Below are 124,131 nucleotides of genomic sequence, written 5' to 3'. Positions count from 1 at the left end.
TTAATTCCACTGTTGATCATTACGTCATATGTATACGTCTTAGATTGCGATAAATTCATGTGAAATATACAACTTTGACCTTCTATAACTTTGTTAATAATAGTTAGATTTTTTTTTTAATTTTCCAGGGTTGTATATTACATTATAGCTTATCATGGTACCAAATTTGTAAATTGTACTGTTAGAATGAACTTAATGGGGGTTTTCAAATTATTAACTTTATTTGACCAGATATCAGAATGGGATCCATTTTGAGGCCTTGATTTCATACAACTGCACCATCACGATTTTTTCCCCAGATTTTTCGGTTGGATAGGTTCTGAGAACAAGACCTGGACCACATTTTGAGCCCTCACTCCCCTATGTTCAATACAGTATTAGACTAAAGACCAGTTTCGGAAAGTATTAACTGAGCTCTTTCATTTGATACTCCACATGACCATATTCTGTGAAAAAAATGTTACACCCCTCTTTCACATATATGGGTGGCCCCCCTTAAACACAACATAAAATGGCGCCACTTCCTATATGCCAAGGAATTCACAGACCAGATGTTCTCACCAAATCTGGTGACAATAGCCTTAGCGGTTTCCGAATAAATTGGGTGTGATAAACAAACAGACAGCAGCAGCTTCAGAAATTATTAAGGAGTTGAGGATAGCTTTTAGAAGACTATTTGCAGTGATACTGGATCTGGATACGAGCAATTATCATACATGAAGAATATAAAAACGCTCGGCAGAAACTACATGTGACCATCATGAAAAGTAAAAGCGAACACTTTAAGCGACTGTGTAATGAAGCTGACACGAACCCCTGGGGTGGCGCCTATGAAACCGTAATATCAAAAGTTAAAAGCAAACCCTCCCCACCGATCTCTTCCCCTACTCAGCTTGATGAAATAGTAACCGATCTTTTCCCACAGAATGTGAGTACCGCTAACTTTCCCACTGTCGAGATACACACCGCCGATGTTCCCATGGTAAGCGAAAAGGAGGTCCTCGAAGCTGCGGATAAAATTGTTGGAAATAAAGCACCTGGCTTGGATAGCATCCCCAATAAAGCTCTCAAAGCAGCAGTCAAAACAGCTCCAAATATGTTTGCCGAGACGTTCACCACATGCCTTAAAGAAGGAGCATTTCCTACACAATGGAAGAAGAAGAAATTAATTTTAGTCCCCAAGCCAAACAAACCTTTGGGTGAAGCTACGTCCTACAAGCCGATATGCCTTCTAAATAATACTGACAAACTATTCAAACGAGTAATCTATAACAGATTAATTCGAATTGCCGAAAAGGATGGCGGTCTCTCCGAAAATCAATTCGGTTTTCGAAAGGGGAGGTCTACAACGGATGCACTTGTCTTAGTAGCTAACACAGCTAAGATCGCACTTGACGAGGGCAAATGTTGTGCAGTGATTACACTTGATGTGAAGAATGCCTTCAATTCCGCTAGATGGAGCAAGATACTTGAGTTCCTAATCAACTTAGGCGTGGCGAAGTACCTGGTCCGTATCGTTGCCGAGTTCCTGATCGATAGGATTCTGTGCTGCGAATCAGATGAAGGAATGAAATCATATCAAACGACATGTGGAGTTCCACAAGGGTCTGTCCTAGGGTCACTCTTGTGGATTATTATGTATAACATGGTACTGACCCTAGATCTTCCTGCTGGTGTAGCCTCCATTGGTTTCGCGGACGATGTTGGTGTGACGGTTGTTGCACGCCTTCCCGAAGAAGTCGAGCTCTATGCAAATGAAGCAGTCTATGAGATTAAATCCTGGTTAGAGAATGCTGGTCTACAGCATAAGACGGAAGTAGTACTTATTACCAAGCGGAGAAAGTTCACTTCCATGAAGATTAAAGTTGAAACGCAAACAATTCATTCCAAGCTTGCACTTAAGTACTTAGGTGTAATGATTGACCAGGGGTTGAATTTCAGATTGCATGTGGAGGGTGCAGCATGGCATAGGACCAAGGCATATAACATCGGAGCGCTGGTTGCGAGAATGCTACCAAATATAGGCGGCTCAAGGCCGAGCCGTCGACTCCTTATTTCGAGGGTGGTCAGTTCGATCCTACTGTATGCAGCCCCAGTATGGGCAGATGCACTGGAAAATATAGTAAATAAGAGAAAGATTAAAGCTGTGTATCGCATAAGTGTACCCCGAACATGTTGCGCTTACAGAACAATTTCCAATGAAGCAGCTTGCGTGATAGCAGGAGAATCTCCTGTCCGTCGGCGACAGTTCGCACTAGCTGAAACTGTCGAGGAATTGCAAGAGAAGTGAGACGAGTCAGAAAAAGGCCGCTGGACTCACAAAATCATATGGGATATCCGGAAATGGATCGAGCGACCTAACGGCGAAATAGGTTTCGACCTAACTCAATACTTGAGCGGACACGGAAGCTATCGAGCATATCTGTATCGATTTGGGAGTGATGATTCGCCATATTGCCCACAGTGTGCAAACATTCCAGAGGACGCAGAACACGTCTTTTTTCCCTGCCCCAGATTCGAAGCCCAAAGGGCTACATTAGAAGCTACAACCGGGGAGCACTTTACACCCGAAAATATCATGGAACTTATGGTGAAAGCCAAGAGGATATGGACCGAAGTTGAAAAAGTGATTACAGCCATCGTAAAGAAGCTTAGGCAGGAGGAAGTCATCCGAAAGAATGAATGCGAGGGGAACACGAATGTTGACATGAGCGCAGAATAAATTCTGATCCAGCCCCGCGACGTAGTACCAAATGGAAGTCCCGCGGGGAGAGTGGAAGGAGGTGGTTTTAGTGGGTGAGAGGCCCACATAAACGTGTGGTAGATGCCTGCGGTAGCTTTTGAAGCTTTCATCGGAAAAAAAGACAGACAGACAGACAGCCAGACGGACAGACAGACAGACAGACAGATGGACAGACAGACAGACATTGAACCGATTTTATTAAGGTTTTGTTTTGCAAACCTTAAAATAGCATAAAGTAAAATAAAATTTTCTAAAAATGTCTTTCACTTCTAATTTAATTCAACTTTTACAAAATTCTGTTGCTTCGGGTAAAGAGCTTTGGTTTGAGGTGATCATCAAGTCGGTTCAGGATTAAAAGAAAAAAAATCGAAATAATTTCAAAAAAGTAGCAAATTTCAAGAAATTTAATGTGACAAGGGTGGAAATGGTTTTCCGTCTGGTTGAGTTTAAAGATCCTGAGGAAAATATTTTGAAAGGCCTTAGAAATACCTTTAACCTTTCACCGTCAAACTCGATGCATGAGAAACCTATATGATCTAGTTTAAGACCTCTAAACACACACAAACACATAATATCAAGCATTGGTCAGCCGTATTCAACATTACTGTCAGACGATATTATACACATTGATGCAATTTTGAGAAGGGAAGAAGAAATCTAAAATTGCTAAGTGAAGCTGATGTCCTATTGAAGAAAACTAGCGGTGTAGATGTTGTTCCGAGAGATATTTGCAATGTTTTGAATAGTGAAATAGGAAAAAATAGTTTAAGTAAGGAAGCTAAAAAACTTTGTAAACTTGTAAATGTAGATGTAAGTGAAATCAATGGCTGTAGCTCACTAGATCTGTATGAATTTCAAAAGTATCTCAATAGTTACCAGATTGCTGTGTTCAATGATATCACTAATCCAAATATAATTTTTTTCTGACCGAAATAAAAATAATTTATTATATTATTCATCACTATAAAACCATTACTACGTTATCAAATCGCTAAGAGAGGTAAGAGATATGCCTGCAATTATTGCGGTGTCACCAATTACAGATTTCGTTAATGAAGTGAACATACTGTTATTCCTATCCTCGTTGCCAATTTACTTCTACTTAAAGGATTGCCTAAAGTGTAATCGATCGTTTAGAGGAGACCACTGTTATCTACAGCATATTTAGAATAAAATCCGAAAAGATAATGTTTGTGACTCCTTAAAAATCTGTAAAGTATGTAACAAATTCTTGAATTTTATTATTAGAAATAAATGGAATGAGTACTTTCGCCAAACATGTTATAAAGTAGTTCCATAAGAACGTCTATGCTACATTCAACCATATTGGGGGAAAGGTAATTCACGTTTTCTAATTATTTTTTTCGACTGCGAAACCACACAAGATACTATCTACGGTGCATCTCCGTATACACATTTACACATTGCAAATTTAACAACTGCCCATCAAGTATGTTTTTCATGTTACGATTACTCTGACATATCAAATGATTGTGTCAATTGTGGTAAAAGAGAGAATAGAGATGTCACTATTTTTCGTTCAGGATGCTTATCTTTTATGATGGAATTTCTGGACATAACTGCTGTTAATCCTTTCACAGAATTCTTAACGATAGCATCAGGCTGCATGCTAGTATTTCGGAAAAAAATCTTAGAAGCTTAATCCTTGGCCATCATGCCAAAAAATAAATATTTGAAAGGAAAACAGTTTTCATTTGCTTCACTCAAATAGCCACATTTCAAAAGTATGAATACTGCAGTTGAAATTTTATCCGCACTAAATAGAGGTGAAATGAAATTAGAGAAAGACGGATTCTCCGTCGATGGGTTTAACACAAAAACAAACACTGTTTATGAATTTTCTGGTTGTTTTTACGATGTTTCAAATTCAATTCGTCCGATATCATTAAGGGTAGCAAGTGCGACACGTTAAATCAGAAGTAGGAAGAAAGTACCAGTCGGTCCTAATGCATTTATTTCGGAATCTGTATCTATTGGTCCTCAAATATAGTTTTAAAGTTCAAATTTCTCATATTGTTCAACATAGAACAAAATTTAAGGGCATAACAATTAATTTTCAAACATTCAAAATTGTAAACTTTAATTATGTAAAGTTTTTGGTAATGGGAAAAGCTGAGGAAGAAAATGGGGCGATTATCAAGATTAGAAAAAACTCTGGCATTTACTTTTAATAAAAAAATTCTCGTGGATAATCATTTATCCTATCCACACGGCTTTAAGAAAATTAAATTGCAAGAATGAAAAGAGAAAGAAAAATTAAAAGAAATAATTAATATAAATAGGAATGCTTCTTTGATTTTTTAGTATTCTGATCGCAGATTCGGAAAAGATGCAGTACGTTATGGAATCTAACAAAAAGTCGGTTGTTGTTGATGTAAAGTTTATAGTTGGTAACAATAAGCAAATATTTGTAAAAGAGATAGTTACATTGAACCCAGTTTTGTATTATTTCAAGCCCCGTTCCAAAAGGAAGAAAGGATTATAATTATAAATTCATAAATGGATTAACATGGGCGGATGGCGTCATGGATTATAATGATTTACCTGAAATTTTATCAACCCTAGAAGGTTATAGCTTAAAGACGTTGAAATTATTCAGGCAAACATTCCCAAACTTCGCCTTTTTAAAAAGTATAAAACAAATTGTGTGATACATGTCGAAATGTTAGATGTGCTTTAGAAAATAATGAGAGTATATGTATATGTATCTAATAGAATAAAATGAATAAAACAGACAACATTGCCTTTTATTTAATTTGCTTCTTTATTTCTTTACAAACAAAATATCGAAATTTCATAAAAAAGTCTGGAATAATTAACATGAACGTAAGATACTCTCGATGGTATAATGAAGTCTTCGTCTGGCAGTTTGGTGGTGTTTTTCTCTCGGCACTTTGCGACGTATCCTTTATAGGATTCTTTCACGCTCTCTGATGCACTGTTGTTGTAGTACATAACAATATTATAGAACCGCTTCATCTCATATAGCTTCAAAAGTTTAAGTGTCTGTAATTGGATACTGCTCTGACCCACCGGAATTTTGTATTTTTTCAAAAGCCCAAACTGATTTTCCGGTAAAGAGTCTCAAGTTTCCTCTTTAAGCTTGAAGATTTTAATAGCTCGTGAAAATATTCCGAGCCTTGTCTATCTCGATACTGTTCTCATACTCTGCGTAAACAACGCATGTGGTGCTTTGTTTTAGAGTGTTTTTGAATCGAATCCTAATCGTGCCCTGGTTCAGTAGATTTCCACATGAATTGTTGAAATTGTCTGGAGCGAAATTAAACACCAACAAGAACGCTCCATTATCGTCCATTACCTTGGTCGGAATAATATATTCCAGTACCCTTGAACAAGCTTAGATATCCTCGCGTTCTAATGGGAGGTTCATTTGAAAAGTCAAACTCTAGAGGTTGGTTCGGTACTTGTACTCCATTGACTGATAAATTGAACCTTGTCAGATTATTGTGTTTAAAGTTGTATGAATTTTTCGACCGTTTTCCTGTATATGCCTCATTGTCTACCATACCGAACACCAGCAAGTTAGGTCCAATGGCCACATTATCGAGTGAAAGTGAAAATGTGTTTGCGGGTAGAGTACATACCTTCACTTCTACACGTTTATATAAATATATTGTATTAGATCTTTGGAGAACACTTTCATGTGCATATAAGATGTTCGGATTGACAGTTACATGGTTCATGTACATTGTCGCTTCTATAATTTTGATTAGTAATGGCTGAACGTCGTCTTTGCAATACAAGTAAAATTCGAGTTTTTCTGGCGAAAAAATGACAGGCAGATCTACCCCGTTGATTAACAATTTATCTTGATTTAAGATATCTTCATGAACTTTTCCCATAAACTCCACCACATTGCTGTGTGCAAGCAACTTGGATCTTTTACTATATCCTTGGTTTGAATCAGATGGCTTTCCACTTTCAATTATGTCCATCACATTCTATCAAGATGCCATCCGGCATACTCCAAATGGGTTTCGGTGGTATCCTTGCCATAATTTAGCAAATTTTCAATATAAGCTTTATATTGGTAATTGTAGTCAGTTTGCGCTATTGGCTTACCATTTAACTGTATTGTACATTGTCTGAACAGCAAATGTAGAACATTATTGACATCATCAATCGGTGGAGAAGCTACATTGTACAATTTCTCTTTCCTATCTTTTGCTCTAATAAGTCGTACTTTTAGTCGAAGATATATACTAGACAGATCGCGGTATGTAAGTATCGCCATGACCTAACGACACAAATTCTTAAATGGTCGAGTTATCTAATGAAGCTATGGGATTGTATGCTACTTCCTCTTTTTTTAAGGTTTTGTGTAAACACAAAACCTTATTAAAATCGGTTTACTGTCTGTCTGTCTGTCTGTCTGTCCGTCTGTCTGTCTGTCTGTCTGTCTGTCTGTCCGTCACACGCATTTTTCTCGGAGATGGTTACAGCGATTGACACCAAATTTGGTAGAAAGGTGGGAACTGTGAACGCTCACGCATACAGTGAATTACATCCTTTTACGTCGAATTTAAGGGGGGTCCCCATACATGCAAAAGGGGGGTGTAAATTTTTTTTTCATCAAATATAGTCATGTTGGGTATCAAATTAAAGGTCTCGATTAGTACTTTTCAAAGCCGATCTTAGTTTTGACATTCGTTGGAAGGGTGGGGAACGCGGGGGGTTGAAAGTGATCACTTCTTTAAGGGGGCCATTCTCAGAAACTACCAAACCGAAAAATCTGAAAAAAATCAAGAGGTTGCCACTATATGGTGCCTACTGGTGCCGAAAGTGGATACTCTCACATAATATATGGATATATTACGTGCTACGTACTAAGAAATACACAAAACCTTTCGTACCTGAAGCGTCCAGCTTCCGGTTTCCCGACTTGTTAAAATATTACTTTGAATTGGCGAGCTTGAGAAAACATCTAGTTCAGATTTCATGCACTCTTTGTGGGATGACATTTCTACTTATCAAAAATGTCTACCACACGTTTGTGTATCTGTTTTTTGCGTTGTTTCCCTTGCTTTGAAGATAGAAATTTTTTAACAGCTTTTCGAAATCAATCTTGATTTTTTTCGAGATGAACGATTATTGGTAACAACATTGTGTAAACCTCTGAAGAGTTTATTTATACTTTTCTGGGTTAACTCCCGGGCAGCAGTTTTAGCCTGCTTCTTTAGAATGGTCTTAATCGGCTTACTTCCTACTTTTTATAGTATTGCCCTACCAGTTTTAAGGTTGTAGTTCCTGCCGGGACCAGGCGGCTCGTGTGTCGCACTAAACCTCTAAAGAAACTCCAAAAATTTCCACCATGCTGACTAATATCTGGCGGTCGATTTAAATTCTGAATTAATGAATTCCCGCTGCTCTGGGTTAGGTAATAACGTGTGAAATAGGAATCCATGTCTGTGGCAATTCAAACTCCTTAAGTCTTATAATCAGAATACAGCTGGTTGTCAAACAGACAGTATATTTATACTTTATCGGCGTTTGAAATGAAGCAGGTAGGATGGAGCCTCGCTTGCACAGAATTAAATCAATTTGCCTTGCTGTTAAGTTACTTCCATAGAAATATTTTAGTTTTTTCGATCGGATGATGTTCTATATGCTCAAATCTTAACAATTTCCCACAGCCTTCCAGTGGTATTACACGTAGGCATTGTACGAATCTCTCACCCACCATTGCCGTTGTCACTGGAGATGAAAGCCATTCCTCCATTGCCATATTTACTAGACACAGTGGGCAGTTTTCTGAAGTACCCTTCGATATTCCGTCAACTTCTTTCTTTAAACATCGAACTTCATCTGATATCATTGAAAGTTCTTTGTTAAAGCCTCTACCAGAATCAAACGTTTTCTTATCAAATTTTCCACTAACTTCATCAATTAATTCATTAAGATTGCTAATTTTATTCATTGTTGAGGTGTATTCTTCATGAACCTTTTCAGATGATGCGGTTTTTTCAACCGGGAGCCTTTCTATTATACGATGAATATCCCTTTCCATTGGTTTAACCTTCTCTAATAATATTGCACTCTCAGTAGTGAATGATGACCGCAAAATTTGCGTCTTAAACAATGATGGATTCTAAACTGTCATACATTCTTCGTTCCTTCGGTATTTGACCTATAATCACATCAATAAAATGTTCAATAGAGGGATATGTATAACTTTTCAAAATAACGTTCGTTTTTTAAGGTTTTGTGTAAAACAAAACCTTATTAAAATCGGTTCACTGTCTGTCCGTGTGTTCGTCTTTTTTTTTTTGTGGAGTTGTGGGATTCTTACCCACTAAAACCACCCCCGACTCCCCTCTAAGCCCCGTGGAACCACCATACGGTATTACATCACGGGGCGGAGTCAGCTCATCTTAGATTGGTCCTCCTTCGTCTCCACGTGGCGTACATAACCGCGCTTTTCTATTCTCCTCTGCCTTTCGCAGTTTGCTCTGGATAGATACGACCATAGAATTGATCGCATCCCAGCCTTCCTGACATGCTAACATTCTTCGCACCAGATTCTCTGGTACGAGCACCTCTCCTAGAGTCTCCTCTAGGTTCTTCCTTTCCTCCACAAACCTTGGACAGTGGAAGAATACATGCTCTGGGTCCTCTGGGACTCCATCGCAGTTTGGACAATCTGGTGAGGTATCTAATTTAAACCTGAACAGATACTGGCGATATCCTCCATGCCCCTTGAGAAACTGAGTGAAATTATAATTGATCTCACTGTGCCGTCTCTCCAACCACTCCTTGATGGCAGGGATGAGCCTTTGTGTCCACCGACTCTTTCCCGAGTGTTCCCAACGCTCTTGTCATCTATTTAGAGATCTCTCCCTTTCGGCATTCTTCGTCTGCGATAAAGGAGAGATAGACTTCGCATTATATATATTCGTCATCTCATCTGCCAGGATGTCAATGGGCATCATTCCAGTGATGAGGAATGCTGCATCATCTGTCCTGAATGCCGAGCACACCCTTAGGGCTGTTCTTCTGTAGACTGAACTCAGTTTGTTAGCGTTAAATGCAACCTGCAATGCCTTTCCCCAAACTGGAGCTGCATAGAGCAGGATCGAACACACTACCCCTAACTATAAGCAACCTGGAAGCAACCGTGGCCCTCCCACGTTTGACATCATCCTTGCTAGGGCCACACTTGCAGTGGATGCTTAGAGACTTAGAAGTGATAATATGATTCCCAATTTGAATACGGGCAAATTGCTATATTATCCGCGTAGCCCACAACAGTGGCTTCCTCCGGAAGGGGAAGATTAAGAACATCGTTTTCCGTCGGTCCACCTATCCGTCTGTCCGTCTGTCCGTCTGTCCGTCTGTCCGTCTGTCCGTCTGCCCGCCTGTCCGACTGGCCGACTGTCCGTCTGTCCCTCTGTCCGTCTTTCTTTTTTTGTCATCGTTGGAAGGTGGAAAGATTCAAAACCTATTGCTGGCTCCTGCTATGTAGTTATGTGCGACTCCTACTCACTAAAACCACCTCCTTTTTCTTCCGTCTAAGCGTTTTGCCACTATTGTTACCCCGATATCGTCCGCAAAGCCAATAGTTATCACGCCGTTAGGAAGGCGTAGTGTCAGCACTCTCTTGTACTTAATTAACAACAGTAAGGGACCTTAGACAGACCCCTGTGGTACGCCGCACGTCATTGGGAAAAATTTCTGTCCATCGTCCGAGTCGCAATATAATCTTCTTCCAAGAAGAAATGCAACAACGATGCGTACAATGTACTTCGGAGCCTATAGTTTGGTTAGAGCCTCTACGATTTTCGTCCACTTTCCAATGTTGAATGCCTTTTTTACATCGAGTGTCACCACTGCGCAGCATTTGTCATCTTGTATTGCGAGGCGAGCCAGACCATTCATCATGTTGATTGCATTGACGGTTGATCTCCCTTTATGAAACCCGAATTGCTTGTCGGATTGTCCTTCCTTTTCCGCAACAGCGAGCAGCCTCTTGTATAATACTCTTTCAAATAGTTTACTAATGGTATTGACCGAACATATTGGTCGATAAGAGGAGGGATCTCCTAATGGCTTACCTGGCTTCGGAATAAGTATTAACTTTTGCAGCTTCCATTGCTTGTGGAATTCTCCTTCTCTAAGGCATGCCGTAAAAACTTTAGCAAACATACCTGGTGTTGACCTGGCTGCAAATTTCAGGGCGATATTCGGGATTCCATTTGGCCCTGGGGACTTCTTTCAGCGAATTTCTTTGCTGCATCAAAAATTTCCTCTTCTACCACTACAGGAATTTCGTCGGGGTTTACATGGACTTTAGGCAGATTTGTGTAGTTCACATCGTCTGGGAAGAGAGTGTCCACTATGTTTTGTAGTAATTTAAGACAGGTAATCGGTGGGGAGCGCTTGCCTTTCAGTGATGACATTACAGACCTGTAGGCGCCACCCCATGAATCAGAATCAGCTTCAGTACACATCCGCTTAAAATTCGGATTTGCTCTTCGTGATAGCTACTTGCAATTTTTTCCTCGCATTCTTGTATTGCATGTGTAGCTCAACGAATTCAGGTTGATTTCTTCTGCGCTGGGAGCATCTCCTAGCTCTGAGGCAGTTTTTTCGACATTCTTCAATTTCTGAATTCCACCAGAAATGAGGATTTCGTCTTCGGAAAGCGCTACGCCGTGGCATAGAGGCATCGCATGCCCGCTGGAATTTTTCCGCGACCTGTAAAAGCTTTTTCTTGTGCGCTTCCCATAATAATGTGTCATCTAGAAGTACCTCCTTGAACATTTCTTCATCGAATTTGTTACCCAGCTCATCGTTATTCTTTTTGGTGGCTTCATATAATTCCTACGCGAGGTTTGGAAGACAATAGCCTGATGATCGCTGTGTGTGTACTCTTCGCTGACATGCCACTGCAAGTTTTTGATAAGGGTGTCACTGACGAAAGTGAGGTCTACTACCGATTGTAATTCTCCCCTCCGGTATGTGTTGAGTCCCCCAGAGTTCGCGAGTACGACATTTAAACGCGAGAATACCTCTAACAGTATTTGCCCCCTTGCATTTGTTTTTCTGCTTCCCCATTCTTCTGCCCATGAGTTGAAATCGCCGGCAATTTTCCGATTATAGCGCCTGACATTAAAGGATAGTTTCTCAAGCATCAAAGTGAATTCCTCCAGTGTGAGGCTCGGGGCTACGTAACAACTATAGATGTATATACCTCCTATCTTGGCACGTGTAAATCCGTTCTCTGGATGTTTTTCACATCTTCTATAGCACGACTTCCACAGCACCATATCGCGGCTTTGCTGTTTTTGTCAGCTACCCATACTCCGCTATGAAGATTTTCATATTGTTCGCATACAATAGCTATGTCGACATTATTTTCGAACACGCTCTGGGAGAGCAGGTCTTGGGCCGCTCGACAGTGATTCAGATTTAGTTGCATAAATTTCATTTGTACTTATTTATGAACGCCTTTCTGAATACTGGGCATTTATTGCTTCCTGCAATGTGGGCACTGTTGCTATTTTTCGTTTCGATACAGAACACGCATTTGGGCTTTCCGTCGCAATCCTTCGCAAAATGGCCTTGCTCTCCGCACTTGCGGCACAGACTAGAGCTGTCTTGTGAGCTGGTACAGGCTTTCGCAATGTGGCCGAACTGCCAGCCTTAAAACATTTATGCACTTGACTTTGCTCTCGTATCCGGCCTTTTTTGCTGCTTCGGCAGGAAGAGTTATTGACGTTATCTGTGTATCCCCTTACGCCTTCCTAAGTCGTAGCACGTTGACTTCGCTCACTGATTGTAGTCCTAATTGAGATTGCAAGGCTTCATAGATCTCGGATTTCGTGGCGACTTCATTCAAGTCCTTACATTCTATCACCACTGAATCTCTGCTCATTTTGATGGCCACAGCCTCGCCTAGTGACACTTCGATTTTTTTCCGTAGGTTTTCATCTACATCTAAGCTCCAGCAAAAGATCACCTTTCTGTGTACGTCTGATACACGTAACATTACCACTCAGTTCAGTCAGAGAGGTATCTGCTTTTACTTTATGCAAAATCTCCGCGTACGTCAGCTCGCTGGTTTTTTGTTATGATCAGCGCGGGCTGGCTCTCCTTTGCAACCGTTTCTTATTTTCTGCTTTAGTCCAGGTAGATTCTTCGGCGCGGCTAGTGGCCTTTCCCGGGCCGATAAGCTTCCGTCTTCTGTCTTTCTAGGTTACGCCAGCATTGGTTTCTCCTTTTTGCGTTTCGCTGTCCGTTGGGGTGATTGTGCCTCTTCGTTTTGATCTCTTTGTCGCTTATTGCGCATTGCTGAGATGTCCCTTTCACCTTGAATAATTTCTTTGGCAAAAAGCCTCTTGGGAAGAGATGTTTCCAGCATGGTTTTTATTGCTACGGTAAACATCACTTTTCGTGGGCTGTTCGGCAGTATACCTTCTTCGCGTGCTTTTACGTCCTCTTTAGCCTTAAAGTACGTCGCCCTGTTAGAACGCACTTGGTCTTTGATAGCGTGGTGGACGTTATTTCGCTGTCCAATGTACTCCATCAGATTTTGCATCATTGATCCTAGCTGTGTGAATGCGTCAGCCTCATTTAATGAATCGCCTCCGCCGCTGCTGCTCCTTTGATCCGACATTTGTTTCTCACTCGATTTCGCTGGAGGCGATCGCCCTAATTTAGCGCTCCTTCTAAAAGGATCATTAAGACTAAAAACCATCAAAGACGACTCCCCACTAGCCCTTTTGCTAGTGGGAAGCCCCCGAAATTCTCGGCTTCCTCCACTGTTTGCAGTGAAATAATTTAAAAACAAATTTGCAGTTGATTCCAACACGTTGCTGCTTTGGCTGTAGATTGAGCTGAGGGCTTTCCCACCCACAAATGGTTCTAAACTGGGGTTTGTTTATTAACACTTAATGTTTCAAGAAAAAAAGGATTGTCCCGCAGGGGGATTGAACCTCGATCCTGAAAAACAGGGGCCAGACGTTTTTGTTTTTTGTTTTTAAAATCACTTTATTTTTAAGAAATAGGTAACAATAGTATATAGATTGGAAAAATGACCAATAAAAAACAATCTTTTAAAATAACAAAAATAACTTAAATCTAATGGCCACTGTGGGCTCTCAAAGTTTTCGAATAAAAATTTACAGGCAGAGAAGAGAAACAGTAAGAAATAAAAATCTAATTTTACAATAAGTTGTCGGGAAATGGTCAAAAACCCGACAGAATTCACTTGGCCTTAGTGGCAAATAAAGAAATATAAAAGCAATAATAAATATTTGACCGCTTCAAAAGATACTTTTAACTTAAATTATTGTTCTTAAAACTATCATAATTATATATTTTATATTATAATATATATTTTTTCTTTTTTTTACAATAACATCCATACAAAAAAAACAAAGAATAATAACGTATGTATTTATAAGTTACAACTGGAGACAAAATCAGCACCCGTTCAATATGTACATATTTACAAAGCCCCACCAAGAAACAAATGGCAGAACTGAGCACGGCCACCGCTAACCGGCATCCCGCAGCCGCCAATACCAGGATTTCTCTTTTTCATCCCGCTTAATATCAATTGCTCTCGCTCTTTAGTATCTCCAGTCGAATCCCGGAGCCCCCACTGTCAAATTCGGGGGATATTCTATCCTTTTGTCCGTGGCCCGTCTATGTATGTGATACATAACCGGATCACCGGCAGAATCAAGAATTAGACCATTCCTGTCAAGATACACGAACGCTTCGGGAGGAATGAAGCCTGTCGTGGGAGTTTTCTCGAAATACCCATCATTTGGGTAGAACGGCTGTGAAACCCAAGGGTTCTCACCATGCGAAGCAGATCGCACTATATGACTCTGAATCAATCGGACGATAACTGTGCCGATTCTTGGCACGGCAGCAGCTGCATACATCACTTCATTAGTTACATAGTGCTCATAGTTTGACGAAGCAGTCCTATTAAGCCCGTGCAAGCACGCAGACATTTCCTTTCAAAGATCCTTATTTTCTCCATTTGGCTAGCACTCAAATTAAACCAGATAGCACACCCGTAGGTGAGCACCGGTCTAACCAAAGTAAGATAACAAATAATCTTAACCTTCCGGCTAAGATGTGGAGCATAAAAGAGTCTTCGAAGAGACATGAATGCCTTGCGAGCGCTTTCCAGCGCGACTTTAACGTGCTCGTTAAATTGGAGACGCTCGTCAAGACGCACACCCAGGTATCTAACGCACTTCTTATGAGGAATGCGCTCAGAACTATCCTCGTTCGCGACAATGTGGAAATCTCTCCAATTCCTTTTCAAGTTCCTACTGGCATACGCCAAGGAATTTCGAAACAGAAGCGTTTCACACTTTTGCGCATTGATTTTCATCCGTCAACTGTTCGTGAAGAACTTAATATCATTGAACGTCTTCTGAAGTTCAACTTGCACCTCAATTACCTTCTTGTGCGCCGTGTAGGCTATCAGATTGTCAGCAAAGGCAACCAACGACCTTTTAGGAGATTTATTAAAATCGAAAGAATTGAGTAATTCGCCGGCAAATACCGCAAAAAGTGTAGGCGCAGTCACTGTCCCTTGCTGTAATCCATTCAGAACATGAAATTCTCTGCTAGTAGTGAGATTTCCGTCCGTAATGATAAAGAACTTGTCACACAGCATACTACACATCATCGCTACGAGGTGACCGGGAAACTCATTCTTCAGGAGCCTGAAAATCAGTCCATCCAACCAGACGGTATCAAAGGCTTTCTCCATGTCTATTAGGCAAGCGCCTACGCAATCACCACTGTTAATGCGCCAGCAAATATCAGACGTTACCTTCGTTATTGCATGTATTGTTGAATGTCCAGATCGAAATCCGAATTGCGCGTTCGACAATAATTCCTTCTTCTTGATATGCCCGTTCAAGGCTTTCAATACTAAAACCTCAAACACTTTGCTGATGTTAGGCAGCAAACTGATTGGGCGGTAGCTTTGAGGGCTGGATGAATCCTTCCCTCTCTTTAAAATCGGGAATACTCGGGCTTTCTTCCATTGTCCTGGAAAGAAGTAATTGTTCAAGAAATTATTGAACAAAATGCAATAATTGCGAATGACAATGTCTGGTAAATGCCTGAAGACCACGTTGGGAATGCCATCCATACCGGATGATCTCTTATTGTTTACTCTTCTGAATATGGAAGTTAACTCTACACATGAGACAAAGTAATCAAGCAGATTATCACTCGGTATGAGATCAGCCTGCAACGCAGAGCTAAATTGGGGAACTGTGGTGCCGTTCAGGCTATATTTGAAATTGTGGACATCTCGTTCTACAATTTCCGAAAGTCGCGTTGGCTCTAAGTCCGTTCTGGGCCGATGCACCAATTCAAAGTGCTCCCCTATAAGTTCGAGTTTCAGAGCATCATCCATCACGATGTATTATAATTGCCTTGCGCATCAGCAGTTACACTATTCGTGTCTATACCTGAGTCAATAAGGTATTGTATTTCGCTGCCACCGACTTTAATTCTCGGTACAGTTATTCGTGACTTCTTCCGGAATAACGTATTTATCTTAGTAAACATGGAATCTGGATCGCTTGGTGAAATACCCTTTAACTTCTCCCGCCATTGGAAGTTCACTTCATTTACGTAATGTTGACGGATAAGATCCGGCGCGATCTTTAGAAGTGATTTGAGCTCAACCAATATGGGATGATGATAGTCCCCATATCTCCGATAGATTTTGTTGACGCGAGTGAGCAGAAGGCTTTTCACTTTTTTCAACCGTTTTATGGCTGCAGTTTCATATCCTTCCATATTATTGCGAGGTTTAATCGTAGGGACGACTTGTTCAATTGTTTCCAGCGTCAAGTTCTCCAGCTTGAGAAGATACTGAAGTATTTCCTCGTTGCTCAAGTTCCTGTCACCTGGTGCAATTGCACTATCGTTTTCCCCATCAAGAGGTGGGCATCCCTCTCGATATCCCCGAATAAACCTCTCTTGGAATTTCTTCCAATTTGTTTGTTTAAAGTTCAGCCTGTGGAGCCACTGTCCATCGGCAGAAGGCGAACTCTTCGTCCATCAAACAGAACTTCAATAAGAATAGCGTTAGTGGTCGCTATCGTAAGGAAGAGTCTGTAGTTTCCGTTGAGGATTCCTAAAATTAAAGTTCAAGCGCTGCGTCAGCAATGCACTAAATCCAGATAGGAATTTGCCCTGGGCCAGGTTGGACTCTCTGACCCATATAATTCGCATTTATACTCTATCTGGTATTGCTCTATCCAAGATTTGAGGAATACCCCTCTAGGATTGTTTGTGGCGTTTAGCCACGAGGTATGCTTAGCATTCAAGTCGCCAGCTATAATATAATAATTATGCAGCCTATTCAGTTCGAGTATCGTGAACAGAGAATGGAATTCCTCCTTGAACTTGGCTCGGTTGTTTCCCACTGCATAGACTGACAGAATGTATAAATTCCCTCCTCTACGCAGTGAAAACAGAATACATAAGATTTCGATACATTCAAAGGTTTCAAATTCAGGCCTATTAATATGCCTGAAACGATAATGGCGACCCACAAGTATTCCGGTACCACCTCCCCCATCACAATTTCGTCTATCGTTCCTCACGAATTCAAAATCCTTGAATGTTATCGAATGTCTCGGATTGAGGTGGGTTTCTGAAATCAAGACTATGTCAGGCTGTTGTCTGGCAGCGAAATCAAGGAGCTCCGCTTTTCGATGGATTCCTACGATTGAATGCACATTAATCGCGATGATCCGGAGACCATCCAGTGGTACCGCTGTGACTGCAGACCTAGCAGCGGGCATGCTGTTTGTGTAAATATTCTGTTATGCTATTTATTTTTGTATTGTGTACGTGTAGCGTATGCTGGATGTTTTCACACATGGTTAGTATTTTATTGAGGATGGTGTTCATCCCGCGACTTGCATCTTGTTGGCGCTTCTTCGCTCCCCCTTGACGAACTACTTCTGCAAATGGGATCCCCGAGACGATTGGTGCCGAAGGGACGGTGCCGTTCAACGCCGCTGACACCTTCGTTTTTTGGGCCGATCTCGGTGCCTGCTGCCTTGTGACCTTAACATTGCAGTATGCAGGACATCCACGGTACGAAGCTGGATGCCCTCCGCTTCCGCAGTTAACACAGAAAGTTTTTTCCTTGCCATCTGCTTCAGTCAGCGAACATTAGGCTGCGGTATGGTCTTTTCCGCACTTTACACATCGTAAGGTCATTTGACAGTTCACTGCGGTTTTTTACACAAATTTAAAAGACTATGTTATATCTGTGCGTTAGAAATTAATGCATTCAATAGTCCGTCAGACATTGAAACTGAACATCTGCGAATATCACCAACGTGTGTTTACGCTAACGGACAAGATGTTTGCGAACTGACCGTGTATTAAATCAACGTCTTCCATGAATATCAACCATATTTTCAATCTAATGAAACCTATAGCCGAAGAAGCTATCGCCGTGGGATTTGCTTATTATATCCACCAAAACTGCAATGACTTCATCAAAGATTAAGAATTACACACAGTTTAGATGTATAGTAGGATAAATTTTTTTTTTTTTTGTGCGTACACGGAGGTGGAAAATCTTAGAAAGACACGTCCGCCGCAGCTCCGCCGCCCGAACGGCGGAACTACAGCGGGCGCGTGTGGGATTCACACCCGCTAAAAACCACCCCCGGTCTCTCCAGCCCCAGCCCCGCGGGACCACCATTGAGGTATTACTTCGCGCGGTAGGTTTGCTCTTAGGCAATCATCCTTCTCCTATTTGCAGCTTTCCTCCTTCTTTGTTCCTTCAGTAACTCCTCCTGCATTTGGATGATTGCGGAGCCAACCGCAAGCCACTTCTCCTCGGACTCCAGCATCTCAGTAACCAAGCTCTCTGGGGTCCCGCTCCTGCCCAGCACCTGGTTTAAGCTCCTTCTCTCCATCACAAATCGTGGGCAGTGAAACATCACATGCTCTGGATCCTCCGGTATGCCATCGCATCTGGGACAGTTCGGAGAATCATCCAAGCCAAAACGGTGTAGATACTGCCTGTAGCAACCACCGTGCCCCGTGAGGAACTGGGTAATGTGGTAGTTGATCTCCCCATGTTTTCGCTCAAGCCACACCCTAATGTTGGGAATGAGCCTGTGCATCCACCGACCTTTCGTAGACTCGTCCCATCTCTATGGTTCTGAGTGTTGGCCGACCATAAAAGACAATGAACGGCGTCTTGCGGTAATGGAGACGAAGATGCTACGTTGGACTAGTGGCGTCACACGTTTAGATCACATCCGAAATGAGGATATCCGCGATCGTTATGGAGTTGCACCGATCGTGGAAAAGTTGCGAGAGAGGCGTCTTCGATGGTATGGTCACGCAATTCGTGCAAACGAGAATTCACTTGCAAAGATTGGTCTGAACATCGAAGTCGATGGTAAACGTCCAAAAGGCAGACCTAAGCAACGGTGGCTTGATACGCTGGATGGGGATTTGAAAGCCTCGAGATTGCACCCAGATCAGGCATTCGATAGAGCCAAATGGCGAAACCGTCACGACGAGCCGACCCCGCTTGTGAACGGGACAAAGGCTGAAGAAAAAGAAGAAGTGACTCTGACCTTGCCGCATTTCCCATTAATGCCCCCATGCCCCTCCATATGTCTTTCATTGTACAGGACACTCATTTCTTTGGCCAGAATGTCAACCGGGATCATGCCTGCCACCACCAATACTGCCTCATCTGATGTGGTTCTAAAAGCACTGCAAACCCTCAAAGCCATCCGCCGGTAAACCGAGTTCACCTCCGCCTCTGAGAGTTTGCAAGCACCTCTTCCCACACAGGCGACGAGTAGAGTAGGATGGAGCGCACCACTCCGGCTAGCACCAACCTCCGGCAATGTTTCGGTCCACCAATATTTGGCAACATTTTTGCAAGCGCCGTGGCGGCCCTGGCTGCCTTTTGGCATGCATACTCTAGGTGTTCCCTAAAACTCAATTTGGTATCAATTATTACCCCCAGGTATTTGATAGCCGGCTTTGACGACCGTATGTCCACCGACCTCCACTTTTACAGTATTATTTTTCCTGCGTTTCGTTATTAAGACCGCTTCCGTTTTCGCGTCCGTGGGTGGAGCATAGCAGCTGTAGATATGGATGCCCTTCACCTTCGCTCTGATGAAGCCCTCCTCCGGGTGCTCCATTATTTCCTGGAAGGCTTGTTCTCCACAAGTCCACAGCGCTGCTTGGCCCGTTTGGTCTTTGACCCAAACGCTACCACCGCGGTTTCGGTATGGTTCACTTAGTATGGCCACATCGATGTTTTTCTCGCGGATGGTTTGCGCGAGTAGATCCTACGCCGCCTCGCAGTGGTTGAGGTTGATTTGTATCAACCTCATCTGCGATTTGTGCTAAGGGCTCTCCTGTATTCCGGGCACCTGCTGCTGCCCGCAATGTGCCGATGGTCCACACCCTCCTTTCCTTTGCACAGTAGACAATTCGAGTCAGCTCCGCAGTCCTTGCTGATATGGCCTTCCACTCCGCATCTCCTGCATTGCTTTGACCTGTCATTTGGGTTAGTGCATGCCTTCGTAATGTGACCAAAGCCAAGGCATCTAAAGCACCGTTTTAACGCCACCTGTTCCCTAAGGCGACACATAACCCAGCCTATTCTCACTCTCCCTGCTGCTAACAGTTTGAGTGCGTTCTCCGTCTAATCTTCCTCCGATAATTTCTTTTCCGCGGTTCTACCTTCCTCCAAACTTCCGCATCCGCCTTTGAAGGTTCGATCCCTTTTCTCGAAGTAGCCACTGCAGTATTTTCACTGGCAACTTCAGACGTACTTTTCATGAACTCCGCCTTTTTGGGAGTTGAGTCCTTTTTTCTTTTCGGGGTTTGCTGGCCTGTTGAGTCATTCAGCTTCTCGCGCAGCCTCTTCCCCGGTTTCTCCCCTTTTGTGTTTTGAACCGGCGTTACTTCAGTTGCCTGGTTCACTTTTCCAATCGGCGACTTACCTACTCGTTCATCCTGGGCCTTGCCGTACGTCAAACGGATGCCTCTTATCATGGCCCTTATATTTTGGTGAATGTTCCTGCGCTCCTTTATAAACTCACACAGCTCCATGATCTTTTTACCGAGGGCAGTAAAGGCAGCTCCAGACTGATCATTGCCCAAAACATCGCTCGGGTGAATTGGCGTCAGTGATTCTTCCTCATCGAAGACTCCCGCTATACGCTTCCCACTGGGGGTAGCGATCGTGGGGGCTTGTGCCCGTGTGGGAGGGGATCTGCGAAAAATCGAGCTCCTTCTGAACGGGTCCATCACTGGAGCCAGTTCAAGTTCCTCCCGTACGCTTGTAACATTAGATGCCACAGTAGCCAAGGTTCCCACTACTGAGGCACTGCGGTCGTTGGATATCGACGGCCGGGAGCCCGCTTGCTCACTCCCAAAAACCGCCGGTACTGGGTTTCCGAAGCCCTGCATCGTAACTTCATTCTTCTTCTGCTCCTCCATATTTGGTTTTATTTCTGGGTATCCTTCCCATAGCCAATTTTTATCCACGGGTGGGCGTTTACTTCCCACCTACCCGGTCTGCGCACGCACATCTCCGGATGCTTGCATGTGCATGGCCATGACACATTCGCCGAGCATTCCCTTATCCGCACGAAGGGACGCGCCTGATGGGAGATTTGGCAACTCCACACAGGATAGTAGGATAAATATCTAAGTGAGTGTACACATATTTTTAATTTCAAAGAATATTGAATGATGTATGTGTAAATTGGTATAATAAAATAAATATTTCAACTTTATCAACCAACTTTTTCATTTAAACTTAATCCAATTACCTAGGTCAGCAATGATAACCGCTCGCATTGCGATAGGGACGGAGCGATCGAGATAGCACAACGCTTAAAAGCTCTATCATGCTATCTCGTTCTAATACACAGAACCTATTGGGAGGGTGTCTCACTTCCATTTTCTCTCTTTATTCCTGCTTCAAAACATCTAACTTTCTCCAGTTCCACTGAGGATGCACCATCTCCAAGTGCTCCGCTTACTGGAATCCGGAACTAATTTTCCCAAAACTCTTCGTCCAATTTATTACAGCACTTCTAGACATCTCTGATATATTAAATGTAGCTATGTCCAGCGTACAGAAAGACAAGTTTACCAAGGTAACCGAAAATTGTAATTCTAGCTAGGTATTGTTGCAAACTGCAGGGAAGCTCTCAGACCGGCTCTTAAAAACAACCCCCAAATCAGATTTGATCCTAGTCACATCAACTTCCTCCAACGCTCCTGTGGATTCTTTACCCCCTCCGCCAAATCCTGAACACAGGCTGGTCCTGAACGTGTCAGCTTGGCTTCATAGATCTGAGGTAGAATCTCTTCAAAGAAGAATTTATCTTTCTTGGGGCCGAAAAACAAACTTTAGAAACGCGTGGCTGTTCCCCAGGTAAGATTCCTCGAATCGGGTATTGTAATCACCATGTCATGGGAGAATTGCTCCCTACAGACCAGTGGAATCAGGAAATCAATGCTTATTAGGTCGTCTTTTACCCATACGGCCGATGGATGCACCCCGATAATGGTCTTCGCCCGTTTCAAATCCGGTAACAACAAGCCAACAATCTCCTTATTCGGGCGTCTCACATATTCTTCAGTTCTGCGACAGGCCATAACTTATACAACTGCCTGCGCTTAGCCATTATGGCACCAATCAATACCTGCACTTCTTTCGAATATTGCGATATTTCCTATTTTAACATAGTGATCTCCTGCTGGCTTATAATGGCGTTGATCTTGACCTGATTATATTTTAAGCCTGCTATCTTGAACTTCAAGGCCGCAATTCTCGTCTCCTGTTGCTTTATTGCATACAACTCCTTATCCACCATTACTTCTCTAACCTGTACCCTACTTAAGGTTGACAATAATTTCCGCTGAATAAATACTTCACCCCAGTTTTTAAGGCTGAACCGATGGCAAAGGGCAGGAATCCCGCGGGAGCTCGTTCAACACGACGCGTTAATAGGTCCCTTTCAGGTCCTGATGGGCATCTGCTGCATGCAGATTTAATGCGATTTTCAAATTGAGACAATGTTCCCTTATATCGTCCCTTGACTATTTATCACGTAATTACGCGAAGTTCTTTGACTGCTGCGAAATTACAATCAGACCTTCCGTTAAATTTACAGAAGTCGTGATTGTATATTTGAAATCAAACACTTTCACCTGTACATCGTCTAGGTGAACTACTTTAGTTTCTACAATTGACTAGGCTAGAGATTGAGTAGGCAGTAAAACCATGCATAGAACGAGGGCTATCTGTGCCAAAAATCCACCTGTAGTTTTTATAGTAACCCTGGTTCTGGACAGCTGAGAAACCTCTCATGGGGGCTGCTATTCGGTGAAAACAAAATTTACACCCCTCTTTTGCATATATGTAACGATGTAACTGCATGTGTGGACGTTCAAACTTCCCAGCGCCCACCAAATTTGGTATCAATCGATACAACCGTTTCTGAGAAAAGTGCATCTGTCACACAGATAGACAGTAAATCGATTTCAATAAGGCTTTGTTTTCAACAAACCTTAATGAGCCTTCTGGCGTAAAAATGCGTATGGTTATTTTCTAACGCGGGGACTTCATTCAAACGCTCTAACCTGGTCAATTTGTGCCTAAGTGAAGTAGAATGGTGGGACTCTAGAGAGTACTCATCTAACTTTTCCGAAAATGCGCTTTTGTCCCCTAGACGGTGTAACAGATGCGAAGCCGTGTCGGACTGTTATTGACCGCTGTCGCGCGTTTTCTCTTGACCTGAGATTTCTGGCCGGATTTTGATTACAAAATTCCGGCATAAGCAATTTCGTCCACCACTTCGCAAAGGATTTTTTGTTTTTTTTTTCGGAGTAGAGTAAGTGAATGTGTTTATGAACAGATTGTTGGACTCCCGCAACAGTACGCTGTCGGACTACCAACTAAAGACCTCCCTGACACATTACTTCGGTTTAGCCCTCCCGCGTTCCCGACTTTGGGAGCCTTCAAGTCAAGGAATCCTTTCACCACCAAGAAAAGCGATAGGAACCCTTTACCATCCGGTCCCTCCGCCGGTCGAGTTCAATCTTCTTCATAATAAGAAGAGCCCGAGCATACTGCACAACACGATCCCAGCTGCCAGCGCTCTTCAGCATTTTTCTGAAAATGTTGTCCGGAGAGAGCTCCCCTGTTTCTGCATAAAGCTGCTGACGAAATCCGTCCCACCTCTCGCAAGAGTAAAAGGTGTGTTCAGTGTCGTCCGCCGTACCATGGCAGAACACACAATCAGTAGATCGCGTCTTACCAACCCTGTGCAGGTAAGACTGAAAACCTCCATGTCAGCTTGGGAAGAAGTTGGGTAGGGAAGTAATCAATCCCACCGTGCGTTCGGCTCAGCCACGGATCCAAATTGTCGATGAGCCGTGTAGTCCATCTGCCCCTTGGCTCTTTTTCGCCAGGAGAGTTGCCACTCGGTAAGGGTGCGTTGATGTTCTTCACGGACAATCGCCTCTCTTAAGTTCTCGCCCTTACGGCGGTAGATACCTTTGCGCTTCTTGGCAAGGAAGGCAACGGAAATCACTCCCGCGATCACCATCACAACCGGTTCGTAGATAGCACGATAAGCATATGCCGCTCGCAAAGCTTCCCGTCTCTGCACTTGAGCAAGGCGCTTACGATGCACCTCTTTGTCAAGGGCATCAGTGCATCTCGCCATAGAGCAGAATCGACTGCGTTGTTCCCATAAGGAGACGTCTCCCAGTAGATATAGGGGCCCCAACATTCGCCAGGAGCCGATTCAAGGCCGAGACTCCATCTGTAGCCCTGTCCGCTGCTATTTTGATTTGCTCGAAGAAGTTCTTCGAGTCGAGCATTAAACCAAGGTATTTAATCGCTGGTTTTGACTCTATAGTCAACTCGCATCGACATGGGACGCAGGTTCGGGGTTCTCCTTCTGGCCAAGATGACTACTACGGTTTTTCTAGCGCACGGTTAAAACTGTTCCATCCGCTTACTCGTCGCATCCATATGCCAAGTCTGCTTTGCCTCTGTTTAACAGTGCGTCCGGCAATAAGGGCCGCAACGTCGTCTGCATAACCGACCAGGCGCGACTCTTCGGGCATATCGAGTCTCATGAGACTATCGTAGGGAGCGTTCCAGAGGTCCGGCCCTAGGATGGACCCCCGTGCTATTTCCGACGTGATTTGTATCCTTCTCTGGCCCTCTAACGTCTCATAGAGCAGGTCTTTCAGATAATCTCTCAATATCCGCAAGAGATAGCTTGGCACGTGAAATGAGTTTTCTAATGTGCCTAGCATATCTGTCCTTCCTACGGAATAGAAGGCATTTCTGACATCAAGCGTTATGAGGAGCACTATCCATCGAGATTGGCGGCTGTGTGCCCCGGCTCGATGAACCGCATCTACGACTTCCATAATAGCATCCACTGTGGATCTCCCTGCCTTGGGATAAATCCCCGGCAACGCTGTTCGCTTCAGCGAGTCTACTCCTGATGAGCTTCTCGAGCACTTTTCCGGCCGTGTCAATCATACAAAGCGGTCGTTATGCACATGGGAGCTCCGGGTCTCCTTTAACCTTGCTGATCCGCGCGAGTCTGGACACTTCCCAGCGACGAGGAAAAATGCCCTCCTTTAAGCAAGCGTTGAACGCCTCAAGCAGCAAGTCTTACCTACTCCAAGAGCTTCGATGAACTTCCTGATGTTCACCCTCGCGACATTCCACAGGCAGGGGGAACGTCGCGTTGGTGCTCGTCGGCAAGTAGCGTCAACCACTTCGAACGCGATGTACTGGTAATCACCTGCCGAGAAGTCTTCTAGGACTCGCCAACCGTCCACCGCTGACGCCAGAGATTCGGACGAAAAAGTGATGTCAGGAATGCTTCTTTTGCAGCCCGGGCGCCGAAACATTGGCGTGGATCCGGTGTTTAAAGCTACGATCTCGCTTCTCGCCGCCATTTTTAGGATCCGTTTTTCTTTGGTGTCTTTGGAGCCAGTTGTTTCCCTTTCCTTCTTCTTTACCTTCTTTTTTTGGGCCTTGGAAACTACTTTGCTAAAGTCTCCTTCAGGCACGTCGTTCTCTTTCCGCTTTTCCCCCAGTTCGCTTTGCAGTGGGCTATCTGCGATCCGTTTGACGCAAGCACCATTATCAGCGGGGAATGCGGCTGTTTCTGCCCTCCAATCGTCTTCCGCTGCTCTCCACGTTTGCGTATAGAAGCAGATGCGATCCCATAATTCCTCCAGTTCCATCAGCCCGTTTTTGACGCCTTTACTGACGTTCCTCTGGTGGAAACTTTGCCGACCGTATACGCTTCACCACTGCTGGGAATTTCCTAATGAGCCTTTCCTCTTAGGCTCTAGTTAGGACGGTCAACTTCACTTGCACTGGGTTTGTGTCCGAATCCATCTGCTCAGGACTAGCGATTCTGACTGGGCCTTTTTTCGAAATAGGGGCACTAAAGGGTATTGAAGTTGCCCTCTCCGCATGGTCAGCCGCGCTACTCGATAAGGTTCCCTCTTTATTTGAGCGCCCCGGTGTAACATCGGGTATGTCAGCCCTCGCTGCATCTTTCACTGATCACTACGGAAAACGACGCATTTTTTTGTTGTGCGCAAACGCACTCAGCGAATTGGCCTTCGCTGCCAACGTCCTCTTCACTTCCACATGCTATTCCCATATAGCAACACAGAAATAATATTATCACAGTATAATCTCAACTTGATTTTGATGTTGAAATAATTGCATTTTCGAATTTTAGTCAAGCCAGCGAAGGCCAGTTCGTCCTCAGCAAAGGTGCTTCCTAAATAAAAAAGTGATCAACGCTTTCGATGATTTGCCTACTACTGCAGATAGGGAGAGTGCGAGAACCGCGGTTTTGTTGCTGCTTATCTTCAGTTCCACTGTACTAGTTCCTCTTTCCAAATCCAGAGCTACTTTACGAAGATGGCATCAGCTTAGTCGAGAGTTTGAGGAAAGATGTTATTGCCCATTAAAATCCTCCGCGTCCTCCGGACAAGGATGCACGAAGAACGTCACCGAAAAAAATATCGGTAATATCGGTGACAAGATGCCACCCTACCGGACTTCGTTTTTGACCTCAAATTCATTCGACATTCTACCTCGAAGCAGCACGTAACTTTTTGCGCCACCATATACTATGTCGTTCTGATAATAGCTATTACTTTCCCCGTGTACAGGATGTTAATGTGGTCAATATAAGAAAGTCCCTCTGGGAAACAAGTCTGCTCTGTTGATTAAACTCCTTGATGCGTTTTAGAATTATTTTGGCAACTATCTTCGCAACAGCGGGGAAGCGGCTTCCCCGCTGTTGCCCTTTCAGTTGTCGCTTTCAACACGAATGCCCTTCTTTGGAATCTTATCGATAATCCCTTCTCCTTCTTCCACTCTCTGTGAAAAATTGCGGATTCGTAGCATTTCCGTCGTTCGATCAGGAAGATATATCTTCTACTGTCGAGTGATAGTTGGATCATATAAGCGATCGATGGTGGAATTGTGAGAACCGTTTTTCACCATATCAAAAATCTTTGTTGTTGCTTTCCACTGCACAGTTGTTATGCTTCTCATTCTGAACCGGAATCTTGCAGTCAAAATCCTGTCAGAAATTTCAGGTCAGGAGAAAACGCGCGATAGCGGTCAATAGTAGGTAGGTTTCGCGTCTGTTGCACTTTCTAGAGTACAAAAGCGCATTTCCGCAAAAGGCAGATGAGACTCTCCAAACTCCTACCATTCTACTTCGCTTAGGCGCAAATTGTCCGGGTTCGACCGTTGGAATGAAATCCCCGCGTTCGAAAATAATTATATGTATTGTTACCCCGAAATAGTAATTTTGCCTGCCCAATTATCATATTCAATTCGGAAGGCTCATTAAGGTTTGTTGAAAACAAAGCCTTATGAAATCGATTTACTGTCTGTCTGTCTGTCTGTTTGTCAGACGCACTTTTCTCAGAATCGGTTGTATCGATTGACACCAAATTTGGTGGGCAGCTGGGAACTTTGAACGTCCACACATGCAGTGAGTTACATCGTTGCATATATGCAAAGAGGGGTGTAAAATTTTTTTTCACCGAATATGTTAGGTATTAAACAAAAGGTCTCGGTTAGTACTTTCCAAATCAAGTTTTATTTTCGGAGCCTAATGGAGTGCGAAACGGGGGAGTAAGGGGATCATAGAAGGGTTACTTAAATTAAGGGGCAATTCTCAGAAACTACTCACCAGAAAAGCTAAAGAAAATCATGATGATGCCTCTACATAGATGACATCTAGGCAACAAAATACCTTCCTTACAGATATCTGCTAAAATAAACCTAATAATAGTGTTGACTTTTCTAAAAAATCAAACTGAATATGGCCAAGTGCTTAAGCAGTCTAACCTAAGCTTTAAACAAATTAAAGGCTTGTGCTTCCTCAATCATCTTTCGTGCCGTCTCACGCAACAGTTGTCACTTATCAAGGTGTGACACATACCTCTCCTTGCAATGAACCGTCTGCTACAATACATGTTTTCGCTGTTAGATCGCTAGCGAGCTCAAGATGTACAGCCTTTGTAGATAGACATACGAACACAACTATATATGCTTTGGTGGTGTTGGTCCGTCTATCGTTACTCCATTTAATTGTGATTGGTCCAGCGTACTCAATTCCTGTCCGAGCAAAAGGTTTTTCTGGCCGTTTGACGTTCATTCTGAAACAAACAATACCTTGTTCTTCCAAAACCAACATTGATTCTACAAAAATCTCACCAACTCAAGTAGGGAATGTAACCTCGATCTGGATCAGACAGAAGACTATGAGAGCGAACCCAACCATCGCAATTTCGAAGCAGCGTGGCGTGGCGTTCATGCGAAATGATCATGGCTGACATAACTAAAGTCGACGTAGAAACATCCCTTGAAAAGTCAGGTAATTGGAAGACGCCAGGAGTTGATAAGATTCACAACTTTTGGCTGAAGCGATTCAAGAACACTCACAGGATATTGGCAAATAATTTTAATCAGATGATTGTCGATCCTGAATTAGTTCCAGAATTTTTCACCAAGGGGATAATCCCTCCTCATCCTCAAGGAACATGGTGCCTCTTGGCTTGAAAAGGTCGACCTATTACTTGTCTTCCTACCTCATAAATTGATAGCTGGGGAGCAAAAAATATGCGCAAAAGGCGTGTGAGGCTGTAAAGAATAGCTTATAATCGATACGGACGCTGTAAAGCGAGCTGTCCACCGAAAAAAAAATATCTCGACAGCCTACATCAACTATAAATAAGCCTTTGACTCCATATCACATTCCTGGTTAGTAGTAGAAAATCAACCTGAATGTCGTTCTTCTCCTGAGGACAGTGATGAAGAATTGGAGCACGGAGCTATCGGTATCCTCACAAACATCAGGAGAGACACCAAGCAGGCGTGGCATCTTCCAAGGCGACTCTCCAAGCCCGCTGTGGTTTTGTTTGGCTTTGAATCCGCTATCCCATCTTTTGCACGAAAGCAAATACCAATTCCAAGTCAAACATGGCATATCGTCGAAAAGTACATTAAGTCATTTAATGTATATTGACGACATCAAATTGTATGCCAAAGACGAAAACCAACTTCACTCCTTGCTGGACATCACTATCCAGTTCAGTAGTGATATCGGCATGCAATTGGGATTGGAGAAATGTCGCATAAAGACAATTGTTCGCATCCGACAACGTAGGATACAGTCATAATAACATCCAAATTCGGACGATGTCTGCAAATATCTCGGCATATTGGAAGGAAGAACACCTGCTGTGGCAATCATTAAATCTAAGTTGCTGAGGGAATTTGAACGGTGTCTGGATCTTGTCCTTAAAACTGAGCTGTTCAGGAAAAATAAAATCATGGCAATCAACACCTTCCCCATTTCCATCCTTGTATATACTTTCGGTGTGATACACTGGAGTAATTCGGATTAAGAATCTGTCAACAAATGGGTAAGGGTAGTTCTTGCAAGCAACAACATGCACAATAGAGCTGCACTTGACTGTACTTGATTTAAAAACATGACACTATAATCAAGTGCATTTTCTTCGTGAGGTTTTCTTCGAGAAACAATCCTCCAGCCGATTACATCAGGTTACCGTCATGGCAGATAATAAATTATCTCCTTTGAAGTTGAAAAGCAATGAATGGGATCTCATGTAGAATGCTGCTTCAATCCAACAGAATATCAACATATGGAAAGAGAAACCCATTCACGGAAGTCGTTTAAAAAATTTGTTGTTGCCGGGTATTAACATCGAAGTCTCCAACAAATGGTCGGCTAATGGTGTACTTTTCTATAAGACCCGAAGCATTCCTAACTTCAGTTCAGGATGCTTCGCCCCCAACAAAAAATGACAAACGGTACATCCTTGATGACTCCTCAATCACCAACTCCAGTTGTAGGCTATGCAGCTGTGAAGAGGAGACCATCCAGCACTTAACATCTGCGTGCAGGATGTTGAGCAGTACCGAGTACACCAATCGTCATAACTCCGTCTGCAAGATTCTCCATCAAAACCTTGCCATGAAGTATAACTTAGTAGTAACCTACCTTATTATAAGTATACTCCACAGAGAATCTTGGAAAATGATCGGGTCAAACTACTATCGCATCATACTATTGCCGTCCCACTACAGTGTTAAACACTATAGATCCGAACTAGTTCTGCTTGTTAAGAAAGAACGAGCGTGCTTCATAATCGATTTAACCGTACCGTTGGACCGGAACGCTGTTGAAAAACAGCAAGAAAGAATTCGGAACTACGGCCCCTTGGCGGAGGATATGAAGCAGAATTGAAGACTACAAAAGATCAAAGTAGTCTCAGTCGTGATTTCGGCAACGGGAATTAATCCCGCAAAATTTAGATTGGGCGCCGAAAACGCTCGATCTTAGGGCTGGACTATACAGAGAGATGCAAAAAGCGGTTATCCTTGCAGCCTGTGCTAAAGTGTGAAGAGTCCTATCCGGTAACAATCTGACCTAGTAGGCTCCACTCTTGATTCATACTGTTTTCGATTAACATCAATATATCTCTGAAGTTTATAACCACTGCGTCACTGTTTGAAGTGTTTGCGACAATCGGGATGTAACAATACATTTTCGCATGGTCGCACACATCTTGCGATGAAACGCATCATAGCTGTGATGCGTTGCCTTCAGTCCATCCTTAGGTTGGTCGCCCTCGGTCCGGTTTGGCGGGAAGGGGGTCCGTGGGCTTTTTTAACTATATAAGGGAATAACGTCGTCATGCTATTAACATAGTACGCTGGTCCCAAGCCCAGATACTTTCTACTATCCTCAATCAAAGAAAAATCAAATACTATGATCATGGTCGGTTTGGTGACTGATCTCGCGACAGGTCGACCAAGAAAATGCATTCAATGTCGTTAGAAACTGCATGATCAGATCGCATCAGAAGCCTCGGAAAAATTCCAGGTCGTCTACCTCAGTCGACGTGACAGGACGGGCTCCGGTCTTGTCGAGAAATGGGCGTACGTAAGTAAGTTATCCCTAGCGAAACAAGTACGTGTCTGCGCGCTAAACATTGGTACCCTAATAAGGAAGACAGAAGAACTCGGGCAGTCCCACTCGGAAAAGGTGCATTGATATCTACGTTCTGCAAGAAACCCGATAATTTGATGCCAAAAGCTGCGACTTAGAACGAGAACACGGGGAAAGTGGCTATTTTGGTAGGCTACACATTTAATATGGTGTTGGCTTTGCTATCTCACAGGGTTTTCGTGATGCCATTAAATAAGTCAAAAGATTTGATGACCGGCTGATGCTGATCACCATTATAGCTGTTCGCACTTCTTCACCGCGTGCGCACCATAGACAGGTCGATTTGATGCCTGCTGTTGACTATACCGGCGGTCAAATGGTAGTATGGGTCCCAGGGCGAAACGTGGATCGGCACCCACGATGGATCATAAAACCTGGAAAACGCCTGCTGGACCAACAACAACAGCTCTGCTACCACACCCTATCTCCACCTCCACGCGTTGATCGCTGGGAGTTCTTTGTTCATGAAAAACTACGGACGGAGAATGATGAAGGCGAGTCTCTCGCGCCTAAAAACCGGACAAAATGTATCAACTGGTCCTCCAGGTTGAGGGTTGGGTAGGGCTGACAACCCTACACGGAAAACCGATGTTACGAACCCACAGAAGGAGCCTCGGACAGGATGGATTTTACAACGACGAACCCGGCAACGACAACGGATTAACGATTTGCACATTTTCTCATGAAACGTTCGCTCCCTGTACAGACCGAAGGCTTCTGAGCAGCTAGCCGATACCCTGTCCCAATAGAAGGCTGATGAGCCTTGATGAATGACATAACATATAGGGGGCACAATATGGACTCAGACCACTATCTCGTTGGCATAGCGCTCCGAGCTTGAATTACGACACCACCCAGAACTCCCTCTGACAATTAGGTGAGAGTTAACACTGAAGCCATCCACAACATAGCCCTCCGCAACATCTATAATCTAATCTAATAACCACAGTCAATAGAGATCCTGGGGATGAAGCATCAACAAATGATCTCTACAACCACCTGATGAACGTTATCATTGAGACGGCCACTTACATACTTGGACCCAGCCGCAAGAAAAGTCGGAACGGCTGGTCTGACGATGAATATTAGCTAGAAGAACGGAAGAATGCTACATACCGAATAATGTTGTATTCTCAAAGAACGCGGGCACGCGCAGAGACTTATCACGGGGAGAAGTGACTTCACAGATGGAAAAAGGAAGCCTGGGGGAACCAACAAGTCTGTAAACTAGAAAAGTATAGGGAGCAACCGCACCAGGCGCGCAAGTTTTACCAACAAGTCAGCAGGATGAAGCACACCTCGATGTTCATCCTGTCGTGTTAAAAAAGGAAATCTGATTTCCGACAGAATGGGCATATTGGAATAATGGGTTGAGTATTTTGATGAACTACTCAACAACCAAAATATCGGCGTGATAAAGGTTCCGCCAACTGAAGACGACGAACAAATGCTGCCACCATCAAGCATAGAAGAAACAGCCCGTGCAACTCATCGGCTTAAAAACAATAAGTCGCCAGGAGCCGATGGAATTACAGCCGAATTGGTTAAATACGGAGGCGACCAATTACACCAAGTGGTTTATCAACTGATGCTCAAAGTATGGGGGAGCGATTCAATGTCTGACGACTGGCAAAGAGGCAATATCTGTCTCATACATCAAAAGAGAGATATCACACAGTGCAGCAATTATAGAGGTATAACGTTGCTGAGTACCATCTATAGGATATTTTCCGCTATCTTTATAGACCGGATAGCCGCATACGCCCAGAACATCATTGGCCCATACCAAAGAGGCTTCACTCCAGACGAATTAGCCATAGATCAGATTTTCTCTCTGCGGCAATTAATGGAAAAACTGTTGGAATATGGACATCAGTTGCACCATCTTTTCATCGACTTTAAAGCCACCTATGACAACATAGCCAGCGTAAAACTGTGTGGCGAGCGTATAGTTGATTGTCACATCTTCCTACTTTTTATAGTGGGAACAGTAAAACGTAAATCGACTATATTCTAATAAGACGCCAACATTTTACCACTGTCTCTGATTGCAAAGCCGTTCCCTATGAAACCATCGCACCTCGACCTCGGCCGTTGGTTGCCGTCCTGCGAATCAATAATACTAATAATCGTTGGCGCAACCATCCAATTGGATCAGGGCCTTGAAGTGTGTTAAAACTCTCATTCAAGGCCGTAACTGTACACTACAGGATTATAGTACCCTATAGGAGGCAATGTGGTCAGTTTTACGCTCCTCCGAGATTATTACGCTAATTTGACTCAGATACTCATTTACAGCTGAGTCAACTGGAATCCGACGTCAAATTCCACTGTCACCAGTGAGATTTGAATCGCGGCTTCCCGTACGACAGGGTTGTGCTCTACCTACTCAACTATCCAGACTATCCTGCGAAACGCACTAACAAGAATTCGCTTGCCAAGATTGATCTGAACATCGAAGTCGACGGTAAGCGACAGGGATGCAAACTCTACTTATTTATAAGGAGATCTACTTATTTTCGACTCGATCTACTTATCTCCTTATTTTTGCATGAAATCTACTTATTTTTACACGCTATGATTGATTTTTCAATTTTTGCAAAGCGCATAAATAGTCATTGAAGTAGAAGGTTATATTACAACAATTTTCGTTTAGAGTAGAATGGATCTTGATGCTGAACTAAAAACAGTAGTATAGTTCAACGGTCAAGTCTTGTGGCTTGTCACTTGGTTTGTGTATGCATGACATGAGGCCGTGCATGTGTATAAATTGCAGTTGGAAAATGTGTCAAAGTGTGTCAGAGTGTGTCATGACATGATTGTGTTTTTTACTTGTTTAACTGTTCGCACTTTGTTTAGCGCCGGTGAGCCGGTCGGTTTCGTTTGAATTCTATGAGATTGGAATTTAAATTTATTCATGTAATCGTAAGCTGCGTAAGTAAGAATTGAAAATTAAGTTTAGCATGTAACTGTAAGAAAGATAATTTTAGGCATGAAAATGAAAAGATTTTTCGAAGTAGTTTCGAAGGACCCGCAGCGGGCATCTTCAAGTTCTGAACCTGACTCGGAAAGCACCGAAGGAATTAATGAAAGTCCGGAAAAGGATAAGGAATGTGAAAAATCGAAAAAGCAGAAATATGAACAAAAGTACGTAAAATACTGGGAAAGTGAATTTAAATGGTTATCTGAGGGAACAAAAGGCTGTCATTATGCATTCTGTAAAGTGTGCTCTGTAGATGTATACATAGGCAAGATGGGTAAAAGTGCAATTAAATCCCATGCAAACACCCAAATACATACAAAAAACGCTGGAACGATTTCATTAAACCTAGTGCAACAAAATATTGAACCATTATTTAGTTCAGCATCCAAGACTGCTGTTATTGATGCCGAGATTATAATGGCAGTATTTGTTGCGGAACATAATTTGGCATTCCAAATAATGGGTCACTTACCTTCGTTAACAAAATTACCCCGGATTCGAATATTGCCAAAAAAGTAAAGTGTTCTAGGACGAAAATGGTAAACATTTTACGGAACTTTTTGGGAATATCTTACATAGAAGAAATTGTTGATTTGTTAAACGCCAATAAATTTTCTTTAATTATTGACGAGTCCACAGATATATCTTTAGTAAAAACCTTGTGCTTGGTGGTTAGAGTATGTAAAAATTTTAAAGTACATGACTTGTTTTTTGATTTAATTGAAGTTGAATCTGCAGATGCTAGTAGTCTGTTTTCTGCTGTAATCAATAGTTTCACGAAGAATAATATCATGTACAAACAAAACATGATTGGTTTCGCAGCTGATGGAGCCAATGTTATGATGGGTAGGAATCATTCCGTATCTACATTATTGAAAGCAGACATAAATGATTTTTCACTTATGCGCCTCATACGCATGCGAAAAACTTCCTGGCGAAGTAGAAGATTTGGCGCGTAATATTTTCAATTATTTGAAGAGTTCATCGAAACGTCTTAAAGATTTTTCTTCCTTACAATATTTTTTTACACCTTTCTCAAACGAGATGGTTATCATTATCTGCAGTCGTAAGTCGCTTAATAGAACAGTATGATGTGCTTATAGCATTACTCTTCTATTGCAGTCAAAGAGGAAAATCTACAAACAGCTAAAAATATTTTAACGTCGCTGAAAGATCCTATAACTAAATTATATTTATTGTTTTTAGAATTCGCACTTCCTTTTTTCATTAAATTAAATAAACTTTTTCAATCAGAAAGCTCACAGATACATAAGTAGCACAGTTCGGTTAAAGAAATAGTAGTAACATTGTTAGAGTGCTTTGTAAGGAAAGATTATATTACAATGTTTTTAGATAGTACCTCAGAATTTAATCTCCCTCCAGAATGTTTGTTAGATTTGGAAAGTATATACCTCGGTATAAAAGTTGAATGCTTTCTAATTACGAATGAAATCAATGTCATTGAAATAGATACTTTTAAGAATAAGTGTCGTAACTTTTATATTGAGGCCGTTCTGCAAATATTAAAAAGATTCGATTTGAATAACTCTTTTTTTAGGAATCTTTCCATAATCGCACCTGACAATGTATACGCTTGTACCTATAAATCGATAGCTCCACTTTTACAACAAGTCCCACGTTTACTAGCTGACAATATACAAGAAATTGACTCGGAATACCGTGCTCTGATAAATTTCGTAAAAGATAAAGAACAAATTTTAGACATTGAAGAATTTTGGCGTATGGTTGCTCGCATTGAAATTGGTAACGAGCAAGCATTCCCGAATTTAGTTAAACTAGTATTTGCTATTTTGTCCTTCCCACATTCGTCTGCAAATGTTGAAAGGGTATTTTCCCAAGTAAATTTAATGAAAACAAAAATCAGAAATCGATTAGAGAATGCAACCATTAAAGCATGCTTACAAACGAAAGGTTACTAAAACTACAAAACTCTGATTGCACAAATTTCAAAGTGACTACTGAGATGAGAAAAAAGTGCAATAAAGCTATGTACGATATTCCCAAATAACTTAATTTAGTTTTTATTGAATTTTTATTTTGTTGGTTCCTTTTTTATTTTGGAATTAAGTTTTGTTTTTCAATGTTGAATGAATTATTTTACATTTTATTTATTGTTATATTTTATCATTAATTCTGAATTATGTTATGTTTTTTGTGTTCTGTACCTAATGCTTTGAATATATTAAAGTTATAAATAATATTACGAATTTTTTTGAGGTAACAGGGCTCTTAATGGCACAAAAATAAATCTACTTATTTTATCATCAAATCTACTTATTTTTTTCCTCAATTCTACTTATTTTATTTTTTTTGAGTTTGCATCACTGGTAAGCGACCAAAAGGCCGGCCGAAACAACAGTGCCTCTCCCCCACCTCAAACTTACACACAATTCTCCCTAGCTCTGCAGAAAACCGACGGGTTGCCACTGTCCTTCCTATTCAGGTTGGTGAAAGCATGGTCTTGTCAAAGCCGGCGATGGAATATCATGATACGCATGAGGATGAGCTGGCAGACAATTCTGCGGCTAGAATGTTTACGATTTAACGGCAAATGTCCCACGTCGGAGGTGCCTTATCCATCAGGCATTGTTTGCTGCTATGCGGTTCAGTCCATCCTCCTTTACGGTTCCGAAGTATAGGCTTCCGTCTTCAGTAAGGAGATGTACGGCAAGCACCTAGCGCAAGTACAGCTGCAAGTTGTGTCCGCCTATCGTACTATCTCAAACCGAGCAGTAATGATGTTAGCGGGGGTTATTCCAATAGTTCTCCATGCCACTGATGGTGCAGCCGTGGTTCAATTGCAAACACGGTGAGATTGAATATTATCTAGCCTAGCTGCGGGTATTTTCAGTCGTACCTGCACACAATCGGGAAACCATGGTCGTCCGACTGCATTTATTACAAGGACGTCAAAGGAAGTGTCAAGCGTTTCCACAAGGCATCGTTAAGACAAAAAAGGAGGAGATGGATGAGAAAGATGCCAGAGTAGCTGAGGCTCTCTGAACCACGGAATTGTGTTTTTAGAATGAATGGAAGGGCCTTGAGGTAATATATCAAACTGTATAAAACGATTTCGGGCTAAACTCTTGCAAGGACCGGGGGTGGCCCTTTGGGCGTAAATACATTTCACCTCCCTAGCCGCCAAAAAATGCGAGTATGGTAGCTGTATACTATCTGCTTGGCACTGAGGTTAGCACACAACTCCAGGACGGAATACACAAAACAACCAGGCTTGACATATCGTACCGCTTTAGGAAAATGGCCCACATAATTTCTGACCCATTTTCTTGTCTTTAATTTCCATTCCATTTTCCATACTTAAGCTCCGTTCTATCGCATTCCTTCGTATAATTATCATGTGGCAGCGATTATTGTTTTGATAGCAAGATTTTCTCGACAATGAGGCATAATCAATAGAAACAAGAGAAAGAATCATTAGTTTAACATTATTAATTTGGTTATTACGTGCAAGAAACATATGGAGACTAGTAGAACAAAACCTATTAGTAAAACTAGACCTTGGCAGGCTTTTCTAGAGGTTGTCTTGGGAGTGTTCAAAATAGATTTTAATTGGGTAGATGGTTTGCTTTCCCGCAGTGTTTACTTCTTATGGACATAAGTTTGACAACTGAAAATGACGGGCCGGTAAGCGGCAAGGTGAGTGATTGCGTGCTTGAAGTTTTTTGATAATTCATGGAAGAATGGTTTTCCTGGAGCTCGAAGAATGTGTTTCTTGTTAATAAAGCGTCTTCGTTTATAAAACAAACTACTTGTGAACCATAAATTATCGCAATCTTGGGCGCAAAGTAAAGTCAGAGTGCTCTTCATTTTAGTAAGAATTCATCAATAAAATATTATGGGCTTTAAGGATTGGTAAAGTCGTAGTGGTGCACCGATTGTGGCGCTTTTAGGGTGCCTAATAAACTCGGTTTTAATGATGTGTGTATTCCAGTGTCTCGTTGTATGATTCCTATTTTTGGCGCTGCAAGCCGTTGCCGCTTAATTGTTTGACGTAATTTGTTGGATTCAATCGTCTTGAGTGGAACGTATGAATATTTTTCAATCGTTGTTTGCTGCAGGTTCCTTTAATGTGTGGCTTGTTACCAATAAATAAAATGGTAAATCGGTAATTTCTACTTCGATCTTGCCGATTTAAGTGAGTTTGAGTAATGCCATCCATCAGGAACACCTACTATACCCCATACTAAAAATGTTTCACAGCAGGGAAAGGCCCCACAACCTATTCGGCGTCCTCACTGCGCCCGTCTAAGATGCAAAACCCTATAACGTTAGTCCTTGCTTACAGTATATCTAATAAGCAGAAATCGCACCACGGACTTGTGAAATTATTTTTCAAGCTTGTCTATACAATTCATAGCTTCTAAATATGGACAACGCATAATTTTCGTCAGTGAGACTTAAAACAACCGAACTGCTGTAGTCACCCATTCAGTCAAAAGTAGCTACAAAAGCTTTTACGTATTCACTAATATGTATGTAGACAAAAAGTGGTCATCTCACTAATTTATTGGAAGTCTGTGTGGGATATCATGCTCGCACTCAATTTGAAATCGTACGTACGCGCGTTGATTTCATTGTTTTGCATGGCACGCGGGAGTATGGTAGCTGGTTGTAGCTAACTGTGCCCTTGCTAGACAGGGTACTTTAAAATAAGTGGTATCGCCCGCAAAAAGTCCGTTTCTAAAGTTTTCGTGTCATTTTTTATGCCTATAAAATGCCAACAATTGTGTGCCTAAGCGGAAAACCTTGTTAACCCTTAACATACCAAAGGGTGCGAGATAGTGATTTTAGGTGATTCCGCGGCAATTACAAAAAACAATCAAACTTTGATTTATTCCGGCAATTCTAAGGGTTGTAGCACTAGTAAAAGAAATCTAAAGTGTATCCTATGCGGCAACACAATAAAATAGCCGCCTTAGAAATATAATTGGTGAAGTTATTTTGATGTGCTTGGTTCCAGCATGGGCGCAATTTTTACCTCCTTAATAAAGACACAAATATAAAAGGGTAATACGACTCCAGGTCAGTTGTGAAATATGTACATCCGCAATCTAAACGTCTAACCGCCCCAGAAAAACTTACTTTTCCAACAGGGGCAACCTCGCTGTTAATCAGCCAGTTAAGCAGGTAGTCACTGACTATCCAAAGTACATAAAATATTGATAGCTTTCAGTATCATTGCTAACAAACTGAACGACAAGGAACTCAAGTACAGCTACTGTCTTTGGAGGTAGTGATAGCGAAAAGTAACACAATGTGTAAAAACGATGGGTCTTTTAAACAATATGATAATAATACCATAGACATAGTTACATTAGTAGATATTTCCAATTATTACGGCAATCGTTCTCGGTTTTAATACTATTGTCAAATTAATTTTTGGTTATACTAAAAACTATCATACGGAAGGTCGCGGTTCAAATCTCACTGGTGGCAGTGGAATTTGTATCGTGATTTGACGTCGGATAAAGGCCCTGATCCAATATGGATTGTTGCACCAACGATTATTATTATTATACTAAAAATCTTCAACATTACATCACGGTTGCAGACTAACAGTTTTCCTAGTCGACACGTACATTGAAGTACGTTTTCGATTCACGACATCAGTTCTATCAAAGGCCGAGCGTTAGTTAAAATCTTCTCATTAGTAGTACATGGACTTTCCTTTCAATTTTAACATTAATGAAAAACCTTGGCCTAGGGTGGATGTGGGACACTTCGTTGATTAACATAATTAACAGTCATTCCAATCCCTTCCAGATTTCCTCTTTTATCGCCCAATGGATTGTTTTTAGAACGTAGCCTTCTCAAAACGACACATTTCCCATGCAAATTGACCAATCCACTTCATTCTTCCAATCAGAAGTGCAGAAAGCCACCTTTTGTGCAAATATCAACTGCGAGAAACCAAAAGGTGAGTGGAATTCGATTCAAGACGTATGTGAATGTTTGGCAAGCGGAAACTTTGTTTATATCTTATATATAAAAATCAATTGCTGTTCGTTAGTCCCGCTAAAACTCGAGAACGGCTGAACGCATTTATCTTATCTTGGTTTTGAAATGTCCGTGGAGGTCTAGGGAAGGTTTAAAAGGTGAGAAAAATTCGAATAATTTCCGGTAAAACCTTAAAAACATCACTTTTCTTCTTCCCATATAAACGTTTTTTTCTAAATTAACTTTAGAGTCAATTTGAACTTTATTGATATACAATAAAGTTGTGTTTATCGGACCTCATATTACAGCTATGAAACGGACAAATTTTTTAACGCAACTAGAAATATTTGACAACCAAGTGACAATCTTTTATTTCTAAAAAGAGATCAAATGTTTCACAGCTCAGAACATGTTGTATTGGAAAATAGAATTTCTGTTTTTAGTATTTTTGTTTCTCACCGTTTAAACCTTCTCTGAATTTCCATAAATATTTCAAGACCAAACTAGACTACCGTGGACCTAGACTAGATATTAAGTTTTGTAACAAATTAAATTTCTGAACGCAACGATAATATTTGACATTAGATTTGACAACCAACAAGTGTCAAGGATGTGTGGACATGGGATTTTTGGTATAATAAATCACAACACGAGAATTTAAATAAACGGACGCGCTTTATTCGAACTTATCGCTCTCGTTCCTCTCACTCGACTGACTTCACGGCAGGGTTGTACTTTCGGTGTCAGGGCTTGACAGCTCGGCCTCTCCTGACATTGAAATCGACCCGATTTCAGGTTCATCGTTTTCATCGGACTCCTCGTAGCAGTCAATCTCCGGACTCAAGTAACACCACGGCTTGAACTTGTCACTCGTGTAGACAGAACTATAGCGTCGTCGACCTCGAATATCGGCAAGGTCCTCTATTACGTACGGGTCGTGTCGTAAAACCTTCGAAATTATATAGGGACCTTTATATTTTGGCTCCAACTTGTGCGATTCGCCTGTTGCGGTCGGAACGTTTTCCACAACCACAAGATCTCCTTCTTCGTACGTCGTAGGTGATTTGTGTTTCGCGTCGAATCTTAGCTTCCAACGTGTTTTTTCATTCATGATTCGTTCTGCAGCCTTCTGACGAATTTCGATTGATGTTAAGGTCGTCTCGGTATCGGTATCGTTGTTTAAGGCCTGGATCATTCGATTAGCAATTACATCTCGCAGTTCAAAATCGAAGACGATTCGATTCGGTGTAAATCCGGTTGTTGAATGTTTCTGGGAGTTTAAGGACCACTGGATCATGGGTAGTAAACTGTCCCATTCGTGTCGGTTTTCCGTTGAGCAGCGCAGATGGGAGAGTATAGTTTGATTAACTCTCTCTACCTGCCCATTTGCCCGAGGCGTACGGACCTGGAACCTTGATGTGAAGAATATCGTTACGATCGCAGTATTGTTCGAATTCTTTTGCTGTAAAGGCGCTGCCTCGATCACTGATAATTCGCTTCGGTAGTCCAAAATAAGCAGAAACGTCAATCAGGAGTGCTATAACGGATTTAGCGTTGGTGGTTCGGACTGCTCGCAGAATCGTATATTTACTAAAGGGATCACTAATAGCAATAATGTGATAGTTTCCCTTTCGACTACGTGGAAACGGTCCCAGATGATCAATGTGTAGACATCGGAAAGGGATCGGCTCGATCTCTTCGAAGTACATTTTTCCCTCACGTTTTCCGGTTGGTATCTTGTTGAAACAACATTCAACACACGACGCTAAATACGACTTCACATAGCGACGCATCATTGGAAACCAAAAATAATCTCGAAGTCTCGCCAGTGTTTTCTCGCAACCAGGGTGTCCAACATCATCGTGGTGACTGCGCACTACTCGCCAGCGCACAGGATTGGGTACGACAAATTTTAGGTCACTGCCCAAGCGTCGCATCAATCTCCCGTTTTTCAGTTTATAGTCAGTTTTAAGCTGTGATTCTGGTGTGGACTGTGTTTTTCCGGAAAGTACATCGATAATTCCCTTCAAAACTGGATCTTGACGTTGCATTGATGCTAACCAATCGTTTTCGTTTATCTCGACCACCATAATATCATAAGATCGGCAACGGTATTGGGATGGGCAGATGGCTCGGCTGGCTTACGGCTTAATGCGTCTACGTGATGCATTCGGCTTCCGGAACGATGTGTGACTTCAAAATCATACTCCTGAAGTTTTAACCACCATCTGGCCACTCGATGATTTAATGGCGTCGTCGTTTTTGTACTCGATATCGCATTACAGTCTGTAATAACTCGAAACCTTTTCCCCAGCAAATAGAATCGAAAGCGTTCCAGTGATTCCACTATTGCTAACACCTCCAGTTCGTTGCTATGGTATTTCTGTTCTGCGTCTGAACACTGTCTGCTATAGTAAAATACGGCTCGCCATGTGAGTTGGTCTTCTGACTGCATGAGTATTCCGGCCAAACCAATCATGCTTGCGTCAGTGTGAACTTCGTGGAAGGACGTCGGTTTATATAGCGCCAACACTGGTTCTTCACTCAGATGCTTCTTCAGCAAATTAAAGGCCGATTTCACACTCTTCGGTCCATTTGAATTCTCGAATTTGGTTTCTCAATAGAGACGTTAACGGCTTTGCTATTAGCGCATAATTTTGCACAAACTTTCGGAAGAAACCGGTAAGACCGAGAAAACTTCGAACTTCGGTAATTGAGGTCGGAGTCGGAGAAATTCACAACGGCATTGATTTTACAAGTACCGGGCATGATACCATTTTCAGGAGACGGTATGTCCTAAAAATTCTATTTTTCGAGCGAAGAATGTACACTTCGATGGTCGTAGGGTTAAGCCTTCGTTTTTCAGGACAGTCAATAATTCTCTCAGAAGATCCATTCCTTCAGCAATATCTCGGCAACCAATTATAACCTCGTCGATGTAGTTGATCACACGTTTCGATTTCATTTGTCTGACGATTCCGCTTATAACACTCTGAAACTCCATTGGAGCATTAACCAAACCGAACGGCATAACATTAAACTCATATTGGCCGTTATGAGTTATGAAGGCTGTATATCGCTTTGAGCTTTCAGTGAGTTCTACTTGATAGTAGCCAGAAAATAGATCCAATGTTATGAAGTAGGTACTGTCAGCAATTTGAGACATGATCTCATCGACAGTTGGCATAGGATACGGGCGTTTTCTTGTTGCTTCATTAATCGCTCGATAGTCGACGCACAATCTGTCTTCACCATTCTGTTTTTTCACCAATACGATGGGTGAAGAGTAAGTCGAGTTGCTGTGACGAATAATTTCATTATCTAGAAGCTCCTGTACGATACGGTCCACCACTTGACGTTTCGCTAACGGGATACGGTATGCGCGGCTTTGGATTGGTTTATCGTGTATCAGTTGAATATCCATCTGCTTCGTTTGACACCTTCCCATTTCAGGTATTGTTTCGGCAAAGCACTGTCGAAATTCCGTAATCATTTCGTTAAACTGTCGTTTTTCGTTGCTTGACAATTCTGTTTCAGGTTTAATATTTAACGGCTTAATAGTTTCGAAACGGCATCCATCGGACTCGATAATCATTCGACGGTTTTTACTCAGTAATACGTCAGAACCTAGTAGTAGCGCGTTAGGAATTAGATTGTCATTCACAACGTAAATAACAGCGTTGACAACGCACTCGTCTATGGTAAACACCGCATTTATTTTTTTATCACAAACGAACGAACCACCCGCAAATCCCTTAAGAATGATGGGGTCACACGGTATTGAGTTTCTTGCAACTGATTCGCGCACTAGAGTTCTGTCACTGCCCGGGTCAATAAAGGCATCGACGACCATATCGTCTAATAGAATGTTTTTCGTGATGCGACCGGTTTCCCGAGACACTTGATCTGGCACTCCGTCCGATACCACTTGATTAATATTGCGACTCGCGGGCAAGACACTTTTACAAAATTCAGTTGTATGTCCTGTCTTTGAACACTTTGCACATCGTTCAAGTTCGCTGCGGCTGAGGGCAATTCACCGAAATATGTCCCGGCTTAAAACAATTATAACAAACACGGTTCGCGTTTTTCACTGGGGTAGCTGTCAGTTTTTTAATCGGTTCGAAATGTCCGTCGTTTTCCGGTTTTCGTTGCGATGCCTCTGGCAATCTTTGACGATTCGCTAAAAATCGGTTTACCGCGTCTAACAATTCGTTCGTTGTTTGAAAATTTAATGGAGCGATGGCATTTTGAAGAGGGCCATGATTCAGCCCACGTCGGATATACTGGATGATAGCGGCATCCGATGTTTGACCTTTTCTTCCCTCGGCGTAAACTCGGTAGAAAAAGTCGATGACTGGTTCTGTCGGTTTTCGTATATACGAACTCATACGAAAATGAATGTCGGCTTCGTTCTCCACATGGGGAAATTCGCTCTCTAATGCTTCGGCAAAATCTTTTGAGTTTTCGAATATTAATCCACAAGAGTCGAACCACAATTTCGCCGGACCGTTGAGTTTCGTTTGTACTGCAAATACCACAGCGGCTTCGTTCCAGTTGTATGCTGTGGCTAGCTGTCGGACTCGTTGAATAAACGCTTTGGCGGTTAATGACGAAGTTTTTGTCGGTTCAAAATCAGGAAGAAGTTCAACGATATCTCTGATTGAATGAGAATGATTGAAATGATCGTCGGAGACGATTTTCTTAGGTATATCCGAGTTGTGCTTCTCCGATTTGCTATCAATTTTCTTTGAAAGGCTCTCGACTGTGGCTGCAAGCGAGCTCACGACATCTCGGAGCAATTTGAGCTCATTGCTTTCGTCTTCGATATCGAATTCGTCGGTGCCCGCGTCCTTCAATAAGTCGTGTTACTAACTCGGCTTTTGTTCCTTTTGTCGATAAATCTCTCTCCCGTAGCAGTTCTCTCAATGTTCCTACTTTCAGAGATTCCGCTTTTATCAAAGGCATTCTGTTTAGAATGATGAACGGCACAATAAAAAAAAGGATTTTTAAAACACAAGCGAACAAGGCGGCACTTCGTTTGTTTTCCCTGAGTACGACGAAGAGACACACGGCGGTTTCGCGATGGTTGTTTCGAAAGCTAAACGAATATACAACGGCTTAGCAATATCTGTCGTTTGCTAAGCAGCGGCGTCGGCGTACGGTGGATTGTGACGATATTCGAATCGCCAAGTTTGTTTCGGTGAATAGAACGACAAACGGCAAAGATAGTCGGTGGCTGAGCGAATGTTATCGATGACTAAACAATGGCGGCGGCGGCGGTTGATCACGTCGAAAACGAAAATGTTACTCTTTTTTTAAGGTTTTGTGTAAACACAAAACCTTATTAAAATCGGTTTACTGTCTGTCTGTCTGTCTGTCTGTCTGTCTGTCTGTCCGTCACACGCATTTTTCTCGGAGACGGTTATAGTGATTGACACCAAATTTGGTAGAAAGGTGGGAACTGTGAACGCTCACGCATACAGTGAATTACATCCTTTTACGTCGAATTTAAGGGGGGGTCCCCATACATGCAAAAGGGGGGTGTAAAATTTTTTTTCATTAAATATAGTCATGTGGGGTATCAAATTAAAGGTCTCGATTAGTACTTTTCAAAGCCGATTTTAGTTTTGACATTCGTTGGAAGGGTGGGGAGCGCGGGGGGTTGAAAGTGATCACTTCTTTAAGGGGGCCATTCTCAGAAACTACCAAACCGAAAAATCTGAAAAAAATCAGGAGGTTGCCACTATATGGTGCCTGGGCTCCGAAATACCTTCCATGCCGATATCTGCTTAAATAAAGTTAATAATAGTATATTAATACAATTTTTTGTAATTGGCTAGAAACCCCCCTTAAGTTCATCCTAGTACCATGGAATTTTGCAGTGATATAGGCTATAATATAGAGTATGATCTTACCAAATTTGGTGGAAATCCCACTATTACTAACAAAGTTATAATACCTCAAATTTGTTGCTTCTTTGAAAATTGAAGACTATGAATGTCAATATCACCCGAAAGTGGATACTATCACATAATATATGGATATATTACGTGCTACGTACTAAGAAATACACAAAACCTTTCGTACCTGAAGCGTTTAGCTTCCGGTTTCCCGACTTGTTTTTTTTTTTTTTTTTTTAATTTTACGATTACGATATTACGGCGATTGTGTATTTAACCAAAAGATCCCACTTCTGATCTGTCAAGGATGTGTGGACATGGGATTTTTGGTATAATAAATCACAACACGAGAATTTAAATAAACGGACGCGCTTTATTCGAACTTATCGCTCTCGTTCCTCTCACTCGACTGACTTCACGGCAGGGTTGTACTTTCGGTGTCAGGGCTTGACACAAGGTCGTCGCAGTCAATCAAATGTGCGAAGAGCTACCTCACGTGCTAACCGCACTGATGACCAGAGAGAGACAGATCAAGAAAATAGTCGTATTGCTATGTCAGAATTGCGTTTTTTGGTGAGTGATAATGAAGTAGATAGGCTTAGAATGCAACGACTTCGTGCACATCAAACACAACAACAGCAATCACGACTTAATGAAATTGATCGAATCCGCAGACGGAATGCTTCACAATATGCTTTTTTATTAAATACGAACTCGTTTTGTTTGTTTTAAAATTATTTTATACAAAAGTTTAGGTCTTATTTATCGGTTGGGGCAGTACGAAGTCTGTCGGGTCAGCTAGTATAGCATCAATATACAAATTCATGTCGGAATAAATTTCTGTTACCCATTTGAAGAAACAGGAATAGCCTTATGTACCTGCAATTTCTTTGCCCGTAAAAAGGTTGAATTGAATTTATTCAATTCCCATGCATCCCTTACGGATTCTGAATTCCCTTCCACACACTCGGGAATCCCACACATAAACCCAACGCGCCCTGCTCCAAAGCAACTGCCTTAAACATAGCACCCACTGGAACCGACGCGCCCCAGACAGCCAGCCTGTTCTGTCCGTAAATGGATGAACGTTATTGAGGCATTGTACAGACACTGGGAGGGTGTATTCCCTATAATATTCACCATTAACGGATGCTTCTTCAACAATCTGCAAGCTTGCATGTCTTTTGCATTAAATTTAGAACAATTTTCCCACGGTTCGACCTTCGCCCCCATTTGCTTATCTGTATGTTTTTTACTTTGACTGGTAATACTTTATTGAAGATATGTCCATTTTGAGTCCTATTATTCTTTTGGAGACAGTATCTGACACTTATAAAAAATAACCAGGTAACGGCACATCGGCAGTTTCTCGTATAGATTAGGCATCCATACAAACCATCTTTAAATTTTCGTACCTGCCTTTGCAGATATTTTCATGTAATGGGGATTCTTATGACGTTGTAATTGAAAATTGACTGCCTCTCAACCTAAGAATCAAGTATAAGTATTAGATTGTTGCACATGAAATGGCCGATTTCGTACTAAAATTTGAAACGACTGTAAAGCTTACAAAAATTTATTTAATTAATCAAAATAGATGCCAGTTGATTCAAAACAGTTTAGTAGAAGTCCAATTTTCGGGTGTTGATAAATTCGTCGAAGGCAATTTCGATTGGATCTTCAGTCCTAAATGCTTAAAAAAGTGGTAGCCGGTTGGCGAAAGATCCGGTGAATATGGTGGATGAGGCAGGGTCTTCATACTGCAATTCGTTCAACTTTTGAACCGTTCGGGATACATGAGGTCGTGAATTGTCGTGAATGAGTCTCACACCATCTCTGTTGAATAATCTCGGCCATTGAATACTCAATGTTAGGTGTATTTCCTCGAGTTCGGCACAGTATTTCTGTACATTTATCGTTTCTCCAGGTGTCAAAAAAGAATAGTGGATAACTCCAGCTGTAGACAACCAAACAGTCATCATTACCTTCTTCGGATGAGGCCTGGTTTCGGCATATGCTTCGGTGGCTCATCAGCATCTAGCCATTGTGCTGATCGGCGACGATTGCCGTATAATATCCACTTTTCATCACATGTCACTATTCTGTGCAAAAAGAAATTGCTTCTGTTGCGGGAGAGTAAAGAACTGCAAATTTCCATTCGAAGCGCCATGTTTTGTTCCGTAAGGGCATGCGGAATCCATTTGTCGATTTTTCGAGATTTTTCACCTTTCCAAGTTGTTGCAAGTGCCGGAAAACGGTCGAACAGTGTACGCCTAGTTCCTCTGCAAGGTCTCTCACAGACTAACGTGTGCCGGATTCGACTAGCAAACACAGCTCGTCGTTGTCAATCAATGGTCCAGGATGTCCACGTGGCTCACTTTGAAAGTTTACGTAGCCTGACCGAAATTCGTTCGCTTATCGTATCAGCTCCAAATGCGCTGTTAATGCTCCTGGTCGCCTCCGCTGCTTTATGACCGAGTTTGAACTCATACAGAAAAAGTATACGTGCTTGGCTCTTTTCCACCCTTTTTTCCTTTTTATTTACTGTTATCACAACGATGGTCAAATTTGAAATGACTCCTTGATTAAATGTAGGAGTATTTATACTTCATTATCAGACACCAACAGCATGGTTTCATACAGCAAAATCGCAACTAACTTCACTTTATTGCCAAATCGGCCATTTCATGTGCAACAACCTAATATATATATATATAAGAAAAAGTACAAAGATTAATGTGTAGGCTTAGGAACTTGCTCCACCCTGTGCGTATCTCAATTAAGCATCTGGGTTAGATGCGGAAACGCCCATAGATATGTATATGAACACTAATTGAAAAGCACATGTTCAAGGTACCTTACTTAGTTACTCCACAATTAGATATGTAAATCGGTTTTTTTTCAATTCGTACTTATTCACATACCTAGGAACGTGTCCGCAGCAAGCTGAGATGTTAATTTGGTTTTTTTTTTGTTCAACCGTAGATGCGGAATCTTCTAAATACGTCACCGGAAACGGCTGACCTGCACGATTTGCAAACCGAAAGCCCGAAAGCTACGAACTAAACCGGTTATTAGAAATACGATACATAGTTCATCCTCCGATTGTAGCATGTGATCCACCAGGAAAAGTACGCTCGGAATGTTGATCCTCCACGTCGCGAAGCCGCCGTGCTGGTATTACTAATGCTGCAACCAATAAAGCATTCTTCTTTTTCTGCAGCCTTTTAAATTCCCATCCAGCGTATTAAGCCACCGTTTTGGTCGTTTACCATCGATTTCGATGTTCAGACCAATTTTGTTAAGTGAGTTCTCGTTAGCGCGAATTACGTGACCATACCATCGAAGACGCACTTAAAAGATCGGTTTTCGATCTTCGTTTCGAAAAAAAAGATTTGGTCCATTCTTGAGTACAATTTTAATACTGAATCAGATACAAATTTCTTCTTAGATTTACACTTACGTTTCTAATACATATTTTTATCTTTTGTGGGATTTTCCACCGTACTATCTTTATCTTTACCCTAATTACCTACGGATTTCGTATTTCAACGAACTTCGTACATCTCATTATCTTATACCCTAATTACCTACGGATTTTGCATGTCTTAATGACCATCTGGTATTTTTTCGACAAACGCCCTAATTATGTTTTACAACCCATTTGCTAGGTATTGATGACGCATTATGATATTGTGGTGCGTCATCGAGTTGTATTGATGACGTAACTACGCCTCTCTCACAATTATTCCACAATGGCGGATATCCTCATTTCGGAGCAATGGCTGCAATATCCACCATCACTTTTATTGTATCACAATGGATCGAATTTTCCTGAACTCTATTTGAAACTATTGAAAACGTAACATTTGTAGTAGTCACCAGGTCCAGACGTAATTTACCATATGCTGCTAATAGTGTACACAAATTGAGCTAATGCTCGGGTAAACACCGGGAGCATACTGGCAAGTTAGAGTGACATTTTTAGCAGAGCCGGATGTGGTCAAACCCAATCCTAAGCCTAGAGGGTAGTTAGTCTGATCTCCTTCCTTTTCTAAATTTGAGAGAAGCTGCTTGAGGAATACTTGCAGGAGAACCTGATATCGCGCCTTTTCAGGAAATGCTGCGAAACAGCTGTTATCAAGCAATTTTAATAACAAAGAGACGGCTATCGTAGTTCAGATCGGTATAGCAGGGACTTGCAATAATATTTGCTTTTCATTTTTGATATCAGTGATCGAATGATACCGAGTACGTGGAAATGATACTGGATAACAAATTCAACTATTCATCTTGAGAATATAATAAATAAAGTCAAATTTTTTTTGCAACAGGCTTACTCTCTGTCTTGAACTTAGTGAATAGGATGGCATTATTCCTATAAACGAACTTTAGAAGCATATGCGATAAGCCGACTGGTTGCAACATGGGCCCAAAAGAACCCTTCCTACACAAAATGTTCGTGCTTGAAACCATTTTCAATTTGCATCAGAACGATCCCTATAATCCAAAATAGAATCGATATGAAATATGAACGACTAGTACGAAAAATAATAGATGACACCGATTACGTAATGTTTATCAACCAACTTATCTAGATGTTGCGATTAATTAAGGAAAAGCCTGACGAATTGCATTCTTATCTGATACTCTCGTTGATGCTTCAACTAGTCCACCAAGGTTGATGTGTGAGGCCTCTTCCTGTCTTGGCATCTCACAGCCTACAGGTTTATTACAAATGGCGCCTAACATCGAACAATTTCTCTAAATTTATCTTGGACCCTTTCCTACTTGCTTTAGCTCCCAGTAAAGCTCTAATACTATTCTTCAGCGTTTTCTTTCGAAAAGAGACTGCAACTAACTGATTTATTTTTGGATTACTCCCTGTATTGTGTAAAATGTTCACATAATATATACGACCACCGTAGACCGGTTGTGAAAGGAGGAGGGATGGATAGCTGCAGTCTGAATAGCTGTACGCCATCGCAGCATCTCAGAGTGGTAGGTAGGGAAAGTGCATGAAATTTGCAGTTTTACTGAGGAAGCTTTCGGTACACCTGGCAGTTAGGAATAGAATGCACTACCAAAAATGAGAAGGAGGATAACTTCCGGGAGCCGTCTGACTTGGTGACTGGGTCGGGCTCCCATAATGGACAGCACGGCGTCGAAACCGCTAATCATGGAGCGGTCGACGTCTAGGCGCCGCGACGACCAGGAGCAGTACTTCGCCTGCCGCAGCTGTTTCGCCACAAACTGCGGCGACAAATTTAGAGCTCGCGTAGGCAGCGGATGAAGTGGACTGAAGAAATGAACCTCTTCATCATACGCTGCTGCTACGAAATAACGGTGGGGGCAGGTGTAACATCTTACCGCCCCTTGTTGCACCATAGATTCGCCGAGCGTTTTCTGTTCGACTTGAGGTCAATGCGGAAACTGGTGACCGAGAGTCGATAGGGGCCAGAAGCGGCGGTATCAACAACACCACGTCGTATCGCAGGCAAAAGTTTCAGTACTCGGCGAAGCACTCTTCTCCACCGTCCAGCTGAGGTCTTCGATGAGGTTCGGGACGAATTACAAAGAACGTGTATAGAATTCTCAGAAATGGATCCTTTGCATAAGCCAGGTATTCCCTGGCATTCCCCTGCATCTCCAGCAACTCCGAGAATTCTATCTCAAATCAACGATAACATTGCATCTCCACTGTGTGCTGATATGTTGCTGCTGCAACTACAATCATTTTTGTGTTGTGGTACATTTACGCTTTTGCGGTATTGATTTGAATGACCGAAGAGATCCACCATGGAAAATTCGTCTGGAACGGCGGTGTGACTCATTAAGCCAGGACCTTGCTAGACTGACTCAATTCATCTCTGGCAATGCCAGCAGACCGGTGGAGAATAAAGTGCAGAGGGTTTACAGGAACCATGCCATCCTCAGTGAGACACTACGCTTGAAATTCTGGACACACTAAAGTCCTAGAAGCTTTTTTCATACCTACGGATGCGATTGGAAAATATCGCAAGTTTCTGCTTCAGCACCTCGAGGATTTCTTCGGTTGGCACATCATTGACGAATAATCGTGGCAGCTTCAACGCAGATCGAGTTATAAACCTCTGTCATAGTAATCTCGGTAGCCAAACGATCAGCCAGTCAACGGCCGCAATGATTTTAGTAGTTGCCGAAGTAAACTTTAGTTTTGGGGTCTTTGGCCTAGCGTCTGGGAGAATCTGAGCATATTCTGTGGTTGCGACCTGGAATGCGGTCAAATCCTCATTATAAATTGGGTCTATATCCCCAGTGACTAAGCTCCTCCTGACTACTGGGTTCATGGAATGCTTTATAGGTGGAGTACTTGTGTTGCTCCTTTGACTAGTCCGGTAAGTTGAAGATTCCATACCGAGCTCAAGTGAAACCTCTTGGAAGATTTGTTACCTTGGTTGGTAGGGCAACTCGGTTGTTATTCAAACGGTATTGGTTTGAGTGATCGACGAGATCCACCATGGAAAATTCGTCTGGAACGCCGGCATGACTCACTAAGGCAGGACATTGCTAGACTAACGCAATTCAGCTCTGGCAATGCCAGAAGACGGGTGAACATTAAAATGCAGAGGGTTTGCACGAACTATGCCATCTAGACACATTAAAGCAGAAGCTTTCTGAAACCTCTTTAATTGTAATATCGGTTATGCCAAGGCTTTCGATAACGTCCCGCATACCTGGTTAATCGATCTCCTACGTCTGTATCGCATTGATCCCAAACTAATAAAGTTTTTGGCGACAGTCATGAAAGAGTGACATACCACGTTATCAGTGCGTACATCTGAGGGTGCTAATACCTCAGAGCCCACCCATATAATCCATCTTCCAAGGAGATCCATTGAGTCCCCCCTGCACTGTTATGGCACCGATGCAATACACGAACAGGCATAATGTACTTTGACTCTCACATAGTCTGGTTCAAACCGTGCAGAAATATACCTCTCTTCTTCTCCCACTAACCTACCACGGACCACCACCATCAGCATTTTAAGCAGGTAGGATCGTCCGAGCCTAAATGCTTGGCACTTAGTGCTAGTATTAGGTAAAATCCGGTATCTGCCGAGATTGTGACTACTCGGAAAATAATATAAAATTTTTTGAAGATATCTACGTACACAAATGTTTTCATTGCATTAGCTCACCAGCGAGGAGATTTCACCTCGAAAGGCCGAAATTGTCTTTTCCGTGCAACCTAAAGTACTAAATGTTAATATGTCTCTAGTTTGACACATACAAATGGGATAGCTCTGCACTCAAATATGCTTACATAAGAAACAAACAAAATCATTCTTTTCTTACCTGAAGCTTTTTCATTTGCTCACCGAATATAGTCATGTGGGATATTAAATGAAAAATAATTAGTACTTAGTACGAAACTGATATTAGTTTTCACTAGAGTTGTGAAGTGTACGAGTAAGGTGTCAAAATGTGCAGATTGAAAGTGAGACAGGCCTCTTTTTCGGAAACTACCCAACCCAAAAATCTGAAAAAAAGTCAAGGTGATGCGTTCTAATAAAATCTAGGCTTCAAAATATGTCCCATTCCGATATCTGCTCAATTAAAGTTACTAATAGTAAATTACCAACTTTTAAAAAATGACTACAAACCCCCCTTAAGTTCATCCTAAGAGATTGCAACAAAATAGAGGACACTGTCGCACATCGTATGCCAAGTTTCATGAAAATCTATTAGTGTCAAAGTTATAGCAGTTCAAACTTATCAATTTCACACGAATTTACTACATCTTAAGACAGCAAATAAGTTGCTGACGTCATAATTAACGAGAATAGTTGACATTCAGATGAAATATTAAAATTCCATTCACGAAGGATCTACTTCTCCCAGCCCTTTTTAAGGTTTTGTGTAAATCAAAATATTAAAATCGTTTCAATGCCCGTCTATCTTTCTGACACACCCGATTTACTCGGAAACGACTTGACCAATTGTTATGAAATTTGGTGACAATATGTGGTCTGTGTGTTCTTTTACATGCAGCGAGTGGCGTCCTTTTTTTGTGTTGATTTTGAAGGGGGGCTCCCCAACATGCATACATTTTCTTCCCTAGAATATGGTTATGTGGGGCATTTTGATATTGGGTGAGACGTAGGGGAGATTAAGCTCAAAATGTGTGCCCCAAAAAATGAAACAGGTCTCGTTTTCAGAATATATTCAACGGAAAAATCTGAAAAAAATTACAGTGATGCATCTATATGAAATCTTGGCCTCAAAATACATCCCGTGCCGATATTTGCACAAATAAAGTTAATAATAGTATACTGCCATTTTTAGAAATTTACCGAAAAACCACCTTTAAGTTTATTCCAGCAGTACAAAATTTGGTATCAGCATAGGCTAATATAGGACATAAATCTGAAAAATTTGAAAGCAATTCAACTATTATTAAGAAAGTTATAGAAGGTCAAAGTTTCGCTTTTCAGATAAATTGCACCCTAAGACGTATATGACGTCGTTATTATATAAAGTGAACTTATATGAACAGCTGGCTCTATGGGGACGCTTTAATTTTTCCTTTTTGGTTTTTTTAGTCATTTTCATAACAGTGTCAATTACTCGAGATAGACATATATATTGATATATGTATGCGTTAGTAAAGCTTGTGGGTAGTAACCAATTCAAATAATAGCCATGTATGAACTTGGTTATCGGCGGTTTTTAATTTATGTACATATGTACGCATTTGAATACGGAGTAAAGTGAAAATATTTCTTTATTTAGGATGAAAACGGTATTATGTCGTTCATTTGATACGTACATATGTATGTGAAGTGACACATTGAAAATTATACAACATTGCAATGGAAAATGCAAACTTTGTATTGCAATATGTGGAGCATCCTTATGGGCCAGCGTTGTGTGTGTTCCATATTGCGAGGCTGACCCATTGACCGAATGCTGAATCGATCTTGTGTAAGACTTATTTAAGATAGGTTAAGGCGAAAATATAAGTAGGACTATCGGGTAGCTCGAGATTAAATCGTGAGTATTATTGTTATCGGTAGTTAACGCACGTAGACTACGCGCAATTTCAACAGTGTCGTTGGTATTGTTTATAGTGTATAATATAATTTATTATTATTCTGTTAAGGGAAAGTCGCGCCGCGTCCTTGAAGAACTATTGTGCCCCTTTTATTGGTTATAGTGTACCTATTGATCATAGTATCTCAAGCAGGTCTGTAACCGTTAAGAACTTTAGTATGTTCCCCACTTCCAGATAATAAGATCCAGTATAATATAATATAGTGGCGTTGGTATTGTTTATAGTGTATAATATAATATTTTTTTTTGTGCGTACACGGAGGTGGAAAATCTTAGGAAGACACGTCCGCCGCCCGAACGGCGGAACTACAGCGGCCGCGTGTGGGATTCACACCCACTAAAAACCACCCCCCGGTCTCTCCAGCCCCAGCCCCGCGGGACCACCATTGAGGTATTACTTCGCGGGGTAGGTTTGCTCTTAGGCACTCATCCTTCTCCTATTTGCAGCTTTCCTCCTTCTTTGTTCCTTCAGCAACTCCTCCTACATTTGGATGATTGCGGAACCAACCGCAAGCCACTTCTCCTCGGACTCCAACATCTCAGTAACCAAGCTCTCATGGGTCCCGCTCCTGCCCAGCACCTGGTTTAAGCTCCTTCTCTCCATCGCAAATCGTGGGCAGTGAAACATCACATGCTCTGGATCCTCTGGTACGCCATCGCATCTGGGACAATTCGGAGAATCATCCAACCCAAAGCGGTGCAGATACTGCCTGTAGCAACCACCGTGCCCCGTGAGGAACTGGGTAATGTGGTAGTTGGTCTTCCCATGTTTTCGCTCAAGCCACACCCTAATGTTGGGAATGAGCCTGTGCGTCCGCCGACCTTTCGCAGACTCGGTCCATCTGCGTTGCCAGAGATCAAGCGACTCTGACCTTGCCGCATTTCTACACTGTGCATGCCCCTCCATACGTCTTGCATTGTAAAGGACACTCATTTCTTTGGCCAGAATGTCAACCGGGATCATGCCTGCCACCACCAATACTGCCTCATCTGATGTGGTTCTAAAAGCACTGCAAACCCTCAAAGCCATCCGCCGGTAAACCGAATTCACCTGCTTCCTTCTCTGAGAGCCTGCAAGCGCCTCTGCCCACACAGGCGACGAGTAGAACAGGATGGAGCGCACCACTCCGGCTAGCACCAACCTCCGGCAATGTTTCGGCCCACCAATATTTGGCAACATTTTTGCAAGTGCCGTGGTGGCACTGGCTGCCTTTTGGCATGCATACTCTAGGTGCTCCCTAAAACTCAATTTGGTATCAATTATTACCCCCAGGTATTTGATAGCCGGCTTTGATACGACCGTATGTCCACCGACCTCCACTTTTACAATATTGTTTTTCCTGCGTTTCGTTATTAAGACCGCTTCCGTTTTCGCATCCGCCAAGGTCAGCCCGGCCTTTTCTAGCCAGGACTTTACCGCTCTCACCGTTTCTGTTGCGTAAACCTCCACATCTTCTGGGTGTTTTGCTGTAACAACCACAGCTAGGTCATCAGCAAAGCCGACAATCGTAGTCCCCTCTGGGACGGGAAGAGCAAGCACCCCATTATACATGATATTCCACAACAGGGGACCAAGTATCGATCCCTGTGGTACCCCGGCTGTGACAATGTACTCTTTGGGGCCCTCATCCGTCCCGTACCAGAGAGTCCTCTCTGAGAGGTTGTTTTCCACCAAATTCGCTAAGTATCCGGGGACACCTATGTCAGCCAACGCCCGTTTAATTCTATTCCAGTTGGCCGAGTTGAATGCGTTTTTGACATCCAACGCCACCACGGCACAGCAGCCGCCAGAAATCAGTGCACCTTTTGCCAGGTTTACCACCATGCCAATTGCGTCCACCGTAGAGTGGACACGTCGGAAACCAAACTGGCGTTCCGACAAACCATTGCTGGCTTCGACGATGGGCAGGAGTCTGTTGTAGATGACTCTCTCCATCATCTTCCCCATTGTATCCAACAGGCAGATAGGACGATAAGATGCTGGGTTTCCAGGTTGCTTGCCAGGCTTCGGAAGCAACACCAACTTTTGCTTTTTCCACTGGGCAGGGAATATTCCTTCTTTTAGGCACGCCTCGAAGGTGTTGGCGAAAAGGTCGGGCCTAGTCTTCACTGCCAGTTTCAAAGCTCGGTTGGGGATGTCATCCAAACCTGGGGCCTTGTTGTCACCGAACCTACCACATATTTCCCGCAGCTCCTCCACAGTTACAGGCGGTATTATGCCGTCATTTAGCTGGACAAAAATTTGCCTTCCCCTATTTTCGTGGTGAGGGAACAGAGTGGTAACAATCTGAACAAACGGTTTTCCATTCGTACAGAGCTAAAATGCAAAATATTCCTTCACTAATTGATAAACTCCAGATATACATATGTACATACATATCAAACATATAAATATTGTGCTCATACTAAATAAACAAACGTTGCGCATGGAAATTGATTGAGCACATATTAAAATAAATACCACTTAAAATAAATACCACCGGAACTAACGTAACACATGTCTATCCTAAAAAGAAAACTAAAATGTCCCCATGGACCACGCCGTTAATATAAGTTCACTTTACATGATGACGTTGTCATATACGTCTTAGAGTTCAATAAATTTACCTGAAATGCAAAGCTTTGAACTTCTATAACTTTGTTAATAATAGTTGGATTTCGTTGAAACTTTTCAGAATTGGGGGGTATAGTGGTGCCAATTTGCCATTTTGTACTTCTGGGATGAAGTTAAGGGAGGTTTTTTGGTAAATTTGTAAAACATAGTAATATACTATTATTAACTTTATTTATGCAGATATCGGAACGGGATGTATTTTGAGGCCTAGTTTTCGTAGAGATGCATCATTGTTCTGAGAACGAGCCCCGTTTCACTTTTTGGGGAACACATTTCGACTCCTCACTCCAATATGTTTCACCCAATATCAAGTAAAATCAGTTTCTAAAGTACTAATCGAGCCCTTTCCTTTGATACCCCACGACTATATTCTATGAAGAATATATATATTTTTTGCATGTAAATTCAACACCAAATGGCGCCACTACCTGCATGTAAAGGGATACGCAAACCACATGTTTTCATCAAATCTCGTGACAATCGGTTCAGCCGTTTCCGAGTAAATCGCGTGAGGCAGACAGACAGGCATTGAATCGATTTTAATAAGGTTTTGTTTCACAAGAGTGAAGCTATATGTTGTTTTGAAAGTATTTCGACTTGGCATCCCTTCGAATAATTTACCTTACTTATCTATGAACAATCAAACTAAATATGAACGTTCTTGCCACAAAAAAATAATTGGCTATTTAAATTCCTTGGTTTTCGCAGGTACATTATTATAGAGTAAATGCCGTGAAAAAAATTGCAAGAGTACCAAATATGAAGAAAGAGAAGCTATCAGAAAGTCAGCGACCTTTCAAATTATAAGTATAATTTACGAATTTTTGGATTATCGAATAACGTAAGGAAATTTACAGCTCATCAAATCATCAGCCTCACGGGAATCAGTTTCGAACGGCGTAGTATTATCGTAAGTAGTGGAAATTTGATGTAAAGTATTAATATTAAAAAAAATATACAATTTGGCAGGGGTTTGTAGAGCTTACGATAGTTCCAAATCGTGAAAATATACGTGCAATTCGATTAAATGCAAAACAATGCAGGATATATCGAGTGATGTTGAATGATGTATGCGAAGCCCCATTTCAATATTTCGATCCTTTCCTGGATGTATGCCAATCAGATTCAAAAACGTAAGTTCATTTTCTATTATAAGATTGACTTTTAAGAAATGTTTTTTAAGGCGTTCTCTGGATACATTTTATAAACATCACTTGGCAGCAGCTCAAAAAACAGACCCTGATTGTAATGCGGGAGAATTAATTATTCAAATTCCGCCAGAAGGATCTCACCTGGTAGGGGAAGGTCGTGGATTGCGAGTTGGTATAGAATTTTCATTGGAAAGCCCAGAAGGCGGAATACACTTTGTTATTCCAAACGAAATAGAGGGGCAGCCAATGCCGAACTCAGCTCACATGTTTACCTATGGTCATGAAAATTCTTCCCGCCTTTGGTTTCCTTGTGTAGACAGCTATGCTGAACCATGCACTTGGAAGTTAGAATTTACAGTGGACAAATATTTAACTGCAGTTTCTTGCGGCGAACTTACAGAAGTTGTTATGACACCAGACTTGCGACGAAAAACTTTCCATTATGTTGTTTCATCTCCCGTGTCTGCTCCAAACATTGCTTTGGCCGTAGGGCCCTTCGAAATTTACGTTGATCCTCACATGCACGAAGTCACACACTTTTGCTTACCACAGCTTATGCCGTTGCTTAAAAACTCGGTCAGATACCTCCACGAAGCATTTGAGTTCTATGAAGAGACTTTATCAACGCGGTATCCTTTTTCGTGCTATAAACAAGTATTTGTTGATGAAATCGATACTGATATTGCTGCATATTCAACCATGAGTATAGCTTCTACACACCTATTGCATTCAATCGCTATAATAGATCAAACATATGTAACTAGAAAAGCAATGTCAAAAGCAATAGCTGAGCAATTTTTTGGCTGTTTCATTTCCTTGCAAAATTGGTCCGATACTTGGCTTGCAAAAGGCATTGCAGAATATTTATGTGGTTTATATTCGAAAAAGTGTTTTGGGAACAATGAGTATCGTGAATGGATCCAATCTGAACTTGAGGAAGTTGTTAAGTACTGAAGAAAAATATGGCGGAATAGTACTGGATTGTAGTCAGGCTCCGGCTCCCTTGCCAGTTTCAACAAATTCGCCAGTGGTAGCTTCCAAACAACCAGAAATCACTTACTACTTCCCTATCAAGAGCTTGCATACAATGTCTCCAAAATACATTGAAGCCCTGCGGAAAAAGGCACATTTGGTCATACGTATGCTTGAACATAGAATTGGACAGGAGTTACTGTTACAGGTAAGTAAATGGTTATTATGTATTATTGCGTTTTCTCTAGGCTCTATAAATATATATATGTACATCATTTTTACAATACCGCACGGAAGAACTTTGAAATCTTTTACTTGGAAATGAAATAACCTGGATTTCTTCTACCGAATAAGGGAAACACTTTCTATCATGCATGCCTTAAACACACTAATAAATCGATCAGGCGATGGTGTTGATGGTGAGGTTAAAGGAAGAAACGGGAACGGCTTAGTAAAAACAAATTATGTTAGCTTTATTTCGAAGAATTTTTGAGATTTTTTTTTCAATAATAAAATAAAAATAAGATAATGTGCCATTAGTCGCAATTTTTATTTGAAACCGAATGTCCGGGTTGCTTTGTTATCAGAACGCTAGGATGTCACGGCGTTAGTTCGCGTTTCAAATTTCACTGTTGGCAGAGGGATTTGCATTGTGACTGAGAACCTGAGAAAAATCATATTCTTGGAAATTTTATAAACTATCATACCTCTAAATTTCTTGATGATTAGATCATTACTTTTTGAGCTATAATCCCCGCAAAAAATCATTAGAGAAAAACACGTTTGAAGGAAAAATTGTTTGAAATTTCGACTTTCGGATACTTCTCACTCTTGATTACAAACAAATACAAACGCGTACGTAAAGGCATAAAGAGGTTACCTCCTGGGCACTCAAGCCTAAGCACTCGATAAGCGATCCGTTTTACGCTCATAAAACCTAAGGGAACACAAATTTCGCTTTGAAATTCTTGCAGCATATTCTGGCGATAGTGAAGTTAACGATATATGCCAATAAAAAAATCAACTTTGAAAATCTCCTAATGTGATTGCCCCCTAAAGGAGGAGGGGGGAGGTAACGTCAATTCGTGCAGGAAAGGGCACCATTTTGTGACGGCACAGTTAAAATCAATGGTACAATATTGTCTAAAATTTTCATGAAGAAATATTAAACAAATCGGAATACTGGAAGCTGGCGTTTCCGAATTATTTCCTACATAAAAGTATATATATGTATATAAATTACATATATAAAATACCGCTTGCTCAGTATGGGCACTACCCCAAAGTTTTATTTACATATACATATAAATGTTATGATGTCATTCATGTTTTAGAATACATGAAATTCACATAAAATGTAAAATCTTCATCTTCTATAACTTTGTTAATAATATTTGAATTTCCTTTAAACTTCTCAGAGTTATGTCTTGTATTATCCCTTATATCATTGCCTTTGTACTTCTAGCATGAACCTAATTTCCGGCTAAATTTCTAAAATATGCTAATATAATATTATTAACTTTATTAGTGCAGATATCGGAACGAGATGTATTTTGAGGCTTAGATTTAGTTTAGATACACCTCTGTGATTTTTTCAGATTTTTCGGTTCGATAGGTTTTGAGACCGGGACCTATTACACTTTTTGTGGGTCACATTTTGAGCCCTCACTCCCCTAAGTTTCACGCGATATCAAATATGGGACTAGTTTCGAAAAGTTCAAATTGAGCCCTTTCATTTGATACACATGACTAAATTCTGTGAAAAAAATGTTGGTTCGAACTCTCATTGTAGTTTTGCTCAAAATAGTCAGGAGAGGATCTTTACTCAGATCTTCATAAATAGGCTTGATTACATCCAAAACATCCTTGGGAAGAGTACTATGCGTGAATTTGAAAAAATCCATTGCATTAGCAATTGCAGTTTTTTCCACGATGCAGTTTTCGAACCACGATTCGCGCTGAGTCATGTATGAGATGTGGTTGCTTAAACCAATCTATCCTAGTTTTGCTCCGATTCATATCAAATTTTCACACAACGTTTTTGAAAACAAATGCAAACAAGTCGGGTAACCGGAAGCTTGACGCTTCAGGTATAAAAGGTTTTGTGTTTCCTTACGTGAGAAGCATAACGCAGTTCTCCATTGGCCGATAGCAATGACTCGAGATATTTAAATCGCTCAGTTCTGTCAGCGGCGGTGACCTGAACAGAACTAAGCGATTTAAATATCTCGGATCAATGCTATCAGCCAATGGAAAACTGCGTAATGAATTTGCTTCACGCATTAGCCCAATCTGAATGAAGTGGCATTCCACAACCGGTGTTCTTTGTGATCGACGTATACTTCTGAGTGTTGGCGCACTATAAAAGACAATGAAGGGCGTTTTGCGGTAATGGGGAGTAAGATGTTCTATTGGACTAGTGGCGTGACACGTTTTGACCACATCCGAAATGAGGATATCCGCGGTCGATATGGGGTTGCATAGATCGTGGAAAAACTGTGAGAGGCGTTTTCGATGGTGTGGTTACGTAATTCCCGCTAACGAGAATTCACTTAACAATCTTGGTCTGAATATCGAAGTCAATGATAAACGACCAAAAGGCAGGCCGAAACAACGGTGGCTTGATACACCGGATGGGGATTTAAAAGCCTCGCGATTACATCCAGTGTAGGGATTTGATAAAATAAAATGGCGAAACCGATCTCGACGAACCGACCCCGCTTGTAAACGGCACAAAGGCTGAAGAAAACGAAGAAGATGTGAGTAGCGACCAGCGCATGACCGCTCCGTGTCACATAGCTGAAAATTCCATTGAACTCTATTTTTTAGAAAGCTATTTAAATAAATCATTTGATGGAAAGCCCTGTATTGATAATAGTCAACCTCATACGCTGCACACTCTGAGTTTAATGTTATTAGCAAATGCGAGGAATTTAACCGACACCAAATATAAAAAAGTCGGGAAACCGGAAGCTTGACGCTTCAGGTATAAAAGGTTTTGTGTTTCCCTATGTGAGGAGTATAACGTAGTTCCCCATTGGCTTATAGCATTGACCCGAGATATTGAAATTGTTCAGTTCTGGGCAGATTACTGCCATTGCCAGAACTGAGCGATTTAAGTATCTCGAAGGGCAGGTTACTGCCATTGCCAGAACTCAGCGATTTAAATATCTCGAGTCAACGCTATCAGCCAATGGAGAACTGCGTAATGAAATTGTTTCACGCATTAATGCAACCTGGATGAAGTAGCATTCCCCAACTGGTGTTCTTTGTGATCGACGTATCAGCGCACGTCCCAAATCTAAAATTTACTGCAATGTCGTCCGTCTGCCACTCTCTATAGTTCTGAGTGTTGGCCGATTATAAAGGACAATGAACGGCGTCTTGCGGTAATGGGGACGAAGATGTTGCATTGCACTGGTGGCGTGACACGTTTTGATTACGTCTGAAATGAGAATATCCGCGATCGATATGGGTTTGCATCGATCGTGGAAAAACTGCAAGAGAAGCGTTTTCGATGGTGTGGTCACGTAATTCACGCGAACGAGAATTCAACAACCAGTATTGATCAGAACATCGAAAGCAATGGTGGCTTGATACGCTGGATGGGGATTTAAAGGTCTCGCGATTACATTCTGATCAGGCATTTGATAAAATAAAATGACGAAATCGATCATCACGAGCCGACCCCCCCGCTTGTGAACTTGAAGGCTGAAGAAAAAGAGAAAGACGTGAGGAGCGACGAGTGCACGACAGCTCCGTGTAATATAGCTAACAATTCCATTGCCCTCTATTTTCTAGAAAGCGATTTAAATAAATCATTTGATGGAAAACCCTGTGTTGATAATGGTCAACCTCATACGCTTCACGTTCTCAGTTTAATATCTGTAATGAAAGATTATGGAGATAAGAGATCAAGTCGATCCCTTGAGTGGCCGATAACGACCTAGAGGGCAGAGCTATCCCAAAAAGCTAAACAAATTGGCAAAATTTGACCGTGAAGGTCCGCCCACAAAGATTGCAGCTCTATCACAGCTCTCGGTCGACACGTTCTTGCACGCCTCTGTGCTAGCCAGGCTCGGGAATGTGGGGGTTTTCCTTTGAGCGCTTTGATCCCTCACGCTTCATTACTAAAAACAACGTGCCTTTTCCGATGCGTGGGTCCGCACCGGATTTTAAAATCGATTTTAAGTAGGAATTCGCGACGGCCTATCGAATGAAAACCAGAACGCGAGCTAAATTGGAAAATAAAAAAAAAACGGCTCGACCGCGCGCGTGGAGCCGTTTGTCTCCGGACCCGAGTGCCGCGATCAAGTAGGGGAAGATCCACGACGGATCACCGTCCCGATTGCCGTCCCTTCCGCCTCAGATCTTGTACGAGGCGCGGCCGGTGAGGTTCCCACCCTTCCTCGACATCCTCCGGCCAGTTATTCGATTAGAGGATGTCCCTTGCATATGAATTCCGCGGGAGTAAGGAGGAACTAAGGGGAGGAAGTCCTCAAACTACTTCATATTATTCACACATTATTTATAAGAGTTCAATTATCATAACAAAATATCATAAAATAAAATGAAAAAAAAATGTGGTAAAATTTAAAGAAATAAAAATTCAAAATTCAATTCAAAGAGAAAAAAATATGGTATGTAAAATGGGGGCAGATATCAATCCTTAAATTGATATCTAGTCAACAATCCTAAAATTGTTGATGGCCGGGATGGGTGCAATAATCCTCAAATTATTGCACGTTGGAGGAACCAAGAAGAAACTACTGGTTTCACTTTACTTTCGCTAGTCCTTCTCTTTATTAATATCACTTCGTTTTTATAAAAGAAATCTTATAACTAAGCAATTTACAATTTACACATTTTTGTTTACATGACCATTTAGCAATTTACAATTGCCACATTTCTGTTTTCATGACCTATTGATTCGTTTCTGGCACAAGCGCATGTTCAGCATTTTTCTTTGAACTGCTATTATGCTGACATAATTACTAATGACTTGTGCGAAAGTAGGTCAATGTGTCGATGCACTTATTAATTTTAGCTGAACTGCTATTATGTTCTTTTGTATGATTCGAACATTCCGCCCACCTACATATGTCTAAAGTACATATTACAAAATTGAGAAAATTGTTATATTTGATTAATATTTATTAGCATTAGTATAATTTAGTTGACATTTAATTTTTTGACGGTATGTCGTACCATTTTGTGGTAGGAAGCGGAAGTTGAATCGTCTGACTTCTTTTTCTTATAAGGAGTAAAATTCCAGTGATGATAGTGCATGATACAAGCACTGATACGCCGGCTGCAGCTCCATGGTGAACTATTGGTTTCCATGCTATTGTTTCGTCGTGCTCCTCCAAGTTGAATGCTTCCTGTATATGTTGTGCGAAGGTTTCAGCAGACGTTATGAATGAAGTGTTTAGTGTTGAAACCGTCGTTAGGTTCAGGCTCATGTTGATGTGTGGTTCCTTAGGCTTGAAATAGACGCTGAATGTGGACCCCTTTTCCTCTTGGTCCGAAATTAATACGAATTGTGGGGTGTGGAGAGAACATGACGGAGGTAGCTGGATGATGCCAGAATCCTTTAGGCTGTATTCGTGGCGAACTCCGTGACACAACGTGAATATAGTCATTGGCCGGGGGCTTAAAAAAATCCAGGGAATTCTTATTATGAAGAGCGATCCAAACTGTCGAATTGAGCGCAAATATTTTGGAAATGCAGCCTTTGCCTGCCATAGAACTGAATATTTCGTGAATTACGCAGTTTTTACTTGCCCTGAACTCGTATATTGTATTTACGTTTATGATGTACAAAGTGTCGTTGATCCTGGTCGCTCTATTGAAGGTAGCTTCGTCAAGTTCGTAGTATAGTTGTTTGTTGTAGTCAATCGCTAAGAACTTCGATGAAAAGTCCACAACTGCATACATATCCTTTTCGTTGATTCGTTTAGGAACAGCTGTCGGCTTTATGAGCTCGAACTGGTTTGTATCGATGATTTGTAGGTAAGCAAAGATCGTCAATTTGTTTTCTGTGTGTGTAGTCTCAATACGATTCATAGGTATGTGATACACTTTATGCTGTTTTGGTAGTAGCTGTTCGGTACGGTTAATCACCTGGTACAATTCTGCGATGTTAAAACATTCTATAACCCCATTTTTGGTATACAGACTGTTCAGAATAGACGAATACTTCTGACTCAGCTCCGATAGAAAGTTTTCCGCTCGTTGATAGGCACTTAGAAATTGCAAATTGACTTTATTACCATCGATTGTTGCGCTATACCATTTAGTGTATCCGTTAATGACGCTTGTTACATGGTTCAGATGACTGTTGAAGTCTGCCAGTTTTAGTTGCATTTTTTCATTGGTTCGGTTCATAGTCTGTAACGCACTTAACATCAGTTTTCCGTGCTGTCGATTGGCTTGAATGAGCTTTTGTTGGTTCGTGTTTAAATCGTCGATGTCATGATATACTCTGTCATTAACGCCAAATAGTGTTGTTAGCATGTCCCCGAGTACTCCACGCCTTTCTCTTGGATGCATAAAGACCAATGTGTGAATCTTCTGTTGAACCTCTTGATTTAACTCTTGTAATTGTTGACTGAGATCTGCACACTGTATTTCCGATGTAGCAACGCGTCCTAAGCGACATAGTTTATCTATCTTTTCGGCTACTGATGTTGCAGTTATGCTATCGTTTTTGACGTCAGTCCATGGTATCGTTAGACTTATCCTGAGTGTTCCCCTGTTAGTATATGCGTATCCTAGATGTTCGATGTATATTCCGCTAGGAATCGATGTTATGTTCAATGCTGTACTTATCGATGGGAGTAGACACGCTATGATTGACATGAGAAATAAACAATTGAAAGGTGAGATTGATCGTTGGCAGCATGTTTTCCTCGTAGTTGGTTCGTTGGTTAGCTTAGCAGTTCTTCGTTTCCGGTTGACTTTAGTGGGTTGACTGTCCTGTTTGTTCGCGGAGGCATGTTCATTCTTGTTAGAACCCTCTGGAATGTTCACTGGATGGTGGTCTTCAATAGGTAGAGCCGCTAACTTGACGATTGGTCTCTTGGTAATACGGCCATGTAATTTAATTGTTGCTACGCGAACTAGACCGTCTGCACCAGGATGAACCTCAGTGATACGAGCTAATGGCCACTTTGATGGAGGATAACTCTCGCTCTTGACCAATACCAGCTTGTCCGGGTTCCAGGTTTGGCTTTGTCTTCATCCATTTTGGCCTTTGTTGCAACCTTGAGATGAACTCGTCTGACCACCGGTTCCAAAATTGTGTTACAATTTGCTGTGTCAGCTTCCATTTTTTCAGCAGGTTTAATTCTTCGTTCGGGGTTTCTTGCGGGATTGATATGAGTGGTTCGCCAATCAAAAAATGCGCGGGAGTGAGTGCTTCCAGATCATTAACATCGTCGCTGATGGGCATGAGAGGCCGACTATTAAGAACTGCTTCGATCTGGGTGAGAACCGTGTACATTTCCTCCATTGTTAACAAGCTGTCACCGATTGCAGGTGCAGTTTGACTGACTTCACCCCAGCTTCCCATAATCCTCCGAAATGAGGACTGCTCGGGGGTATGAAGTGCCAGGTGATTTTGTCGTTAGCTACCGTGGACTGAACTGTTTTCATCATCTGCATGAACTGGTGTTTTATTTCTTTACTGGCTGCTACGAAATTTGTACCACAATCAGAATACAAATCCGAGCACAAACCGCGCCGGGACACAAATCGTTTAATTGCTGCAAGACACGCTTGTCCAGAGAGATCACTCACAACCTCCAAGTGAATGGCTTTGGTCTTCAAGCAGATAAAGAGGGCTATATAGGATTTCATCGTTTTAGCGCCTCTGCCCGATGACCATTTTAGTTGTATTGGTCCGGCAAAATCCAGTCCGCAGGTTTTGAAGGCTCTTCCAGGGGTGACTCGTGCTTCAGGTAACGCTCCCATTAACTGTTCTCCTGGCTTTGCGTTTGATTTAAAACAGGTTATGCATTTGTGGATGCATGTTTTTACCAATTTGGAAGATTGCAATATCCAGTACTGTCTTCTGATTGCTGCTTGGGTTACTTGATTGCCTCCATGCAAAGTGCGCAAATGGTATGCTCTTACGATCAATTCGGACAACTTGCAGTCAGGACTTAGAATCACTGGATGCTTACGATCGTCCGATAATAGTGAGTGTCGTAGTCTTCCGCCCACCCTGAGGACCCCCTCAGCATCAGTGAACGGTGTCAGCTGGAATAATTTTGAAGTAGCTGGAACTGGTTGTCCCTTGTCCAACCTTTCTATCTCATCTTTGAAAGATAATGCTTGGGATAGCCGTACACATGCCATTTCCGCGTTGTTGAGTTCTGAAGTTGTCAGGGTTGCAGGTTTTGCAATAGTTGGTGACTTAAAGCGAAGGCAATATGCCACAATTCTAATCAGTTTTGCGAAGTCGGAGTACCTCCCCAGTATACTATCGTCAAACGTGAACTTCGCAACTTTCGCAACTTCGCAGGAGATCTCAGGCTTCCTCTCGAGTGTCGTGGTAATGTCGATTGCCCTTGACGAGTAGTTGATTGATTTGTGTTGCAGCCACTCGGGTCCGTTCCACCATAGATCGCTTTTGAGGAGTTGAGAAGCAGTCACTCCCCGTGACGCTATGTCTGCCGGGTTCCACTCTGTATCGATGTGTCTCCATTGACTAGAGTTGCTCGTAGCCTGTATTTCGCTCACCCTATTTGCGACGAACGTTTTCCACCTGGCTGGGTGATCACTCAACCAAGCGAGAACAATGGTCGAATTCCGTCCAGTAAAATTCAGCTGTGTCGGCAGGGAATCCGCAAGCTTGCTTCACGTGTTTCATCAATCTGCATAGTAGGACGGCACCGTTCAATTCTAGCCGGGGTACTGACTGTACCTTTAAAGGTGCCACTTTCGATTTCGATGTCAATATGTTCGCCGATACCGTGCCATCCGGATGTATTACTCGAACGTAAATCACCGCTGCAAAGGCTGCCATTTACGCGTCGCAGAAACCATGGAGTTCTACCTTGCAGCGATCAGACGTCTGTATGTATCGTGGTATTTGAAGCTGTGATAACGCTGGCCATTCCTTCATGTAGGTCAGCCACTCGATTTTCAACTGGTCAGGTACGGGCTTATCCCAATCCAGTTTCTGTAGCCACAACCTTTGGATAAATATCTTGCTAACTATTATGATGGGCTGGATCCAACCAAGCGGATCGAATAATCTCGCAGCATTAGATGTAATTATTCGTTTCGTAACTGGCTCGCTCGTTGAGATATGAGGCAGTTTCACTTTAAAGGTGAATATGTCGTCTTTAGGAATCCATTGCAAACCCAATGTCTTGACGGTGTTTTCTAGATTGATGTTGACTACGTCAGACGTTTCCCGGTCAACGGTGCTTACATGTTTCAGAACCTCCTCATAATTCGTGGACCATTTTCGAATGTTAAATCCAGCCTTTTTGAGAACGTTCACAATATCGTTTTGCAATTTCGCTGCACCTTCTATGGTCGAGGATCCGGTCAGCAAGTCATCTACATAGAAGTCCTTTTTGATGCTTTCACTTGCTGATGGTGACGTGAATTGCTCGTCTTCAGCGACCTGTTGTAGGGTACGTGTTGCTTGGAAGGGAGCACTGGCGGTGCCATAAGTTACTGTGTTTAGTCGATAGTGCTTTATTGGACCCTGGGGTTCTGGTCTCCAAACAATTCGCAGTAAGTCGCAGTCTCGACTGTCCACAAGTATTTGTCGGTACATCTTCTCAATGTCGGCAGCCAATGCGTATTTATGCCTCCTCCACCGCAGCAATATTTCAAAGATGGTGTATTGCGTATTTGGTCCCACCATTAGGATATCGTTCAACGAGGTGCCGGACGAAGTTTTATGGGATGCGTTGAATACGACGCGAACTTTCGTAGTTGTGCTGTCTTCTCTAACTACAGCATGATGTGGTAAGTAGTATGAGTGTTTGCAAAAAATTTCTGCGGATGGGACCTCGCTCATATGTCCCAATTCCAGATATTCCCTTAGGAATGCATTGTACTGCGCTTTGAGCTCTGGATTCCGTTCGAGTTTTGCCTCTGTCTGGCGGAGACGTATGACAGCGTCTTTTAATGACGGATGCAGCAGGATGGAGGGGTTCATATCAGGCTTAATCGGCAGCCTGACTATGTATCGGCCTGACTTTGGATCCCTCTTAGTAGTTCGGATGAACTGCCTCTCGCAGTCTGCTTCCTCTACGGTGAGGATTCGCTCTTGTGGTAACTCTTCCTGTTCCCATAATTTTCGGATATCAGCATCTAGCTGTTCGATACTAACCATACTGATGGAAGGCTCTGATGCTCGTATTACTTGGTTGACAGGCCCGGACAGGATCCAACCGATTTTGGTTTTTTGAGCCAAAACTTTGGTATTCTTTATCCGGATTACGCCCTTTTCCAATAGATCGCCATAAACGTCAGCACCCAAGAGGACGTCGATCTTCCCCGGAATGTTATACGATGAATCAGCTAAGTCCTCTTGTCTCAATTCAGTTATCTTGCATGGTGTCTTGGACTGGGGAATCTTGTCCGTTATATGGTTTACTATGACAAGAGATAAATTGAAACACCTTGTCGACCATTTTTCTTTGCATTGAGCAGATATCGCTCCCTTGCTGCTCGTTGAATGACTCCCGATGCCGCTGATTCTCAGATTTGTCGCTTGACGTGGTAGCCGTAAGAGTTGCGCCGCAGCTTCACTGATGAACGAACGCTGGGACCCTTGATCGACCAATGCACGCAGATGAATGAACGTTCCTTGATTGTCCTTTACCCGAATCCTTGCTGTAGCCAATAGAACAGCCGTAATGTCGACGCCACTGTTGATAGCATTCAGCGATGAGACTTGTTGTCTTGGATTCGGCAAAGCTGAAGACGCAGCTCTATTCGACGATGCCTGGTGTAACATTGAGTTATGCCTTTTCCCACACAGTTTGCACCCTTTACGTGATGGGCAGTTCCTGACTGTATGAGCCTCGTGCAAGCAATTGTAGCACAGCCGCAAAGATGCTACCAACTCTCGTCGTCTGGTTATGTCTGATTTCAGAAATGTGTCGCATTGCGAAATTCGATGATCGCCCTGGCATACTCGGCAGACGGCTCCCGTTGCTTGTGCTGCGTGTGCCCCTATTTTCACCGTCTTGCGTTCGGTGAGCTGTACTGCTTCCAGTATTGTGAACCGTTGACGCAAGAAGTTCGTGAATTGATTCAAAGTTGGTATCTCGTTCGAAGAACCAATGAATTTCTGCCATTCCGAATTACTTTCATTGTCCAATTTTTGTTGCAGGATGAACACCATGATTAGGTCGACTAAATCTGCTCCCAATGATTCAGTATTGGCACGGAATTGTTCGGTTGTGTCTAATATTCGCTTGATACCTATCGCACTAGCCGGAGTGCTAGTAGGTAAACTCCATATGCCTTTCATGTAGGCATTCCCGATGGCCCTCTTATTGTTGTATCGCTCCTTCAGTAACTTCCATGCTGGGGCATAATTAGTCTCCGTTAAAGTGAGGTGGCGTATCAATTGTCCTGCCTCACCGTTGACCGATGCACGAAGATACTGAAGCTTTTGTACACCACTTAAATTTTTGTTGTCGTGCACCATGACCTTGAATAAGTCATGGAATGCTGCCCACTGAGTGTAGTCGCCGCTGTAGCTGGGTATTTTAATCCTTTCCAGCCTGACTACGTTCTCGCCTGCATCTGGGGCCTCTTGAACTGCTGGACGTTGACTGCTCCCCACAGCTAGGTAACCGGCAATGTTTTGACGGAATACCACTGAACATTCGCCCCAGGCATCCTCGACCTCCTCGTACTCTTTCATGTACTGCGCAAGCAGTATTGCATCCTGAGCCCTCACGGTCTTCACTTTTCCGTGCAAGGCTTCGCATTTCGCCCATGCTCGCTTTAGCGTCTCCTCTCGGTGTTGAAAGTATTGTAAGTTGTATCGCGTACTCGAATCCTTCTTGAAGTTCCTAATCAGCCGAAGAACTTCTTCCAAATTATGTCGCTGCTCGATGACCACGTTTGCTGTGGACGCTGAATCTCCTTGTTCTGCTTGTCCCGGAGCCATTGTAGTATGCGAATGACTGAGTATGTTGGATGTCTGAAAATATTGGCTCGACCAGATATCCGGCTCGAAGGACCATGTAAAATGGGGGCAGATATCAATCCTTAAATTGATATCTAGTCAACAATCCTAAAATTGTTGATGGCTGCCGGGATGGGTGCAATAATCCTCAAATTATTGCACGTTGGAGGAACCAAGAAGAAACTACTGGTTTCACTTTACTTTCGCTAGTCCTTCTCTTTATTAATATCACTTCGTTTTTATAAAAGAAATCTTATAACTAAGCAATTTACAATTTACACATTTTTGTTTACATGACCATTTAGCAATTTACAATTGCCACATTTCTGTTTTCATGACCTATTGATTCGTTTCTGGCACAAGCGCATGTTCAGCATTTTTCTTTGAACTGCTATTATGCTGACATAATTACTAATGACTTGTGCGAAAGTAGATCAATGTGTCGATGCACTTATTAATTTTAACTGAACTGCTATTATGTTCTTTTGTATGATTCGAACATGGTAAAATTCAACTATTAATAATAAAAGAACAACAAAAAAAAAAGAAAAATAAATGATAGGAAAATAGTAACAAGCACTCACCCAGTTCGTCCCTCCGAGCTCGGCTGGCGGCTGGTGTAACAAGTACTAAAAAAAAAAGATTTATATCAAAAAAACAATTAAGTACTATTACTCATTAATAATAACATGTTCGAACTCGCACGTTTTACTGCTGTTCAAAATTTGTCCTCCTCCATTAATTGAAATCCTTCCGGAATTGTTCCTTTTGTTTTTCTTCTCACAACTTGTCACTTCCCGAAAAACCACCTCCGAAACATCCAAAAATTCTCCGTCACTACCAACACTTCTTTACACAGCCCGATGAATCAACTTCTCTTGCTATTCCTCCTCAGAATGCTCCTCAGACTTCTCCGCCAAGACCAAAACTTCTAACCACAGCCCGATGAGTCACCTTCTCTTCTATTCCTCCTCAGAATTCTCCGCCAAGACGCCCCAACCGCTGTCCTCCAGATCTCAAACCAAAACTCCCCTTCTTCCCGCCAAAAACCTTCTCTCCAGTAACATTCTCGCTGCCTTTGTTCGTGCACCGCTTCTATTCCCGCTACATAGCCTTTCTCACTCGGCAATGTTGCGGCAACATGCGCATGCGCCTGCAGATGCGGCAAATCATTCCCCTCCTGTCAAGATCAATTCGCTTGAATACATTGAATAATGTGCAATCTGCGGCGAACTTTAAGGCCATTGCACACTATTAAATGCATTGTTTAAGCAAATTAATTGAGAAAGAGCCGAATGAAATTCCGCTCCCGTCGCGCAGCTGGGTTTTCGAGACCCGCTCGAGGAAAGAAAGCTGAAGACCAGTGAGGGCCTCACTGCTGATAGCGGCTGAGTGTTGGCGCTTACGGGAAAAGGTAGAGCGAGATCCAAACCCACATTAGGCCTTGAGGTCCTTCGCGTGAGCGATGCCCAGGTTACGACCCTCCATGTCCTCCAGCTCGTATTGAACCGTTCCGACTCGACCGATGACCTTCGCCTTCACGAACTTCTGATCCAATTTGGCATTATATCGTTTTGCTGCACTGCTTAAGTTGAAGAGCCGTTTATACACGATATCTCCGACCTGAAATTCACGAGCTCGGGATCGCAAGTTGTAACCTCTTTCCTGTGTCTCTCTTGCCTGGAGGATTCGCCCTTGAACCTCTGCTCTCAGAATAGCAAGTTTATCCTGAGAACAGATCTCCAAGGTCGCATCAGGTAAGGCGTTCAGGCGTCGTAAAAGGGCGTAGGTACTCCCATGGGTGACCATGCTTTGCCCAAAAACGACGTGATAGGGTGATGTCCCTATCGAGACGTGTTTCGCTGAACGCAAGGCACAGTTGATGGATGACAACTTGTTATCCCAATCTCTTTGATCAGGACCGATATAAGCGCGTATAGCAGCCAACAGTGAGCGATTTACTCGCTCCGAGGCGTTTGCCTGCGGGGAGTATAAAGCGGTGTAAATGTGTTGAATGCCATACTGGTTCAGAAGATCGTTGAAAGCCACGGATTTGAACTGTACCCCATTATCAGATGTGATCGACTCAGGGATTCCAAACACATGAAAGATTCTCTTCTCCAAGTATTCGGTCAGCACGTTTGCGGTAAACCGTTTAATCGGCTCCACAAATGAAAACTTTGAGAGAGAATCGAGAACGACTATTGCTCCGATATTTCCGGCGCGAGATCTGGGGTATAGGCCGATCAAATCGATATACAAACGTTGAAATACCCGATCGGAGATGAGCGCTTTTCCCATTAGAGGTTGGAGCGTTTGGTTGGGAGCTTTTGACGTCTTGCACGTTTCACAATTGCGGATATAGTCCTTGACCTGTCAAACCATTTTAGGCCAATAAAACCACAACCGCAGTCTACCCAAGGTTTTACCAACCCCCCCATGTGCACTCAAAGGATGATCATGGGCACGGGTGATCACCTCCATCGTCAGCTCCTCCGGAATCCAAAGCTTCCAGGCCTGTTGTTCCTGCATCTCATCTCCTGAAGCATGATTGGTTCGTTTGTATACCAATCCATCGCATACCTGCAGATCAGGGAGTTTGTTGGAATTCTCCCTAATACGCTCTATTAACTGCAAATAGTTCGCAGACCGAAAATGTGGTGAATTAAAATCCACGTCTGCGTTGTTCCCACTTCTCTCCAAAGCATCCACCTCCGCTGGTGAATACATTCGAGATAGAGAATCCGGGACCAGATGTTGTGATCCCTTTCTGTGTTTAATGATGAACGAGAATCCTTGAAGCTTCAATGCCCATCTGGCCAGTCTGCCGTGAAGGTCGGACTGGTTCATCAGCCATTTGAGCGAAGCGTGGTCAGTTACCACTTCGAATGTTGTGCCTTCAACATACGCTCGGAATTTGCGCACTGCCTCCACCGCTGCCAGACATTCCTGCTCAGTGACAGTGTAGTTTCGCTGAGGCTGTGTAAGCTTCTTCGACATATACGCTATAGGAACTTCATGTCCCTCCTCTGTCTTCTGCATCAGCACCGCTCCTATACCATGTTGACTTGCGTCACAATGTATGGCGAAAGGCTTGGAGAAGTCGGGGCTGTGCAGAACTGGAGCCGAGGAGAGACTCGTTTTCAGAGCGTCGAAGGCCGAGATAGCTTCCTCAGACCAGCAAAACTGACGCTTCTTCTGAAGCATGTCTGTCAACGGTGCAGTCAGCGAAACGTAATTTGGCACAAATCTCTGATACCACCCACACATTCCAAGAAACCGCCGCAGTTGCCTGACGGTCTTCGGCCGCGGAAAATCTTTGATGGCGTGTACCTTGTCGGGATCGGTACAAATCGTCCCGTTACCGATGATGTGCCCCAAGTATCGAACTTCCTGCATGACAAACTTGCTCTTCCGGATGTTCAACGTCAAGCCAGCGCGTCTCATACAGAGAGCCACTTCGCTTAAGAGCAGCAGGTGCTGGTCGAAGGTCTCTGTAATAAGCAGCAAGTCATCTAAATATACAAAGACTTGATGACGTAAGTGAGCAGGGATGACCTTATCCATCAGTCGCTGCATGGTTTGAGGTGCATTGCAGAGCCCAAACGGCATGGTCACAAACTGATAGAGTGGCCGACCTGGGACGGTGAAGGCAGTCTTATCCTTGGACGCCTCATCCAGAGGAATTTGCCAGAACGCATCCTTCAGATCTAGACTCGTAATGAATCTAGCCTTCGGGAGACGACTGAAAATCCCCTCGATGAGAGGTAAAGGATAAGCGTCCTTCACTGTTACACTATTCACTTTACGTGCATCAAGGCAAAGTCGCAATTTACCAGGTTTCACCACAAGGGTAACTGGCGAAGACCAGGCGCTTTGCGATTCTTCGATGACTCCCAAAGCCAGCATCCTATCAATCTCTTCGTAGAGGAGCTTTTCGATGGCGGGAGAGACTGAGAAGTGTCTCTGTTTAATCGGTTTGTTACCGCCGACATCGATGACGTGTGTCGTGAGACTTGTACGTCCTAAGCCCTCCGACTCGAAAGATGGAAAACTGCCAATGACAGCCTCGAGCCTTGCTCGCTGGTGTGTCGTCAACTGGTGTTGATTGACGTTCTCAACATTTTCGATAGAACAAATGGAAGGTACAAATAAGTCCTGTGCGAGATCGAACTTGCGCACAAAATCAGCTCCAAGGTAAAGATTTTGCGTTAACGACGGGATAAGGAGGAACGACATCGATTCCGTCCGATCACGAAACGTGATGTCAGCTGACACTCTGCCTACTGTCGAGTGGCGAGTCCCGTCAGCTGTCCTGAGATCGATGCGTAATCTCTCCCACTTGTACCGACCGTCGTTAATAATTTTCCGGGCGAAATCCGAAGCTAAGCAACTTACAGTGGCTCCGGTATCAATCAGTCCCGAAACACGCTCACCCAAGACTGTGACATCCGCATACGGGCGAATATCATTATTGGGCCGACTCGTGAGAATGGCAGAGTAGTAAAGACGACGGTTGCGCATTATTCGCATCCAATAGTGGCGTAAGCGAAGAGTTGAACGCTTAGGTTTTTTCGTCGCCATCTCTGCTACTCCGAAAATCCGTTCTCTGGCCGCTTGATATTGCTGCAGTCTTACGTGCAACGGCCTCAGAACCGAAAACATCGGTTTCCTTGAAACAATTGGTGGTGGGGTCAAATCCGGGTAGGTCATGTTTAAGTTATCGGACCGCTTCAACACGGTAACTTTAGGAGTTACTGTGGAAGACGTTGTCGCAACGCCTGCGCAGTCACGTGCGTCCAATGCAGGAACGCCCTGATGACTGGGGCTGGGCTCTGGAACTCGACAGTTCGGACATACGGGCTTACGAGTGTTCGGGCGCCCGCAACCGAAACAAAAGACTTTGGGATCCTCCCAACAGTCTTCAAACAAGTGTCGAATCTGCCGACAATTCCAGCAGACCAAGTCCAAATCTCGATCATGAATCTCAGACTGAGGATTTCCTGAGATGTTCTTTATGTCAACACCCTCTTCAGATTCAACAGAATAGCTGTGTAATTGGTGAGAGAGCCTGCTTGAGAGACGCTCCTCTAAAATTTCGCTCTGCTGCACTAACTTACGCAGCTCGCGAACCGTACTAGCCGGAAAATAGAGAAGTTGCCTCTAAACGTCGGGTCTCAGCCCACGACGTAGCAACTCTACCAACTTGTCTTCCGTTAAGGAATTTTCTAACCTATTGGCTAGAGAACGCACAGCTTTATAGTAACTGTCGAAATCTTCGGATGGACCTTGCATGCGCTCCCTCATCAGTTCAAGGATATCCCAGTCATCTAGAGAATCCTTAAACTCATGGCGAAGAGCCTCACGAAAAGAGGTCCACTCGATTCGTCCGACAGACTGGTGATAGTCCCAGTACCAATCTGCTGCTCTGTCTCTGAAAAGGGTGTGTACATAAGTACACAGCAGGCCAAAATCCCCCTGTAAGGTTGTGTTGGTCAAAGCCTCCACGCGGAACAAGAATTGGTTGATGGGCAAAGTTTTTGATGTGCCATCAAAAACCAAGTCCCAGGATGCCAAAATTGAATAAACACGATCCGCTGATTTTGTATTAAGCAGTCGTGCCTGGCATCCATACGGCGAATCGTCTTCGTCAGAGTCTGTAAAATCGTACATATAGTCGAGTCCGGATCTGTCGTCATGTCGTTGAAAGTTCTCGGATCCGGACCTGTCGTCAAGTCCGTACAAATCAACGTCACGTCTATGGTCATGTATATAAAAATTATCTTTATTCTGTCCATAGTCACGTCTGTCCTCAAAATGTACTGCACGAGTTGAAGCAGGCTGGTGTTGAGCTGCCTGATGCACTGAGTGCGTGTTCTGGTTCGAGTCTCGAAGCGCAGCAAATTGCTCTCGAACCGATCCTTCAACTCGTGAAGCGTCCGTCGCCCTAGCATCCCGCGTGGAAGGATCAACGCAACCCACAGGATCTCTCCTCGCCGCCTCATGCCACCGTCAGTCGTCGCGGCGTGCTGGCAGGTCAAGCTCAGCTGAGCTCCACTGACCTGGAGGTAGCGTGGAAGGAAGGCGATAAAGGTCGCGAGACCCGTGATCTCGTTGATGTGACATATCGTTATTAAAATTTAAGAAAAAAATAAAATTGAAAACGACCAAAAGGAAGCCCAAGAAAAAAAAGAAAAAGAAAAAGGAAAAAGAAGCGAAAAGAAAAAAAAAAACGAAATATATAAAAGAAAGTTAAAAAAAAAAAAAGGAAAAGTTAAAATAATTTAATCAATCGAAAAGAAAAGGAAAAGCGAAAAAAAAACAAGGCAAAAGGAAGAAAACAGCGAAAAAGAAAAAAGAAATAAAAAAAAATGTATTACGAGGACTCCTCTCTCTCTAAATGTTCAACTCCATATATTAACTCCCGCAAAACTCTCGGATGACCAAAATGCCATCCCAACCTCATAAATTTTCTCATCTGTGTGCAGAACTTCCACACACAGTGTTTTCCAAGAAGAGACAACAATCGAGTTGCTCCCCGTCGCAGAATATTAAATAAAAGAGCACAAGCAAAAAGGAATCGCGAGAATTCAATCTTCCTCGTCTGGAGTCAGAGAACAAAGTGAAGATGAATCATTGAGGACGGAACGGTACAGCATATAGCCGACTACCTCCGTATTCCATCAAGGATCCATCTCACCCGTCACTTCATCCCTACGAAGAAGAAAGAATATTTAATTTTCTTCAAAATTCCGAAACGAAGAGATAGTCGTTTCACATAAAGGTAGGGAAGGACACTCCTCAGAAGCTCGGACGGCAATACCTTTCAGCTAGCCGCAAAGGCCCGTAGATCCAGAGGCTTCTGGGAGGCAATCACCTACAAGACGTTAAGTCTCAAGACAAACACAACAAACGACTAGCTCTTTTGGGGAAAAAGGCGTGAAACCTAAAACTAGAAATCTGAAGACAAGTGTACGTGGAGCCTAGCCGGGAACAATATTGAGAATCTATTGATTCTCTATCCGACACCACCAAACGAAGTTGTGAGCCGGAATAGGCTATCTTCCACATGATTCAGGAAACCTGTAAATAATTAATTAGGCTTGAATCCAGGATATGTTGGGCCCCACGTTGGGCGCCATTTGTAATGAAAGATTATGGAGATAAGAGATCAAGTCGATCCCTTGAGTGGCCGATAACGACCTAGAGGGCAGAGCTATCCCAAAAAGCTAAACAAATTGGCAAAATTTGACCGTGAAGGTCCGCCCACAAAGATTGCAGCTCTATCACAGCTCTCGGTCGACACGTTCTTGCACGCCTCTGTGCTAGCCAGGCTCGGGAATGTGGGGGTTTTCCTTTGAGCGCTTTGATCCCTCACGCTTCATTACTAAAAACAACGTGCCTTTTCCGATGCGTGGGTCCGCACCGGATTTTAAAATCGATTTTAAGTAGGAATTCGCGACGGCCTATCGAATGAAAACCAGAACGCGAGCTAAATTGGAAAATAAAAAAAAAACGGCTCGACCGCGCGCGTGGAGCCGTTTGTCTCCGGACCCGAGTGCCGCGATCAAGTAGGGGAAGATCCACGACGGATCACCGTCCCGATTGCCGTCCCTTCCGCCTCAGATCTTGTACGAGGCGCGGCCGGTGAGGTTCCCACCCTTCCTCGACATCCTCCGGCCAGTTATTCGATTAGAGGATGTCCCTTGCATATGAATTCCGCGGGAGTAAGGAGGAACTAAGGGGAGGAAGTCCTCAAACTACTTCATATTATTCACACATTATTTATAAGAGTTCAATTATCATAACAAAATATCATAAAATAAAATGAAAAAAAAATGTGGTAAAATTTAAAGAAATAAAAATTCAAAATTCAATTCAAAGAGAAAAAAATATGGTAAAATTCAACTATTAATAATAAAAGAACAACAAAAAAAAAAGAAAAATAAATGATAGGAAAATAGTAACAAGCACTCACCCAGTTCGTCCCTCCGAGCTCGGCTGGCGGCTGGTGTAACAAGTACTAAAAAAAAAGATTTATATCAAAAAAACAATTAAGTACTATTACTCATTAATAATAACATGTTCGAACTCGCACGTTTTACTGCTGTTCAAAATTTGTCCTCCTCCATTAATTGAAATCCTTCCGGAATTGTTCCTTTTGTTTTTCTTCTCACAACTTGTCACTTCCCGAAAAACCACCTCCGAAACATCCAAAAATTCTCCGTCACTACCAATACTTCTTTACACAGCCCGATGAATCAACTTCTCTTGCTATTCCTCCTCAGAATTCTCCTCCGAATTCTCCGCCAAGACGCCTCAACCGCTGTCCTCCAGATCTCAAACCAAAACTCCCCTTCTTCCCGCCAAAAACCTTCTCTCCAGCAACATTCTCGCTGCCTTTGTTCGTGCACCGCTTCTATTCCCGCTACATAGCCTTTCTCACTCGGCAATGTTGCGGCAACATGCGCATGCGCCTGCAGATGCGGCAAATCATTCCCCTCCTGTCAAGATCAATTCGCTTGAATACATTGAATAATGTGCAATCTGCGGCGAACTTTAAGGCCATTGCACACTATTAAATGCATTGTTTAAGCAAATTAATTAAGAAAAAGCCGAATGAAATTCCGCTCCCGTCGCGCAGCCGCGGTCACTACATATCATTAGCGAATGAAAACAATTTAACCAACATCAAATATAAACAAGTCGGGAAACCGGAAGCTGGATGCTTCAGGTACGAAAAGTTTTGTGTATTTCTTTGTACGTAGCACGTAATATACGCATATATTATGTGAGAATATCCACTTTCGGATGACATTGGCATTCATAGTCTTGAATTTACAAGGAAGTGACAACTTTGACGTATTATAACTTTGTTAGTAATAGCGATAGCGGGCCAAACTTGGTGAGCTCATGCTCTATGTTATACCCTATATTATTGCGAAATTTCATGTTGCTAACATGAACTTAAGGGGGGTTTTGCAGCCGATTACTAAAAATTATGGTAATATACTATTATTAACTTTATTTGTACAGATATCAGTATGGAAGGTATTTCGGAGCCCAGGCACCATATAGTGGCAGCCTCCTGATTTTTTTCAGATTTTTCGGTTGAGTAGTTTCTGAGAATGGCCCCCTTAAAGGAATGGTCACTTTCAACCCTCCGCACTCCCCACCTTTCTAACAAATGTCAAAACTAAGACCGGCTTCGAAAAGTACTAGCCGAGCCCTTTAATTTGATACCCCACATGACTATATTTGATGAAAAAAAAATGTACACCCCCCTTTTGCATGTATGGGGACCCCCCCCCCCCCCCTTAAATTCAACGTAAAATGATGTAACTCACTGTATGCGTAAGCGTTCACAGTTCCCACCTTTCTACCAAATTTTGTGTCAATCGCTACAACCGTTTCTGAGAAAAATGCGTGTGACGGACAGACAGACAGACAGACAGACAGGTAAACCGATTTTAATAAGGTTTTGTGTTTACACAAAACCTTAAAAAGGGCTAGGGAGAATTAGATTCTTCTTGAATGGAATTTTAATATTTCACTGGAATTTCAATTATTCTCGTTAATTATGACGTCAGCATCTTATTTGTATGGCTTAGAATGCTGTTAATTAGCACGAAATTGATAAGCTTGAACTGCTATAACTTCCCCACTAATAGTTGGATTTTCATGATACCTGGCATGTGTATGCACGAGGCTGTCCTCTATGTCGGTGCAAAATTTAGTACACTTAGCATGAACTTAAGGGGAGTTTTTTAGTCTATTTCTAAAAGTTGGTAATATACTATTAGTAAATTTTTTGAGCAGATACCGGAATGGCACGTCTCTCGAACATTAGATTTCACATAAGTGTTTTACACAAAACCTTAAAAAGGGCTGCAGATAAATAGATTCTTCATAAATGTGACTGTAATATTCCACGCGAATGTCAATTATTCCGGGTAATTATGACGTCAGCATCTGATTTGCATGGCTTTGGAAGCAGTAAACTCGCGCAAGATTGCTAAGTTTGAACTGCTATAACTTTGGCGTTAATTGCCCGATTTCCATGAAATTTAGCACATATATACAAAATATTGTCCCCTATCCTGGTCCAAAATTCCGAAGTCCTAGGATGAATTTAAGGGGGGTTTTCAGTAAATTTCTAAAAAGTAGTAATATACTATTAGTAAGTTTATTTGGGCAGATATCGGAATGGGACATATTTTGAGGCCTAGATTTCATCTAGGCGCACCACCCTGATTTTTTTTAGATTTTTAGGTTGGGTAGTTTCTGAAAATGAGTCCTGTCTCACTTCAAATGCGTACATTTTGACTCCTTTCTCACGCACTTTGCAATTTATGCCAAAACTAATGTCAGTTTCGGAAAGTACAAATCGAGACCTATCATTTGATACCCTACACAACTATATCCGGTGAAAAAAATTTTTGAATCCCCCTTTTGCATGTATGGGGAACCCCCATTTAAACTCCACCTAAATTTATGCCACTCACTGTATGCGTTTCATAGTTCCCATCTGTCCACCAAATTTCGTTTGGATCGGTTTAGCCGTTTTGGAGAAAAATGCGTGTGACAGGCAGACAGACATTGAATCGATTTTAATAAGGTGTTGTTTTACACAAAACCTTAAAAAGGGCTGGGGAGGACTAGATTCTTCATGAATGTAATTTTAATATTTCACTCGAATGTCAATTATTCTCGTTAATTATGACGTCATCATATTATTTATATGGCTTAGGATGCTGTTAATTCGCACGAAATTGACAAGTTTGAACTGCTATAACTTTCACATTAATAGTTGGATTTTCATGAAACTTGGCATGCGTATGCCGGTGGAAAATTTAGTATTCCTAAGATGAACTGAAGGGGGGCTTTTTGAGTCAATTTCTAAAAGCTGGTAATATGCTATTAGTAAGTTTATTTGAGCAGATACCGGAATGGGGCATCTCTCGGGGTTTAGATTTCACATAAGTGTTTTACACAAAATCTTAAAAGGGGCTGGGGAGATGACGCTAATTATGACGTCAGCGTCTTATTTGCATGGCTTTGGAAGCAGTAAATTCGCGGGAAATTGGTAGGTTTGAACTGCTATAACTTTGGCGTTAATGGCCAGATTTCCATAAAATTTGGCATGTGTGTGCGGCATGAGGTCCTCTATGCTGGCGCTTGGTAGTCCTAGGATGAATTTAATGGGGGTTTTCAGTAAATTTCTAAAAGTTGGTAATATACTATTAGTAAGTTTATTTGAACAGATATCGGAATGGGACATATTTTGAGGCCTACATTTTAGCTAAGCGCGCTTTCCTGATTTCTTTTCGGTTTTAGGTGTGTACATTTTGACTCCTTACTCACGCATTTTGTATTTCACGTCAAAACTAATCTCAGTTTCGGAAAATCGAGACCTTTCATTTGATATCCTACGCGACTATATTCGGTGAAATTTTTTTTAAATCCCCCCTTTGCATGTTTGGGGAGCCCCCTTTAAACTCCACCTAAATTTATGTCGCTTGCTGTATCCGTGGAATTTTCACCAAATTTTGTTCGGATCGATTTAGCCGTTTTGGAGAAAAATTCGTGTGACAAACAGAAAAACATGAAATCGATTTTAATAAGGTTTTGGGGCACAATAGTTCTTCAAGGACGCGGTGCGACTTTCCCTTAACAGAATAATAATAATAAGGTTTTGTTTTACACAAAACCTTAAAAAATGAGAATATTTGCCGGGAACTCACGGTAACATGGAACACGACTGCAGATCAGTAATTGCTGGTGTGTATTGCCTGCTAAAGGCTACCTCTGCCTTAAAGTATGTCGCCTCCTGCTCCGTGACTTCATCGTTTCAAGAATAATTTGGCCGCCTATTTGTCAGGATTCATCATCTCGCCATTTTACTCATTATTTTTCTAGGGCCTTGCGGATGTCCTCCTTCGTCGGAACAATGTCTGAACTTTTCAGACTTTAACTTGAGCTGCTTTGAATTTGTTTTTCTAGTCACTTTTTTAACTTCCGCAATTAGATATCATCCTCTCTTAATGTGTGCTCCATTCACTTTCTGATTAGCCTCGAACACCACCTTGTCGTGATGGGGGAGCCTTTAGTAGTTTACTACTACAGTAAAGGTGTCCAAAAACACATGAAGATGGAAACAAAAGATTGTAACTCTCCAAGTGATAAGAAGTCGTCGATTTAGAATCCACATAAGACTTTGAGAAATCAGGTCGTGGCCGAGCCACGGATTTTGGAGGCTTCACCAGATTCATGTAGGAAAGTATAGCAATTCTTTTTGTGGGAGGAACTGAAAACCTGACTACAGCCGGCCTGCCGGTGACACCGTTGCCTAACTCTTCCAAAAAACGAGAGAGGAAGGCTCGGCAGAAGTAAACTTCAGCCGCAAAGGTTTGCCTGTCAGAACGTTCTCCTCCGGAAGAAAAGAAGCTAGTGATATGGACGCAACTGGTTTAATTTTGGTTTGTCGGAACAGATCCATGTAGCCCGGACACCATGATCCTGGGAGGGCTCCCAGCCGACGACAATGGAAGTCACTGCGAAAGAAGATGAATTTTCTTGGGAATGATGACATTGGCATTGCTACATCGATAAGTGTAGCGATATCCAGAGAAAGCGGACGCAAGAAAGCAGAACTTACGGCGGAAGGTGAGCACAAGCTGGTAACCCCGGTGAGATCCACACTGAACGCATTAGGCTTTTCAATTAGCGGCGGTTTTCATATTAGACTACACTTATGTTTACAAACATAAGAGTTGGCCAAATTAATCCGCAGCATGCCAAAGGCTCCTCCTATCTACCGGCAGCAAGGCTGGCAAAGCTGCAGGTCTGTAATTATATATTTCTGCTACAAGAGCAATAGGTTCGTTTTAACAAAATCTGCGGTATTGGATCAGTAAAGGGGACTATGATCTTCTTCGAGACCAGGACTTGCGTTCTGATGTTAAAATTGTTAGAGGCAACCATTCTAAGACAATTCTGTTCCCAGGACCTTGTTGCGGCCAACTTACAATACCACGTTAATGGTAGGAGGAAAAGCGTCATAGTTGCCTCTGCTTACTTACCCTATAATTCTTTGTGTCCTTCGGCGACGCGAGAACTAAAGGATCTGATAGTGTATGCAGAATCAAGTGACCTTGAACCCTTAATACGTTGTGATGAAAACTCTCAGCATATCTTTTGGGGAAGTAGCAAATGCAATCCTAAAGGATAGGAGCTGCTTGATCACTTCAGTTGGTCTGATGACCGCGAACGTAGGGTGCGCCCCTACGTTCGTGGGGCCAAGAAGATGTGAAGTAATTGATCTAATAATCTGCATTTCAAAACTGTTAGAGTTGATTAGAGACTGGCGAGTGTTAGAAGAAATTTCACCCTCAGATCACCGTCACTTAGAATTTAGTCTAACAATTGCAGGTGAACAGTCTGTAATACAAAGACGTAATCCTAGGAAAGCAGGTTGGACAGAATTCAATGAACTTCTTGACGACAAAGTAGAGCTCCCTAGGTGACTAAGGACTCCTCTGGCGGTAGGAGATCAATTGGAAACTCTGAATCGTACACTCTTAGAGTGCTTTAATGAGATTTGTCCTATTTCCCCACGCCAAACGGCTCCATGACTTCTACATCGTGCTTGCAAAACCAATAAGAATGAAGACTGGTTAATCTTCCGGAATTTACAGCGTGAATATAAGAGACTTATGGAACTTTCGAATCGAGACTCCTTTAGAGCATACTGAGGAACTGGAAAGTGAAAGGGAGACTTCCAAGCTGCGCAGTCTTTAATAAGGATGAGTCATCCAAGTTGAACTTTCTTAGAAAACCGGATGGTATTTTCAACTCCAAAGTTGAGTCTATGCAGTCTTTCTTGGAAGTACTCCACCTGGGGAGAACAGGTCTCAGAAGTGGGAGGAAGAGAATTGTTTCTGCAAACTTTTCAATATGAAGGTGTTGCAAGGGGAGTTGGGCCACTGTGAGAGCAGGTTATTACTAATGAAAAGGCGAGAGCTGCTAGACTATCCTTTGAACATTTCAAAGCACCTGATATGGATGGCATCTATCCAGTGATGCTAAAGGAGGGTATAGAGAACTTAAAGCAAATTCTAGGAAATATTTTTCGTGGATGTATTGCTCTGGGCTACGAGTCTTCCTCTTGGCAGGAGATAAAAGTGGTCTTCATACCTTAGCCTTGGAAAGATGACTATTCAAATCCAAAACACCAGGCAAATGAGCTCAACATCATTTTCGCTGGTTGAACGTCACATTCGCGAGAAGGCGCTAAGGTCGCAACCACTAAATGAAAACCAACATGCTTACCAACGTGGAAAGTCCTTTGAGTCAGCTCTTCGCTATTTGATTTCAAAGATAGAGGATGCAACTCTAAAAGGCGAGTACACGATGTTGATGTTCGTGGACATTGAAGGGGCGTTTGACTGTGCGACCTTCCAAAAACTCTGTGATGCCGCCAGAGGGCATGGTGTTGACGACACTTAAATTAAGTGGATCTACGCTATGTTAACGTAGAGATAGTGGCTTTGTGCTGAAGTGGGTGTTGATCGCTACCTCATAACGGAAACGATGAAAGGATGCCCTCAAGGAGGTGTGCTATCCCTACTTCTGTCGAGTATGTGATCGATTCACTACTGTGTGAATTGCAAAATCTGCCAATACACGCTCAAGCTTATATGAGGTTACCTTGAAAGAAGAGAAAACTGGGACGAACCAAAAGAATTCGTGTCAGGATATACTGACGTCTTCTACACCGATGGCTCAAAAAGAAAAAAGGGCTCTGGAGCTGGAGTCTACCTCCCAAATAAAAACAGGAAGTAGGCTTTTCCCGTAGGATAATATACAACGGTCTTTCAGAGAGAGCTTTGACTCTATGCTGAGACGTTTCAAGCAGAACAGATTTTGTAAGCTCAAATAGGTTCTGTTGGCTGCCAATAACCGTAAGCGGATTTCGTCCTCGTAGCTGTTATCGGCTGTGATTCGAGCCTAGATAAGAGAAATTATTAACGGCCTTAAAGTTGTAGTCGCCTATCTTTATTCTTCTCGTTTGATGTGGTTGGTTGCTTGGTTTCTGGTGCTGAGGTTGCCACCATATATTTCGCCCTGCCTTCATTGATGTGCAGCCCAAGATGTCGCGCCGCCTGCATGATCTGGATGAAGACAGTTTGTACGTTTCGGGTCGTTGTTCCCATGATGTTGATATTGTCAGCATAGTCAGTAGTTGGGTGGACTTAAAGGCGATAGTGCCTCTCGCATGTACCTTAGTATCACAGATCACTTTTTCCAGAGCCAAGGCAAAGAGGACGTATGATAGGATATCCCCTTGTCTTAGACCGTCGTCGATGTTGAATGGTCTCGAGAGTGATCTTGCTGCTTCTATCTGGCCTCGCACATTGGTCAGGGTCAGTCTTATCAATTTCGTCGGGATACCGAATTTTATCATAGAAGTGTACATTGCCTCCTAGTATACCGTTACGGTCTTGAATGAAGTGCTCTAACACACTTCAAGGCCCTGATCCAACATGGATTGTTGCGCCAACGATTATTATTATTATAATGCTATCATAGGCGGCCTTAAAGTTGATGAAAAGATGGTGCGGCCATATTACAACAGTTTCTCCATCACTTGCCGCACAGAATGAGAATGCAACATTACTCGGTATGTAGCATTCTTCCGCTCCGTTGCTAGCTTACATTCATCGTCGAACCAGCCATTCCGACTTTTCTTGCGGCTGGGGCCAAGTATGTTTGAGTGTCAATGATAATGTTCTTCTGGTGGTTGTGAAGATCATTTGTTGATTCTTCATCGCCAGGACAACGGTTACCTGCGGTTATTGCGGCATCCATTTCACCCTTATAGGTGTTACGAAGGGCTGTGTTGTGAATGGCTTCAGTATTCACTCTCACCTGATTGTCAGAAGAGATTACAGGCGGTGTTGTAATGCGAGCCCGGAGCACTATGCTAACGAGATAGTAATCCGAGTCTATATTGGCTCCGCTATATGTTCTGACATTCATCAAGGCTGACAGGTGGTGACGTTCAATCAGCACATGGGCAATTCAGTTGAAACTGGTCCCGTCTGGAGAGGCCTACGCTTTCCGCGCAAACCAAGTATTTCCAACAACCATTTCGTGCGATACTGCTAACTGAATAATCCGCAGTCCGTTATCATTGGTATCCTTATGTAAGTTATGGTAGCCGACGTATCATACGCGCTCCGTCTCTACTTGACTGCTGAAATCTACAAATATGATTTTGATATCATACTTGGAACAGGCTTCGAGGGTCCGCGCAATTGCCTCATAGAAGGTCAGAGTGAAATTATGCGGTGTTTCCAACGATTAATTAATTGAAATAATAAAAACTTATTGTTTCTTTTTCGTTGGTGTGGGTATTTATTCTTGCAAATACCGATATTTCGGGAACCACTTGTTCCCTTCATCAGTGCAAACTTGTTTGCAAGAATAAATACCCACACCCACCCCATATTTGCAAGAATAAATACCCACACCAACGAAAAAGAAACAACAAGTTTTTATTATTTCAATTCATAGAAGGTATCCTTCTCCGACTCTGCAGTCTCCTTTGTAGGGGCATAAACGTTTATGATGCTTATATTTCTAAATTTGCGTCTCAAACACAGAGTGCATAGCCTTTCGCTCATATTTTCAAAGCCGATAACAGCAGGTTCCATTTTTTGGCTGACTAAGAAACCTAATCTGACCACATGGTTCACTGGATGGTCACTATAATATATGGTGTAGCGGCTCTTCTCCAGGAAACCGGTCCCTGTCCAGCACAACCCTTGCAACGCTGTTACATCAGCCTTATATTGGAACAGGGTATCGGCTAGCTGCTGAACAGCATTCGGTCTGTACAGGACGCGCACAATCAATAAGAAAATGCGCAAATCGTTATTCCGTTGTCGGGTTCGTCGTTTTAAAGTCCATCCTATCCGAGGCCCCTTCTGTGGCTTCGTAACATCAGTTGGCTGTGTAGGGTTGTCCGCCCTACCCAACTCCCAATTTGGAGGACCAGTTGGTACAATTTGTCCCGTTTTTAGGTGCAGGAGATACGCCTTCATTCTTCGTCTGCAGTTTTTCATGAAGAAAGAACTCCCAGGGATCACCACGTCGAGGTGGAGATACGGTTTGGTAGTAGAGCTGTTGGTTGATTGGTTCAACAGGCGTTTCTCAGGTTTTATGCTCCATCGTCGGTACCAAACCACGTTTCACCCTGGGACCTATACTATACTATATAGGGAAGCAATGGCTTAAAATGTTTGTCCCAGAAAGTGAAACAGGTCTCTTTCCGAGAACCTGAACCCATCACAATGGTGAACCTAAGAAGAGTCAAGGCCTCGCATCCAAGTATCTGCTCAAATTAAGTCAATAATGGGATATTAATATATTTTAGAACTTTACTCGAAACCCCCTTTCATAATACAAATACAAAAGTGTATAAATGATAATATAGGGCATAATGCTAGTAAGTTTGAAGGCAATCATTCTATTATCAACGAAGTTATAATAGGTCAAAGTTTTCCATTTCGTGTGAATTTACTGCACTATAAGACGTACAAAAAAGTATATTTTATCATTGTATATCAGTGTCACAATAAAGCCGCATGAGAACATTTTATTTTTACTTCTTAGCTCTTTTGGCTATTTGTATATCAATATCAACTGCTCTGTAGTAGATTGTCGGAACTTTTGCGAAATGCAATTTAGTAGAATCACTCTTCATATTCTAACCTATACTACTACAAAATTCCATTCTTTGGGGTAAACTGAAGGGGGTTTATAGTTAATTAGTAAAAATTATAGTTATATACTATTACTAACTTTATTTAAACAGATGGTAGGGAGGGTATTTCTGAGCCTAGGCGCGATATAGTGGCAGCTTCGTGTTTTTTTTTCAGATTTTTTCGGTTGGATAGGTTTTGAGAATGGGTCCGTGAAAGAAATGGGCAGTTTTCCAGCCCCCAGTCTGCCCCCTTTTAGATTTAATATCAGAACTGCGGCTAGCTTTGAAAAGTACTAATCTAGATTTGAGCCATATATGACTATATTCAGTAAAAAAAAGAAGAATTTCACAGTTACTGATCCCGCTGTTGAAAACAGCGTCCATGAAACTGTACGTTTGATTCATGCATTCCAGTTGTGGAACATGCATGTCCTGTGAACTGGAAATTAATTTTAATGCAACAGATGCTACTAATGTTTCCATTTAATCAATTTGTTCTCAGAGAGGTAATATATTTGGAGCTAACGTTAGAATCTGTTGGAAACATTTCCGCCATCTGTCCGTCGCGGTTCGTCGATCGGAAAAAAAAATAACGGTGACTCTCAAAGACGGCGATGTCGATACCATATTGAGTTCGTGAGCTACCAAAATAGAGAAGTTTACAGCGTTTGGCATGGCATTATCGAATTTCCTGTAAAGCGCAAATATTAATGCGCCTCTTCCAAAAGCCTCTTTCGAGTTCCTCCGTTTTTCCCGTCCGGGTATCAATATTTAGCGTGCAGTACAGATTTGTTTGGTCTGTCTATTTGTTAAACCCGATTGACTCGGAAATGGCTAAACCGATTGTTACAGCAAGCTGGCGTCATTTTTCGTTGAATCTTAAGGGGTCTTCCCATCCATGAGAAAGGGGATGTAATTTTTTCATAGAACATGGTCACGTGCAGTATCAAATGAAAGGTCTTGAGGAAATATTAAAGTCCCATGCATGAAGGAACTACTTCTCTCCATCCCTTTTTAAGGGCTATTGTGTAAAAAACCTTATTAAAATTGATCTATCTGTATGTCTGTCTGTTACAGCCGATTCACTCGAAAACGGCTGAACCGATTGTCACGAAATTTAGTGAGAAGGTGTGGTCTGTGAATTGCTTTACCTCTAGCAATTGGCTGCATTTTGTGTTTAGCTTGAAGGGGGGCATGATTAGTACTTTTAGAAACTAGGGGAGATAACGCACAGAATATGGGCCCCAAAAAGTGAAACAGGTCTCGTTCTCAGAACCTACTCAATCGAAAAATCTGAAAAAAAAATCTAAGTGATGCAACTATATGAAACCTAGGCCTCAAAATGCTTCCCATTCCGATATTTACAGAAAAAAAGTTAATAGTAGTATTTTATCATGTTTTAAAAATTTACCGGAAAGTCGTTCATCCCAAAAGTACGAAATTTGACATCAGCATTGACGATAATAAGTTTCGAAAGTTGGAAGACAAAGCTTAATTAATATCTTTGTCGAATGCAATACTACATATTTACAACTTAGTTTAGTAGGTATGTAAAAGTTTGTTGTATTGCTAGTGGAGCATTAGCATATACAATGGAAATGTTTCAGTGGTACATTGCCTCTGGCAACCTCACCAGAAGAGAGGGGTTGGCCACTGGAAAACCACGCATTAATTAAATTAAATTTATTAAATTAACATTTGTGTACGATTTTTGCTTAATCTAAATCACTAATATTTTCGTGATGATTTTAAATTTGCTGTGAATAACTTTCAATTCTGAGAAATTGAATTAAAAAGAAAACAAAGTGGAAACCGCAAGCTTGACGTTTTAGGTATGTATAAAGGGTTTTGTTGATTTTTTATGAAAGAATATTTGTATACACTACGGTTCCATTCATAACACGTAAGGTATATACCTTACCCTTTTAGGGTGTAATAATTTAACTTTTAGGGAGTAGTGATTTAACGAGAAAGATGCAAATTTTGATCTGCTATAACTTAATAATAGTAGGTTTCAACCGAACTTTTCAGAAGGCTCATATTAAAATCTATGTTACTGCAAAATTTTTGGATGAACTTCAAGAAAGTTCGCAGTGAATTTTCAAAATATACTATTACTAACTTTATTTGAGCAGATATCATATCGGAGGGCGTTTCGGAGCCTATATACCCCGCGCACGGACATTCTAGTTTTTTTTTCATATTTTTTAGGTGGGTAGTTTCTGAGAATGGATCCTCGGCAGTAATTGACTCAGGCCCCCACACTTCTCCTCTTTGCAACCAATGTCAAAACTACTACTGTTACTACTTCGGAAAGTAGTTCCCGAGATCTTTTACTTGATATCCCACATGCCTATATTCGTGAACGCATCCTCCCCTTTTAGGTGTATGGGGTGTGGGTTCAGATTTCGAACCTTGCTACCAAATTTCGTGTCAATAGGTATAACTGTTTCTGAGAGAAATCCGTAGATAGACAAACAGACAGACATCAAACCGATTTTAACAAAGTTTTGTTTTCAGCAATTCCTTAAGGGGGTCATCTCGTGTGAAGGCCGTTTTTTTGGCTTTTTTAAAAAATTTCTTGTGAAGAACTGGATAAAGATGCAAATACGAATTTTCAGCACAGATTTATTAATATCTTAAGCGCTCATAGTAATTTTTTCAGCCCGATCGCATAGTTTGTTATTGAAATACAGAGCCATTTATACACCCATCTCCAGAAAAGGTGTTTTCCTGCTGCCACGCTGCGATCATCTTAAAGAAAAAAGTAAACGGCATTTTAGCGTACAGACTTAACTGCAGTCTGCAAACTAGGATTATTAAAAAATATTAAAAGCAAAATTTTTGGTGCCTTGTTAAACTTTTTTTGTGAATTTTGGTGTTTTTTCACGACTTCTTCAATGAATAAAAAAAAACTACTTAATGAATCACAATTATTCTAGTTTGCGGACCGTAGAAATATGTTCTGAATAAGTCGTGAAAATTTCAAAGAATTTCGTTGAGTAGATTTTGTGCTATGGTGGCAGCCGATTTTCAACATGCAGTTTCGAGAAAAACGCGTTGCGCGTTGCAATTTTTAGCCATAAAACCTTAACTGACCATTAATCTGCTATATCTAATCCATAAATCTTAGGTTTCTTGAAGGAACACATGTATAGCCTTGGCTTCAATTCTTGTCCTTTTAGCGAAGTCATTCGAACGTCATTCGGACCGATAAATACGCGCTTTATTACGGCGATCGACATAAATCTGGCATGTGACTTATCACGTGTTTAACACTATAATTTCCAAACGACTCCGAATATTAAAAAATCACTTTGCCCATATATTCTACAGTATATCTAGATACAATTGATGCAAAAAACAAAAATTCGATTCCGTGAATCCGACACACGGGATGACCCTCTTAAAAAGCGCAAATTAACTGAACTTATATATACAAGTCTGATTCAGAATTTTCCAAACCAAATTTCGAATTTTCCACACTAAAATCAATTTCATAATTTTCCAACTCAAATTCAGACTTTTCCATTCCAAATTCAGAATTTTCCAATTGAAATTCAGATTCTTTTCAATACTTTAATATAAAGGAATGGACGATTTTATAACTAGAAATCAGGAAAAAACTGCAGAGATTAAGGGGGTTCGGTCTGGGAGTATGGTCTACTTGCGTCCTTTAGGACGCTATTAGCCATTTCGAACTTTTTGAAAATACCATATGCGTTTTCCTAATTCAACCCTGAAATTGCGTCCGCCTCCTTGAGTCCATCTTATCAAGAGCACTTTTCACTCAGAGCGCCATTAGTAGATGTTGATTGGCTGTTTTTAAGATAAGATAAAAATATAAAACCGGATAGCTGAGTGGTTAGAGCACAAGGCTGAAACCAATCTGAAACCGTGTTGCATGAGGCGATCATTCCATTTTTGGACAAGTTGCTCTAGATCATTTTGCTATCAGATGCTAAGAAAACATCATCTGCATAAAGCAGTGTGTAGGGCGCTGGACATTAGATATCCCGTGTGACTGTGTCTTCGCTTCTTTGATAAACACCAACCGAAACTCGAAGCGGTTTTGAACTTTACTTTTCGGATCGTGGTAGAGCAATTGAACCCAGCGCACGAGTTCTTCTGGCACGAAGTGTTGTCGTAAAGCATATCAGATGAATTCGTGTGGCATACAGTCAAACGCTTTCTCCAGATCCAGAAAGACAATGTAAGGAGGGCGATGTTTCTCACGGTGTTTCTCCATGAGTAACCGTGCAGCGTGTATTGCGTCAGTAGTTCCGCAGTTCTTGACAAATCCGGCTTGATTCACGGTTATTTCAACGATTTCGCGAATACGGTTGTCAAGAATGCGTACAAAAATCTTCATAGGTATGGGAAAGTAATCGAATCGGACGGTAATTTGAACATTCTGCTGGACTACCGTTCTTTTTCCATAATGGAACAGTGGTACTTTCTTGCCAGTCGGATGGTGTTCTTCCTTTCTGAATAAGCCGATTAAAGAATTCACTGAGCCACAGTGTTGGGTCTCAGCTCTTCGCTTTCCAGAGCTCAGATGCGATGTCTTCAGGTCCTGTTGCTTTCCCCGATTTCATTCGTTTTATTGCCTCCTCGACTTCAGTTGCGCTGACAGTTAAGCCCATGATTGTTTAACGTAAGTACCTGTCGTGGAGACTTAATCCTACGGTCCTCTTCAGACACGGATTGATTTTGTGGCCACAATCAGAGCCCCGCTGAGACAAGCAACAACGTTACCAGTCTATACCAAGCGCATGGTTTAGCATTCATGCTGGTGGATGCAAGAATTACCTAAATCTCTACCGAACTATGGAGTACGGCACCCGTGTTGAAACGCACCACCACGCCGAGGCCCGAAGGTCTCTGCTCGCTTGAGCACAACCACAACCACCATGAAACTTCCACTAGGGGGGCCAACCGCAAATAACCGAGCTGTACTCACATACAACGGGAGTTCACCCGAAGTATGAGAGTTCAGGGGCTTTCCCGGTTCCCATGGTACCAGTATACCCCTGGTAAGGTTTCGTGACCAATTTGCCACTTCAGATGAGTCCCCGTGCAGACTCGGGTCTGATCGCCCTAATTAGGCCTTTGGAGCATTCGCCTACTGCATCACTGCCAGCAAGCCAAAGTGAGTACAGCGTCTCCCGGTGCCACCACTATGGAGGTTTTCCTCGGCCACTTGGTTTTGGTTTGGCCGACAGGGTTGCCGCCCCGTCTTCCTCATCGCCACCTCAGAGCACCAGTTGCGCTGACAGGTGGAACTGGTCCAAATGTCGGCAATGATTGTGGAAGTGGAGGATGAACAAATTCTTCATTTGAAATCTGCTCGAAGTATTCTCGCCACCTTTCCGTTGCGGCTCGACGGTTGGTAAGGAAAGTACCGTTCTTGTCATTAACGCAACAGAAGTGTTCGATATCCTGTGTACGTTCGGCTTTTAGCAAGTCGATACAGATCTCTCTCACCATCCCGAGTGTCCAATTTATCGTAAAGATTTTTGTAATGGTTCGCTCAGGTGACAGCGACCGCTTTCTTTGCTTCCCGGTTGGCATTCTTATAAATTTGCCAATTAGCAGGCATTTTATCGTCGAGAAATTTGTGGTAGAGGCGTTTCTTTTCACGGACCTTCGTTTCAACATCATCATTCCAAAGCCAAGTATCTCGGTTGATGTACCGCTTACTCGGCTTGGTGACCCCGAGGGTTGCAGAGGCCGCTTTGTGGATCGTGTCTTTCATTTGGTTCCACGATTCTTCCACATTCGTAATGGTTGGCAATCGTATGAGTGAGATCGTTTCTTCTTTCTTCTCTCCAAATCGTCACCATTTAATGCGTCGCGGGCCTGTGCGTTCCTCACGCTGTTTTATGGGTGGCTTAATTCGTAGGACGGCTCATCAACGGCCGATGTATAGGTGCGATGGTATCATAGGGAACAGCTTTGCAATCAGTGACAGTGGTAAAATGTTGGTGTCTTATTAGAATATAGTCGATTTGCGCTTTACTATTCCCACTATAAAATGTAGTAAGATGAGACAATCGTTTGATGAACCATGTATTCATAAGTACAAGGTCATGGGTGTCCGCAAAATCGATTATACGCTTCCCATCCCTCATTGCGCGCTCCGAACTCCTTTTCTCCATGGCACCTGTTACCGTCTGCTTTTTCACCCACATAACCATTAAGGTCGCCGGCAATGATTATATAGTCGTCAGCAGGCACGTGACAAGTCTTTTCATCGAGAAGTTGCCAGAAGGCATCTTTCTCGGCATCAGGTCAACCTGTCTGTGGTGTGTACGCTGTGAAGAAGTGAATAGTGCGATCAGCTGATATAATGGTGAGCTTCATCAGCTGATCATCAAATCGTTCGACTTCTTTAATGGCATAACGGAAACCCTCCGAGATGGCAATGTCAACACCATATTGAGAGTGTGGGTTGCCAAAATAGAAAAGTTTGTAGCCACTTTTACCGCATTCGCATTCAATGTCGCAGCTTTTGGCACCAGACCATCGGGTTTCTTGCAGAGCGCAGATATCAATGTACCTTTTCCGAAGGGCTTTTGCGAGTTCCTCGGTTTTTCCAGTTAGGGTACCAACATTTAGCGTGCAGACACGTATTTGTTTTGTTCGGACTAACTTGCTAACGTCCTGACGCCGTCCATGTGTCAAGAACCCTTGCCCATTTCTTGACAGGAACGAAACCCGTCCTGCCGCGTCGACTGAGGTGGGCGCCCTAGCATTTCTCCGAGGCTTATGCTTCAATCCGACCATCATGTCTGTAACCACATTGTATGCATTTTCTTGGTCGGCCTGTCGCGGACCTGTCACCAAGAGAGATCAGGTAGGATTTAGCTTAGTAGAATAACTCCAACTATACTCTATTTATCTCTTTCCCTGATCTCAGCATTTTATTTTTGTTTTACTGAGGATAGTACAGAGTACGTTGCCTCAAACCCTCCTTCTTTACCTGGGCTTGGGACCAGTTTCTTGGATAATTCCTATTCTGAACATATGCCCAGCTAGTGAATTATGAGCAGCCAGAATGCTCACAATACTTCTGGAAGTCTTGTTGGTTTGGTCCTGACAGGAAAAGTTTGGTCTGTTTAGCAGCATTAAGGCTTCGCCATCTGTCATTATGGGAAGCTTGTTTCCACTTTTTGATAGCAGCGTCAGTCAATGCTACCGACACTCCAATTGCTGGTTACGGTGCGGGCATGGGGAAAGTTGAAACCTCTTTTGCTAAGGCATCCGAGATTTCATTTCCCTCTACACCACAATGACCAGGTACCCAGAGTAAATCCACCGTATTGAATTTGTAAACAGAATTCAATCGGTTTCTATATTCCTGAAACTATTTTTGAAGTGATCAAAGTACTACTCAGTGCCCTCAATGCAGCTTCAATATCCCTGCAGATTGCGATGCGCCTGCTCTTCAACTGCTCGCCAATCATCCAGTTTGCCGCCCTTAGAATCGCATACACTTCAGCCTGAAAGACCGTTGTGTATTGTCCCAACGGAAAATCCCACTTCTCGTTATTATTCGAGAGGTAGACTACTGCTCCAGAACAATTTTCAGCTTTTCAGCCAGTGGTATAGAAGACGTCAGTATATCCTGACACGCATTCTTCTGGTTCGTCCCAGTTTTCCCTCGATTTCAAGATAACATCATATCTTCTACCAAACAGATGTATGGGGATCTGAGAATCGGAAGGCATTGCGAAAACTAGATTCAGTTCTCCCAATGACTCTTCCAATGCTCTGTGCCCCCACATCCATTGTTTTCCCATAGATCTTATCGAATTAATCTATGAGCTGCTTTCATTGCATTGCTCTAAATAAACAAATCGACGGACTGCAAATTAAGTAATGCATTCAGAGCTGTGCCGGATCTGGTGCTCATGGCACCGGTGATACCCAGACAGTTCTCTGCAATGTGGCTAGTTTACAGCGAAAACTCTTTTGATTCACCTTAACCCACTACACTACGGATGCATAAGCGAACATCGGCCTAATGATAGTAACATATATCCACATTACTACCTCAGGCGTAAGTCCCCATGTCGAAGCAAAAGTCGGAATACACAGCCGAAAAGCTGTGAGAGCTCGTTTCATCTTGATCTCTACATGTTTGCTTCAAAGAAGTTTCTTGTCTAGAATAACTCCCTGATATTTCACTTCTTCGGAGAGTTGGAGGATTGTACCCCTCATCTCTGGAAGGCAAAGACCATTCAGTTTCCTCCTTTTTGTAAATAATACCATTGTAGTTTTATTTGGCTTTACTGAAAGTCCATGCCTGAGACACCAACTGTCAATCAAATCAACGGCACGTTGTGTATTTCTACACACCATTCCGAGATCTCGACCAACAGCCAGCAAAGTCACGTCATCCGCACAAGCTTGAATGTGTATTGGCAGATTTTGCAGTTCGAATAGTAGTGAGTTGATCAACATACTCCTCAGAAGTGGCGATAATACACTTCCTTGGGAAGCTTTTCGTCGCTTCCGTTGTTAGGTAGCGATCAACACCCACTTCAGCCCACAACAATCTCTGGGTTTCGTCAACACCATGCTCTCTGGTGGCATCACAGAGCTTTTGGAAGGGGGCACAGTCAAAAGCCCCTTTAATGTCCACGAACACCTCCATCGCGTACTCACCCTTCAGAGTTACATCCTCTATCTTTGAAACCAAAGAATGAAGAGCAGACTCACACGACTTTCTACGTTGGTAAGCATGTTGGTTTTCATATAGGGGTTGCGACCTTAGTGCCTTCTCGCGAATGTGACGCTCAACCAGTCTCTCCAGACGTTTCAGCAAAAAAGATGTTAGACTGATTTTCTTGAAGTTCTTTGGATTTGAATAGTAATCTTTCCCAGGCTTAGGTATGAAGACCACCTTTATCTTCTGCCAAGAGGAAGGCCCGTAGCAGACATCCACGAAAAATATTCCTTTAGCATCGCTGGGTAGATGCCATCCATGCCATGTGCTTTGAAGTGTTCAAGTGACAGTGTAGCAGCTCTCGCCTTTTCATTGGTAACAACCGCTCTCGCAGTGCCCCAATTTCAGAAACCGGCAAATCACTTCTTCCCACTTCTGAGACCTGTTCTCCCGGGTGGTGTACTTCCAAGAGAGTCTGGAGTTCGTGAAAGTACCATCCGGTTTTCTAAGAGAGTCCAACTTGTCTGACTCATCCTTATTAAATACTCTGCACAACACACAACAAGTCTCCCTTTCATTTTCCAGTCCCTCACAGTATACTCTAAAAGAGTCTCGTTTCAAACGTTTTACAAGCCTCTTATATTCACGCTGTAAGTTTCGGAAATTTAGCCAGTCTTCATCTTTATTGCTTTTGGAAACACAATTTAAAAGTCGTTTGGTTGATTTGCTGAGTCTCTGCAGTTCTCGGTTCCACCATGAAACCGTTTTACCACTTTGGCCTCGGGAAATAGTACAAGTCTCTTCAAAACACTCTAAAAGTGTGCGATTCAGAGTTTTGAATTGATCTTCTATCGCCAAAGGAGTCCTTAGTCAGCTAGAGAGCTCCACTTCGTCGCCAAGAAGTTCATTGAATTTCGTCCAATCCGTTTTCTTAGGATTCCGTCTTTGTATTATAGGCTGTTCATCTGCAATAGTTAGACTACCTTCTAAGTAACGGCGATCTGAGAGTGAGACTTCATCTAGCACTCGACAGTTTCTAATCAACTCTAATAATTTTGAAGTGTAGATCGTTAGGTCAATTATTTCACTTCTTCTTGCCCCCACGAACGTAGGGTCGCACACTACGTTTGCGGTCATCAGACCAGCTGAAGTGATAAAATCAAACAGCTTCCTACAATTGCATTGGCTACTGCCCCAGCAGATCCCTAAGTTCTTGCGTCGGCGGAGAGCAGAAAGAATCATAGGGTAAGTAAGTGGAGGCAACTATGACATTTCTCCGCTTGCCATTAACCTGGTATTGTAAGTTGACCCCAATAAGGGAACAGAATTGTCTCAGCATAACATCAGAACGCAGGCCCTCGGTCTCGAGGATCTTTCATCGAAGAAGATCCTAGTCTCCTTGACTGATCCTTTGAAAGCGAACCCATGGCTCTTGAACCAGAAATATATAAGGACAGTCCTGCAATTTTTCCGCCAGAGGATATGAAGAAGCTTTGGCATGCTGCAGGTTGATTTGACAAACTTTTATGTTTGTACCCATAAGTGCAGTCTAATATGAAAACCGCCGCTAACTGAAAAGTCTACTGCGTTCAGTGTGGATCGCACCGCGGCTACCAGCTCCTGCTCACCTTCCGCCGAAAGTTCCGCTTTTTTGCGTCCGATTTCTCTGGACATCGCCACACTTGGTGGTGTAGCGACATCCATGTCTTCATTCATAAGAAACTTCGCCTTTCGCAGTGCCTTCCGTTATCGTTAGCATCGTTTCAGTTCCTCTCACTAAGGGAATTGCTGTACTATCTTTTTTGGCTGACCGCGCCGTAGACACCGGATGTAGGGTTTCCACTGAAGTGAAGAGCCTGTCTTAATAATCCGTTGGGAACATTAATTAGGTGATTTCCCAGAGTCGCGGGTGGATTTGAAGTCTGTGACTACCACTTGGAGAGTTACAATCCTTTGTTTCCATCTTCATGTGTTTTTGGACACCTTGAGTGTAGTAGTAAACTACCACAAGCTCCCCTACCACGACAAGGTGGTATCCGCGAGGGAGCCACACTTAGTGTTATCGGTTTTTAATTACTAGGTGTTCGTAAAACGGTTGAACAAGTTAAATTAGTAGAAAAAACTTATCAATAGGTTGGGCCGCCATGCTAAGTGTCAATGTAAGTTATTAAAATTATTATAATCTGAACTGAGTGAACTTAAAAGTTTGGACAGGAAGTATTATAGACCAACTTACAGCGCTTTATATTCTCCTAAACCCATTGACATTTCAAGGGTATAAATCTTCCTTTGTGGGATGCTTTGCTCGGTTTATTAGAAGATGTGCCACTTAAGGGGGTCATCCCTTGTGAAGGCCGTTTTTTTCGCTTTTTTACACGAGCCTTGGAGCCTTCATATTTTTTTAGAATTTTTTTTTGTGAAGAACTGGATAATATAAATACCAACTTTTCACCATATGTTTATTAATATTTTGAGCATGCGTAATGATTATTAAAAAATATTAAAAACTTAATTTTTGGTGCCGTGTTAATTTTTTTTTTTGGGAATTTTCGTGTTTTTAAGGTTTTGTTTGTAAAATAAAACCTTATTAAAATCGGTTCAATGTCTGTCTGTCTGTCACAGGCACTTTTCTCAGAAATGGCTATACCGATTGACACGAAATTTGGTGAGAAGGTGGGACCTGTGGACCGCCAGACATGCAGTGAGTGATATCCTTCTACGTTGAGATTTAGGGGGGGTCCCCATACATGTTAAAGGGGGTTTTAAAATTTTTTTCACCAAATAAAGTCATGCGGGGTATCAAATGAAAGGTCGTAATTAGTACTTTTCGAAGCCGTCTTAGTTTTGAGATTTATTCAAAAGGCAGGGAGTGGAAGGAGTGGAAAATGATGATTTCTTTAACGGACCCATTCTCAGAAACTACCCAACCGAAAAATCTGAAAAAAATCATGAAGCTGCCTCTATATGGTGTCGAGGCCTCAAAATACTCTCCATATCGATATCTGTTCAAATTAAGTTAATAATAGTATATTACCATATTTTTGGGAAAATTGAGTAAACCCCACTTAAGTTTATCTCAGAGTTATAAAAGTTGGTAGTAGTATAAAATATAATATGAAGCATATTATCTCCAAGTTTGATAAAAATCATACTATTAGTAACAAAGTTACAGTAGCTCAAAGTTGTCTTTACCGTGTAAATTTACAATCCGAAGCACTAAATCGGATATGCTAAATGCATATTTTTAACGGGCTACGTACAAATGGGATACTCACACTAGAAGCAAACAAAACCTTTCATACCTGAAGCGCCCAGCTTTCGGTTTCCCGACTTGTTTTAAGGCTTCTTTCGTTGGATAGATTTTTGGCTATGGTGGCAGCAGATTTTCAATATGCAGTTTCGAGAAATACGCATTTAAAAAGTAGAATGTGATTTTTAGTCATAAAATGTTAACGGATCATTAATCTGCTATACCTAGTCCATAAACCTTAGATTTCTTCAAGAAACACATGTAGAGCCTTGTCTTCAATTCTTATCCTTTTAGCCAAGTCATTCGAACGTCATTTGGACCGATAATTCCATATAATTTCAGGGACGTTAAATTCTTTCTTGTTCAAAAATATCGTGAAGATTGGAGAGACTGTTATGATATCCTGCCAGGCAGATTTAAATCCACTGGACCACTCTATGTGGGGTTATTGGAAAGGAATGGGCTATAAGGGCACCATACGATCCTACGAAGAAGTTCTTTCTAAAATAAGTAATGCTGCTGCAAAGATATCAACCAGAATGTTATTGAAAGCAATACGTAATTTTCGTACCAAGTCATGGTATTGTTTAACAATGGAGAGTGGCTATTTTGAACATTTTCATCAAGAAAATTATATGAAAACACTCAATACAATCGTCTGATGTTAACATAATTTTATCACGGTGAGCGAAATATTCATTCATAAGGAAATTAGTACATCATTTTTGCATTTTAAAAGCTATTACTTCTACACAGTTTACGCTTTTTACAAAAATAAACTTTTCTATTCCAAAGTGAAGCCCTATCTACGATCCAACGTTTATTTCAATGCTCTGTCTAGCGTCGTTTCGGAGTTATTATATCTCTTTGGTGCAAACGCGGCGATTTTTTTTTTTTGAGAAATTAAAACGTCTGTGGCCGGTAAAGAGTTAAGAAATCGAAAAAATTAAATTTAACATTTTTCGTTTAGAATTGCATGAGGAATCATCTGGCATACAGTTTGCCCGGCAGTTTTGAAACACCCTGTATAGTAAAGAATGTTTTTTAATCTAACTTTTCAATATTTTCTGAGGCCTTCTTAATTTTTTACAATCGCTTCAAGTCTATCACGACAAAATTCCGCAAAAGCAAACACAACCACTTTACTAACTGATCTTCTCAAGCGATGGTTTTTCACACTCTTCCGGATTCCTCTTTTCCGCTCGAATGATTCATCAGCCCAATAAGTGTTTGCAAATTTACTCATTATTCGTCTACTAAACCCAACTCTGCTATCCATATCCTTCAAATTTAACTTTTCTGATCGTTGTATAAGAATTTCTATTTTATCACATTCAACTTTTCTCCTTAACATTACACAACATAAAAAATCGCAGGTAACAGGCTGTTAGCATGTCTATATCCGCGAGTATCCCTGGTAGCTGTGAATCACTGAACAATCACTCTAGAAGTGAGGTTAATTTACTAAATAATGTTGTAATAACCAATTAAATATACATGATGTAATGGTATTTCATATTATAACAGATTATATTATGTTACTAATTGATTTGGTCTGTTGGAAATTGGCTCGACGACTGAAATAGTGGTCGGTAGATGCTGTCGGAAGTGCCTGCCTAGAACTTAAATGGAGACCGGATGAAAGCTCCACTTTCATTTCCTTTTCTCTTTTAGTTAGCCCTAAAATACATTCATAATATAGGATACAATATCATAAATTTGTGGAAATCCTACTATTATTAAGAAAGGTGTAAACAGTATAACCGTAGAAAATTGATTTTTAAGCTAAATGCAACAAGAAGAGTCATAAAAATATATAAAGCCTTCCATAGCTGAAGCCTCCAGCCCCCAGTTTTTCGATCTTATTTAAAATTGGAATTGGATTTCAGGACGATCCTGGAGAAGATACGCTTTTCCAAATCTTAGCACGCCTACTTCAAAGATAATTCCACAGAAACCGCTCTTCACAAAGTAATTAGCATGGCTGGGGAGCTATTGCACTACAAGCAATATACCCTTGCTGCTTTCCTGGATATAGAGGAAGCATTCGATATCTCCGCTTTTCGTCAAGTTTATTTCTATTTTTCGTCAGTTGTATATCTCAATATATAACCCTTTGTCAGATGGGCGTCATTTTTTTCGTTTCCGTCATAATTTTTGTCTTGTTTTCGTTAATTCGTATATCAACTTCGTTTAGTGTTTTATCGAGCTTAATAAAAATCTCTTTTGCTTATACTTTATACGTTATACTTTCGTATAACCTGCTCCGTTGTCAGATTAAACTGTAGAGATTGCAACCCTTCTCCTTATTTTATTCAACGTTTATCTCAAACGCATATGTTAGGTTATTATGACTCTGACCTGCGCTATTGTGTGGGACATTGTCATTCTAATATGACTTTCCAGTTTTGCTGGAATTTATACAGTACATTTCAGTCAATACTGGCATATGCCTGATTGAAGTTGATGAATATTTGATTGACCTCGATATTGTTCAATGATGAATTCTTCTCTCTCTTCGACCATTAGTGTTAAAGTTGTAGCAGTTCAAACTTATCAATTTCGCGCGAATTTACTGCATTTTTAGTGCCATTATTGTCAAAGCTATAGTAGTTCAAACTTATACAAATAAAATGCTGACGTCATAATTAACGAGAATAATTGAGATTTGAGGAAATATTAAAATCCCATGCATGACGGAACTACTTCTCCTCAGCCGTTTTTAAGGACTATTGTGTAAAACAAAACCTTACTAAAATTGATTCAATGGCTGTGTGTCACAGGCGATTTACCCGAAAACTGCTGAAGCGATTGTCTCGAAATTTGGTGAGAAGGTGTGGTCTGTGAATGCCTTCACATATAGCAAGTGGCTACATTTTGTGTTGAGCTTGAATATATTTATGTGGGATATCAAACGAAAGGGCACGATTAGTACTTTCCAAAAATGATCTTATTTTTGACATTGGGTGAAATATAGGGGAGTGAGGACTCCAAGTGTGGCACCAAAAAATGAAGCAGCTCTCGTTCTGAGAACCTATCCAACTGAAAGATCTGAAAAACATCACAGTGATGCATCTATATGAAATCTCGGTCTCAAAATACAACCGGTTCAGATATCTGCATAAATAACGTTAATAATAGTATATTACTATATTTTGTAAATTTACTTGAAAACCCCAGTTAGTTAATCCTAGAAGTACAAAATTTGGCATCAGTCTAAGCGATAATATTGCACATAATTCTGGCAATACAAATATTAATGACAAAGTTATTGACAGTCAAATTTTGCATTTCATGTAAATTTATTGCACTCTAAGACGTGTATGACTTCATCATCATATCATCGTCAACGGCGCAACAACCGGTATCCGGTCTACACCTGCTTTGATAATGGACTTCAGACATGGCGGTTATGCACCAAGGTCCACCAATTCGAAATCCCTAAAAGCTGCGTCCTGGCCTACACCATCGCTTCATCTCAAGCAGGGTTTGTCTCTTCTTCTTTTTCTTCCATAGACTTATAGACTTTCCGGGTTGGGTCATCCTCATCCGTATGGATTAAGTGACCCGCCCTCTGCAACCTATTGGGCCGGATTTTATCTAGAACCAGAGGGTGATGGTATCGGCATAGATTTCGTGGTTAGGTAGGTTGCGGAACCGTCCGTGCTCATGTAGAGAGGCCAAAGATTGTTCGAAGGATGCTTCTTTCAAATGAGGTCAAGGGTTTGCAATTTTTTCTTGCTAAAAACCCATGTCTCCGAGGAATACATGAGGACTGGCAAGATCATTGTCTTGTATAGTAAAAGCTTTGGCCTTATGGTGAGACGTTTGAAGCGGAAGAGTTTTTGTAAGCTGAAATAGGCTCTGTTGGCTGCCAATAACCGTGGGCGCATTTCATCGTCCTGGCTGTTATCGGTTGTGATTTTCGACTCTACCTAGTAGAAATTATCAACGGTCTCTCGTTTAACCAGTGCGATTTAATATTGTTGGTTGCTTTGTTTTTGGTACTGACGTTGCCACTGTATATTTCGCCCTGCCTTCATTGATGTGTAGCCCAACACCTCGCGCCACCGGCTCGATCTGGATGAAAGCGGTTTGTTCGTCTCGGATCGTTTTTCCCATATGTCGATATTGTCAGCATAGGCCAGTAGTTGGGTAGACTTAAAGAGAATGGTGCCTCAAAATGTACATCAGCATCACGGATCATTTTTCCAGGGCCAGGTTAAAGAGGACGCATGATAGGGCATCCCCTTAGTCCGTTATTGATGTTGAATGGTCTCGAGAGTAATCCTGCTGATTTTAGCTGGTCTCGTACATTGGTCAGGGCCAATCTTATCAATTTTGTCGGGATACCAAATTCCCTCATGGCTGTAATTTTATCCTGGCTTTACTATCATAGGCGGCCTTAAAGTCGAAGAAAAGATAGTGATCTGATCTGTTGCTGACTTGCCTGGAGTGAAGCCTCTTTGGTATGGGCCAACGATGTTCTGGACGTATGGGGTGATCCGAGCTAGGAAGATCGCGGAGAATATCTTATAGATGGTACTCAGCAAAGTGGTATCTCATCAGTTGCTGCACTGCGTGATATCTCCCTTTTTATGTATGGGACAGATAATGCCTCATTCCTGTGTGGAGTTGCCAAATCTCCCATCAGGCACGTCCCTTCGTGCGGATCAGGGATCGCTCTGTGGATGCGTTATGGGCATGCACATACACGCATCAGGGGATGTGCCTGCATGAGCATACCTAGGCGCAGGCCAGGAAGTATAAAAATTGGCTATGGGAAGGACACCCAGAAATCAAACCAAATATGGAGGACGAGAGGAGGACAGCTTTTTTACGGTGCAGGGCTTCGGAAACCCAGTATCGGCGGTTTTTGGGAATAGGCAAGCGGGCTACCGGCCGTCGATATCCAGCGACCACAGTGCCTTATTAGTGGGAAACTTGGCTATTTTGGCATCTAATGCTACAAGATATCTCAGTGGAGAAGAAATGAGATCTACACCAGATCCTTTTCGAAGAAGGTCAAAACTTGGGAGGTCAGCATTGAAGGCAACTCTACCCCTAGGCACTCGAGTTTCGTCACGCGGCTCGGAACGGAACTCCCCGGACTTACAACTATCGATGCTATAAAAGGCGTGGAAGGCAGCAACTGCAACAACTCTCAAGAGATGCTTCAGATGTCTCGATTTCGGTCACTTTGCAGTAGCATGTACTAATGAGTGCGATAGGTCAAGAAGTTGCATAAAATGTGGAGAAGAGGGCCACCTTATCAAAGATGCGCAATGCAAAGGGAAAACGGGAGTAGATGACCGGCACGTTGCAGGTGGTGGCAAGTGCCTAGCATATAGGAGGGAGCTGAATCGTAAGGCTAAATGAGGTTGATACAACCTCAATCATTGCGAGGCAGCTCAAGACTTGGAATGTGGACGTCGCAGTAATATGTAAACCATACCGAAATTACGTTAGTGCTACTTGGGTGAAAGACTCATCGGGAAACGCGGCGATATAGGCATGTGGATGGCAAGCCATTTAAGAAGCAATAGCATTTCCGGGAACCGGCTTTGTACGGGCGAATGTCTACGGCGTCCATATCTACAGCTGCTATGGTCCTCCTAGTGCAACATTAGCTCAATGTGAGGAGATTCTAGACGACTTGATGTTGGACGCCAGAGACCACAGCCCAAAATCGGCGATTTCAACGCATAGGCTTTAGACTGGGGAAATCGAGTGACGGACACCTGGGACCAAATCTTACTTGAAACCTTCGCAGAGCTGGACATCGTACATCAGATGCATGTCCACCTTCCGATGCAGAGGACTAGGCTCAATCGTCGATCTAACCTACCTCAGTACCTCGTTGGCGAGAGGTAAGGTCTGGCGGATGAGTGAGCACTATGCCCACAGTGGCCATCAGACCATCTTTCTCGACATCAGGAACGGGGGAGGCGACAATGGAGTGAGCATCAAAAGCGGAAAAACCAGGATAGCTGGGTGGCCGACTGGAGCTTTCGAGGAAGAGACATTCCTGGCGGCTTTAGAAGGAGGTTCCGACCTTGGAGGACGGCGTTGGAAAAAGTGAGCCAGTTATGTCAACGGATAACTGAGGCATGGACACCGAACTACTAGTGGAACCAAGAAATCGCGCTGTTGAGAGCATCGTGTCTACGAGCGAGGAGGCTTTACTAAAGGACTAGAGAGAAGCCAGAACATCGGCAGTCAGAGAAGGAATACCGCGATCTTCGAAGTAGTTTTAGGAAGGCTATACGGGAAAGTGAGCTGAATTGTTACAAGCAGTTGTGCCTTGAAGCAAATACGAACCCGTGGGGCGCTACTTACAGGGTTGTAATGAACAAGATTCGTGGATAAGTGACTCCAAGTGACGTGCCCGCGACACTTGTTCAAAATAATCGCAATCTTTTTACCACAACAAGAAGAAAGCGGACCTCATCCAATGGTTCAACAGGACGTCTTCACACTCCCCGGGTTGACCGAAGAGGAACTACGGGAAATCTGTGGACGAATTGGAGACAATAAGGCTCCGGGATTGAATTGGATTCCGAAGTTGGCTGCTTAAATCAGGCCCCCATGGTTCATGTGTGGTTGAAGGAGTGTTTCCCGATCAGTGGAAGAGGCAGTGGTTGGCCAAAGAAGCCCCAAAAACCACCTGGCGTACCCTCTTCATATCGCCCTATCTGTCTTTAGACACTATGGGAAAGATTTTGGAGAGGGTGATATACAACAGGCTGCTTCCGTTCGTCGAGCTAACGGGTGGTTTATCGGAGCGGCAGTATGGGTTTCGTAGAATGCGGTCCACGGTTGGCGCCATTACAATGGTCATGGGCCTAGCTCGGGAGGCATCGGCCGCTGGTAAGTGCTGCGCGGTGGAAACGCTGGATGTTAGGAATGCCTTTAACTCAGCCAACTGGGGTTGGATTAAGGGCACACTGGCTATTTAGCTCGGATAATCGAGAGTTAGCTTTCGGAGAGACTTTTTTGGCGCGAGACGGACGACGGACCGAAGGAATATGTGTGTGTTCCCTTCTGTGGAACATAATGTACGACGGAGTGCTCGGCCTTTGCGTGCCAAGGAAGGCAACATTGATTGGTTTTGCAGACGACCTGGCAGTGGTAGTAGTTGCGAAAGCCCACCAGGATGTGGAACTATATGCAAATGAAACCATTCATGCTATCAAAGCATAGTTCCAAATGGTAAAATTGGACCTCGCGGAAGATAAGACGGAGGCGGTCCTTATTACCAACCGCGGGAAAAACAACACTGTCAAAATCCGGGTTGGTAATCACGAAGTCGGTACAAAGTCGATCATTAGATACCTGGGGGTAATGATCGATGCCAAGTTGAGCTTGATCTTATTTTTGACATTGGGTGAAATATCCAAGGGGCAGCTGGACTATGTTCGCGAAAAGACAACAAAGGCTAGTTCATCTCTAGCAAGGATGACACCAAATATTGGAGGGCCAAAATCTAGTCGCCGGCTGCTTATCGCAGGGATCTGGGCATGCGCAGTGGATAACACAGCAAACCAGATAAGGGTAAGTTCCGCATGCCGGCCAATCGTGCTGAGGGTGTGCAGTGCATGTAGAACGATACCAGGTGGCAGTGTGTGTCATCGCGGGAATGTTTCCCTTGTATCTTCTGGTGAACGAGGCACACTGTCTCTACCGGAGAAGGAAAGTGAATCCGGCCGAAGTGACTGCGGCCTTGCTAAATGCCACTAGGAAGGAGCTGTACCGGAGATGGCAGCAACGGTGGGATAATTGCGAAAAGGCCTGCTGGACCCATACACTGATCCCGTGTATTGAGATATGGGTCGAGCGCAAGCATGTAGAATTAAATTACCGCCTAACGCAGTTCCTTACGGTACACGGTGGATACTGGAAGTATTTGAATCGCTTCGGATTGGATGAGTCTCCATACTGTCCCGAATGCACCGCTAGACCTGAGGACCCGCAGTATGTTATGTTCCACTATCCGAGTTTCGCGAATGAAAGAGGAAGGTTAAACGATGCCCTCAACGCAGTTATCGGACCCCATAATTTCGTGAAGGAGATGTTGCAGGTCCTCGTACATGCATGTCCTCCTATCTAGGGTCGAAAATCATAACCGATAACAGCTACGACGATGAAATCCGCTTACGGTTATTGGCAGCCAACAAAATCTATTTCAGTGTACAAAAACTGTTCTGCTTGAAACGCCTCACCATAAGGTGAAAGCTCTTACTGTACTAGACAATAATCTTGCCAGTCATTATGCATTCCTCAGAGATATGTGTTCTTAGCAAGAAAAATTGCAAACTCTTGGCCGCGGGTCAATAGGTTGCAGTCACTTAATCCGCATGGATGAGGATGATCCAGATTGAAAAGTTAATAAGGGGAATATATATGGTAGAAAAAGAAGACGAGGCAGACCCTGCCCGAGATGAAGCGATGCCGTAGGCCAGGACGCTAGACAACTTTTAGGAATATCGAATTGGTGGACCTTGGCGCAAAACCGGGATGTATGGAGTTCGTTATTAAGGCAGTCATACACCGAACACCGGTTGTTGCGCCGTTGAGGATGATGATGATCAATTACTTGAGAGGCATATACTAATACTAATTAATATGGACATATGTATGCTTCGGCGCATGGAGTAAAGTGGAAATATTCAAATGTGTCCCATTAATTTAGATATGTATGTGTATATTACATCTGTTCGCCGTTGTGTTGGGTTATAGTCAATGTTTGTTTGTTTCATTGAGGTACGATGATTTCAATGGACACGACAAAAATCATAAGAAAATCGCGAAGGTTTACAAAAATATAGCCAATTTGCGTCTTAACTTTCTCCCTATAAAATGTGAGAAGAGGAAACATCTATTCATTGTGTGTACTGAAGCCTTTACCCCCGTGGTACATGTTGCCATCTGCCTTTTACCGACATGAACATTAAGGTCCTCCTTAATAACAAAAGAGTTGTCGCCAGACTCTACAAACTGTGTGACGAGCAGTTGCACTTTTCTTTGCATCGTTCTCTTGGTGTATCATAAGAAATATATACAGACAATATTTAAGATGTAAATAGTCCCAATTGTGGTTCCTCCAAGATTTGCATTCAACATACTCGGGCTACACATTGCAAAAATCAGGCCACCATTGGACCGCATTTCAAGCTCAATTTGGTGACGATGTTGGTTAGCGGGTTCCATTTTGAATTTGTGCGGTATTTATATTTAATTAAGAGTCTAAATCTATGCTACAGTATGGACAGATATGTAGTCATTAAGGTCTTATGTTGCAGGTTTTTAATAAACAATTAGCTCTGGCGGTCAACGCATCAATGACGAAAATCGGAAGCGGCCTGTGGCATCAATTACTAATTTCAACCAATGTTTTTACCAAGGCAATATTCACTGTCACTGGTAAAGATATGTCGGTTTTCATGGATCAATGGGTTCGCACTGGAGGACATGCGAAATTCTCACTAACATCAGTTTTCAATCGAAAGCGCAACACCATAGAACTCGAAATTCGTCAAGACGCAATTAATCAGCGAGGCGTACGTAAGTACAATGGACCACTATTAGTTCAGTTGCAGGAATTAGATGGAACATTCAAACATACTCTCCAAATTGAAAACACCGTCGTAAAAGCTGATATTACTTGTCACTCTAAAAGTCGCAGAAATAAAAAGAAAAAGATTCCACTTTGTACAGGAGAGGAGGTTGATATGGATTTATCGCCAATGGAGTAAGTAAAAGATTTGTATTTTGATTCGAATTTAAAATTATTCTTTTCAGTGATTCGCCAGTTTTGTGGATAAGATTGGATCCTGAAATGATTCTGATGAGAGATTTAAATATCGAACAACCCGATTTTCAGTGGCAATTTCAGTTGCGCCACGAGCGAGATGTTACTGCCCAACTTGAAGCTATTAGGGCTTTAGAAAAGTATCCTACGCCAGCCACAAGATTGGCTTTGACAGATACTATTGAAAATGAGCAATGTTTTTATAAAGTACGCTGTCAGGCAGCACATTGTCTTACCAAAGTATGTATTATGCTCTTCGGTAGTTTCAATGGCATATGTATATCTAAAAAATATTTACAGGTCGCAAATGCAATGGTAACTAGCTGGCAAGGACCACCTGCTATGTTGAATATTTTCCGGAAATTTTTCGGCTCATTCAGTGCCCCTCACATAATAAAGCAAAATAATTTTTCTAATTTCCAACACTACTTTTTGCAAAAAACCATTCCCGTGGCAATGGCAGGTAAGCGAACCAAAGGTATAATGATTTCTAAAATTTCATCGGTCAGTCACGAATCATTAGGGAAATATATTTGTTGGACAATATATCTTAAACAATTCTTTGTCTGATCCCAGCTTAGCATTTGGTTGGATTTCAACTGATCGGTAGCTTATATCTAATCAGGTCGACCACAGATGTTGTTTCCTGGATATGCAAATCATCGCATCTACTCGAAGGAGTTGATAAACTCACTCAACGCAATTCGCTTTCGTGATACGGCAGTGGGAAAACTATTTTGCGACCTTACGATAGACATCGTTAACAGCTTTTCAAAGTATATGGATGAACATTGGGTCGCCATCAAAAGTGTATTTTTTCTCTGCCACAAATCGAGTGTTCGGTCATATTTAAAACTGGCTGGTTGACTATGAAAATTTGGAAGCGGATCGTGAAGCTTAAGCAAGTAAAAGCTCTTATTGCCGGTGCGAGTGGGGACGAACGTGATGCGCTTGAGCTCTGGTACCGCGGCAAATCTTAGCCAAAGGAGATAACGGTAACCTGCTCATCCACGATGATAACCAGCTAAGAGGTGGGAGGTAAATTTCACCATGGTTTGCAATCGATTAACATCTTGTGAATGAAATGGCTACTCATCGTAACATGCGGATACGAGCTGCTCATTTAAACAAAAGTGAAATCATCTCGACTATTATTGTGGTCAAGCGGGGCAAGGTATCTGGACTTAACGGTCTCTCTGGGAAACTGTTTCGTGCAACCTCTCCCAATGGGAGTTTTGGAGCAGTATTCGTTTAGATATCCACTTTACCTACTCTTAAACGATTTAGAAAATGCGTGAACAGGGAGTATATCTGGAATCGATCAATTTGCTTCACATGGTAGTATTGTTTCTGCGAATTAAACCTCCGATAAAACAGCGTGAGTAACGCATTGACCCGTCACGCATTAAATGGTGGCTATTTCATGAGAAAAAAGAAGAAATAATCTCATTTATGCGATTACCAATCATTACGAATGTGGAATGATCGTGGAACCAAATTAAAGACACGATCCACAAAGCGGCCTCTGCAACCCTCGGTTTTATGTTCATCTTATATGAGAAACTTTCTACGTACATTTTTCCATTCGTATATGGTTAAAAACTCAAAATATTCCTTCATATTTTTTCAAACGACAAGACAATTATAAGTATTGCAGCCATAGATATTATACTCACCCTAAGCAATCAAAAAATGCCTATTGAATACCATACTTGCATGTGTGTGTGCATGTGTACGTATTAATTGATCGTACCCATATTTCCGATTTACTTCGTGCACAAAAGCATACATATGTACAAATACAGTACGCATATTGAATATCACTGGCTTAATGTACAAATATATCTAACTGAACTAGCTGCTTCATTAGCATGTGCATATAAATATAAACATACTTATGTCCTTCTCGAGTAATTGATATTGATATATGAATGATTAAAAAACTAAAACGAAATGTTACTCTGCGGTTCCTCATTTATGTGTACTCACTTTGTTGTGTTATTGACGACGTTACACACGTTTTAGAATGTACGAAATTCACATAAAACGTAAAAGTTTCACCTTCTATAACTTTGTTAATAATAATAGGATTTCGTTCAAGCTTCTCATAGTGATGCCTTTTGTTATCCCTTGTACCACTGCCAAATTTTAAACTTCTAGCATGAACTTAAGTGGGAGTTTCGGGTTAAATTTCTAAAAAATTTTAATATGCTATTATTCACTTGATTTGCACAGATATCGAAATCCGGATGTATTTTGAGGCCTAGATTTCGTTTAGATATACCACTGTATTTTTTTCAGATTTTTCGGTTGCTACTTTCTGAGAACGGGACCTGGTACATTTTTTGGAGGTCACATTTTGAACTCTCACTCCTCTACATTTCACCCGGTATCAAATATCGGTATAGATAAGTACTAAATGAGTGGTTTCATTTGATACCCCACATAGCCATATTCGGGGAAAAAAGAATTTGCATACCCCTTTCGCGTGTTTGTGGAGCCCCCCTTAACCTTAACGTAAAACAGCACCACTTGCTATATGTAAAGGGATTCACAGACCATACGTTCCCACCAAATAGCCGCTTCCGGATAAATTTGGTGTGACAGATAGACGGATAGGCAGACATCGAATCGATTCTAATAAGGTTTTGTTTCACACAAAAAGGTAGAAAGGTAATCCAGCAGAATGTTCGTCCGATCCGGTTACTTTCTTACACTCTTGGCAACCATGTTCGGGGAATTGTTGAAATAACCGTGAATCAGCCCTGATTTGTCAAGAACTGTGGAGCTACTGACGCAATACACGCTACAAGGTTACTCATGGAGAAGCATTGCACGTCTTGATCTAGAGAAAGCGTTCGACCATGTGCCAGATGAACTCATCTGGTATGCTCTACAACAACACTTAATGCCAGAAAAACTCTTGCGCTGGGGACAACTGCTCTAACACGATCCGAAAAGTAAAGTTCGAAGTGTGATAGGTATATCAAAACCGCTTCGTGTCTCTGTTGCATTCATCGAGGAAACACCCTCTCACCACTCCTCTTTGTTCTTGTTATGGAAACTGTCACATGGGATATCCAAAGTTGAGCACCCTATACACTTCTTTGTGCAGATTACGTTTCCTAGCGTCTAATAGCAACTTGTCCAAAAACGAAATGATCACCTCGTGCAACACGGTCTGAAACTGAATCTGAATAAAACTGAATTTTTGATGACACAATCACTGTCAGCGGCAGTGACCTGCTATCTGAGAGCAGCACATAGAAAGTGATAGCTACTGTTGCACGAAAGCCCAATGCCTTCGTCAACATCTATCTGCATCGGGTACTCTGGCCAGACAGAATTCCAAATGAAGAAATACGTCGGCGATACCCGGATATGTTGATTAGAAGGCGTGAATAAGTCACACACTAAGGAAGACGACAATTCCAGCTTGTTGGTAAAACTTGCGCCCTTGATTCGGTTGCTCCCTGTACTTTTCAAGTTCACAGACCTGTTGGTTCTCTCAGGCTTCCTTTTTCCATCTGTGAAGTCGCTTCTCCGCTCGCCGCAGTTCGTGATAAGTCTCTGGGTATGCAGCATTCTTCTGTTCCGTTTCTAGCTTCCAAACCAGCTGGTTTGACTCTTTTTGCATCTGGGGCTAAGTATGTTTGTGACCATATTTATGATAACGTTCTTCAGGTGATTGTGAAGATCATTTGTTGATTCTTCATCTCCAGGATCTCTGTTGACTGCGGATATTGCGGCATCTATTCCCCTCCTATAGATGTTGCGGAGGGTTGTGTTGTGGATGGCTTCAGTGTTAACTCTCACCTGATTGTCAGAGGGAGTTCTGGGTGGTGTTGTTATTTGAGCTCGGAGCACTATGCGAACGAGATAGTGATCCGAGTCTATATTGGCCCCCTATATGTTTTGACGTTCATCAAGGCTGAGAGGTGGTTGCGTTTGATCAGCATGTGGGCAATTTGGTTGAAAGTGGCCCCGTCTATAAAGGCCCACGTTTGTTTGTGGTTCGCTTTCCGCGCAAAGCACTGGTAATTGAATAATCCGCAGTCCGTGATCATTTGTATTTTTCCAACAACCATTTCTGGCGATATTGCTAACTGAATAATCCGCAGTCCGTTATCATTGTTATCCGTATGTATGTTATGGTAGCCGACGTATTGCCTGCATACGGGCTCTGTTCCTACTTAGCTGTTAAAATCCACAAGTATGATTTTGATATCATATCTGGGAGAAGCTTCGAGGGTTCCATCTACTGCCTCATAGAAAGTATCCTTCTCCGACTCTGCAGTCTCCTCTGTAGGGGCGTGATCGTTAATGAGACTAATGTTTCTAAATTCGTTGTTCCGCTTATGTATTCAAAACCGATAACAGCAGGTTTCGTTTTTTGGCTGACTAAGAAATCTACTCCGAGCATATGGTTTACTGAATGACCGCTATAATATATGATGTAACGACTCTTCTCCAGAAAACCGGTCCCTGTCCAATGCATCTCCTGTAACGTAAAATCATCATCATCATCAACGGCGCAACAACCGGTATCCGGTCTAAACCTGCCATAATAAGGAACACCAGACATCCCGGTTTTGCGCCGGGGTCCACCAACTCGATATCCCTAAAAGCAGTCTAGCGTCCTGGCCTACGCCATCGCTCCATCTCCGGTAGAGGCTGCCTCGTCTTCTTTGCTTTTTCTACCATAGATATTGCCCTTAGAGACTTTCCGGGTGGGATCATCCTCATCCATACGGATTAAGTGACCCGCCCACCCGTAATCTATTGAGCCGGATTTTATCCACAACCAGGCAGTCACGGTAGCGCTCATAGATTTCGCCGTTATGGAATCGTCCATCCTCATATAGGGGGCCAAAACTTCTTCGGAGGATTCTTCTCTCGAACGTGGCCAAGAGTTCGCAAGTCTCCGAGGAATACATGAGGACTGGCAAGATCATTGTCTTGTACAGTAAGAGCTTTGACCTATGACCTCCTATTGAGCTATGGTGAGACGTTTCGACCGAAACAGTTTTTGTAAGCTGAAATAGGCTCTGTTGGCTGACAACAACTGTGGGCGCAGTTCATCGTCATGGCTGTTATCGTTTGTCATTTTCGACCCTAGATAGGAGAAATTATCAACGGTCTCAAAGTTGTATTCTCCTATCTTTATTCTTCCCGTTTGACCAGTGCAGTTTGATGTTGTTGGTTGGTTGGTTTTCGGTGCTGACGTTGCCACCATATACTTTGTCTTACCTTCATTGATTCGCAGCCCAAGATCTCGCGCCACCTGCTCGATCTGGATGAGGGCAGTTTGTATGTCTCGGGTGGTTCTTCCCATGATGCCGATATCGTCAGCATAGGTCAGTAGTTGGGTGGACTTAAAGAGGATCGTATCTCTTGCATTTACCTCAGCATCACGGATCACTTTCTCGAGGGCCAGGGTAAAGAGGACGCATGGTAGGGCATCCCCTTGTCGTAGACCGTTGTTGATGTCGAATGGTCTCGAGAATGATCCTGCTGCTTTTATCTGGCCTCGCACATTGGTCAGGGTCAACCTAGTCAGTCTTATCAGTTTCGTCGGGATACCGAATTCTCTCATGGCCGTGTACAGTTTTACTCTGGCTATGGTATCACAGGCGGCTTTAAAGTCGATGAATCGATGGTGCAACTGGTGTCCATATTCCAACAGTTTTTCCATCGCTTGCCGCAGAGAGAAAATCTGATCTGTTGTTGATTTGCCTGGAATGAAGCCTCTTTTGGTATGGGCCAAGCAAGATAGTGGATATCTTATAGATGGTACTCAGCAACGTGATACCTCTATAACTGCTGCATTGTGTGATATCTCCCTTTTTATGTATGAGACAGATAATGTTTCTTTGCCAATCGTCCGGCATTGATTCGCTGTCCCATACCTTGAGCACAAGTTGATCAACCACTTGGTGTAACTGGTCGCCTCCATATTTAACGAATTCGGCTGTAATTCCATCGGCTCCTATACTTGGTGGTGGCAGTATTTATCCGTCGTCTTTAGTTGGCGGGGTCTCCAACTTGCCGATGTTCTGATTGTTCAGTACCTCATCAAAGTAATCAACCCATCGCTCCAATATGCCCATTCTGTCGGAAATCAGATTTCCCGCTTTGTCTCGGTAGGATGAGCATCGTGGTGTATAAGCCTTCATCCTGCTGACTTGTTGGTAAAACTTGTGCGCCTGAAGCGGTTGCTCCCTGTACTTTTCGAATTCACAGACTTGTTGGTTCTCCCAGACTTCCTTTTTCCGTCTGTGAAGTTGCTTCTCCGCTCGACGGAGTTCGTGATAAGTCTCTGCGCGTGCCCGCGTTCTTTGAGAATGCAACATTACTCGGTATGCAGCATTCTTCAGTTCCGTTGCTAGCTTACATTCATCGTCAAACCAGCCTTTCCGACTCGTTTTGCGGCTGGGGCCAAGTATGTAGCCACGATAACATTCTTCAGGTGGTTGTGAAGATCATTTGTTGATGATTTGTCTCCAGGTTCTCTGTTGACTGCGGTTATTACAGCATCCATTTCCCTCTTATAGGTGTTGCGGAGGGCTGTGTTGTGAATGGCTTCTGTGTTAACTCTCACCTGATTGTCAGAGGAGATTCTGGGTGGTGTTGTTATTCGAGCTCGGAGCACTATGCCAACGAGATAGTGATCCGAGTCTATGTTGTATGCGCAAATCTTCAGGTGATTGTGAAGATCATTTGTTGATTCTTCATCTCCAGGATCTCTGTTGACTGCGAATATTATGGCATCCATTTCCCACTTATAGGTGTTGCGGAGGGCTGTATTGTGAATGGCTTCTGTGTTAACTCTCACCTGATTGTCAGAGGAGATTCTGGGTGGTGTTGTTATTCGAGCTCGGAGCACTATGCCAACGAGATAGTGATCCGAGTCTATGTTGGCGCCCCTATATGCTCTGACATTCATCAAGGTTGAGAGGTGGCGGCGTTCGATCAACACGTGGTCAATTTGGTTGAAAGTGGTTCCGTCTGGAGAGGCCCATGTATGTTCCGACTGCAGTCTGCTCCGTAGGGACGTGAACGTTAATGAGGCTTATATTTCTAAATTTGCCTGGCAAACGCAGAGTGCATAGCCGTTCGCTTATGTTTTCAAAGCCGATAACAGCAGATTTCATTTTTAGGCTGAACCTACTCCGAGCACGTGGTTTACTGGATGGCCACTATAATATATGGTGTAGTGGGTCTTCTCCAGGAAGCCGGTCCCTGTCCAACGCATCTCCTGTAGCGCTGTTACATCAGCTCTATGTTGGGACAGGGTATGGGCTAGCTGCTCAGCAGCATTCGGTCTGTACAGGTAGCGCACGTTCCATGAGAAAATGCGCAAATCGTTATTCCTTTGTCGTTGCCGGGTTCGTCGTTGTGTAATCCGCCCAGTCCGAGGCTCCTTTTATAGCTTCGTAACAAGTTGTTTTCCGTGTAGGGTTGTCAGCCCTACCCAACCCCCAACCTGGAGGACCAGTTGGTACATTTTGTCCCGATTTTAGGCGCGGGAGACTCGCCTTCATTCTCCGTCTGCAGATTTTCGTTAAGAAAGAGCTCCCAGCGGTCACCACGTGGAGGTGGAGATAGGGTTTGGTAGTAGAGCTGTTGTTGGTTCAGCAAGCGTTTCCCAGGTTTCATGCTCCATCGTGAGTACCAACCCACATTTCGCACTGGGACCTTTAACCACCCTGTAACGTAAAATAGATAAAATAAATCCTGAATCCGAAAATTGACTCTTTCACTGGCGTGTTGGGAAACAATGCCTACACTTCGAACGACACCATCACCTCGTCTTCACCCATCCCCTCGATGCGTTGCAGCTTCTAGATTAGTTGGTGGGAATTAGCCACTGAATACTTACTGTTCGTCGTCCCAAGGCCCTGTCACTCACTTGGCGATGTTGTACGTCGGTGAGTGCATTATTCTTGCTATCATCTCTAACGATCATTGCTACAATTGCTGGGTAAAGATCACCTTTGTATCAAAACACGATGTTGTCTGCACTGGGTATACCTTTTTTCTTGTTCGGTATTTAGGGTATTAATAGCCTGGAAAATTAATGTTTGGTATTCGCAAGCCAATTACAAATTTTTTATCGAATCATTTTCAATGAAAAGTGATTACTGCACATTTTATTAGAGAATTTTCATTCTTCGAAGGCAGCGTTGAAAACTTTCGTGTTTTCAATGACTACGGCTTTGGTTGTCTTTAGTCTTGTTGATTTGCAATTTGATGTTACGCCAACCTGCCTTCGTATGCCAAACTGTTCTCCGACTTCTAAATTCAAAAAATTGCTTTTAAAGAAGTGAATAAGTTTATTCCATTACGTTTCTTATATATAAAAATCTTTACCCTTTGTCAGCAATTCATAATACATTTTGCCAATACGACAATTAAGACACACAGATTGATTATTTTTTAAGGGGGCAAATACCTGTAAACTACTAAAAACAAGAAAATTTTCGGGTTTTTGGGAAATGTCATGTTTTCAATATTTTAAATAATGTATTCTTAATAAAGTATATTTAAATAAAGTGTTTCAGTTTTGTTTTGCTCTTAAAAAACAAAATGGCGGTAATATTTTTTTTTTGCAAGGACGACGTAATCGAAATCGTAATTTTTATCTGAAAAAGTCAAAATTCCCACAATCTCTTATAAACATGTATATTTTCTAGTTGGACCTATAAAATGTTAAAAACTTTTAAATTTTCTTAAAAATTGTAAACTTTAAGCGGATAATGTGAATTTTCAGTAACAATTAAGACTTGAGATGCTTTAAAAATATTTTTTTTCAATATTTCAATATTTCGAATTTTTAGGTTCAACTAGAAGGTGTGCTGTGATGTATAAAAGGTGTGTGCAGCATTTTCGAAGAAAATAAGATATTTTTTGAGTTATCTTGCACACCAACTTGAAAAACACTGTTTTGAGAAAAATACATTTAAACTTTCTACAGCGAAAATCGATAATTGTAAGGACTTATAGTCATTCAGCGATGCCATCCAATGCTGTAATGTAATCGTTCTGCTTCCTCGTAAAGGTTGGTATATACCTGTGCAATAATTGTGCGCATATATGTATCGATATATATAACAACAACAAAAACAAATCAGAATATGGGAGATTATGAGAAGGTACTCTACCTCCAATATAGGCAAGAACACTTCGAAGGCTATAAACTTCAACGTTATCTAAAATTTCGATTTCAAATTTTCAAGGTTTATTATACGAGAGATTACCAACATATTTAGATGAAAAAAAATTCTGAATTTCGTAAACCGGTTAAAGGTATTTCCCCCCTTAATCTAAACTATGTTAAGATCATATTTGGCATGAGTTCTAAGCAGATATTGAAATTAAAACCAAAGGAGCGTTGATTAACGATTCATTAAATATTATTAACTTGTTTTATTTATATCGGCTTGGCTGACTTCGTACCTATCTACAAGAAGACAATTTTAGCATTAGTTTTATTCTAATATATTTATAGGATTAAGAACAGCTCATGGAATATGCCCGCCTGAAGTAATACGTTTCCTCCTGGATCTATTTAAATATAACGACAACAGTCGAAATCACTATTCTGATAATTATTATAGAGCAGCGCTCGTTGATGCTTTAGGGAATTCAATTACTCCTGTGATTTCTATGGTTCAACACGGAGCACCCATAACGTCAGACAATTTGTCTGCTGATGCTAAGTATTGTTTTTCTTTATTTCGTTAATAAGTATAAGTATTTGTTTGACATTCATTTAGGGTAGTTTTGGAGGAAGTTACACGGCTCTTGAATTTGGAAAAACATTTACCATCTTATAAATATTTGGTGTCAGTTTCCTGCCTAAAAGTCATTAGAAAATTGCAACAGTGTGGACACTTACCTTCTTTACCTAAGGTTTATCGAAGTTACGCTGCGTACGGACAATATATCGACTTAAGGATAGCAGCAATGGAATGTTTGGTTGATTTTGTTAAAGTGGATGGTAGATGGGAAGATTTAGAGCATTTATTAGATTTACTGGAGACTGACCCCGATCCTGCTGCTCGCCATGCCCTTGCATCCTTATTAGTCGATAATCCTCCGTTTGAACGGGGCTATAATCATCCGTTGGATAGGGAGGTACTTGTAGAAAGAATTTGGACCAGTATGAAGTAAGTTAGCCGAATATTTCTTCTGTAACTTTTCAAATAATTTCAAATGACTTTTGTTGCTAGTGGATTGTTGTCCTACGATTCAAAACTTCGATGCTACATGGTTGATTTATATCATTGCCTTTACGGAACGAAACGGCCCATGTGCTTACCAGATTCTGATGTAACGTCTTCTAAAAATCAAAAGTTGGGAAATTATTTACCGGAAGAGAAATTTTATGGAGACAACTTATCAAATGTGAATTCTACACATTTGAATACAATCGATCATACATCCAGCATAAGTTGTAAAAGAACGGCATCTGAAACCTTTGAAGAACATTTTGACTCGAAAGCAGATATAAAACCGCCAATAGGTTCGACCAATGTTGATGGAGAAGATGACAATACTGCGTCAATAGGACCTGATTTGAAAAAAATGAAAACTGACTATTTCTCTGACAATTCCGCATCATTACCAGGCATGTCAGCGGCAGTAGGACCAATAGGATTTGAACCTGGAATGTTTAAACAAGAAGAAGACAGTAAATCCAAGTCAGATGTATCTGGGAAGGTAGAAATTAATAGGTTAAAATTTGCCATTCTATACTAATTTTCTTTTTGTTTCAGATGAAAAAGCGCAAAAAAGATAAGAAAAAGCACAAGCATAAGCATAAACATAAACACAATAAAGAGAAAGAAAAGAAAGAAAAGAGAGAACTGAACATACCCCGAGCCCAAATTAAAGGAGAAACTCCAGAGACTTTGAGCTCTGCAGATAGTTCCAGCAACAGCAATGCAAATCCGTTAGAGTATCCCCTCTAATAAATTTGAATCTTTCGCGGAATGCACTACCAAATTTCGTTTTATGTCTTTCAATAAAATATGAGAAATACATATATTTTCTATTAAAAACTCGAAGTTGGTATTTGGTATGTTACATAACTATAACAAGTTAAAAAAGTGACGAGCGTTTTGTGGTTGCGTTATTTGAATCTTATACCTTTACCAAGGCTTGTTTTGCCTAAAGTATTTCTTCATTAGAAACTTAAGTCTGACCTAGTACTTTCCCTAAAATAATGCTACAGGGGTACTTTTTGAAAACGAAGCAAGTCACATTTAAAAGTAAAATATTTCTTCTTCTTCAGTATTTGTTCCGTTCAGAAGCGGGGTCCGCTCGTCTTAAACGGTTGCGCCATTTTGCTCTGTCAAAGGCCTGATCTGGATGCCGTTGCAAGGCTTGCAAATCACCATCCAGCGTACAAGCCGACCTTTTGGTCGTTTCCCATGACTTCGACGTTCCGACCAATTTTGGCATTTAATTTTCCAATCATTGTAGAGAAATTTGACCTAGCGTATGAATTCTTCTGCTACTGGGTGTTGCCGTGAGCATACCAAATGAGTTGGTGTGGCCCACGGTTAAACGCCTTCTCTAGACCCAGAAATACAATATGAAGAGGGTGATACTTTCCATTGTGTTTCCGTGAGTAGGTCCACAATGCTCGCCAAACCCGGTCTGATTTTCAGGGTTATTTGAATGATGTCGCGAATACAGTTGTCAAGAATGCATTTAAAATCTTCATGGTATGGGACAGCAATTTGAACATTCTGCTGGACTACCTTTCTTTTTCCATATTGGAACGGTGGTGATTTCTTGCTAGTCAGATAGTATTTTAGATGAGAATCAGGCGTTGCATCACGTTGGCAATACGGTCACCAACCAACCAACCACCCCTAACAGGTTTGCCAGTCGAGAACACCGCCTGCGCAAGATAACATTTTGAATCGGGCGTCACCTACGCGTCTTACTTTCTTCCTCATGTGAGGCTCAATGACGTGGTAGCACTGCGGCGGCCCACCCCAATCTAAATGTTTGCCCCTTGCTGCTTCAAATAAAATGGAGGGAACCCTAAATTCATGGGAGGACTGATGCTTCCTGTGAGAGAGTTAGGGAGAAATAAGAAATCTAGAGCTCAAAACGTTATTTTAATTATTTCTTTTACATGTACTAAATCATATTATTTTCTTAATAAAGCAAATAAAAAAAACTTTCAAATTCCTACAAAATACAGAAAAAACTACTTTCTTAAACTAGAAAAGTTTAGGTGTTCCTTTAAAGTATATTTAAACCTTCAATTTTTTCCCTTTCATCTTCTTTCTTCTGTTCAAATCAATAGTATGACCAATGATTCTCT

The 124,131-nt window shown here is 42.1% G+C and overlaps 2 protein-coding genes, 1 long non-coding RNA gene and 1 pseudogene across 3 annotated transcripts; 2 read left to right on the top strand and 2 right to left on the bottom strand.

Moving 5' to 3' along the window:
• Positions 1–5,876: 5,876 nt before the first annotated feature.
• Positions 5,877–6,720, bottom strand: LOC119648459 (uncharacterized protein F54H12.2-like). The gene is made up of 2 exons (XM_038050216.1): positions 6,084–6,720; positions 5,877–6,034 (listed from the first exon to the last, which is right to left on the bottom strand). Exons 1-2 carry the CDS (start codon positions 6,718–6,720, stop codon positions 5,877–5,879), a joined length of 795 nt encoding a protein of 264 aa, XP_037906144.1.
• Positions 6,721–34,852: 28,132 nt separating this feature from the next.
• On the top strand, positions 34,853–35,666 carry LOC119648458 (annotated as a pseudogene).
• Positions 35,667–38,032: 2,366 nt separating this feature from the next.
• LOC119647635 (transcription initiation factor TFIID subunit 2) lies at positions 38,033–122,857 on the top strand. Its single transcript, XM_038048695.1, is given in 13 exon segments — positions 38,033–38,071; positions 58,694–58,788; positions 58,841–58,895; positions 58,955–59,118; positions 59,169–60,087; positions 60,089–60,316; positions 111,277–111,725; positions 111,776–112,025; positions 112,086–112,248; positions 121,297–121,507; positions 121,565–121,957; positions 122,021–122,510; positions 122,567–122,857. Coding segments are annotated over 12 exon segments (3,561 nt in total). The 5' UTR covers positions 38,033–38,071; positions 58,694–58,744; the 3' UTR covers positions 122,762–122,857.
• On the bottom strand, positions 119,801–120,841 carry LOC119647636. Its single transcript, XR_005248913.1, has 2 exons — positions 120,159–120,841; positions 119,801–120,100 (listed from the first exon to the last, which is right to left on the bottom strand). It is a non-coding gene; the product is annotated as an uncharacterized LOC119647636 (long non-coding RNA).
• Positions 122,858–124,131: the final 1,274 nt, after the last annotated feature.

This window comes from Hermetia illucens, chromosome 2 (genome assembly GCF_905115235.1).
Source record: "Hermetia illucens chromosome 2, iHerIll2.2.curated.20191125, whole genome shotgun sequence".
NCBI lineage: Eukaryota > Metazoa > Arthropoda > Insecta > Diptera > Stratiomyidae > Hermetia > Hermetia illucens.
The sequence above is the reverse complement of the archived record's forward strand: the minus strand, read 5'-3'. Positions and strand labels throughout refer to the sequence as shown.

Coding starts and splice junctions, on each gene's coding strand:
- LOC119648459 (XM_038050216.1), bottom strand. CDS start 6,720: ATGGACATAATTGAAAGTGGAAAGCCATCTGATTCAAACCAAGGATAT. Junction 6,035..6,083: donor AATATATTATTCCGACCAAG/GTAATGGACGAT, acceptor ATTTCGCTCCAG/ACAATTTCAACAATTCATGT.